At 42.8% G+C, this 140348-nt stretch overlaps 1 protein-coding gene, 1 long non-coding RNA gene and 1 pseudogene across 3 annotated transcripts; 1 reads left to right on the top strand and 2 right to left on the bottom strand.

Annotated features, from left to right (window-relative positions):
- Positions 1–6554: 6554 nt before the first annotated feature.
- TEX36 (testis expressed 36) lies at positions 6555–109636 on the bottom strand. 2 transcript variants are annotated; one of them, XM_054435526.1, is made up of 4 exons: positions 109391–109615; positions 88385–88516; positions 87563–87643; positions 6555–6902 (listed from the first exon to the last, which is right to left on the bottom strand). In XM_054435526.1, the coding sequence occupies exons 1-4, from the start codon at positions 109439–109441 to the stop codon at positions 6777–6779; spliced, it is 390 nt and encodes a 129-aa protein (XP_054291501.1). In that variant the 5' UTR covers positions 109442–109615; the 3' UTR covers positions 6555–6776. The 2 variants fall into 2 exon arrangements, with proteins under 2 accessions (XP_054291501.1, XP_054291499.1); XM_054435524.2 differs by lacking the exon at positions 6555–6902 and adding an exon at positions 79866–81695 and having other exon boundaries at positions 109391–109636.
- LOC129006150 (fructose-bisphosphate aldolase A-like) lies at positions 93404–94627 on the bottom strand (annotated as a pseudogene).
- On the top strand, positions 109589–113438 carry LOC129006615 (uncharacterized). The gene is made up of 3 exons (XR_008492035.2): positions 109589–109783; positions 112716–112886; positions 112987–113438. It is a non-coding gene; the product is annotated as an uncharacterized LOC129006615 (long non-coding RNA).
- Positions 113439–140348: the final 26910 nt, after the last annotated feature.

Here is a 140348-nt window from a genome sequence, read left to right on the forward strand (position 1 = left end):
TCTTCTGAGATCAGGCAAACAAAATAGATTCTCACATAATGAAGCATTTTTTCTCTGTGGTGCTGAGAGTCTATTTTCTTCTGTCTCTTCATATTCTAATTTGTGGCCCAGAAGTCCTGAAGAATTAGCGCATAATTTGCAACAATTGCATCTAATATCTGAAGAATATTTTTCAACAGTTAAATAATTCATATTACTCTTAAATTTGCATGTATGTGGATCTAGCTATGACATGCATGAAGCCTGGTACCAACTCCTACATGCACAACTAGATGGCCGTTGAACACTAGAATTGGAAGTAATCCTGTTATTGTAAACTATTCAATAAGATAGAGCTAAATTTTCAAAATTAAATTAAAAATTTTATTTCTTAAAAATGTTTCATATTTTATATTTGTTAATGATGCTATTTTTCTTTAATTTTAAAATTTAACATCTCTGAAAAGTAATATTTAAAAATATAAAAATAACATTTTTTGTCACATTTGCTTTTTATTTTATTTTATTTTTTTCACATTTGCTTTTTAATACAAATATATTTAAATTGTTTTTTCTTAAAAGACAATTACATTCTATTTTTAGTGTTTAAATGACTGAGAATAAATATAAGGCAAGATCATGACAGGAATAAAAATAGTAGAACTCAAAAAGAAAAAAACTAAAAAGAAAAAAAACCTATAACACCTTCAAAGAAATGGTTTGCTTAAATTTTGTAAAATGAGAAGTCTTATACAAAAGCATGAGACACATAAAATTTGCAAGTAAGACATTACAACTGCTACATTTAATAAAGTTTTAATTATGAATCAAAACAAGATAAATAAGCAAGAAAATGATTCTCATCAAATTCACAACTTCAAGAGGTCAATGAAATCCCTGGAACCTCACATTCTTCAGTACATGAAGATTTAATTAGTGCTTAGAGCAATGAGAATGAAAAAGAGGATTGTTCATAACCAATTCACAACTCAGGAGGGCAACTCTGGCCTGCCCTTTAGAAGGGGAAGAAATATCCGTTGTGAAGGCAGCAACCTGAATGAGAAAGCAAGACTCCAGAGCACCCCTCATTTAGGTCGATCCTAAAAACGGCGCTCATCCCCCTCACAGCATGAGAATGTTTCTAGCAAAACACAATCTGATTCAAATTAGCAAATACGATTTTTCACTGGGTGAGCATGGCAGGAAACTTAGTATTTCATTTTAGACCAACATTCTTTCAAATGGAAAAAAAACCTCTAGAGACAGGTTTTCATATTTCAAAGTGAAACTTGAACTTTTTGATTATATGGGTTACGTGATTCACACCAATTTTCCAGATGAGTTTTGGCCAAATAAGTTATTTTTGACCAGAAACATTTGGATTTTTAATTAAAATAACACAAAATGTCATTCACACACATAAAAAAACACACATGCAAATACTAGAAATTTAAAAATAGGCCAAACCCCCAATAATATTCAACATTGATAAGTGCACACCAGTTTAGAACATTGTTGTGATGTTCTGAAAAAAAATTAGGGGTCCAATATGTAACCAAGAGTAATGATGCTTTTCACAGTATTAACAAGCACCATATTCACAGAAGCAATAAAATAATTCTAGGTTTAATAGAAATAACTCCAATTTTTATGCTAGAATGGCCAAAAATGTAACATGAATAAAAGTAATAAAATAATCACTATCTAGGATGAATAATTCAAAATGAGATTACTAATTTAGTAGGTAATAGAGTGAGAGAATAAATCATACATAACACACAAAAGTGAGTAAATATTACTCAATGCAATTAGATGGTAACAGGGACAAAGATCATGTTGAACAACTAACATTTATGATATGTATTGTTGAAGAATAAAACAAGAACATATTACATTGTCTCCACACCTAGAAGTACAGGTTTTGATTTAAATGAGGAACTGGAAAGATAACTTGCAATTTTAGGAATTAAGTTAAAAGATTGTGAAGCTAAGTCTATGAAAATGGCAGGAACATACTTGGTAAAGGAAAAGGTGTATAGGCCAGAATTTTGGCAGAAAATTCAGCAGCATCCACTGTAAAGCCCATAGTATAAATCTGTTGCTAGGACACGTGGTCTCAACTTGACCTGTGGTGATGCAACTTTCAGAACAATTAAGCAAGTCTGAAGGGTAGTTTCTGGACCCACCCAAAGAGGGAACATCTTCATGAAACATATATCCAATTTGACCTTACAAGCTCTCTCAGCATATGGTGGGAATGCCAACTAAATGCTGTTCAAGGAATTAGATTTCATTTAAACAAGACAGGAGAAGAGTTAGGCAAAGTAACAGAAGATCTACAAAAAAAGTGCATGAATAGAAAATTAAATTTACTTTGAATTTGCACTATTCATAATCTTTTGGTATACATTGTTGCTTGCTCTCAATTATATTGTCAGAAGCTTTCAAAAGAAAAAATAATTTAAGTGTGGCTACCTCATTTTTTAAATATTAAAATGAATTTTTTGAAGTTTTAAAGAAAGAGTTTTCTAAATCAAAAGAAAATACACGTAAAATGTGTGACATTCCAATAAAATGTAAAGAAATTAGAACAAGGAAACAAAAATAATTGAGTCACTGGGAAGAAGAGCTACATAAAAATAATTCCCAAATGAATTTTCCTTAGATAATATTTTGGAGGTACTGTGTGTGGATCAGGGAAGAGGCTTAGCTGAGTAGGGATATGAAAACATTGAGCAATTTACTGACATTTTCAACTTTCTTCATAATATCCCAGCATTGAAAAATTCGAAAGAAGAAATTGAGAAATATTAAATCAATCTAGACACTGCTTTAAGAGATGGCTAAAATTGCTAAATACATGATTATTGTATGTATGACAAAATTATAATAATTTATAACATTTTCTGCAATAATTTATCATATTGCATACGTGATATGTAAAATTCATGGTCTCTTTTGGCATCTAAGTATTACTGGAAGAAGTTTATTGATGACTTCAGCAGCTACTGCTTCAATTTGAAGTTAATAAAAAACTAAGAACTATGATAACTCAAGAAATGTTGTCTAATTTGGCATTGTTCCATGTGACATGTAAATTATATGGAAATCTTTATTATAACAAGATAATTAGTGATTTTACTGAAATAAAAATGAGAAATATAAATTTTATGGAATAAGTATATAATTTATGAGTTATGCATCTCAATTTTATTACCAATCCATCACCGAGCCATCAGTAAAATGCTTAAACATACACAATAATAATTAAATTTAGTTATCTTTGAAATTTTGCCAACCTTCTGTCATGTACAAACTACAAACATATTTTTACCGTATTTAACACATTTGTTTTTAGCATGCACTCGTGTGCTGAGCCCCACCAATGTCAGGAGTTGGCCTTCCTGGACCCAGAGACAGACATTTCACCCCAGGCTCATCCACTGTCACTCCTGGAACTTTAGCAACACTTTCATTTCTCTTCACCCTTTGGTTTTTAACTCAGCAGCTGGGAGGAAGTGGGGGTTGGGGGGCACTGAGCATTGTACTTCCCTGCAGACCCTCAGGGGCTGGGGCTGCTGAGGGGCTGCTCAGCACCTGCCCCGACCCCTCTGCTGCCCTCCTGCCTGCTGATGGCTCCTGCCAGATGCCCTGTTGTAGCAGGATGTTGTTGGGAGTATGGCCACCACCACCACCTACCTCCCATGTGGACCGCTTGTGCCACCCAAGAGGGTCTCCCTCTCTCCCCAGCTTCGGTTCAGTAATCCCAGGGACCCCATGCGTACCTCCAGCAGTGTCTCTGTGTGCTCCAAGCCGAGTGACTGACAGCTCCGCCTAATGCCATGGCTGCCGTGAGGGAGGAGTAGCTCCCCCAAGCTTCCCCAAGGTGGGCCCTGCAGCCAGCGTTCAGCCTTGGCGTCTTGCCCTGGCTCCCCACATCTACAGATTTGGGACCTTCTCTTCTTATTGATTTTCTGTCACTGCTATAACAGATTCCCACAGACTTAGTGGCTTAAAACAACACAAATATATCATCTCACAGTTGCAGAGGGTGGAAGTCCAAACCGGGTCTCCCTGAGCGAGGGTCAAGATGTTGGCAGGACTGCTTCCTTCTGGGGCTCGAGGGTGCATCTGTGCTCTTGGCTTTTCAGGCTTCTAGAAGCTGCTTCATTCCTTGGCAGTGGCCCCTCCCTGGATCTTCAAAACCAGCAATGGCAGGTTGAGTCATTCCCATGTCACCTGACGGTGACTCTTTCCTGCTTCCCTCTTCTACTCACGGGGACCCCTGTGATGACTTTGGTAGCACCTGGGTGATCCAGGGAACTCTCCCCATCTGAGGGAATGGTCGGCAACCGTAATTCCGTCTGCAACCTTCATTGTCCTGTGTCATAGCATATTCACATGCTCTAGGGACTAGGTTGTGACATCTTCAAGGGGCCATTATTCCACCTCCCACACCTTCCCAACCCTGGCTGTGCTGGCCCTGACTGAGAGGAAGGGGCTTCCACTTCCGTCACCTGGCAAAGGAACCTCCACAGCCCAAGAATGTTAACATTTACCGGGTGCATATTTTATGTAATTCAATCCTCCCAACAAACATATGAGGTAAGTAAAATAATTCCCACCATTGTACAGGTGAGGAAACGGAGACATAGAAGGACTTAGTAGCGAGACTAAGGCCCCATAGCTAGGAATAGACAGTGCTGAGATTTAAGGCAGAACACGGATTCCTACAGATTGATTTGGGTGGCCATTCATCGGGAACAGATGTCTATTGCCCACCTCCTAGTGCCAGGCGTAGTGCCCAGCTGGGGACACAGAACAGGGAACAGCACCGATATGACGTCTGCTTCTCTGTAGGGAGGATTTCTCCCACACGGAGAACTCGGCTTTAGAATTGGATAGGGGCGAAGGTGATGGTGGGCCAAAAGGAAGGAGCAGGGACAGGCAAGCTTCTCCCACCCTGCAGTCTCCCCTCCTCCATTTCGTTCTGTATGTAGCAGCCAGGGTTGTTCTTAAACCCAGATCTGACAATTCTATGCTGAAAAACCTTTTATGTCACTCCACTGCTCTCACCAGAAAGACCACACTCAGGCCAAGCACAGTGGTTCCCACCTGAAATCCCAGTGCTTTGGGAGGTGGAGGCAAGAGGATTGCTTGAGCTCAGAAGTTCAAGACCACCCTGGGCAACACAATGAGATCTCATCTCAAAATTTTTTTTAAAAACTAGCCAGACATGGTGGTGCATGCTTGTAGTCCTAACTATGTGAGAGGATTGGTTGAGCCCAGAAGTTTGAGGCTCCAGTAAGCTCTGATGGCGCCACTGCACTCCAGCCTGGGCAATTAAGTGAGATCTTGTGTAAAAAAACAAAAACAAAACAAAAAAATCCTCTTAAACCTAGTTTATAAATCTTTAAACATGGGGCCTGCCCACCTCCCCAACCCATTCTCTCATCTTTCAAGACTCCTCCACCCACACTCTATGCCCCAGCCATCCTGAAACCCCTTTCTTCCACATCTTGCCTCTAGGCCTTTGAACATGCTGTTTCCTCAACCAAGCCTGCCTTTCCTGCTTCCCCCACCTCTCACTACCTTTGCCATCTCCTCCCCTACCTCCTACTCCCCATCAGGACTTGGCTCAGAGCCATTCCCACCTAACTCCTTCAATGGGCGGCAACCCACTAGAGACTCCATTTTCCTATTGCACACTTGCCACTTCCTCGTCTTTGTTCGTGACCAGACTGCAAGTTCCTTGAGGCCAGGGGCTACCCGTCTAATTTGGTGTTGTACTGCCAGTGCCTGACATGGTGCCTGGCTTACGATGCTCAGAATATTTTTTTGGGTGGCTAGATGGATAAATGGATGGGTAAATGAATGGACAGACTGGTGCCTCAATTTTCCTGCCTTAACCTGTTAATCCACTGCTACATCAGAGCCAGTCCTGCACCCCAGCCTTCAACATGAGCAGCTCTTGCTCTCTGTGGCTCCAGCCCCAGCCTGGACCTATCTTTCAGAGCCACAATGCTAAGAGACAGTCCCTGAGTCTTGGATGACCACATGAGTACCTCCACGTGGTAACCGTGGAGGAACCATGGCACACCCATCTTTCATGGAGCCGGGGCCTGCCCACCTCCGCGCTGGGTCAGCCACACCAGAGTCCCCAGTTCTTGAGTCCCCCTGGGTCCTTCCTGCTCCCCTGACTCCTGGATGGCTCTGCCTGAAGAACAGTCAGGACAATGCAAAGTTCAGACATGCTCTCGCTGCATGGGATGGGCCCTGCATGTGTAAAGAGCTGTGTGTTTTTCTGTAGAGGACTCACAGTGTCTACGCTGGACAGTTTCTGTTTGCACAACATTGAGTAAACTTCACATCCATCGGGGCAGTTATCCTTTGGGATTACTGATGAAGGTACTCCTTTTGAGATGCTCTCAAACAACTCCAAAAGATGCTCTGTCAGGGGCAGAGTGGTCCTATCTGATTTTTAGGGTTTATACATTTACTCTGAGTGAAACAACAGGACAAACATCATCTCACTGGCTTAAGAGGGCAAACAAAAAAGACCATTAGACAGATCATTCTTCCTGCCAGGGAGATAGCCCTATTAATACCTGCGCCCACACAGGCAAGCAGAATAAGAGGATTTCTCCATAGCTGGAAATTTATTTTTCCAAGAATACTGAATAAATCCTGGTGGTTACTAACCAGCTGGGCTAAGACAAAAGGTCCTTTTCTTCCCAACTAATACACATTCTATTAGACTCTGGGGAATGGGTGACAGAAACTTGCTCCCAAAGAGCTCACACTGCAAGGAGGGGTACATTAGTTCTCAGGCCTGGATGAGGAATGGACTGGGTCCTCACCGGCTCATAGAACTCTTGTCTCTTGTCTGGTTCTCCCCGTGGGTCCGTTGCTGTCATTCTTTCCTGTGAGGAAGAGGGAGGATGTATAACCATGAGTAGTTGTATGCTTAAATCCTCGTAGTTCAGCAATAAGAGAGGAAAGGGGGTCTTATCTCCCTGCCTAAGCTTTAAAAACACCCCAGAGAAGGATTTAGTGAGACTTAGCCTGAGCCCTAGGCCCATCCCTGAACTGGGGCAAGGGAATGGGATGTCATTACTGGCTCAGTTGGGTCTATCTCTCCGACTGGAAGGATGGGGTACAATGAGGGGCAGCCCTCAGCAGAAGCACAGGGTTGAAACCAGGCAGGAAGTTTTCCAGGAGGTCTCAGGTGCTCTTCTGCATGGACAAAACAGTAAATATCAGGCTGGGTGCAGTGGCTCACGCCCGTAATTCCAGCACTTTGGGCGGTGGAGGCAGGAGGATTGCTTGAGCCCAGGAGTTGGAGACCAGCCTGGGAAACATGGCGAAACCCTGTCTCTACTAAAAATACAAAAAATTAGCCAGGCATGGTGGCGCACACCTGTAATCCCAGCTGCTCAGAAGGCTTGAGGTGGGAGCATCACTTTAGCCTGGGAGGCAGAGGTTGTATTGAGCTGAGATTGCACCAGTGCACTCCAGCCTGGGGTATAGAGTGAGACTCAGTCTCAAAAAAAGAACACACACAAAAAAAATTGAATATAAGTATTCATTATTTTAAATCATAAAAAATAATTTAAAATGTGGAGTGAAAACATCACCCATAATCCTGTCATCTCCAAACAACTGTAATTAACACGATAGAGTATTTCCTCCAAGTCTTTTTTCTCCAGGCACATGTACGTGTTTAATATAGTCCTGCCATATTGTATAGACAATTTTGCATCCTGCTCTTTTTACTTAAAATTATAACAGAAGGATTTTCTCATGTTATTTCCTTTGACTCTGTTCCCTGCACAATCCACTTCCTTTCCTACTCAGCTCTTTGGCAGAAAAAGTTTGTAGACTGCACAAATAACTGGAAGGAGTACTGACTTTTTTTGGTTTCCGGGGGAATGTGAGCAAAGAGAGGAGAAAGAAAGATTAAAAAGGGCAGGTCTTGGTGACTCTCACAGGGCTGCTGAAATAAACAAATGTCATATTCTATAAGAGCATGCCTTGAAATGGCTATATTTATCAGCATTATAGTCATTAATCACTAAATTTATTTTTCCCCATTTTTTAAATAACTGAGTCCACTGGACAGCCTTCAATGCTAGTGGAGGGTGGTGCTCTCCTGCCACAGCCCACTGAGGGAAAAGAGTAATTTCCCAGAGAACCTATGGATTTACTGTGGGTTGTGGGCAATAACAGGGTTTTCTAAAAGCACTTTCTGCTTCAGGTGAGGAGAGGATGCTGTTCTGAGAGCTGCTGATAATATGTGGATCCAAACCCACAGGCTTGAGCTGCTTAATTGAAATTCACATCAAAATAGAATTCTGGTTTAGCTCAACTTGACTACTACGGATGATGAAAATAAATCCCTGGGTCACACAAGGATACTGATTGAGTAGAGCTTGTTTGCTGGCATAGGAATGACATTTCAACTGGAACTAAATTGTCGTCAGTTAACAGAACTGAATTTTCTTTCATTCTTTGACTTGAATTTTCTTTTTTCCCAAGAAAACGTGGACAGGACCCAGGTATTTTCAATGACTCAGAAAAGAGTTCATTTGGCTATGGGCTTACCCAGCTTTAAGCGGGCTCTGCTGTCCCTGAAGAACAGAGCCAAGGGAAGGTGGGGTACCTTGTCGTCCCTCCTCCTCTCATTTTCCATCCTGTCTGTCCAGTCTATAAACATTGTGTGGCTCTACCTCTAGAATCTCCTCTGCTACACCCATGGCCAGACCACCCCATCTCATGCCTAGACTACTGTGGTCCCTTCAGCCATTATCCCCACAGGAGTGAGAGCAACTTTTCAAAAATCAAACCCACCTGTACCAATCCCCTGCTCACAGCCCTCAATGGCTTCTTGTTGCCCTGACACCAAAACCCTCATTTGCAGCCCTGCTGATGGACTCCCTTTCTGACCCACCTCTACCTTTCCCCACATGCTGTGCCCTGGTCACCCATGCCTCCTTCCTAGTTCTTGAAGCCCCCAAACTGGTTCCTGCCTCAGGGCCTTGGCACATCCTCATGCCTCTATCTGTCTCCTCCCCAACTCATTACACAAAGGACTCCTGATTATTCTGATACTGACTCAAAAATGCCTTCCTTGGTGAGGCTTCCCTGAATAACTTCTGCTTTACTTCATTTCTGGCACACTCATTCTTGGAAAGAAGCTTGCCGTATTAGTCCTTCTCACGCTGCTATAAATAACTGCCCGAGACTGGGTACTTTATAAAGAAAAGAGGCTTGGTTCACAGTTCCTTATGGCTGGGAAGGCCTCAGGAGACTTACAATCATGGTAAAAGGGGAAGCAAACACGTCCTTCTTCACAAGGCAGCAGGAAGGAAAAATGCAGTGGGAAGGGGGGCAAAGCCCCTTATAAAACCACCAGGTCTCATGAGAATTCACTGACTATCATGAGAACAGCATGGGGGAACTGCCCCCATGGTCTAATCACCTCCCATGAAGCCCCTCACCCAACACGTGGGGATTACAATTTGGATTACAATTCAAGATGAGATTTTGGGTGGGGACACAGTCAAATCATGTCACTTGCTTTCTCATTCCTTCATACCCATCTTCTTGCTCTGATTTGGTTTGGATTTGTGTCCCTGCCCAAATTTCATGTCCAGTTGTAATTCCCATTGTTCGAGGAGGGTCATGACGGGAGGTGATTGGATCATGGGGGTGGATTTCCTCCTTGCTGTTCTCATGATAGTAAGTGAATTCTCGTGAGACCTGGTTGTTTAAAAGTGTGTGGCATCTTCCCTTTTGTTCTCTTCCTCCTTCTCTGGCCGTGTAAGACATGCCTGCTTCCCCTTGACCTTCCACCATGATTGTAAGTTTCCTGAGGCCTCCCCAGCCATGCTTCCTGTACAGCCTGTGGAACTGTGAGGAAATTAAACCTCCTTTCTTTATAAATTACCTAGTCTCAGGTAGTACTTCAGCACAATGTGAGAATGGAGTAATACAGTACCCCAGTTTGAAGTAAGCTTCTTGAAAACAAGAATGTTGTTAGATCTTGGTCAACATGATTTAGAAAGTACCTGTTGGGTACTTAACAAATATTAGTTGAATAAAAGAATGAATGAACATGCAATTCTGAAAAGGCATGGTCTGTATTATTAGACATGGAGGAGGATATTTTGGAGTGTCAGCTTCTCTCCAACCAATGGCTGCTTGGTTTTTACCACTAGTTTCTTGCACATTGGACTTGTCTTTAAGCCATGAAAGGACCCCTTTAACATTCATTAAAGTCAGGCAAGTGAAAGTCTTATTTCTAGTACAGGAAAGCAAAAGCATAAATCTAACTAAAATGTCAAGTGCCCTAAGGTGTGAAAAATATTTAAAAACTCTCCATTTGCTCTTTTGTGGTAGTACCCTTTGTCAAAAGCTTTTCTCCAATTTTATTCATGCCTGATAAATGGAAGAGGAGAGTTTTCCCAGAATACCATAAAATACACCCAGCTAGACCGGGCTATGAGATTTAAGTGGCTTTCTGCCTGTCCCAGTGCCTGGAGGGGTAAAGGGGAGGAAAGAAACCTTTGAGCTTGAACACTGCTGGAGGGAAGAAAAGAGAAAACATAAACTTAGGTCCCAGAAGCTTCTGAGAGGGAAGGGATCAGACCCCAAACCCTTGTCACCAAGGGCCCACATTACTAAAGCCCACTAGGTGGGCTGGCTTGTCCTGGTCAAAGTCCAATGACCAGAAAGGGCTCAAGTTTCTACTGGCCTCAGCCTCCCACTTCCAGTTACAGGCCCCATCCCTCTGACAAGGGGTAGGGAAATGACCCATCCTGGCCCAATCATAATCTTCCATCACCCTGACTACCATGATTGGCATAGGGATGGTCACATGACCCAACCAGGCCCATCAGAGTCCTTCCCTGGAACTTTCCTGCCTGGAACTGGAAGGCAAGAGTCCTCTATCATCTCTAAGGACCTCAGCCCAGAGTGGCCTGAGATGGAGCACCCTGAAGAAAGCCCACTTGCTGTCAGAGAGAGTGAAAAAACCAGCAGACACAGACAAAGGAGTCCCAAGGACATTTGTGCTCGGAGTAGAAGGTGTTGGTGCCCATTCCATAGCCCCAGCCCACCTGAGTTCTCTAGCAGCAGCAGTCTAGGGACAGCTTCCCTCCCATCTCAAGTCCCCACATTTTTCCCCTCTGCCTGAGGCCTTTCTCCACCTTGTTCTGTCTCTGATGCAACCAGGCACACCCTAAACAGGGAGATTTAGGTTCCCAGGGACAACCTTTAGTCGGGGACAGGAGTTGATTGACAAACACCCCCAGCCTCCCATTCTAGTACCGAGAAGATTCTGAGGCTGATGCGATGGCTTCTCAGAGGGTCCCTGCCAGAAAGGCCCTGTTGCCCCTAGCATAACTCATCATTCAGGCACATCTTCCTGGGTAATTCATGCTCCCAGGCACATCGTCCTGCGTAACATGCCCCTTGGGCACATCCTCCTGGGTAACTCCCCACTCGGGCGTATCCTCCTGGGTATTCTCAATTTCCTGTCCCACTTTTCCCCCACATCCTTACAAGGACTTTCTGGAAACACCTTTTAAGTAAACTACCTGCATTCACCTACTTTTCTCGGAGTCACCTTTTAGGGAACCCAAACTAATCAGGAATGGCCTGTCTGTGGGTCATCCCTAAAGCCAGTTCAGTCTCTGCCTTTTTCCCCCCTAAGGTTGTGTGATTGAATTAAATCCTGTCATTCTCAAACAAAGAATCATGACACAGAGAAGGCGGGTAAGTCACTCAACCCTGGGATTTTGAGAGAAGTGGTCACTGGGGGATGTAGGGTGGTAGTCTCTCAACCTTATCTGAGCTCACACCTGCCAACCCATGGAAATTGGGGCCCAGACACCATGAACTGGGCATATCCCTGTAGAGGGTAAGTAACTGTCTGTCCTCCCACCCGAAGGAGCCTGCATTGTGCAGAGTTTGGCTTCAGCCACAGAGGCAGCAGTGAGAGGAGGAGGCTGAGCTCCACTCATACAAGGCCACAGTGATGCATGGTCTTCAGGGGTAAGCAGGGGCTCTCACCAGACCTCAGGGATGGGGTGATTTTCCCGACTCAGCCAGCTGGAGGAAGCGAACCTGAGTGCCTTCCCATGGCAAGGCCAAGGGAGTGAGAAAGCCAAGGAACATGCTCAGAGAGATGGCCAGCAGCATCCTGCAGGGGTGGGGTGGAGTCGTGCCCTCAGGGAGGGTTGGCAGCCTGTATCCTAACTGCTGCATCGTTCCTAAGAAGAATCATGACTTTCACCTCTGTGATGTCTAGCTGTAAAGCACTTTCACTCCCATAATTTAACTGTATCTTCTTAACCTCAAATTCTAGACCACAAATTTTCTGCACATTTCACAGAGGAGGAAGTTCAGGCTCTGGAAGGTGAGGTGGCTGCCAGCTCCACAGGGCCAGGGTGCATCCCTAAAAAGAGACAACTTCCCCAGTCTCAAGAGCGTAGTCATGTCTTTCAAATAAATGCACATACCTAACTTTAAGTTTGGTTCTTCCATTCTGCTGCGTGCATGCCTACAGATCCAAAATGTTGGCCAAGTGCACTGGATTTTATCATTTATTTGAGTGAACTTGACTGCTTACTTAGCTGCTTAAAAGTTTAGTTTAGAGAGTGATTCAGCGGTATACACCTAAAGGCACCAATTCATCATTTGTTCATTCAGACAATCAATAAATAAACCTCAGGAATTTACATGGATTAAGAGCTCAAAGTCTTCTTGAAGTGATATTTTTCAGTGCTTATTTCACTTTGGGTTGCTAGGAGATAAATTGGTTTTTTTAAAAAAGCAATTTGCATAAAGACCAGGAAAGCATTTTAATAATGTCAATATATAGCCAAATGGACTAAAGTGCTAAAGCGACAATTTTTCACTAGATAATTAAGCCTCCAAATTTAAATGTTATAAAAGAGATATAGTTGTATTCCATGGAGATCTATTCCACTTAGGTAGCTAATTATTTCTCAAGAACAACACTGAGTCATGTTAGACATCTTCTTGCTAATCTAATAATATTAAGAAACTGGGAGATGGTCCTATCCTACCACACAATCAGAAATGGAAAACTGGTAGGATTTTAATTGCAGAATTGTGGGAAATTTATTCTTCTAATCACTAGCACAAATCTGACAATCTGTCCAGCAGCCAGGAACTAAATTGAAGTTTACTTTCCCTGATACATATGTTGTAAATTTCACTAATTTGAATGGGTGGAGAGGAAGGCTGTCTTAGTTCAGTTGTGCTGCCATAACAAAATCCCCAAGACTGGGTAACTTATAAACAACAGAAATTTATTTCTCACAGTTCTGGAGGCTGGAAGTCCAAAATTAAAGTGCCTGCAAGTTCAATGTCTGGTAAGGGCATGGTCTGTGTTTTCAAGATGGTGCCTCTTGCTGTGTCCTCCTCCAGAGGGAATGAACGCTGTTTTTGCATAGCAGAAAGGGTGGAAGAAAAAAAGGTTCTTTTTGTTTTGAATGCTGCATGGATCTTCTTTTGTAAGGTATTAATCTCATTCATGAGGGCAGTCTTCACGACTTAATCACCTCCTAAAGGCAGAACTTCTCAATACTATCATACTGGCAATTGAATTTCAGCATGTGAATTGTAGAGGGCACACTCAGACTCTAGCAAAAAGCCCATCTATTTTGGTTAAAGATATCAGCTGTAGGACTTATGTAATACTTTTAAAATGTTTTCCTTCAAGTCCAGATAGAATCTTGAGTCTGGCACAAAATAATTATACAAGTGTTAGCCATTATTATTGCCTCAATATAGATACATAGCCTGGAAGAAACTAAAAAATTCCTTGAAATAGCATGGTAGATCATTTGCAAAGAGTCTGATCATTCTTCCCATCCATGTACTCCAGCCTTTTCATCCTGTGACTTTACTGCTTCTCCCATCCAGAGAGGCAGAAAAGATGTCTCTCCCCACCACCCCCCAAATCTGTCAGGCCTGTGACTTGCTTTGAACAACAGGTTGTGGAGGGGGTGACACTGTGGGAGCTTAGAGCAGGCCTCAGAGACCTCAAATCTTCCACTCCTGTCCTCTTCGAGCTGCTGCCACTATGCAAAAAAAGTCCCAGCTGGCACTGTGGACATGAAAGACCACCTCGAGAGAGAGGCATGCCTGCCATGTTATGAGTCTATCTTGGACCCAACAGCCCCAGGAAAGCTACCAGACCAGAGGCCACCTGAAAGACTCCAGGTAAGACCAGCAGAATCACTGCCCAGCAGAGCCCAGCCAAAGCTGCTGACACACAAAACTGTCCACAAATAAAATGGATGTTGTTTGAACCCACTAAGTTTTGGGGTGGCCTGTAATGCAGCAACAGATCACTGATACAAATGGGTTTTTAATAAATGTAGATAATTCAGAAATAAGAGTATAAAAATAATCCTCATAATCCTACCCCTAATTTTAACAGCCATTAATATGTTGGTATTTTTCTTCCAAAGTTTTTCTTTATGTGTTTTACAAGGATGAAAACATCGATCTGAAATGCTTCTCCTACCTCCAGTTCATCTGTTGAAGCCCTTACCCACAAGGTGACTGTATTTGGAGATAGAACCTTTAGGGAGCTAATTAAGGTTAAATGACATCGTAAGTGTGGGGCCCTAATCCAATGGGAGTAGTGTACTTGTAAGAAGAGGCAGAGACACCAGAGATTTCTCTCTCTCTCTCTCCTTCTCCTCGAATGTGCAGGGGAAAGCCTCTGTAGGAATGCAGCAAGAAGATAGCTGTCTACAAGCCAAGGGGAGAGACCTCACCAGAAACCAACTGTGACTTCCAATGGGCAGAAATGTGAGAAAATACATTTCTGTCACATACTTCATCCATCCTGTAGTATTTTGTTACAGCAGCTTGAGAGGGCTAATACACATATTAACATTTTGAACATCTGCTGTTTCATGGACCCAGTGCAAATGTTTCTTCATGTCATTGATAGTCTTCAACATTGTTTTAAACAATAGCTCAGATGAATGTCTCAACATGGGCCCATTAGAAAATACAGCCTTAGGCAAGGATTAACCTGCTGATACTTCATCTGGGAGGTGCAAGCTCTGGAAAGAGACCTTGAGAAGAAACGAAATAAAAACACCAGGAAAAACACAAATGCTGTGGGATGAGTCACTGTGTTGACTGAGATCTCGTGACAAACTGCACAAAGACATAGCAGGTCAGTCATCCCCTGGCTTAAGGTGTGTCCCAAAGGGGCTGTGAGGAGGAGCTATACCATGGACGAGTTCCCAGAGGGAGAAAGCGGAGAGGATGTACCTGCCCAATTCCCTCCCACCTCCCACTTCCAGCAGGTCAAGAGTCACCCCCAGAGGGAGTGTCTTGGGCTCAGAAGACAATACCCCAAAGTATGGCACGTTGGTGTGCTGAGTACTTTGAACTGAAGAAGCTTGGGGAGGCCTCAGAAGCAAGGTCTCTTCAACCTTCTCCCTTTCTCCCTGTCATAGAAAACAAAATCCTCTCTCCCAAGGTGGATCAAAGAAACTAGAACTCCTCTACCCCAAAGCCAGCCATAAAATGTGGGAAGGTCACTCTGATCTCTCTTTCTCCTTGGAAGCCCTCATGGGACAGGTGTCCTGCCCTATGTATAGAAGGGAAGGAAAGTCTTACAGAGACAGAGAAAAGAATCCAAACAAACAGGGCTTTCTGGGTTCCCCCACACAGCTCACCCAGTTTGTTACCGCTTTTGTGTACAGTCATGTTTTTCCACAACTATCCACTTCTTTCATCAGACTTCGCATCAAAATCCATAGTTTTCCCCAGGCTTTTGGGACTTCATTTCCTTGGGAAGGCTCCCATGTCACATAAAACTTTCATTTAATGATTTGGATTCATCTCTGCTGTTAAGCTGTCTTTGTCAGTTTTACTTTCAGACCTAGCATGGAACCCTAGGAAGGTTTGGAAACTTCCCTGCCCTGCAGGAGCTAACTGTCCCGTAAGACTGAGTTGTGTGGTCCAGTCCTTTGGGTTTGTACAGAAGCCCTGACTTGTGGTATTTTATCTAAGTTCAGTAATAGACGGCAACTGTGTGCAGGTGGGACACAGAGCTCAAATGACAGTGAGACAGAGACATCTGGGGCATCTAACAAAGCACACGAGTTTGTGTCCTATACACATGTAGATAGCACAATTTAGTCAGTCAAATGTTTCAGTCCTATTATTGTATACTTAGTTGGTTTCCAATGTATTATCTTTATAAATAAGGTTGGGATAGACATTTTTATAAGTTAACCCTTACTCTCATCTATGCTATTTCTTTAGCGTAAATGCCTAGAAGTAAAATCATTCGGTCAAAGGTAATGAACAACCCAGAGAGACACTATTATATATCTTCATATATCTTGTAGTTTTCAGGTCTTGTACATTTCTTGTTAAATTTATACCTTAGTATTTTATTTTATCTTTTTGACTCTTGTGAATAGGATCTTATTCCAATAATATATTCCTTAATGGGTTAGTGTGTATAATAGTCTATCAAAAAGATTTGCCAGGGTGGCTCATGCCTGTTCTTCCAGCAGTGTGAGAGGTCAAGGTGGGCAGATCGCTTGAGCCCGGGAGTTCAAGACCAGCCTGGACAACATTGTGAAACCCCGTCTCTACTAAAAATACAAAAAAAAAAAAAAATTAGCCAGGCGTGGTGTCACACACTTGTAGTCCCAGCTACTCAGAAGGCTGAGGGGGGAGGATTGCTTGAGTCCAGGAGGCAGAGGTTGCACCACTGCACTCCAGTCTGGGCACCAAAGTGAGATCCTGTCTAAAAAAAAAAAAAAAAAAAAAAAAATTGGCCAGGTGATATGGTTTGGATTTGTGTCGCCACCCAAATCTCATGTTGAATTGTAATCCCCAGTGTTGGAGGTGGGGCCTGGTGGCAGGTGATTGGAAAGGTGGTTTCTAATGGGCTAGCACCATCCCCCTAGTGCTGTTTTGTGAGAGTCCTCTTAAGATCCGCTTGTTTAAAAGTGTGTGGTGTCTCCCTCCTCTTTCTATTCTCCTGCACCTGCCATGTAGATGTGCCTACTTCGTCTTTGCCTTCCACCACGATTGTAAGTTTCCTGAGGCCTCCGCAGAAGCAGAAGCCTGTACAGCTCACAGAACTGTGAGCCAATTAAACCTCTTTTCTTTATAAATTACCCAGTTTCAGGTATTTCTTTACAGCAGTACAAGAACAAATACACTGGGTGTGGTGGTATGCTTCGGTAGTCCCAGCTACTCAGAGGCTCAGGCAGGTGAATGGCTTAAGCCCAGGAGTTCGGGGCCAGCCTGGGCAACTTACTGAGACCCCATCTGGGAAAAAAAGGGTTTTATGTTTTGTATTATCATGTTTTAATTTAATTTTTAAAGGTTATTAAATTTACACAGTTGAAACTTTTAAAGTTTAAAAAAATTATAGAGTGAAAAGCCTCCCACCAATATTCTCACTCCTGGAAACAATCAATGCTATCAGTTTCTTACCTTAGAGACACTTTATACAGGCCAGCCCAGTGGCTCACACCTGTAATCCCAACACTTTGGAGGCCAAGGTAGGCAGAGCACCTGAAGTCAGGAGATCGAGACCAATCTGGACAATGTGGTGAAACCACATCTCTACTAAAAATACAAAAATTAGCCAGGCATGGTGGCATGCACCTGTAATCCCAGCTACTCAGGAGGCTGAGGCAGGAGAATTGCTTGAACCGGGAGGTAGAGGTTGCAATGAGCCAAGATCACACCAGCCTGGGCTACAGGTGCGAAGCTCTGTCTCAAATTTTAAAAAAAAAAAGACACTTTATACACATGAAGCAGACACACACACATATACACACATATCCTTCTCGTTATAACTATAACAAGTAATAGTTCTTCTGTGCCTTGCTTTTGTTCATTTTGCAATGTCTCTTGGAGATCATCCCATATTAGTCACTAAGGATTCCTTTTGTTGTTTTTTAACTAGATTCTCCATCGCAGTATGGATACCATAATCTATTTAATCATTCCACTGGTGACTGGCATTTGGAATGTTTCTAATCTTTTGCTATTTCAAAAACACAGCAGTAACTTTGTAAATATATCACTTCATGCACATGTGAGTATATCTCTAGGATAAACTCTTAGATGATGGATTAATGAGTCAAAGGGTACAGATATTTGTAATTTGGATAGAGCTCTCCATAGAGGTTGTACCAATTTACATTCCAAAAGAATTGTATCCAAGAGAGTCCCTCACCTTCATCTCAGTGTGGTATTGACTTTCTCTATCTTTGCAAGTGTGATTGGTTAAAAGTAGTATCTCAGTGTAGTTGTCATTTGATTTCACTTACTGTGAATATGCGTTAGTCCATTTTTGCATTGCTTTAAAGAAATACCTGAGGCTAGGTAATTTATACAGTCAAGAGGTTGAGTTGGCTCACAGTTCTGCAGGCTCTACAGGAAGCAGAGTGCTGGCGTCTGCTTCTAGTGAAGACCTTAGGAAGCTTCCACTCATGGTGAAAGGTGAAAGGGGAAGCAATGCAGCATGTGATGCGAGTGGGAGAAAGAGGGAGAAAAGCAGGAGGCCCCAGGCTCTTGTATTTATTTATTTATTTATTTATTTATCTATTTTTATTATTATTATTATTATACTTTAAGTTTTAGGGTACATGTGCACAATGTGCAGGTTAGTTACATATATATACATGTGCCATACTGGTGTGCTGCACCCATTAACTCGTCATTTAGCATTAGGTATATCTCCTAATGCTATCCCTCCCCACTCCCCCAACCCCACAACAGTCCCCAGAGTGTGATGTTTCCCTTCCTGTGTCCATGTGTTCTCATTGTTCAATTCCCATCTATGAGCGAGAACATGAGGTGTTTGATTTTTTGTCCTTGCGATAGTTTACTGAGAATGATGATTTCCAATTTCATGTCCCTACAAAGGACATGAACTCATCATTTTTTATGGCTGCATAGTATTCCATGGTGTATATGTGCCACATTTTCTTAATCCAGTCTATCATTGTTGGACATTTGGGTTGGTTCCAAGTCTTTGCTATTGTGAATAGTGCCACAATAAACATACGTGTGCATGTGTCTTTATAGCAGCATGATTTATAGTCCTTTGGGTATATACCCAGTAATGGGATGGCTGGGTCAAATGCTATTTCTAGTTCTAGATCCCTGAGGAATTGCCACACTGACTTCCACAATGGTTGAACTAGTTTACAGTCCCACCAACAGTGTAAAAGTGTTCCTATTTCTCCACATCCTCTCCAGCACCTGTTGTTTCCTGACTTTTTAATGATTGCCGTCACACTTATCCAAAGAAGACATTTATGCAGCCAAAAGACACATGAAAAGATGCTCATCATCACTGGCCATCAGAGAAATGCAAATCAAAACCGCAATAAGACACCATCTCATACCAGTTTTTTTGTTTTTTTGAGATGGAATCTCCATCAGTCGCCCATGCTGGAGTGCTGTGGCCCGATCTCGGTTCACTGCAACCTCTGCCTCCCAGGTTCAAGCGATTCTCCTGCCTCAGCCTCCCGAGTAGCTGGGACTACAGGCGCGTGCCACCACGCCCAGCTAATTTTTTGTATTTTTAGTAGAGATGGGGTTTCACCATGATGGCCAGGATGGTCTCAAACTCCTGACCTCAAGTGACCCACATGCCTCAGCCTCCCAAAGTGCTGGGATTACAGGCGTGAGCCACGGCACCCAACAACCAAATCTCAGGTGAACTCGCAGAACAAGAGGTCCCTCATCACCAGTGGCTGGCACTAAGCCATTCATGAGGGGTCTGCCCCATGATTGAAACACCTCCCACTTGGCCCCACCTCCAACATTGGGGGGTACCTTTCAACATGAGATATGGAGAGGAAAACATCAAACAATATCAGAATGATTTTCAGCATCTTCCCATATGTTTAAAAACCACCTCTATTTCTTTTTTCTGAGAACTACCCATTTATGTTCTTTGCCTATTTTCATGAGATTGTTTATTGTATAGAGTTGTTAAAAACAGCAAACTCACTGACTTCTCCTTTTCATTCTAATAGTTTGTCAGTTGACCCTCTTGGATTTTTCAGATGAATAACTAAAACACCTGCAAATAATTACCACCCGTATCTTCTTTCTAACATTCTTATCTTTTTTCTGTGTGTGTATTTTTACATCGACTTAGAATTTCCAGAAAAGGATTAAAAATAGGGGTGATAGTGGCCACCCTTGTCTTATACCTGACTTTAAGGGGAAGGCTCCTAGCGTTTCAGTAACAAGTGTGATATTGGTTGATACACTGAGACGGATACTCTACTATTTTAAAGGAGTGTCTTTCTATTCCCAGTTTACTGAGATACCATTAATGTTTTGTAAATTTGATCAGTATTGGATATTGAGTTTTATTAAAATATTTCCAGAATAGATTGAAAAGAATCATATATTATTTCTTTGTCTTATAATATGATAAATTATTTTAATAGATTTCCTAATCCTAAACTATCTTTGCATTCCTGGGATAGTGCAAGACTCTATTATCTAGTATTGTATTTAGGATTTCTGCATCTCTTATGTATAGTCATATGAAAAGTTACAGTATAATTTTCATTTGGTCAGAATTCACCATATGACATTGAGCTATTATCAGAATAATATTGTCTGATGAAGAAATATGATTCACTGTACGCTCATCTTCTCAAGTGATGTGGTTTGTAAAGTCTCAGTATCACAGTTGGTTAGATTGTTCTTGGGCAATCTTCATCTTTGAGCATCATTTTGCTTTTCCAAATCTGCATAATTAAGTTGCAGTTCTCCTTTTTCACAACTACAATCACGTGTCTGCAAGGTGTCTGCAGGAAATCCACTTATTAGCATTATATGACCTTGGACAAGTCTGTTAATGTCTCTCAGCCTCATTCTCTCTCTCACTTTTTTTTTGTTTTAATTTGAGACAGGATCTTGCTCTGTCACACAGGCTGGAGTGTAGTGGCACCATCTCGGATCACTGCAGTCTCCACCTCCTGGGCTCAGGCAATTCTTCCACTTTATCCCGTAGCTAGGACTACAGGTGCGTGGCACCACACCCAGCTAATTTAAAAAAAAAAAAAATTTTTGTAAAGAGAAGATTTCACTGTGTTGCCCAGGCTGATCTCAAATTCCTGGCCCAGGTGATCCTCCCACCTCGGCCTCCCAAAGTGCTGGGATTACAGATGTGAACCGCCATGCCTGGCCCTCCTTCTCTTTTATTTTACAAAAAGGTGGGGGGGGGGGCGGCTAATACTAGTACTATCCTCATGGTGGCAATATTTTGTAAAGATTAATAAAATTTTACAAAAGCCTTTAGCACAACATTATAGGGTAAGAGCTCAAAGTGCGGCAGATATTATTATTACTATTATTACTAGGCTAAAAGTGTTTCCTGAAAACCAGTCCCATCCAGTGGAAGTCCATGTCAATAATGTACTGACTTAGTGAGTGCTGCTCAGTGCTCAGATAAGATGATGTTTATGAAAATGCATTGTAAAAAAGCACTATAGAGAAGTTAGCTATAATGAGAATAATATTGTCTGATGAAGAAATATGATTTACTTTGTGCTGATCTTTTGGATTGGTGTGATTTACACAAACATCATGACACAATAGAGAGATTCTAGATATAGATATAGATATATTGATATATATACATATCATGCAAGCAGGAGTTACAAAAGGGCTCCAAAAGTTGTTCTGTTGCACAGTTTAAATGTTCCTCTTCAGTCGTGTTCACGTGAGTAAAGTTCGTGGGATATATTTTTTTCCCCACATGTGGCCCGAAGGTGAATCGTCTCACAATGGGCCCGGCCTGCACTGTACTATACCTGGAGAGAGCACAGCCCAGTGATGAGGGTGGATCTGAGCTCCCTCCCTTCCACCCAGCTGTGAGGCCATGCGCAAGTGATTATCTTTCTCTGTGTCTTAGAATGATAATGACAGAAATCCATTTCATTTGGAATTTGAGAATGAAAAAGTGAGTTACTAAAGGTAAAACATTTAAAATAGTGCCTGGCCTGTCTGGGAAACATTCAATGAGCATTTGATGTCATCTATATTATTTTAATTACTGGACTCTCCTCTCAACTATCAACAGGAGGGACGACCAGTTGATGGATGGTGAAAGTTTAAATTCGATGTAGTCCCCAAATCCCCCAAAAGCCTTGCAGTTTGGCTCTGCCCTTAGTAACTGGGAGCCACCAAGGCCCAGAAGTGAGGGCCCCCAGGCTGCGTGGATTTGTCTTGAAGATCTTCCCGCAGTGAGAAGCCAACAGCTGGCAGGATCCACAGACTATCCTCCTGGAGTGTCCTGTAGTACTCTAGAACTGTCTCAGCTTCACTATCTGTGTGTACACACGCTGGGAAACCGCACTGATCAATACCCTCGTGTATGCCATGGTTCTCTCTACATTGAATTTACTTGAATCAATAGGAAATTAGTGTTCCTGTATTAGAGCAAATCTTAGTCTTAGCCTTGAAAATGTAGCTATAATATGCATGCATGTTCATGAAGCTGCCACATTAAAGGGAAATATCCCTCAGACTCAGAGGATCAATTAGCAGATGTGTTCATGACGAACTTGTTTACTCTGCTCTTGTCAACTTTTCTTTGTTGAAACTGACCTTCCCTGCTTGTATGAGAATCATTAGTGCCCAACAGGAAAGACAGGGCTTTCCGTTTCACAAGTCTGTGAGCGTTCATTTCTGAGTAGGGCCCAGGCTCAACAATATTTTCACAGAGTGACAGTCGTAATCAAGTCCTAACAAATGATTGTCCTGCACAATAGAACTGCAAATAAAACTCTACATGTTGAATGTGCTTATTGTTCCTCCTTGTTTGCAAACATGTACACAGTGAGATCTTGATTATTTCAGAGCTTGGAAAAACAAAATTGTCTTCCAGTCTGTTTGAGCACTGGTTTATTTTTCTGGCTCCTGGAGAAATGCCCAACTTTTTTGGAAGAGCATATCTTGTGCATCCTAAACCCTCCCACTGGGAGAAAACCTTCGGTAAAGACAGCAGGCATGAGGAAAGCGAGGCTGGGGGTGGCAAGTGGAGACCATCCCCATGAAGCCAGACGTGCGTTAGGCCACCAGGGCCACCAGCCACAGTCTGTCTTTGATGAGCTTCCTGTGAGTTCTGAACTCCGTGTAACGACTCCTCTCTAACTACATGCTCACAAATACAACATATCTTTTCTTTGCTTGTATAGAATGTAGCTACTTGAATTTTATGTTTAGATTTCTGTAGAAGATAGAGGAGAAGGCAGTGTTTTTCCTACTTTCTTACACAGTCACTCAACACAATGCTTCTGACACCAGATATGCCAGGTTTCCTCCCTGCACATCCAGCAATTCTCTAGCAGACACCAACTGAATAAAAAATCCTATCATTTCATTCAGTTTTGACTCTATCCATCTAGAGATGGCATCAGATCCCTCAGGGCGAGGGCTCAGTCCTGCAGCACTCCCATGTGAGAGGCCAGTCCCAAGCCCCAGGTTGTGACCCATATTTCCAACCACCTGGCTATAAGTCAGGAGTCCCACAACACCCTTCCTCACATTTGATTACTTTGTTAGAGCAGCTCACAGAATTCAGGGAACACTTTACTTAGGCTCACCCGTTTCTTATAAAGGATGCTACAAAGGGTACAGAACAACAGCTAGATGGAAGAGATGCCTAGGGTGAGGTACGGAGGAAGGGGCACGGAGCTTCCATGACCTCTCAGGGGCAACACCCTCCAGGAACCTCCATGGGTTCAGCAACCTGGAAGCTCTCCAAACCCTGCCCGTTTGGGTTTTTATGAAGGTTTCATTATGTAGGCACGATGGATTATATCACTGGCCACTGGTGACGAAATCAACCTTCATCCTCTCCATGCTCCACTGAGGGTGGGAGGTGGGGCTAAAGGTTTCAACCTTCCAATCACAGAGTTCATTCTTCTGGCAACCATTCCCCATCCTGGGGCTGCCCAAGGGCCCCAGCCACCAGTCATCTCATTAGCATGACACTTGCCACTTGGGGGATTCCAAGCGTTTTAGGATCTGTGTGCCAGGAACCAGGGGCAAAAACCAAATGTATATTTCTAATTATATTATAATATCACAAGATTCAAGAGGAAAGAAATCATCCCCAACTCCTGAGAAGTTGCCATACTCTAGAAAGAATAATGGAATTTGTAGACCTGGGCTTCTCATCCTGCTTCTGCCACTTGCTGTGTGACTTTAGACAACATGAGTAGCTTCTCCAGACCTCAGAGTCCCATTAGGGTAAGAAAGTCTTCGGTGCTTCCCTTAAAGGATTGTTATGAAATTCAAACAGGCTAATACATTAGAAAATTCGTGGAAGGTGCAAAGCGTCACACAGTGTAAGGCATTATCCTTTACAGAGGCATGTGAGGTTAGCTCCTATTAAATGTTCGATGAGGAAACAAAATACAATTTTAAAAATGAACAGATATGCAAAAGGGCAACTCTTGCATGCTTCCACTACAAATAGGCAAATTCATAAAGACAGAAAGTAGAAGAGAGGTTACCTGGGGATGAGGGGAAGAGAGAACAGGGAATTCATGTTTGATGGGCACAGAGTTTCTGTTGAGGATGATAGAAAGTTTCTGGAGATGGATGGCGGTGATGATTGCACAATAACGTGAATGTACTTAAGGCCACTGGATTATACACTTAAAAATGGTTGATTTTATGTTATGCAAATTTCACCTGAATTTTAAAAGAGAAAAAAACAGATGTGAGTCTTCCTAGTGGAGGTGACACGAGGGATGTTTTGGCAGAGGAACACGGAGTAGCACAGGAGACAGGCGAGCACACTGGGCTCTCTGGAGCTGTAAGGAGCTGTCTGAGGCTAGAGTCACAAGCAACCTCTCTCCCAAGAGGTAGAAGGACCCAGCTGCCATCTGGATTATATTTTGGGGAAGAGGGACCACACCTTACTTTAGCCCAGAAGAACTTAAATTTTAAACTTCTGGTTTCTACAGTATAGTAGCCAACTGTCTTCTCAAATAAATAGAGCAATGGACGATTTGCTAGATATACATTTAAATAAGCAAAGGTTAAAAGTAAAAGCATGTTTTAAATGTCCCAGCTAAGTGAAAACAAAAAGAGAGCAGATGTAGTAAAATTAATAACAGAAAAAAACTGAATTCATAGTGAAAATCATTAAAAGAGACAACTGGGATCTTTTATACTGATGGAAAGTGTATGCTTGAGCTCTCATATACGCAGCAACACAGCTTCAAGATAGCGGAAGCAGCTGAAAGATCAGATGGGATTGAGAAGCCCATGTTAGAGTTTAGCACATCTCTCTCAGAAATTAATCAAGTATATTTAAAAAATGTTTCCTTCAAAAAAGCTCTCAAACCTGCATTTTTAGAAATGTAAACACACGATTCTACATAAATATGGGTCAAAGAAGAAATTGTGCTGACATTTTTGAAATATTAAAGAGTGAATGACAAAGTTCAAAATATCAAAATCTATGTTTTTGCTAAACTATTACTTAGAGGGAAAGTCACAACATATGTTTGGGGAAAAAAGGGTTAAAATTGATAAAAACTGTCTGCACAAGTTAGAAAAAGAATAGCAGCATAATTGCAAAGAAAGCTGAATGAAGAAAAGTATAAAACTAGCAAGGAATAAACAGAATAAAAGACTAGACAGAATCCACAGAACCAACATTTGTTTTGTAAACTTAAATAGACAAACATCTGGCAAGATTGATTGAAAAAGATCTAGAAGGAGAAAAAGAGAAGTCACAATAAAAACTATTAGGCATATAAAGGGGTAATATAACTGTAGTCACAATTAAGATTTTAAAAATTAGAAGAATGCTTTGATGTAAAACGGTATTCTTTATGTCACAGGGTTTGAAAATTTAAGTGAAAATGAATAATTTTATAGAAATACACATTACAAATGGTGAATTTAGGAAATCAGAATGGATCTCTTAAATAAATCTGAATCAAAGGTTTTCTCACACTGAAGGCCCTGACCCAGTCATCTTGACAGGTGAGCTTTACCAGGCCTGCAAATAATAAATAGGTTGTCCCTCCCTCATAAAAATCAGCCCCCCCGCCAAAATAAATAAATATTAATAAATGAAAAGTTCCCCAACTTGTCTGAAGCTAGCATCACATTGATATCAAAATCAGACAAGAACTTTCAGAAAAAGGAAAATCCTTGGCCAATCTTCACAGCATCCACCTAGCTAATCTCTCTGTTGCCATTTTTGCCCACTTAGTTTTTCTCCTCTTTGGGGCCCAGGGGATCTATTTAAAGTATAAGTCAGATACATCACCAACCTGCTCAGTAGCCCCTCCTGCTCAATATGACCTGCCTTCCCTCTGTGCTCCTCTCCAGCCACCTCTCTGTCCTGCCCTCTACTGCTGACTCTATGTCCCCCTTCCAGCTCCCCAAGCAGGTTGCGTACTCCTGCCTCAGGGCCTTTGCACTGGCTGTTCCGCTGATACTCACATGGCTCACTTCCACCTTTCTTGAGCCTCTGCTCAAATGCCACCTCCTCAGAGCATCCTGCTCTTACCACTTTGTCTTGGATGACAGTCACTCTCCACCTCCTTCCCCTGTTTACTTCTCTGCCTAGTACATAGCATTAACTAGTTATTGTCTCCCTGTCTAGAATGTAAACCCTACAAGGCAGGGATTTTTTCTATTTTATTCCCTGATGAATCCCAAAGTCCTGGAACTGTGCCTGACAGATTGCCAATGCTCCAAAGTGTTTGTTAAACAAAGAAAGAAATCTCACTTATAAAGTTAGATGTCAGGAATCTGATGAAGATATTAGCAATCTGAATCCAGAAATTATTTTAAAATACTAATAAAGCAGCAACATGACTAGGTAAGTATTTAACCTCAGGAATGCAAGGATGGTTTAACATGAGAAATGTGCTGATGTAACTGTGGGGGGCTGAACAATGGCCCCTCAACATGTCTGTGAATATGTTGCCTTATACACCAAAAGGGATTTTGCCAATGTGATTGTTAAATATGTTGACATCTGGATGTTATCCTGAATTATCAACATGGGCCCATAAAATCACAAAGATCCTTATAAGAGGAGAGAAGAAGGTCAGAGTCAGAGAAGGAGATGTAAGGCTAGAAACAGAGGTGAGGGGGTTAGAAGGAAAGGGAAGAGGAGGAAGAGGGAGGGAGAGAAAGAGATTCAAAGATAAAGCAAAACTGTTGGCTTTGAAAATGGAGAAAGGGACCATGAATTAAGGAATACCAGTGGCACGTAGAGGCTGGAAAAGATGAGAAAATGGATTCTCTCCTAGAGCCTCCAGAGGAAACACAGACTGGTTGATACCTTGATTTTAAGACTTTTGACCTACAGAACTATAAGATAATAAATATGTGTTGCTTATTATATTATTGTTGTTTTAAGCCATTACATCTGTGGCAATTTGTTACAGCCACAATTGGAAATTAACACAGCAATTTACCACATCAACAGATTAAAGAAAAGGAAATCATCTCAGTAGATGCTGAGAGAGCATTCAACTACCTGCATGAGAAATCAGCAGATAGGCCCTACAGTCCCACTGGCAAGGATCAAGCCAGCCATTCTTTATGGAGTGCTGTTTCAAGCACAGCTCAATATGACAGACAACCTGGGACTCTGGATTCAGAAATTCCTGGCTGGGAATCTGGACTTCAAAAGCAGTTGTGTAAATTTGTAATCTCTCTTGTTAACTTGCCTCTTCTGTAAAATGAGTTAAAAATATTACCTACTTCAAAAAGCCCTTATGGGATGACATGAGATGCCCTTTGCAACATTGCTAGAACAGCTGGCACCTATGAACTGCCTGCCCCAAGAAGAGTGACCCAAACTTGGCTGAGCCCTGCAGGTGACCACATGCAATTTTAGGGGAGTGACTGTTGACTTCACCATCGCTTAGAACTGCAAAGTGCTTACACTACCCAATGTTGTAGTCCATCTGTCTTCTCTATGCACTGCTGGTGCATGTTTGCACCTGAGGCTTGGACTTCACATCCAACTCTACTTGTGTCCACCATGTGAAGTCCATGCTTTGTCCCACCCATTGAGGTTCCTCCAGAGCCCAACCACTGTTACCAAGCCATACTTGGGTCTGCTGACCCAGTGCACAGAAAAAAAAAACACTCACATGGGCATTTGCAGCAAGAGAATGTGGGGCATTTATTACAGGGTGCTGAGCAAAGAGAACCTTGCAACTAACGCTTAATAACCAAATTGCCCAATAGCTTACAAGCAAGAGTTTCTAATGGTAGGGGTACATTTCAGGAAAGCAGAAGTTATGGGGAAAGCCTTAAATCAATACATGGAGGTTTTATGTTGGTTTGGCCCAAAAAGGCAGGAAATGTTGAAGTGGACACTTAAAGGTCATAGGTGAATTCGGAGATTCTTTGATTTGCAATTGGTCAAGGAAGCAAGGCTTTGTCTAAAAACTGAGGGTCAGAGTAAAGGAGCCTTCAGCTCTGGCCTGGAGGACTTGCTCCAGGCCCCACAGGAAGAAATTTAGAAGAAAGAATGGCAGTCAGGGTTTAGTCCTTAGTTTCCTTTTATCTGAGATCCACATGACAACGGTTGGCATTTTCCATTTGGCGGGGGCCTGGGTTTCCAAAAAACAACTCAAGGGCATATGCTAAGGTGTTATCTTTTAGTTTCTATAGGGATCCCAAACACTTTGTGACTCTGGCTCACTTGGGTGGCTATTGTTGAAGTTATTATTTCCTTCTTGTTTAGTGGGTTATTTATTTACTTTCTTAATTGCTGATTATAGAGCTAGCTAGGTGCCTGGACTTTCCCTTGAAGGGACTCAAAATTTGTCCTTTATCTCCATGCCAGGGTTGAGGGGGGTGGGAGTGGCAGGCCCCTAAGAGGGTCCCTGCTAGGTCTCACCACCTCCTCAGTCTATGGGCCACCTGCAAATATGATTCTAGCCTCATGTCAGCAGGACACACAGGTTTCCTAAGTCTCCAGTGTGTGGTTGTTTGCCATGTTCTCTGGCCTGTCTTTGAAGACACTGTGCTGATATAATGCAAATTTGTTGAGGTCGTAGTCTAGGCTGGACCCTGCTCAGCTGTTATATGTAAGCTCACAACAACACTTCAGGGTAGCAACAGTGGAGGAAACAGGATTGCAAAAACTGGGTTAATTTTTTGGCGAGTGATAGTAACCCTATCTGGGTGACGCTGAGGCCAGCACTCCTCCTGCCTTTGCCTCTGAGCTTGTCTAGGCCTACAGGCAGCTCAGCAGCCAGCTCACTCTAATCTCTAGGAAGAGGATGCTTGGAAAAATTGTCCTTTAGGACCTTGACAAGGCCATCTATCCCCAAACCAACAGAGCCCAGTGCCAATCATCCATTACCAAGCTGGCCTAATTTTCATGCAAAGAAAATGAATCCAGAAAGTCCATTCCTAGCATTCTCAACATCTCTTCTGACTCTATATTTTGCTAATCAGTAGATTTTACTGATTTTTGCTTGGAGGTGTTTAGAGATCCAGCAGATTCACTATAGGAAATCAAATTCATTCAGCAAACAGGCAAGTCCTGTTTAATCATTGATCAGGCTCAAAATCATCTCAACAATAACTCAGTTTACCTGAGTTAAATTGCACATTTTCTGGAAAAGAAATTCCTGACATTGAGCTGTCTTGAAAATTCCATACCATTGTTGGAACCCCCAATCCAAAAATTTATAATTGGTCCTGCTGATTAACCACTAACAAATCAGCTAAATGTGAAGTTGACCATATCAACCCTATTTTTCCGTAAATTAGAAATTTCCTCTGGAATCTCATCTTTCTTAACCATGACCTTGCCTGCCCCACTCCGTGCCCCCTGCCTTCTGCTACTTGAAGAGTCATGCACTGAAAGTTGAAAAGGTACTCATCTTCGATTTTTCTTCTTAAAATAATAGGAAAAACCTTTTTTTATTATAAAATATAACCACATTAAAGAAGATTTGGAAAATGGAAGAAAAAAAAAACACCTGTAATCCTAGCAAACTGCAACCACTAATGGTTTATGGCAGAAGTCCACATCGTGGCCCTTAAGATGTTAAAACTGAAATCTGTCTCAGTGTGTAACTATGGAGATGCATGTCCTGGGCTCTCAGAACCCGCTGAGGACCAGCTGACACCAGTGTCAGGCCACCACGCCTGCCCTGGGGGCAGCGTCCTGTTCTGTGTGTGCATGTGTGTGTGTGTTTCCTCTTTACTTCACTCTCTTTATTGATGTTCATTCCTTTCATTTGCCACTTTTGGTTTTGTTTTTCTGCATTTCCTTCCTTTGTAACAGGTGTCTTTCAGTATAATGTTCTTAGATTCCATGCATGCTAGAGGACCTGGATAAACAGCAAATGGAAATTGCCCATCTGCTTAGGGAAAGATGGTGCACATGAGCACCAAGGTTTACCCAATGCCAGGACCACACTCCTTGCTGGAATTAGTAACATTTTCACTGCCTCAAACAACTGGTGAAAAAATCTGTGATGATATCTCTCCCTTAATATAATACCCTTTGTATTGTATTTGTGCAAATACTACTTTGTGGCCCAATATTTCTGAATGAGCAATGGTCAGAGGCGTCAAAAGTGTAAATCCCTTTCTGAGTCTCAGTTTACTCATCCGTAAATGTGAGGCCATTCAGGTGGACCTTCCCCGGCTTCCGGGCCACCCCAGCCCTCCTTAATGGAAGCTGTGCCTGTGAGACCCCCAATCCCCAGCTCAGCCCTGCCCTAGACTCCAGGATCCATGCTGTCCTGAGACAGGTGGGAATTAGAAAGCTTCAGTCCCTCATTTCAGGATTGGCCGTCTGATTCAGCCCTAATGTCTCCAGCCCAGTTCAGGAAACTGGGCCTGGATCCAATTTGTTTAGACAGCAAACACAAATGAGTCCCTGCCCAGAGCAGAGGAGCTAGTCTACAGGATAGCTGGTAACTTATGACCTGTGTCATCTTCTTAATAAGATGAGCTGGGCCAATCCAGTTACTTTCTCAGAAAGTCTGCATGAGAAAACTAAAATTTCAGAAGAGTTGGCTGCAGGAATGAATCACAAGTTGATGTAGAGGGGCCCAGGGAGGTTGTGCTGGCTCACGTGTGGGCTGAGGAGGGAGTAGAGACTGGGGAGCTGGGGAAGGAAGAGATCTGGGTGAGCAGACGCAAAGAGAGGTGGAAAGATGTCACTGGATGGGAGTGATCACATGGGTCTCCAAACTTTACCACCATTCCTGTGAGATCCATGCTGCTGGAATCCTGGACTCCTGAGCCTGTTGTACTTCTGGTGGACCTTCCTTTACTTCAGCTAATGTGGGTGAGTTTCTGTTTCTATTTGAATTACTTAAAATCAGAAAAAAGAAAGCCCTTGGATCTAGCCCTACATGCTACATTTGTGGAAAGTGAGGACCACCACAGTCAAGTCACTTGCTCAGGACCCCCAGCGATACCCCAGGGTCCCAATCACAACCCTCTATGCAAGGGCCTTTGAGTTACAGAGCTCAGGAGGACAACCGTCCCATCTTTAAGCTAAACGCAAATCATTCTGTTTCTAAACATAACCCCCACGGAACGACCTGAAAGTCTCTTGGCATCTCATTAGTGTTTCAAGGGTACATGGAGCCCTGTCTGTGAGAAAGCACAAAGATCTGATTTTGCAAATGTGAGACACTGAATACCATGGCCCATTTCTATCTGGATCCTGCCTGGAACTGCACTAATCCCAAGAGCCTCACTGATGACCTTAGCAAGCAAGAGCAATTGCTAAAGAATACAGTGTATTTGCTGAGTCCAAAAGCAATTTTGTTTTAGCTTTCTCATTTGGCCAGAGGAGTTGGCATGCATAAGTGTTGATTCAATTTGGCTCTCTGGTTGAAATAGAAGACTCAGGAAAATTAAACATGTTTGTGAAATCTAAGCATACTTTATCTATAAATGCCCACATCCTAATATTTTTGGTTTAATTTTCAGTTAATCATAACAGCTAATATTTATGGTATGTTTACAATGTTTGAGGAACATTTAATTAATAATCACATTTAATCTTCACAATAATTCTATAAGACAAGTATAGTATTAAAGAAACTATAATAATTACTGTATGGATGGGGACCTCCCTGTAACTTGCCCAAGAGGCATAGCCAGGAAGTGGTAATGCCAGGTTCCCATCTCAGAAGCCCATTCTCTCCCAACCTTTTAGCCATATAGCCCCAAAGGGGGTTAGCTAAGGAAACAGATGATTGCTTGTTTGTTTGAGTTACAGACAGTGAAGATAATTCAGGAATTTGTAATTGCTCATCCCTGCTGGGGGATATTAGCTAGACATTAGCTGTAGCATGTGAATCATGACACTTGTTTCTGGCTGAGTTATTACCTATGCACAATGGTGCTCACCAGCTTGCCAGCTTGGTTTAGAAAATTTGGGGAGAAGATGGTGCACACTGCTTCCAGTTGCTTACCACTGCTGATGGCTCAACCGGGGATCCAGGGCCCCCACCTACCCTCGATTGTTAGCAGGCAGTCCCTGGCTTCAGTTTTACATCTGAGTTGTGACCCTGGGACGATTTGGGGGATGTTGATGTATCACAGCCCATGAACTCTTCAGACACCCTCTGGGAACACTGACCTGCTAACCAGTTGGAGGGAGTGGCAGACACTTGGCAAGCCTCCACGCATTGTGCACTGGGGTCCTCGCCCTGGACAAGGTCCAGAGGCAGCACCTGCGTGTGTGGTGTCTTCCTTGTCCCTGCTCTTGCTGCTCTGCCAAAGATGCACATCCAAGGACCATCCCCATACCCCCAGCAGGGAGGTGAACAGATTTATAGCAAGATCCAGGGAGGTGTTGCAGGGGGAAAGGGGAGGCCAGCCTGGGCTCTGCCTCTATCTGCTGAGCAAGCCACCGCCCCTCTCTGTGCCTCAGCTTCCTTGCCTGTCAAAAACAAAGGGCAAGAGTGTCCTGGGGAGAAGGAGGGGGCTCGACTGTGACTTAGTGAGGCAGAAACACTGCCTGGTTTATGCGGGATATGAGGCTAGCCTAGCACCCATCTCCTGGCAGATACATCTTGGGATACACAGGGCCTTCATTTTCACCATGAAATTTGAAGTGAATATTGTCATTGTTGTGCTTAAAGACATAGGTGGGAAAGCACTTTTCATCTATTAAAAAAATTCTCAGCTCTCATCACATCCCTCCACCACTCTGTATTCAAACCAGGGAGCATTTCATCACTCCTCAAGCCCCACTAGGCACCTTCCGCCCTGTCTCGTGCTGTTCCCCTCTGTCCATCCTTCAGAGGTCAGGCAAGCCCCATCTGATTCCCTCCACTGGGATTCGTCTCTCCTCCTCATGCTCCCCAGCAGCTGTATTACTCTGACTTGTGCTTGATTCATTCATTCATTCATTCATCATTCATTCACTCATTCATTCAACAAACACGCTGTGAGTGCCTGTTCTGTGTCCTAAAGACAAATCAAAGAAGGGACAGAGAAGAAATGGATGAAGTGAAGAAGGCAAAGGTGAAGGTATAGAATAAGTCTAGACATATTTCCAAACTCTCTCCATCCAGATTTTTAAAAATTCTATGTGTTTATATTTCTATGCCATATAGAATTTTATTCTCTTTTTTAAGAATTAGCATTTGTATCCTTTCCATGGAATACTTGTTAAGAATACATCAAACGCATGCAGTACAAATGAATACTTCGAGGACAGCCTGATGATTACGTGACACCTGGAGATTTCCACAGGGACCTGTGTGGCTTGCGGTTCCAGTTCTGTCCTCTCCAGGGCCTGGGAAGTTTCCACCCAGGTGGACCCTACCCACGGGCCCACCTGGTGCCATGCATGGAGAGGTGAACACGGCTCCCAAGGCCAAGCATGACAGAACTTGGCAGAAAGAGACTCGGACCATTTTTCAGGAGCGATGACCATCTACGGACAAGGCCAACCAGCCTTCCTGTCCTAAGAGTCCCATTCGTCCAATAAAACTACTTAAATAAAAGCACCACCCCTCTCCATGGCCCCCCTCCAGAAACTACAGGAAGGGATGGTTCCCTTACCAGATGGTTTCCACTCTGATTTCTCTGACTTCCAAGGACCCGTGCCCCAATCCGTGCACCAGAAACCTGGCGGGGGTCCGGGGGTCGGTGGGCAGGCCGGAGGTCACAGGAAAGCCCTTGAGCTCCCCTCTGCACCTCTTAATGGTCCCCCATCTGCTCCGCCCCTTGCCTGAGCCCATTTCCCCCACTGGTCCTTGCCCCCCCCACCCAGTGCTTCTCTTCTCTAACCCAGCCCCCAGGAGAACTTGTTGACGAACCTTATACTGCACAGTGGTCACGAATAAGGCTGTGCCATCGTTCTCACCTCTAAAATGCTGGCACACAGTTGATGGCAAAATCTGGGGACAGGCTAAGCTGTTGCTGAAGCATGGCAGCCCTGGAGGCTGGTTTCTGGGGCAGGGCATACAGCTACCTGCACAAACCTCACGTCCACCGTGCCAGGCGTCAAAAGGACAGCGTATCCACAGTTCCCTTATGCAGTCCTGATATTGAAAATCAGAGCCACAACCTCCCCTCCCCACCCAACTCCTGCAGTCTGAGATGATCCACCCCTCTCCACCTGAACACAGGACCCTCTAGAGTGCAAAGTGCCCCATGTCACCGAGCAAAGAGTGAAAGGAGGCACTGGCTGGGCCCAGTGGGCAGGTCAGGCAAACTCCAAATGTCTGGCTCTTGTACTGCACTGTAAGAATTTGGGCCCTAGGGGATGAGGGGCCCACTCCAGTTCAGTCTAGGCCTCCCCCGGGACCCGAGAAGCTCAGAAAGTGCTTGCTGGTGAGCAATGAGCCTAGGATGAGGGTCTGTATGTCAGAGTTGGTAAGTCGGAGAGGAGTGATCAGGAAAAGAGACATGCTTCCCATAAAACGTGACCAGAGCCATGAGAAAGAACTCTTGATGGCAGGGTTCCCCGACCAGTACCAGTTGGTGGCCTGTTAGGAACCAGACCACACGGCAGGAGCCCAGATGAGCAAGTGAAGCTTCATCTGTATTGACAGCCCCTCCCCAACATTCACATTACCACCTGAGCTCTCTGCCCCGTCAGATATGGAGTGGCATTAGATTCTCACAGGGGCACAAACCCCGTTGTGAGCTGCACATGCAAGAGACTCAGTTGCACGCTCCTTATGAGAATCTAGCCTGGGCACGGTGGCTCATGCTTGTAATTCCAGCACTTTGGGAGGCCGAAGTGGGAGGATCACTTGAGTCTAGGAGTTCAAGACCAGCCTAGGCAACATCGTGAGGCCCCTGTCTCTACACATAAGGAAAAAAAGAGAGCCAGGGGCAGTGGCTCACACCTGTAATCCCAGCACTTTGGGAGGCCAAGGCGGGCAGATTATGAGGTCAAGAGATTGAGACCATCCTGATCAACAAGGTGAAACCCCATCTCTACTAATAATACAAAAATCAGCCAGGCATGGTGACGCGTGCCTGTAATCCCAGCTACTCAGGAGGCTGAGGCAGGAGAATCATTTGAACTCGGGAGGGAGAGGTTGCAGTGAGCCAAGATTGCGCCACTGCACTCCAGCCTGGAGACAGAGCGAGACTCTGTCTCAAAAAAAGAAATAGAGAGAGAATCTAATGCCTGATGATCTGTCACTGTCTCCTGTTACCCCTAGAAGGGACCATCTAGTTGCAGGAAAATAACCTCAGGGCTCCCACCGATTCTACATGATGGTGAGTTGTATAATTATTTCATTACACATTACACTGTAATCATAACAGAAATAAAGTGTACAATAAATGGAACGTGCTTGAATCATCCCGAAACCATCCCCCCAGCCTTGGTCTGTGGAAAAATTGTCTTCCACAAAACTGGTCCCTGGTGCCCAAAAGGTTGGGGATGGCTGTTCTCTGGGACAGGGGAGAAGGATGCTAGTGGGGCCTGTCCCCAGGCACAGCATGCAGGGCAGCTGGGCCCACCTTATCCCTCTTCTTCTCCTGTTATGCCTTCGACTCATTTTATTTTCCTTCCTAGACAACCCGTAAAGTCTATGAGGTTAGGCCCATGTCCTCCCAGTTAATCTCCATAAGCAGTATAGTGCAGCAATGTGGTAAGTGCTTCAGAAATCTTTTGTTAGTGAAAACAAAAAAGAGTGAAGGAATGAATGAAGGAAACTTTCTGGGTCCAAGATGTTTATTTATTTATTTATTTTTGAGATGCAGTCTCGCTCTGTCACCCGGGCTGGAGTGCAGTGGTGCCATCTCAACTCACTGCAACCTCCACTCGCTGGGTTCAAGTGATTCTCCTGCCTCAGCATCCTGAGTAGCTGGGATTAGAAGCACCCACCACCATACCTGGCTAATTTTTATATTTTTAGTAGAGACGGGGGTTCACCATATTGGCCAGGCTGGTCTCAAACTCCTGACCTCAGGTGATCTGCCTTCCTCAGCCTCCCAAAGGGCTGGGATTACAGGCATGAGCCACCATGCCCAGCCAGATTTATCTATTTTTAGATTCTAGTTACAGGGAATCTATTCACCTTTCATCTTATTTATTAAAACCAACTTTGTGGACTAAAATCAATGATGCATTTAAGTCATTCATCTACTGAGCTTTTATTTAGCACCTACTCTGTACTTTTTTTATTTGGGAGTTTACCAGCCCAGAGGGAACTTTGTATCTGGGGACATTCTTAGACTGTTGGGTCGTGTTCTAAAAAATCAATTCCTGGAATCCCAGCAGTCATATAAGCAGAAAAAGAGAAATTGACAGTCCTTCTAATAAGCACCTTGTAGGATTTATTTTTTCCCTATAGTGAAATGTATTCAAGAACGACAAGACATCAATAGATTCCTACGTTTTCAAACATCTTTCCGAAAATCCAAACCCTAGACCACATCTTCCTGTCTGTCCAAACAGGTAATTATACTTTGTGTATTAAAGTCTTATATCTTTGACCTATCCAGTGCACAAAAAACAGTTTAACCTTTAAACCAAGTCATGTACACCATTTTACTCCTAGAAAGTTGAATTTATGTTATTCTGTCAAATCAGTATCAACCTGACCTTTAAACACATCAGTGTTTCTTGGAAAAATATTATGGCTGGGATGGCTACCACGGTAAACAATATTAGCTGCTCCTACCCAGTGCTGAGCTGTGCTGTGCTGTAGCTTATCAAATCAGAGGGTGGAAGTCGGCAGGGACCAGAGCTCTTCTGACAAACTCCACAGGATATGAAGAACAATGTAAATGCACCAGAGTTGGCAGATCCGGAGATAACAGCTAAGGTGAATCATTTCCTACCACCTACCATTCCAAATTATTTCAAATTCTGAAGGGACTCTATTTATTTCATTGGTAGCTAGCAATTTACTTAGCTGAAGATCATTATATTTATGTGTCTGTGAAATCCTCACAATAATTACACATTTGAGCCGTCTCAGATGTGCTATACGTATTCTCATTAGTCATATACTTGCAAGGATATTATCACATTTTTCTGTAGCAACCTTCACAACGTACACATAAAGCGCCCAACTGGATGTGAACTTTGATTCTCATGGTTTTCCTAGGTATCATATTTATCAAACAGCAGGATGCCTTCATTCACATGCAAATGCTTACAGAAAGCTGGAAAATTGTCTTAATTTCTCTTTTCTCTAGATCACTTCGGTGCTGCAGCCCTGGAAGATATTGTATTGGGCAGCAGGGAGAGCAAACCTAGCTGAGATCTAAAATTACTTTAGGAGCTTACCAAAAAGTTCCATAATGGGAAATATTTATAAGACAGCACACTTCCTTCCAAAGCGTAAAGTCATTGCAGGATAAGTGCAAGGCATTTGTAATTTCCAGTGCTGTCAAGCAAGTGTCCCCAGCTTGAATCCTGGACAATATTTGTGAGGCTGGTTGGTTTATCCAAAAGGTCTATTTTGTCATTTTGAAGTCAGAAATTATGAAAGAGAACAGACTGCCTGGTGGTTTTGCCCATTTCTGCCCTCCCCGCATTTATTTCAGAAGCTGTTGTTAGTGTAAACATGGTGATTCTCAGAACATCTCTAACCTTGACAGCAAATAAGAACAATTCTCCCTCCTGAGCAATGATCCCAAGAGAACATGGGGATTCATTCAGGTGCCAAAGAATATTGTCGAACCACTGAGCTCAGGACAGAGACACATCCTCATTTGCCATAGCGTCTCAGAACACATGTGTGCTCACTGGGTTTACATGTGACTCCCTGACTAGCTGGTAGGCCCCGGGAGCATAAGAAGTCTATCTGCTCATGTCCACTTTTGCATCCCTAGCATCTAGTACAGTGCCCAGCACATAGTCAGTGCTCAATAAATATTTACTGGATAAGCAAATGACTGAGGCAATGAGCTGAACTGCCCCCATGCTGTAAGCCTTTTCATGGGGAACTATAACCCCATCTCGAGTTTGGACTGTCTGAGGCTGAGTCACATGACTTTCCCATAGAAGACTGAAGCCAGAGTGAGAATTCAAGTCTCCAGAACCAGCAGGTGCCATCACCTTCTTCCATGCATGAAATGATGGTTTAATGAGTACCTACTATGAACCCAAAGCTGTGCCAGGCATAGGAGCAGCTACGGTAAACAAGTCATGCAGATCTGGCTCTCACAGAGCTTGGAGACTGATGAGGAAACAGGTTTAGCAAGAGCTCACAGGAAAGGATATTCCAGAGTGGGGAAAACAGTCACTAAACAAGGACACTGTTCACAATAAAGAGAAAGGAGGATGTGGTTCCTGTGAGTGTTGCTGTATATGAAACCACCCCAAAGCTCGAGTCTTAGAGGGGAGTTTGTGGGTAGTAGAAATGTTCTATAGATTGGTTGTGATGATGGTTTCATGACTATACATTTGTCATGAAAACTCATTGAACGGTATACTGAGAAGGGATGCATTTTACTAAATATAAATTGTACCTTAGTAAACTGACTTTTAAAATTAAACAAAAAACTTCAAAGAATGAAAACAACAGTCATTGATTATGCTCACAGATACTACAGGTTGGGAATCTGACATGGACACCATGGAAAAACTTGTCTGTCCTCCACGAAGCCTGGGACCTCAGCTGGGAAGACCCATAAGCTGGAAATGACCAAGTGGCTAAGGGCTGGAGAGACCAGGAACTCTCTACATGTCTGGTGTCTGGGCTGTGGCCTGGTGTGACTGGAAGACTAGACTGCCCCCTGGAGCACCCCTATTTCAGCCTCCCCACTCAGCACATCTTGTTGAGGGCCTACTGTGTGCCAACACTAGGGATGCAGAAGTTAGTGCCATAGACAAATAGCCCCTTCCCTGTTGGAGTTGACAGTCTAGAGAGGGAAGGCAGACAGGAAACAACATTATAGGTAAGGAAATTAACGGTATGTTAGAGGTAATACATGCATGGAATAAAAATTTTAAACAGGGGAGCCAGGCACGGTGGCTAACACCTGTAATCCCAGCACTTTGGGAGGCTGAGGAAGATGGATCACTTGAGGTCAGGAGTTTGAGACCAGCCTGGCCAACATGGTGAAACCCCACCTCTACTAAAAAAAAAAAAAAAAAAAAAAATTAGCTGGATGTGGTGGCGTGCACCTGTAATCCCATCTACTCAGGAGGCTTGAACCTGGGAAGTGGAGGTTGCAGTGAGCCGAGATGGTGCCACTGCACTCCAGCATGAGCAACAGAGTGAGATTCCATCTCAGAAAAAAAAAAAAAAAAGCAAAATTTTAAACAGGGGAAGGGGCTGGAGAGGTGGGAGAGGGAACATTCTCTGTGTGGAGTTGTGTGGTTGGTTGACGGCCCTATGCTTTGTTTTGCCAATTCAATGGTGTGAAATGGAATCACATTATGGTTTTAATTGCCTGAGTTCCGTGTCTTCAGATGTGTGGCAGACACTGCTAGCTGGTCACCCAGCACAGTTCCTCTTTTTCTTGGGCACAGTTAAACTATATTTCCCAAGCTCAACTGCATTCAGCTATTGGCCCTGAATGGAGATCTAACCAACAGAATGTGAGTAGCAACCCACTACCATCTCCAGGTCCAGCCCAGGAAAACCTCCCATGCGGGATCCTTCTCCCGCTTTTCTTTTTCCAGCTGCTTAATTCCTACGGCAACTTTGGAACTACCATATTGAAGATGGCAGAGCCTCCAACAGCCAGGAACCCTGTGAGCTGTGAAGAGAGAACTTTTCCCCTCCCTTCACCAGCCTGGAACATTTGCCCGGTTTATATGAGCAAGAAAGAAACTTCTGTTGTGGGGATGCATGTTGCAGCAGCAACCCCATCCTAACTCACACCACACGTTTATTGATCGTTTGGTTTCTCTCTTCTGAGAATTACCTGCTCAGACTCTTCACCAAATTTAGTATGGGGTTATATTCTTTCATTTGTCTATAGTGAGATAGGAGTTAGGCAGGACTGGTTTCACAACATACAGGTCATGAAGACCCTGCTGATAAAACAGGAAGCAGTCAAGAGGCTGGACAAAACCTGCCAAAACCAAGATGGTAATGAAAGCAACCCGTGGTTGCCTTACTGCTCATTGTGCGTTTATTATAATACATGAGCATGCTAAAGGACACTCCCACCAGTGCCATGACAGCTTACAAATGCCATGGCAATAGCTGGAAGTTATCCCAAATAGTCTGAAAGATTGGGGAACCCTCAGAGAATTCCCTGCCCCTTCCCTGAAAACTCATGAATAATCCACCCCTCATTTAGCATACGATCATGAAATAGGCATAAAAATAGCCAACCAGTAGCCCTTGGGGCTGCTCTGCCGATGGAGTAACCACCCTTTCATTCCTTTACTTCCTGAATAAACTTGCTTTCAATTTACTCTGATGGCTTACTCTTGAATTCCTTCCCGCATGAAGCCAAGAACCCAGATGGCCTCCCAGGCTGAACCCCAATTTGGGGGTTCACAGTAGGAGTCCTGTATATCCTGCTGTTTTCGAAGTGTGATCTTTGGAGCAGAGCGTAAACTGCACTTGAAATCTCGTTAGAAATGCAGACTCTCAGGCCCCACCCAAACCTGCTGAATCGGAACCTGTGTTTCAAAAGATCTCCTGGCGATGCCCATGCATATTGGAGTTGAAGAAGCTCGGTTCAAATGTTCTGAAATAATTCTTCCTCTTTTCTATGCATTGAATTCATTTTCTGCCAATTTGTAGCAACTTTTGCATTTTGGGGATGTATCTTTTCATGTACAGATTTTTTTTAATTTTAACCTTGTAGCATTAGCCAATATTTTATGTTACGGTTTGTTTGCCCTCTTTGTCACTTAAGAAATCCTTCTCTTCCTGAGATCATACAGATATGATGCTATATTTTCTTCTAAAAGTTTTTAGTTTTTCTTTTCACAGATTGTTCTTTCATCTGGAATTTACATTTGTCTCTAATGTGCTATAACGTTCTCATTTTATTTTTTCATATTGATAATCAATTGTCCTAGTGTGGTTCATTGAATTATCCATCCATTGTCTCCTGACTGGTAGTGTCACTCGAGTCGTAGGTGCTATCTTATGTTTCCATGGATGTGTGGTTCTGGCCTCCCTATTTGAATCTTTCAGTTGTGTAACCTGCCTTTTTTTCATTTAACCATATATTGTGAACATTTTTCAGCAACATTAGCTGTTCCTGTACAATGCAAATTTTAATGGCTGCCTAGTATTCTGCCATATTTTATTTTGTTAGACAGTTATGTTGTTTTCAGTTTTACTCTATTGTAAATAACACTGGGGTTAATATCCTTTACACAATCTCTGCACACATGCATATTGATTTCCTTAAGATAAATTCTTTGAGTGAAATTACCAAATAGGCATATTTTTAAAGTACTTGATAGATACAGCCAAATTGCCCTCCAGAAAAATTGTACCAATTTATATTCCCACCTGTTTCCTGCCACTTTCCTCAACGTTTTAATACCTCAGCATTCAAATCCCTGCCAATTTCATAAGCTGAATAAATAAAAAGACATGCTATTGTTGTAATCTATGTGTCTTTGATGACAACAGAAGGCAAATATTTTTTAGATGTTTATTGGCCTTCTGTATTTGCTTGTTTTAATGTGTGTGTGAGACTGTCCAGTTCTAAGCCCGTTTTTTTTTTTTTTTGTAGGTACATGTATCTTTTTCTTATTGATGGATAAAGCTCTTTATATATGAAAAATTTAACTCTTGCCTAGGCTTATTGAAAACTTTTTTTGCAATTTGCACTTTGCCTTTTACTTTTGCATATGGTGTTTTTTTTTTTAATGAACAGAAACTTTAAATGTTGACAGGGTCAAATTTTGCAATGTTTTTCCTTAGTATTATGCTAAAGAAAAATATAAGCCCTATCTCCAAATTATCCCTTTGTGTTTTCTTTCTGTTCTTTTAGATTTTGTTTTAAATGTTTTACTGTTAAAAGGAAATTGTCCCTCAAGTCTCTGCTTGTGTTTTTTCTGATTTCCCCAGTCAGGTGAAATGCCTCTTGAACGCCAGATACCTGCTCTCATAGCATTTTGCACAATGGCAGTATTTTCTGCTTGCGTGATTCTTTGATTAATGTTTGTGTCCTACTATAGCATGCGAGCCTCATGAAGGGGGCAGCACTGTCTCTTTTCCACTCCCTTTTCTTTTCTTTTTTTTTGAGACGGAGTCTTGCTCTGTCACCCAGGCTGGAGTGCAGTGGCAATCTCGGCTCACTGCAACCTCCACCTCCTGGGTCCGAGCAATTCCACTGCCTCAGCCTCCTGAGTAGCTGGGACTACAGGGACACGCCACCACGCCCGGCTAATTTTTGTATTTTTAGTAGAGATGGGATTTCACCATATTGGTCAGGCTGGTCTTGAACTCCTGATCTCAGGTGATCCACCCACCTTGGCCTCCCAAAGTGCTGGGATTACAGGTGTGAGCCATCGCACCCCAGCACCCATCAAAGTGCCAAGCACCTGTATCTGCTCTTGTGTTACCACTCAGGGAACCTGAGGCTTTCTGTTTCTTTCTGTCAGCCCCCACCTGTTCTATTTAGCTCAGCTAATATGCATATATACATATTTACATATGTATATATACACACATTACTAAGTATATAGCTTTATAACTACACATTTATATCCTATCCAGCCTTTTTGCGAGTTTGCAGCCAGAAGTCTGCCTTGGCTCATTGGCCAACTGTCCTCTTCTTACCTGCAGTAGATCCCTTAGTAATCCCCCAGGCTTTATAAGCAGGCAAACATCATACCTAAAAGTAATCGAGTATATCTTACTTTTACTAGTTACAAAGTGCATCTTTGACTTGTTTATCACATCCACTAAAACTTCCAGAACATGTGGGGTTTTTTACAAACAAGAAAAAAAAAAAACTATATAAAACCAAAATAGAAGAAAATGGCTAGATTTAATTTGGGTTGTAACTTTATTTTCAATTACAAATTTTAAAAGATATCTGGATGGTCTCCTGATGTGCACACAAAGATAATTTCCATCATTCTTATATCAATACTAAATGCAGCCACCAGCCACCCCCACCAAAAGCCTGCTGTGGTCTCTTTGCACCACTGCAGGAGTCCAGTGTTCCAGCTGGAAGAAAAGTCCTGCCCCCTCCAGCCGAGAGGCTGAGGGCAGAACAGTAGCAGTGTCGTGTTGAGGTGCCCCGCCCGGCTGTCAGGAAAGCTAGGGTCAGTCCCAGCTCTGCTGCTGGGCTGGCATCCTGTCTTGGACAAGACTGTCCTTCTCTAGGTCTCATTTCCCCACTTCCTAATGGAGGTGCCTGCCTCCCAGCTCCACAGCCTAGGCTGCTGATACCACGGCCTTCAGCTAGTGCGGGTCCTGCCCACCCTCCAGACCTTGATCTCCAAGAAAGGCTATCTTTGCCAGGATAGATGCAAGCCAAGCGATACTTAAACACTGACTCCCAAGCCTGCTGCAGTGACGGTGTTAAAGAGATAAGCCTTGGCCGGGCCCAGTGGCTCACGCCTGTAATCCTAGCACTTTGGGAGGCCGAGGCGGGTGGATCACTAGGTCAGAAGATCGAGACAATCCTGGCTAACACGGTGAAACCCCGACTCTACTAAAAAAAAAAAAAAAATACAAAAAATTAGCCGGGCGTGGTGGCTACTCGGGAGGCTGAGGCAGGAGAATGGCGTGAACCTGGGAGGCGGAGCTTGCAGTGAGCCGAGATCGCGCCACTGCACTCCAGCCTGGGTGAAAATGCGAGACTCCGCCTCAAAAAAAAAAAAAAAAGATAAGCCTTGAAGAACATCCGTTATTGGCTGAGTTGCACCAAGACAGATCATGGAGAAAATAAATCCTAAAGCACTGTAAATCTATCACGGAAACAGAGCACTGACGGCAAGCAATGGCGGGAAAGAACAAAATCAACAGGAGGCACCACCGCCAAGTTCAGGGGAAGCAGAGACAAGGGTGAAAATCCTCCAAAGCCATGCAGGCAACACCTCTGCAGGGCTCCATCCCTGGTCCCTGCCCCAACACCACCACCCACATTCCCCTCTCCTCATAGTAGAGGTCTCCACCACCATGCCGTCTGCTCCTTGAGAACACGGACTATGCCTCATCATTTTGTGTCTCCAAACACTTTTTGGATGTTCAGGTGATGAAGTAATTTGTTTTTTGTTTGTTTGTTTGTTTGTTTTTGAGACGGAGTCTGGCTCTGTAGCCCACACTGGAGTGCAGTGGCGCGGTCTTGGCTCACTGCAACCTCCGCCTCCCGGGTCCAGGTTCAAGCAATTCTCCTGCCTCAGCCTCCCGAGTATCTGGGATTACAGGCGCACACCACCATGCCCAGCTAATTTTTGTACTTTTAGTAGAGACGAGGTTTCACCATATTGGCCAGGCTGGTCTTGAACTCCTTACCTCATGATCCACCTGCCTCGGCCTCCCAAAGTGCTGGGATTACAGGCGTGAGCCACCTCGCCCTACCATTTTTTACTATTTATTTATAAATATATATATATATGCATATGCATATATCATATATATATATATGATATATATATATATATCACCTAGGTGCATATATCATTGTAAAAATTTTTCACATCATTAAATATTCTTGTAAAATATGACTTATTAGTAGCTACATAATGTTGCATCTTGTACCTAAGCATTCTCTATTTTGCCAGGTATTTAGCTTTGCTCTTTGAACTGTTATAAGTAACTCTGTAACATGCATCTTTGCCCCTAAATCTTTGTCTGAATATCTTGTCAGTCCCCTAGGATTTGTCCTTCTTGGGTCAAAAGCTATGAACATTTATAGGGCTGCAGATACATACTACTACATTTCTTCCAGAAATGTACAAGCGCTGTCTGAAATTACCCATCTCAACAAATCCTTGTGAGCACTAGGTTTTTAAATTATAATAATAAAAATCTTCGCTCATTTTGTCGAGAGAAATGGAAACTCATTGTTGCTTTAATGGCCTTTTCTTTGATTACTAGTGAAGCTGAACATTTCCTCATTTGGCTACTGTCCATTTGTAATTTATCTTTTGTGAGTCTTCTGTTCATTCCTTCTTCCCTTCCTCTCTGTCTCCCTCTTTTCCTCTGACATTCAGTGAAGATGTGCTGAGCATTGATTTGTCAGACCATGGCAGACAGGGATCAGGAAGATACAGTCAAGGACTCACAACACACCCCAGGCCAGAACACTAGCTGGAGCCAGTGACAGTTGCTGCCAGGAGGCAATCACAAGTCAATTTTTTTTTAATTGTGGTAAAATGCACATAAGATAAAATGTATCATCTTAACTATTTTTAAATATATACTTCAGTAGTGTTAAGCTTATTTACATTGCTATGCAACCCATCTCCAGAACATTTTCATCTTGCAAAATTGAAACTCTGTACCCATTAAACCATAACTCCTCAGACCTTCCTCCCCCAGAACCTGGCAACCACCATTCCAGTTTCTATCTCTGTGAATTTGACTATTCTGGGAACCTCAATTAAGTAGAATCATATAGCATGTGTCTTTTTGTGGCTGGTTTATTTTATTTAATATAATATCCTCAAGATTTATCCATGTTGTAGGATGTGTCAGAATTTCCTTCCTTTTTTAAAGCTAAATAATATTCCATTGTATGGATGGACCACATTTTGTGTATTCATTCATCCATCAATGGACACTTATTTCTATGTTTTGGCTGTAGTGAATTGTGTTGCTATGGAAATGGGTATACAGATACAGTATCCCCACATACCTGCAAATATCTTCTGGGTTTATATTCAAAATATTCTCTGGGGATATATACACTCCTGAGTATATAGAACAGATATCCATAGAATATTTTGGATATATACCCAGGAGCGGAATTGCTGAGTCATGTGGTAATTCAATTTTCATTCTTTGAGGAGCCACTCTGTGTTAAGCAGTCGCACCATTTTACATTCCCACCAGCAGAGCACAGGGGCTCCAATTTCTCCACGTCCTCACCAACACTTGGCATTTTCTGTTTTTTTTTTTTAATAGTAGTCATCCTGACAGATGAGAGGTGATATCTCATTATGCTTTTGATGTGCATGTCCCTAATGATTAGTGACATCTTTTCATGTGCTGGTGTGGTGTATATCTTCCCAGTGTGTAATTTTTGACATTGCCTTTTCCACTTATATTGGTCAGGGCTCTCCAGAGGGACAGAACTAATATGTATATATAAAATGGAATTTATTAGGTAGAATTGACTCACATGATCACAAAGAGAAGACCCACGATAGGCCATCTGCAAACTGGGAAAGAGAAAAGCCAGCAGTAGCTCAATTCAAGTCTGAAAGCCTCAAACCCGGGGAAGCCAACAGTGTAGCCTTCCATCTGTGGCCAAAGGCCCAAGAGCCCCTAGAAGCCACTGGTTCAGGACCCAGAGTCCAAAGGCCGAAGAACCTGGAGTATGATGTCCAAGGACAGGAGGAGTGGGAGGAAGCACCCATCATGGAAAAAGATGGAAAAGAAGGAAGCCAGAAGACCCAGCAAGCCAGATCATCCCAACTTCCTCCACCTGCTTTGCTCCAGCCGCGCTGGCAGCAGATGGGATGCTGCCACCCACATTGAGGGTGGGTCTTCCTCTCCCAGTCCACCGACTCAAATGCCAATCTCCTCTGGCAACACCCTCACAAACACACCAAGAAACAATACTCTACCAGCCATGTAGCCATCCTTCAATCCAATCAAGTTGACACCTAATATTAACCATCACAAGTCCACCCATTGTCAACTGGGCACCCATACACATGTCCTGAAATCATACTTAATCTCCACATAAAGACAATAATAAGGTCATAATTATGCCTAACATAATACAGCTATCCTTCGTACAACCAGAATCACACTAATCCTTAACCTAAATGCTATTACATAAAGCAAACAACACTTAAATGCTGATATGAAGTCAATAAATTTTATGTTACATCATAAAGGAAAAAGAAAAGAAATAAAATGAAGATATTTCCTTAGTACAGGTGTATACATGCATAAACATATTTTTAACAACATGACAATTACAGTCTTCATTTCTACAACTGGTCACGTGGTCATAGCTGTTATTGATGACTACCTTCTTCTACGCATTCTGTACTCCCTTTGCCTTCAGCAAGTACCTTGGCTGATCATGATTTTTCGCCTGGTAGAGTGATCATTCATTCCTGAACGTCTGGATTTGTTCCTGCCTGGATTAGGCTGTAGTTTCCCATTGGCCTTAGCTTCCAAGATCAGACGAGATAGGGTGGATTCAGTGTGGTATGGCTGTAGAGCCATTGACCTTAATCTCAGGGCATGGTAATACTAAGAGACACCCTGAGGGATCTCATGTGTTCCACACATACTCTTCCTTAACTTCATCGAGGAGTAGTAGTCTGATTTCATCTTGATAGTCCAGGTCAATCACCCCAACCAACACTGTAACTCTCTTCTTAACCTGTTGATTTAGAGGCAGGAGGAGTCCAGAGTGGCTAGGTGGCAGTCTTAACTTCCAGTTCAATGGAATCATTGTTGCGTCTCCTGGTGGCAGCGTTCCTCCCTCTGGAGCTAAGACCTCTAGGCTTGCAGAACATAATGTCACAGTAACAGGAAGCAAAAATTCTGCTAGTGGATCACTAGGGGTGATGGTGAGTGGTGCCACTTCCACTTCCACCCTCGATTCCTGGACCTGTGAATCTTGGCTACAGGAGAAACAGTACCATACATTGGAGGCTGATTCAGAGTATACACAGCCTTCTGGAGAACTTTGCCCCAACCCTGCAAAGTATCATCACCTAGTTGGTGTTGTAAGGCCATTCCACTGTTCTATCAATCCAGCTGCTTCAGGATGGTGGAGAACATGGTAAGAATAGTGAATTCCATGAGCATGAGCCCACCGCTGCTCTGGCAGCTGATGGGATACTGCCCACCCACATTGAGGGTGGGTCCTCCTCTCTTAGTCCACCGACTCAAACGTCAATCTCCTCTGGCAACACCCTCCCAGACACACCCAGAAACAATCGTTTACCGGCCATCTAGGCATCCTTCAATCCAATCAAATTGATACCATGTGTTAACCATCACATAACCATCACATTTAGCACAGAAACACTGGGAGAGATTTGTCTTTCTGCATTAGCTCATGACTGTTTAGTAATATCTGTAACATGAAACTGACTCGGAAATATCCCCAAGATTGACTGGTTTCAAAATGAAAAAAAAAAAAAAAAGTCTCCTGTTAGTCCCTGATCAACCAAACCCTGCACAGCCCTGAGACAGGAAGGTGTGAGGCCCTGTACGGGACTGATGGGTAGGTCTGAAGAGACTCTGTAAGTGTGAGAAAGGCACTTTATGTTCATTCTGGCTCTTCGAAGTCTCACTGTGAATGTTGTATCAGCAAATATGTACCCAGGGATTTAATAACACATTAAAGAAAGGATTGGACATAAATTATTTTGAATGGCTGTCTATGCAGTTTGAATCTATAAATAATCAGTTGCCTCTTTGTTTTAGCTCTGCAAAGAGGGCATGGGACATATTAACAGGGATCATCTTATCCTCACCTCAGAGTGGACACACGTGTGAGAGTTAGTGGGATTAACCCATGTGGACAGGTTGGGAGGTTTTCTAAGATGTTGATAATTTTTCCCTCTTGATATCATTAATTCTCTATGTCTCTGCTTTCAGATTTATCTGCAGTAACGTTTTGATTCTAAGCTGGACAAACTCTGTAGTCCTGAATCCCTTCTCCCAGTTGTGAATTGTTACAGGCTCAGAAAGGCAAGTTAATCTTAGTGTTTGTGGAAGCAAAACACATTCTGGCTGTTGAATCTCCTGATCTCCTTCCAAGACCTCCATGCCATTCACTATCCCCCTAAGAACTCCCCAAATGACAGTGAGAGACACTGATGCTCATGTGAATTTTGACAGGATTCTCCTTTCTGTGACCTGGGGGCAGGTGCGGCTCCACACAGGTTGAGTGTTGGGGGTAGTCAGAGACCAGAGAACAAAGTGGGGAAACCCAGGGGCAGGCATCCTCGTGTCCTCCAGTCCTGAGCCTGTTTGGGCTCTCAATCAGACCAAAGGATTTGATTCTCAACCCTGTCCTGCAAAACAGATCAGAGGGGCCTGAGGTAGATTTGCAATGGGTCATGACTGGTGGGGCTGGTCGTAGCCATTCAGAGGTGCCATACAGCCCCTGAGGTCTCCATACACTCCCCACCAAGCTTGTTCTGGTGAGCTCATCTTCACTGGAGGTGGGGAATGACCTTTCCTCAAGATGATCAAACACTCATGAGATGTATAGTTCTGCAGGAAAAAAAAAAAAAAGCCTGAAAGCAGCAGCAGAAACAGAAACTGTATGAATTTTAAAGGAGTGTTGTTCAGCGTACTTGGGGAAATGGCACAGAGGTTTTTGTGAGAGGGGGCTCGGGGGCAGATCCCAGGGAAAGTGACTGTCCTTTCCGCAAGCAAGCACAGCCATCTAAGAACAAGCCATCTTTTTGCATAAAGAGATAAGGAAGGGACACAAAGGCAGGCACAGATGTACAAAGGCAAGAGCCGTCAACACAGGAGCCATAACTGCGGAGGAGGCCAGGGTGACCTTGGCCTCTGGAGAACAAATACAAGCAAAACAAAGTTTCCAGGAGACATGCCAGACAATTTAGATAGCAATCTCTCCAGATCTGGCAAGGGCAACACCTCTTCCAGAAAGTTCGTGCTGACCCCTGCACCTCCCCAGTACTCCAGGTGGCCCCTGGCTCAGCCATCACTCAGCTTTTCTCAGGACACGCAGGCGATATGTGTGCATCCTAATCTCCCACCAGACATGAGCCCCTCCTGGGCAGGACTGCCTTATTCAGCCCTGGGTCTAAGCCCAGAGCCCAATTCTGGGCCCAGCACAAAGTAAATGTTCAATTAAACTTTGGTGACAGGAACTGAAAATAGTTTAGCCCCCCCAACAAATCCAAATGTTTTACTTTGTGGGTGTGCAGTGTGACATGGAAGGCCATTAAAGGGTTTGAGTAGAGGATGGAGAGTTGCCCAAATTGAAGGTAAAAGTCAGATTTGATCCAAAGGTTATTTTGATGGTCTGGATCAGTTCATAGTTTAGTTTAAAAATGTTTGTTTCCATCTGGGGGTTGGCAGAACTGGGTGTAGTAAAACCTCAGTGACATGTTCTCTTTCAAAAGGAGGAATAAGAGGCAGACTGGAAGGTGAAACATGACACAGTTGTTATAAATAAACTAATTTTAACAACTTTATTGAGATGTAATTTATATAACATAGATATAGAACCATAAATATGTCATACGTGTTCAACTAGATGCAACCTCTCACAGAGAGCAAGGAACAGAACATTGCCCACACCCCAGAGGCCCAGCCCTGGACTCTTCAGTCTTGGCACCTGACCCAGTGCAGAGCCACTTTCGTGGCAATGACTTTCTATGTATCTACCAGGCTATGTTTCTCCAACCGATGCCACTGCTGCTACAGGTGAAGGATTTCCTCAACTCTGAGCACGCTCCCTCCGGTCATGGGTTCTGTCAGAGTTGGTATAGTGGACACCGAGGTGTGCCACCCAGACCACCCCCTGCCATGAACGAGGCATTACCCATCACCTGCTCTGATAGACACCTTCAGGGGCCACGGCTGCAGAGAGCCACCTCACCCAAGGTTACAGACCAGTGCAGGGGATAAAGGTCAGGCCATCTTAGCCCAACTCAGGACAACTCTGAAGGGCCATTCTAGCTCAGAGCACCCCTGGGGTCAGCCAAGAAGCCACATTTCTGCCGCTGCCCAGTCCTGCTCCCTCTTCCTCCCTTCTACAAGTTCAGTCCCATGAGCCCTCCCTGATAAACAACCTGCACACTGAACTCCACCTCAGACTCTGCTTGCTGGGGACCCAACCTGCAACAGTCAGCTCCCCATTCAGCCTTCCTGCCTTCACTTTCCACAGAGGGTGCTGAGTGCCCCCTATGTCCTGGGCCTGGCATCAGGACTGGCCAACGTTGACAGAATAGTCATTAACGCTCATGTGCCTGCTGTGGTGCTGTGCTGTTTACAGAGCACTTTCATGCACATTATCTCATTTCCTTTCTTTGTCTGTGCATTCATTCATTTACTCCTCCTCCAACAGACACAGTGAATGCTTGCTCCACGCAGAAGTGAAGATATAATGAAGAAAAAGACCTTTCCTTCCCCTGGAGAGCTCACAGTCAAGTGCACAAGGCTGATGTCAAACCAGAGAATTCTCCCAGGCGTTAACGCCATGATGGAGCAGACACAGAGGCCACCAAATGTGGAGAAAGATGGCAATCAGGGAGGGCTTCCTGGGGAGGTGGGAACTCGGAACCAGCAGCTGGAAGCAATGGGATCCAGGGGAGCACTAAATCCAACACCAAACACCACAGCCGCCCCAGCAGTGCAAGAAACCCGCACACAAACCAAGCTACTCAGAGGTTTCTATTGGTCTAACCCGGGATGGCAGGAAGTCAGAGACGTCTAATGGCCTCGCACTTCCCTCCAGCGCGACCTCCTGGAGGCTCCTTCCCACTGGGGCCTGGGAAATAGAAGAGAGGAGACTGAAAAGGGAAGGAGGGAGTTTCCGGAGCGGGCTGGTGGGATCGCAAATGAAAGAATAACAGGATCTTGGAAAGCTGCCCCAGGTCCCACCTCAAGCACTGGATTAATTTAAATCCTTCTTTGCCACTTTCCAGAGTCAACAGGATTTGCTAAATTTTGTATCTCCAGTAGGAGAAGAACCTTGAGAGAAAAAGATTTTTTAAATACATGGAAGTGAGATGTTTTCACTAATCTGATTTTGGGACATATTGACACTTGTAAAATATTTAAATGCTTAATTGCGCTGTCAGACACACTACTTCAGAACACATCTGGATAGAAGAAAAATGAGCATTCGATTATGCTTTTAGATGTTACAGAGATGAAAATATATCTTGGCTATTTGTCAAATTAATCACCCTATAATCTAAAGACAAATGGGATTCCTAGGGCAGTATTCAGCCAGTAATTTAATACCTAAGTTTTTCTGATCAATAAGCCATTGGCCTGTTAGAATATTTAAGTCATGGTTAAAGTCATTCAGAAAAAGAAAATCTATTAACTTAAGTTCTTGAAAGCATGTCTTTAATTTAAAATGTCGTTTTCTATTTAAGCATTGCATTTTACATTATTCTAAAACAATCCTGATCTTTTTTATCTTAATTTGAATAAAAAGAGTGAAACAAATATTTTGAATCAGAACTACGGCATAATGTATTGTCTTTTGTTCAACAAATATTCTGTTCAACAAATATGCAAATAAACAATGCCATTGCATTGTACAACTCCAGGGGACACCATTCCTGTTTTATCCTCAAGAAACGTCCAGGTCTGTGTGAGTCCTTGGGACACCAAGGGATAAAACAGAGCTCTGGGAGCTGCAGACGCCAGCACAGGGCACTGCAGAGCCCAGAGGAGGGTGTCAGTCTCACTGGTGGATTTGAGAAGGTGCCAGGTGGTAATACCTAGAATGTCAAAGCCACAGGAGACTCTTCAAAGATTATCCAAATGAGAGATTAAGAGACTTGTCCAGGCTAACCCAAGTGACTGTAAAACTAGAGTCACAATTTACTGCCTGTCCAAATTTAGTGTGCTTACACTCATGGGTTAAAAATTATGCAATTTATTGGTGCCTTAAAAAAACTATTAATAAATGTATTTGAGACCATGTAATGATAAGAAGCATTTGGCACTTGAAGGAAAAAATGCAAGTGTGCTGTTGTAGAATTCTCTCCTATAAAAACATCTGGCTTTGTGTGCTTGTCGTGAAAGGGAGCAAAGCTTTAAAGGATTCCATTTGGAGTCACTGCATTAGCTGTGCCTACTTAATGCTAACAGGCTGCAAAGCAGCTCATGTTCTGTCGAAAATGATTTCCACCTCAGCACCCTGGACATGGAAGCATAGTTAATGTCCCACTATATCTTATTCGTTATTGTGGCCTCTGGTGTGGGCTTGTGGCTGCTGTGCAAAGTCTTCCTGGAATCATATTGCAGCGAACCTTCAGAGAGGAGAATGGAAAAGAAAAGAAGCTGCTTCTTAGAAGTTGCTTTCTTTTGGAATAGATGAGCATATCAGTCTCTAATAACACTGACCAGGAAAGGCTTCATTTGTCTTGACTTTTTTCTCCTGATGATGATAATTAGATTTCCGGACACAGGAAGGAAGTGTGGAATGGAGCATCGTTTTGGAGGAATCTTTTAGAAGTGCTTCTTGAGATCGTGCATGAATATGCAGCTGGTAAAGAAGATGCAGCATTCATCTACCATCTCTGTTTTCAGAATCATTATTCTAAAGATTTTTATAGAGCAAAAAGTTGGAGGATAAAAAGTAAGAGTAGTTAACTGTCTAGGGAGTGCCTGCTGCATCCCAGACATTGTCACAGACATCCCAGGTGATGCATGATCACAGGGAGATTTGTGGCTGTGGTAGCGGGGACAGAAGAGTTACTGAGCACTGATGATGCATGTGCCGGGCATGGAGTTTCATGCTTTATATCCACTACCTTATCTATTCCTCACAACCTCCTCTTGAGGAAAATAGAAGTGCAAGCTCCATTTGACAGGCGAGAAAGCTGAGGTTAAGAAAAGCTATTTCATTGCCCAGTCACATGACTTACACCCAGCCTCGGAGCTCCGTGGCCTCTCTGTGGTTCGGAATTTGTGCAGGGCAAATTGCAAGTAAGCCATCAGTCAGAGTCTGATATTTCAGCCTGATCTACATCATAACTGCAATTAAGCTGGGCTGCAGAGACCAGCACTGGTCACTCACAAAAAAAGGACTGACTGTGTGGTGTGCAAGGAGCACCCTGTGATGGAGATGATCTGAAGTTCATACGAGATATTTTGAAAAAACAATTTGTAATCAGAAAAAACCCAGGTTCTGAGAAACCTGTTTCCTCATCTTTCTTGAAGAAATTGAGGCGACTTCAAATTTACCCAACGAATTACTTCATTTTAATGTCAGAACGCATGGGGGGAGGTTCTGAGGTGAAAGAAAAATCAGTGTAATTGCTTCTTTTTTCAAAATTACGTATTACTTTGTTCATTATGAAATAATGAAGCATTATTTAATCCCATTATGACATAAATGAGATTGAGTAAATAGCACATCTGCATTCATTCGGTGATATAAAGTCAGGAAATGTTTATCCCACTGACATTTAAAAATAGCAGCTCGATTTTTCTTAGTAATGAAATTGTAGGTGTTTTCATTACAAGAATATATTTTATAATAAATACAAATATGGCATTGTTAAATTAACTGTTAGGGATGAAGGCCTTCCCAGCTGGCTGGGTTTTGAAATGTAGATTCACTTCTTCAAAACCGAAGTCTATCCATCACCATGATCAATATGAAAGAAAATTATCAATGAATTTTTTTTAAGTCACTGTGAGAGACTAGGGTTAGGTCTGCGAGGCCCTATTCCAGTATGTACACCTGCCCTTTGGATGAAAATTTTTTTTAAGTCACTGTGAGAGACTAGGGTTATGTCTGCGAGGCCCTATTCCAGTATGTACACCTGCCCTTTGGGTGAATTTTTTTTTAAGTCACTGTGAGATACTAGGGTTAGGTCTGCGAGGCCCTATTCCAGTATATACACCTGCCCTTTGGATGAATTTTTTTTTAAGTCACTGTGAGATACTAGGGTTAGGTCTGCGAGGCCCTATTCCAGTATGTACACCTGCCCTTTGGGTGAATTTTTTTTTAAGTCACTGTGAGATACTAGGGTTAGGTCTGCGAGGCCCTATTCCAGTATGTACACCTGCCCTTTGGGTGAATTTTTTTTTAAGTCACTGTGAGATACTAGGGTTAGGTCTGTGAGGCCCTATTCCAGTATGTACACCTGCCCTCTTGTGGTATGCATCTGTATGATCACGTACTATGCATTTTTAAGACCATAAGATATACAATATTCCAAGTGGCTGTCTATAAGCCAAGCCATAGGGCCTAGTCCTCAAATAGTTCTGATTCTTTACAACAAGTGTTTTCTAGACGCCTCCTCTGCTAGGCATTAAAAATCTCAATGTGCTCATATTTAATGACAGCTATAATGGAATGAAATTATTTTATTGGCATTTTATTATTTATTTTGTTTCAGCTACTAGGGGTGCATAATAAATTACCCCAGAACTTCATGGTGTAAAATGTCCATTCTACGAGTCAGGAATTCAGACAGGGGATGGATTATCTGGGCTCTCAGGAAGGAGGCTCAAAGTCTGAGGGCTGGATACACTTGAAGGCTTGTTTACTCCAGTGGTGGATGAGACTGACTACAGGTGGGGAGCCTCGGTTTTTCTCAGTGCATGTGGGCTGCTCCTGTGGGCTAGTCTGGGCTTCTTTAGAGCACAGTGGCTGTTTTGCAAGGATGAATGTCCTGAGAGGCAGAATATTAGGCAGAAGCTCTATTCATTTTTATGACGCAGCCTCAGGAATTAGACATGGTCACCTCTGCCATATTCTACTGGACACAAAGGGCCAGTTCTTATTTAGTATGGGAGGAGACCGCCTAAGGACATGAATACGGAGAAGTGCGGGTCATTCGGGCATCTGGAAGGCTGACTGCCACGCATGTCAATGGGAAACTAGTGTCTGTTAGGGGGATGGCACCTGGTCCTAACGCACCCTCCATCCAACTGCGGGCCAGTGTGGAGGGTTGACATCCCCTCCCCTTCCCACTTCCACTGGAATGTCTCCAGGAAGATGATCAAGGGGAGAAGTCCTGATAGAGGAAATTACCCAAGGGAAGAGACCCAGTCTTTCAGGATGTAGCTCTGGAGTTAAAAAGGGAGGCCAGAGGCGGGGCTGTAGCACAGACTGGCAGGAGGGGGTCAGGCTCCAGGGAAGGGTGGGAATGGGACTTCTCCCTATGCTCCTGTCTCAGGTTCTCTTCCCCATCCCCACTTCTATCTGCTTTTTAAAAAAGTCCCATCAAGGACTTCTGGGAGAAATACGAATGACTAATAAACATTTTTGAAAAATCTTCAATCTCACCAGTAACCCTGGAAACAGACACTGAAGCAACAAATCAGGCATGCTGAAAGGATTTTATTAGGCAGGAAAGGTATGGTCAGAGTGCTTTCTCCAATGACTACAACTGCATTTGATCAGAACATTGACTGCTGCCTATAATTATCTGAGTATATCTCAAGTCTTAATTCAGATTTTTTTAAATGAGTATTTTGACTCCTAAAAAATAGCTGGTATTTAGGAACACCAGCTGCTGACATTGTGGTCACTACTCATGAACTACTTCAGGAGCCCGCCGCATAGCCACACACCTTCGGGGTGGGCCTCGGCTGTATGACGGAGGAGAACCCTGTCCTGATCTTGAACATTCTGTGTCATCGCCGGAATGAGAGAAAAGCGCATTTTCTGAATGTGTTCTCTTAGAGGCAGGAATGATCAACTATAGGAGCCAGAGGAGGATGCAACTCGTTCTCCTTGGGTTTGGAGGGATTTAATAAAATGGAGTGACCAGGGACAGCGTCGGGATGTGTGAGGATCCAGAGAAGATGGATTGCACCTGGGTCTTGAATGACAGGTGAACAGGATTTTTTTCTAGGACCTCCCTTCTGGTGGGTAGGGGGAGAAGCATTCTAGGTACAGAAAATAGCATGGCCAAGGCCCAGCGATGTCAACGAGTGCTATATGTGTGGGAAGTGGCAGGTGCCTGGTGCCCTGGTTGGTGACACAGAAAGTGAGTATTTGGAAGCAAGTGAGGCCGCATGTGGAGGCTGGTACAGAATGGTTAAGTGCCATGCAGGGAGAACGAACTTGATTCACTGGTGGAGAGCCTGGCATGGTCTTTTAAGCAGGAACACCAAGCAATCAGGTGTGTATTTTAGGAGAAGCCCTCCGTGTGGTGGCGTGTGGAGGAGCAAGAGGATAGGACAGAAGATGGCAGCAGGAAGCTGGAAGTGAGGGGGATCTGGGGCAGTGTGTGTGGGAGTGGAAAGAAGGAAATGATGAAAGAGACTGTCCTCAGGCTGAATGGCAGGGTGTGGGCAAGGGGCATCTATGAGGACTCCCAGGCTTGGGGCTTTGGTGACTACATAGATGGCAGTGTCTTTAAGCAGACAGAATGTGGACTCTGACGAGGAGAAGAGTGGTCTGGGGGAGAGCTGGCACTCACATTTGGACTGGCTGAGTTGATGTGCTCATGAGACATCCAGGGAGCAAGTCCAGCAGAAACCAACCCTGGTTCTGCCTTGGGATATTTATCTGGTGAAATCCTCTTGGCTTGTCTGTGTGTCTTCCATCCACTGAGATGCACAGTCCTAAGGGAAGAGATTCTCCTTCTTTGTCCCGCACCTCCTGTGCCTAGTACAGGGCCTGGCACCTTGGAAGGTTCAGTAGACTTAACTGGATAAATGGCTCTCTACGTAAAGGACTGGCCCACAAAATGGGTTCAGGAAGAGGAAGCTAAGGGAGGGAAGAGGGCCAAGAGCATAACTCTGAGGACCACCTTTTGAGGAATGCTTAGAAGAGAAGCCGGTAAAAGTGATGGGAAATAAGAGAAAGGAAAGAGCGGGAGAATGAGCCCAGCTGGTGTATCTGTCACCAGCTGCACGAGCTGCTCAGCTACAGTCCCTGTTCCACCTGGCAGTATGGGCTGGGGTGGGCCAGAACTAGTTCCATTCGCTTTTGTGCAGGATCCCCTCCCAGTCCAGTAGACAGCCAGGTGAATAAGCCAGCTCATGTCTCTTGAGCCATTTTCTTACCGAAGATCAGAATTACATGCACACTGGCCAGGTGTGGTGGCTCACCCCTGTAATCCCAGCACTTTGGGAGGCCAAGACAGGTGGATCATTTGAGGTCAGGAATTCAAGACCAGCCTGGCCAATATGTGAAACCCCATCTCTACTGAAAATACAAAAATTAGCTGGGCAGTAGTGTTGTATGCCTGTAATCCCAGCTACTCCGGAGGCTGAGGCAGGAGAATCGCTTTAGCCTGGGAGGTACAGGTTGCGGTAAGCCGAGATTGTGCCACTGCACTCCAATCTGGGTGACAGAATGAGACCCTGTCTCCAAAAAAAAAAAAAAAAAAGAATTATATGCATACTTCATTGCCTCATCTTTCCACTTTGTCTCTCCAGAGGGAAAATTCCCTAAAGACTGTTAATTACCTGAAAGAATTCAGTAGGTGGAAAGACCTGATGAGGGATGATTTTTTGTTAATGGTGGCAACTTTGGAAATCCATAGGGGTCAACATCTCTCTAGATGAAAGCTAAGAAACCCAGTCTGCTGATATTTGGTTGAATTTCTTGGGCTACAGTTGATTTGCTTGACATTGGACGCCTCCTGTAATGCTCTTTGTTCTGAGTAATGGCATCTGCTAAATAATTAGCTAATTGTTTTACCAATCGATTTTTTAAAAACATTCCGTTGTAAAACCTATATAGCAGGAGAAAATGTAGAAAACAGAGGAAAAACGATTTCCCCAAATCCTGCCCCCAACACAAGGTTTCCGATAGCGATTGTGCACTTCCAGTCCCTCCCCATAAGCAGACGGCTTTTTAGTTGTAAACACCATGTACTTTGTATCCTGCTTTTTTCCCACTGAACATTATCTGATTCTCTTTTATGAGCAATGAAATTTGATACAAGGTGCTGTTCACATGATGTTTGGAAAAGACCATTGTTGGAAGGATTGGTGAGTACTTTCTAAGCCCCATCGACTTCAGGGAATCAGGAAATTAAACTTTGTATTTATTGGTCTTTGACTTTCCCATAAATGGACACAGTTCTACGTTGTTTGACTGCATTGTAAAAGCAGACGCCTGGCGAACAAAGGCATGCCGATGAGTAATTAGGCATTAAGCGGGAGGCAGGGAGCACTTTATGGGGCCCTTAGTACTCACCCCGCTGCCTCTAGGGTTCAAGTCTACTCCTCAGCATTGGATACCTTTACTTTCTTGGATTAAAACAAAAAAAAACTTACATTTTTTTAGAGCGGGGAGGTTGTTTCTGGCTTTGTTTTGTTTTTGCCCAAATGTTTAAAAACAATGAGCTGACCTTTGTATATTTATTTAAGGAGGGGATAAAGGATGTTTGTTACATACATGACTTTTTAAAAATCCTGTCGTCTGAGTCTTATTAATCTTGCATAGTGCTTGAGTGACTGGGGACTTAAAATATAGAGAGTGTGATTCCTTCTGCAGAGCCAGCGGAAGCCAGGTCCCAACTTTGCAACATCTCTCTTTGATGCCAAGCAGAGGAGGTGACCTGACCTCATTTACCTCCACACATTTGATGTCATTCCGGAGAGGGTAGGTTGTTATGACAAGTTCTTCTGTGAGCCTACTGGGGTTGTTAGTCTTGATTCGAGTACTGACGGGGGAGCAGTTTTTGCTTTGGGCACTTTTCCTTGTGAAATGCATCTCTTCATCTGCTTAGTCCAGAGCAAACTTCTTATCTTCTCTCCCTGTGATCACAGCTATTAAATAAATAACAAAAGGGAATCTATCTTCTCAGAAGAAAAACTGAAGCGTTATTTTCTGCCTTGGTAAAAGGTTATCATTTCTGCAGACACATCTTTGCTTGCATGCTGCAACTTTGTAGAACAAAATGATAGTTGCTGCCTGCTAGAATGGATAGTGCCCATTTTGTTAAAAATCAGAAGGTTTAAAAATGCCCAGATCTGCAAACAATGGTTTAGTGGTTGGCTGTGTTGAAAACATCCACCAGTTCATTAGTGCAATACGTCATCATTGAGGGTAGAGAGAGTGAAGTACTGTGACAAGCTAAATGTGAAACGATGGATAGTGAGCCCCTGTCCCCAAGGCATGTAGCTTGGGAAGAAGATGAAGCCGTACAAAGATGCCTAACACACAAGTGGGCTGTGCTCGGGGCTGTGAGGGAGCTCAGAGAAGGAGGTAACATTTCCTCCAGCTGGGGCCAGGATGGAATGACGAGGTCTTCCCTTAAGCAAGGCAGGGAAAGGGATTAAGGCCACATCAGACCCACTGCCAACCTACCATTCCTTGGTTTTCTGGGAACTAGCAGAGTCTACCAATAGTGCATGAGAAGTGTAACTAGGGACTTGATTTTGTGAAGATTTAACAGCAAAGAGTCTTGCCAAGAAGCAGGCTCCACCACATTGCTCCACGCATTTAGGAGAAGGGATCCAGAAAGGGATCCTGCAGGCCTCACCGACTAGCCATTGGAATCTTCTAGGTAGCCAGACTCTCACCCTGCATCTAGTATTTTGAAAAACGTTGTGTGTTCATTTTCTCATGTGATCCTTAATTGGACAAGGTAGGTCCTATCATTAGCCCCCAATACAAGGATATGAAAACTAAGACTTAGAAGTAACTTGCCCAAGGTCACGAAGGTAGCAAGTAACTGAGCTGGGCACCAAAGCTCTGCTCTCAACCAGTAGGCCAAGACCAGCCTTGACAACTGTCCGTGGCAAAGGCATTTCAGAATGCTCTTTGCTAGTTCCCCTGCAACAGTACTCTGCATACCAGGCAGGGCATCGCGTGCTGGGGTACAAAGGTACAGCGGATGGGGGAAGTTCACCGTCTTTCTCTTGTCCCCCAGCACTGCCATCCCCCTGGCCTGAGAACCCAGCAACATCACAGTGTCCACTCATGTCCTTGGGGCTCTGCCTGCTTTCTCACAGTTTCTCCTGTTCTCCACTCACTCCAGCCAGTGCCCAGTCAATGGTATAAATGAGCTTCTGGGACGGTGGGTTCCACTTCCAGCCCAGACTGGAACCCAGCCATCCAGAGCTCTTTCAACCTCTCTGCTTGGTAATTGGGCAGCCTGAATTTCTAGGACACTTCATTTTTTGTTTTTTGAGACAAGGTCTCGCTCTGTCACCCAGCCTGGAGTGCAGTGGCACAATCATGGCTCACTGTAGCCTCAACTTCCTGGGCTCAAGCAATCCTCCCACCTCAGCCTCCTGAGTAGCTGGGACTACAGGTGCACACTACCGCGCCTGGCTAATTTTTAAAATTTATTGTAGAGATGAGATCTCGCCATGTGGCCCAGGCTGGTCTGGAACTCCTGGACTCAAGTGATCCACCTGTCCCGGCCTCCCAAAGTGCTGGGATTATAGGCGTGAGTCACCACATGTGGCCTTCAAATATTTACAACTGTGTTTGCTGAACTATTTTTTTTTTTTTTTTTTTTGAGACAAAGTCTTGCTCTATCGCCCAGGCTGGAATGCAGTGGCATGGTCTCGGCTCACTGCAAGCTCCGCCTCCCGGGTTCATGCCATTCTCCTGCCTCAGCCTCCCGAGTAGCTGGGACTACAGGCGCCGGCTACCACGCCAGGCTAATCTTTTTTTTGTATTTTTGTATTTTTAGTAGAGGCGGGGTTTCACCATGTTAGCCAGGATGGTCTCTATCTCCTGACCTCGTGATCCACCCGCCTCAGCCTCCCAAAGTGTTAGGATTACAGGCGTGAGCCACCGCGCCCAGCCTTGCTGAACTATTTTATATGGATGACTCATTACATGAATAACCAAATAAGATTCAATTTTGATACCTTCATAAAAGTTCCAAATGAGTTCACAAATACGAACTTTCTAAACCCCTGTTCCAGTTTGTAAATCTGCCCCACACATTGTGACCCACCATCGTATCAGTGGCCGGTCCCCGAACCCACTCAGGCCAGTTCTCACTTTCTCCAGTCGCGTCTCTCTCACTCTCAGTTCCCTGCCGCTGTACTTGTGTGTGGGTGAGCTAAGAACACTCAGTGTGAGATGCGTCCTCTTGGATGTTAAGTGTATAATACGTTACTGTTGACTGGAGGTGCAATGTGGTAGAGTAGATTTCTAGAGCTTATTCATTGTACTTAAATGAACCCTTATACCCATTGAATAATAACTCCCAATTTTCCCCTCCCCCAGGCCCCAGGTCACCTCCATTCCAGTCTTTGATTTTATGAATTTGACTATTTTAAACATCTCAGATAAGTAGAATTATAGGCCTAGTGTGGTGGTTCATGCTGGTAATCCCAGCATTTTGGGAGACAGAGGCAGGCAAATCGCTTGAGCCCAGGAATTTGAGACCAGCCTAGGCAACATGGCAAGACCCCATCTCTACAAAAAAATTAAAAAATAAAAATTAGTCTGGCTTGGTGGTAGACACCTGTGGTCTCAACTACCTGGCTGGCTGAGGTGGGAGGATCACCTGGGCCCGAGAAGTCGAGGCTGCAACGAGCCGTGATGTCACCACTGCACTCCAGCCTGAGTGACAGGGTGAGACCCTGTCTCAAAAAAAAAAAAAAAAGTATAATTATGCAGTGTGTGTTCTTATGTGTCTGACATTTCACTTAACATAAGATCTTCAAAGTCTGTTCATATCACAGATTGCAGAATTTCCTTCCTTTTTAAGGCTAGATGAGATCCCTTTGTATGTACGTACCACATTTTCTTTATCCATTCACCTGTTGACTGGATGTCCGGATCAGTTTCACATCTTAGCCATTGTGAACAGTGCTGCAGTGAACATAGGAGTGCACACATCTCTTTGAGATCCTGATTTCACGTGTTTTAGATATACATTTCCTCCAGTCCTACCAGCAGTTGTCAGCCCTGGCTGACCCTAGAATCACTTAGGGAGCTTTTCAAAAATGCTGAGGCTGGCCCCACCCCCAGGGACCTGACTCAGCTGGTCCAGTGGGACCCCTGTGGTGAGCTCCCCAGGAGATTTGCCAGGCAGAGGCCTCAAGAACCTTGCCCCCGTCCATCTCATGGCACAGTCTCCTTGCTTTTCCCCACAAGAACGATTTCCACTTCACATTCTTCGTTTTCTCCTGCCCCCACTCCTGAGCTGCTGAGTTCTGTTGGAAAAATCCCACAGCGGGACCACAAACCCTCTGCAAGTCCAGACCACCCCCCTGCTGCCGGGCCCCCTCCAGCTTCCCCTTGGTGATGGCGTTCCCTTGAAATGACAATGCCACAGGCTGCTCATCTTCCTATGGGTTTCATCTCAGGTGCCTCATTCTCAGCTGAAGACCTCTCTCCACCTCCCTCAGTCACTCCAGAGAAATTCCCCAACTGCCTCCTTCCCCACTCTCAAGTTTCTTTCATCTCTTCCCATCCACTTAAGCCATGTGACAACCCCCTCCCCCAGCCCCCATTCCCCACTGCCAGAAGTGGGTCTCCCTTCCAGGTGCAGGCCCCTCCCTGTGCTGCCCCTGCTCCCCTTCTCTCCTTCCCCATCCTCTGGCAGCCTCAGCCTGGGCATTCCCATTCCTTCTTTGCCTCGGTCTGTAAGCACCACTAAGTCCTATATTAAAAAAAAAAAATCCTAAAAAGAAAGAGAGAGAAGAGAGAAGAATTCAGAAGACAGAAGCAGAGAGATGGCAGTGAGAGAAGGTCTCAGCTCAACACTGAAGCTGGAGACGGAAAAGAAATGGATTCCCCCTGGACCCCCAGAAGGAAAACCAGTCCTACACCTTGATTTTTGTCCAGTGAGACCCACTGTGGACTTCTGACCCCCAGAATTATCAGATAATAAATTTATGTTGTTGTAAACAAACAAACAAACAAAAATTTGCTGACTCGATTTCTCCATCAAGCTATCGCTACATCTTCTCCCTACGTGTCTAGTCCTGAGCTAAGCCTCCGTGCCCAGCTGTCAGCTGGAGATTTCCGTCTGCCTCCCCTAGCACCTTGAACTGAGCTGGTCTGCAGCCACACTCACCTGCTACCCCAACCTGCTCCCTGTCCTGGGCCCATGTGCAGGTCACTGCACTCCAGCAGGGGCTGCATGAAGCCTAACATCACCTATCAGCATCACTGAGACTTCATGTTCCCAAATCTAAGGTGGAAATGCACCACGCTCCTTCCGTTTCCTGAATAAACCCATCATCCCTCTCTATTACACTATTAATTCTTCATTTTACCTATCATTAGGCTTTCAGTAAATAAATAAATGAAGCCAAAATAATTACCTTTATCCATAAGTAATCAGAATGTGTTTAGTACTTTAGTAAATAGTTTGTTTTCTAATTTTCCTTTAATTAGCAGAGAAAGAATTCAAATGAATTCCTTATCAGGCAGATAAAAAATTAGATTCAGCTTTTGCTCTTACACATATATCCAAATTTTAATGTACACAAGAAACACAATTCATAATTGTTCTGTGAGATAATATGTATCCAATACTAAACACATTTCTATATCTTCTCGCTCTCATCACAGCTTAATAAAATTACAATGATGATCTTTCAAAGTATCATTGCCTGATCCACATTAACACAGCATCCCTAGCTCCAAATCTCGGCTATTGCAAGGGGCCTGCTGCATCTCACTGCCTGACAGTCTATGCTGGATGCACTACAGGCAGCATTGGGGTCTGTGACCACTCATGTTTGTACCCCAGAAGCCAGCACAGTACTTAACACAGAGCTAGGGCTGTGACAAAAAAATTGTCACCGAATGATGAGTAAATATGTTAGGTCTTTGGGCATGTCTTACATTGTGTTCATACCAATACACATGATATTGTGGCTACATCACCTGTCCCAAAGGGAATGGGGCAATAGAGGGGGGCGGAGGTGTGTCATGAGGCTGAGGGTGGGAGGGGCTGCGGCCATATTAAGGAATGAGCTGTAAAATAACCCAGATTCAGCTGGCAAACATGATTGCTTTAACCCAGACTATCCTGGTTGATTGAAGATATCCAGCAGAGTCAAATCCTTTCTCTAAACATCTAGAATGTCACAAACATGAGGCATTGTTTTCAATACAAAATATTCTTTGGAGGAACAATAAGATTTCTCCTGTGGGATTACGTTGAGACTTCTCAATCCTCTTTGGGAACTATAACAGCAGATGTTGGAGAGGGATTGGATACGCCACTCATGGCTGATACCAGTCATGGAATCTTAGACAAAGGCTATAAACAGCAGAAGAATGTTTAAAATGGCTTCAGTGATTCTCCTTCAGGCCAAAGGAATTACAACCATGTGTTCTCAGGAGAGAAGGCGTAGTATTCCGCTATGGTCACTTATTATCCTGTCAGTAGCTATATGGAACGTGGATAATGAGCAAAGTTTTTCTTTCTGTTCGGAACTGGGATTGTCCCCTGCAGATGTTGCAGCCAGATCAGTGCCCAAATGGAGTAGAAATCATTGTTCTTGGACTGAACATTCTGATGCTAGCTCCTATTTGGCAGGAGGAGAGGAAGAAGGGAAGAAAATAGGATTTGTGTTCTTGTGCCTGTATTACCCAATTTGGGAACTTACAGATCTGTTTAATTTCTATTGGGAGAGAGAATAAAGCATTTGAGGTTATTTTGGTTACTCTCTGCGGAAATCACACGCTACACCTAACAGATTCAACAATTTCATAGAGCCGTAGTCAAGCGCGTGAGTTACAATTTTATTCATTCCATTTATTCAGTGAGTCAGGCTCTGACAGGGGGTTGATTTGTTGTTTAATATTTGGGGGGATTATTTTGGTATAGCCATAACATGTTTACTTAAATACCGTGTGTTAAATGAGATGTTTTGGTTTGTTTTGATGGGTACTTATAAAGGCAATATACAGCATTTCACACTTAGCATTTTCCCGTGCTCAACATGGCACCAGGATTAGCGCAATGACTGCCCTGTGTGTTTGGGAAGTGTCAGGTTTGTTTCACCCAGGGAAAGGCAGGACTAGAAGATAGGGTTACTGCCATGGCAGAGCTGAGCTGAAGGGGATCTTTCCAAAACACTGGGTCCCAGTGCCATGCTAGGACCAAAGACTGTGGGTGGCAGCAAAGAGCCCGAAGGAGAAAATTGATTCTTCTTGCTTGTTTTGTGGGTCTTAGGGTGTTACCATAACAGCATGGATTCTTCCCTGTACTCAACAGAACATATGGGAAGCCTATAGTTAGCTCATCATTTCAACCCTTCCTCCCCCACACCCATCTCTCCCCCCTCCCCCGGGAATCTTCAATATGGGACCAATTTTTCTGTAGGTGAAAAAAAAAATTTAATTGGGATGAAATGTCCTCTTCTCCTGAACTGTAGACCAGCTGTGATATGTCCTGAACTTCGACTGGAGCTGCAATTGACCACTAAACTGCAACGTAGAAATTGTTCCTAGAAAGGCTGTAGAATTAGCGATGGCAGGAGAAATGCCCTCACAACATCTGATTCCCGTGCCTGGACACCCAAAAGGAAATGGCTTTGGCCAAAGGCAGCCACAAGATACTCTAACAAAAAGAAGGCACAAGGCAACCTTTAAGTCATGGTCCTAAATGCTAAAGCAGACCAAATGAGAATGTACCTCTCTAAAAAGAGGCAGGCATTTTAAAGTTGATTTCATATAGGAAATCATCACTTTGCCCTTCTAACCATCATGTCTGAGGGCCTTTACATCTGATTTTTGCAAATATAAATTAGATGCTCAATAGTTATGCAGATGCCTGCTACATGCACGAAAAGTGACTGAAGATTCCTAGTATGGGTCTAGAATGGGTACTAGACAGCTTTGCTATGAAACGTTATTACCCTCGGGTGTTATTTTAGTGTCTAAGTCTTCTCTCAGATGGCACAAATCCAACTCTAATGCATTAAAACAGAAGAAATCTATAAACACCTTCATGTATTTGATTAGTAAGTTGGGGTTTCTTTAACTGGCTGTTTATTCCTTTGTTCAGAACAACACATTAAAACAAGGAACCAACAACAGCAAGTCACTGACATTGTGCCAAGTTATTAAAGACTTTTATTTTTGTAAAGTGGGCTGTTGTATTGGGGACATCTACACTAGAGTCCCCAGGACCTACCCCTCCATTCCTGTGCAGTATCCTTTTGTTTTTGACTCACTGGATTGAGAATTGTGAGGTGGTTGGACAGTGTTATCTCTTTTGTAGAAAACTATTAAGAAAGACTGGTTTTAAGGGGAGGTTATCTAATTTGCGTTTCCATAGGTGGTAAATATACCCTTCCCACTCACTTATCTCTGTGTCCCTCCACATAATTGCAGATTTGGTTCTGTATGTCTTTTGGGTAATTTTTTGAATTTCACTTCCCATAAATGGAATTAAGTGTCACTCCTGTTAGAGACTGTTGGTGTTTCGGCAGAGAAAGGAGAGAAGAGGCAGAAGGCTCCACAAGTGAGGATTTTGTGAGGACTCCCTGGGAGAAGAAAAGAAAATCCACCTGGTGGAGAACAAACCTCCTACATGTCGAAGGCAAAGACAGGGCCTTGCAGAAACCTTAGCACAGGCAGAGATAAAGCCGTGTAACCTGTGCGTCAGATACAAGCTTGAGAGTTATGCACATTGCAAGCCTCTGATGTCACAAACCTGCCTGTTAAATGGCATTCTGTTGAAACAAACCACAACAAAAACAGTATCTCTTTGAAACAGAGGATAGGAGAGAAGCTACCAAGTTTCCCTCAGAAAAAGGAATAAAAAATGGAAACTACGATGCTTACTAATTTAAGATATGTGAAACGTCATTTGATATTCTCTTTATTTGTGTCATTTTTTAAGATTTCATTTTAGTGAACATAAAATCCCGTAGTCGTATGTATCTCCTAAAGTGTGGGAGGGAGTTTAGGTGGCTGCCAGGTGTGACATTAAATAATATTGACTTACATCTTAAGAAAGGTTTTTTTTTTTTTTTTCTATTTCAAACCTTCTGTTTAGGCTGAGGAGAAAACCTTGGGTTTGGTGGTAATGTCCAACACCTCTCTAATACTTACTAATTCCCTATTTCAACAAACGGAGACCAGGCCTCAGACAAGAGGTCTTTAGGAGGCAACAATGTCCAGCTGGAATTTAATCGTATTGGTTGGTTGGTTGGTTGGTTGGTTGGTTGGTTGGTTGGTTTTTCCATTGTATTTACTTTTAGATTGCCTTCTATCTATGACAAGTGATCCCAATTTTCTAAGTAATGGAAGATAGGATCAAATTGGGCACAGGTCAGGTCGGCTACAAATGTATTGACTGTTCAGGGGTGCTGGCATGGAGGCAGTGAATTTGAGAAGAGGCAGGGTCCAGGGCATTTGACGAGGTTATTCATAGAGGTTCTCTGCCAGGGCTGTCCTCAGCACATTCTCTGTGCAAAGTGATGAACTAGATCCGTGTCAGTGACAAAGCGGATGAATTGAGAGTTATCACTTGGGTCAGGAGGGCAGGGCAGTGTCCCAGAAAGGTGGCAGTAAACAGGCTGGGAGCCCCTACCCAGAAAAGGAGCTAGTGGACACACCTGGGGCAGTCTTTTCTGCCTCTCAACCACCTTCATGCAGACAGTGTGAGAAGAACATACATACTGCTCACAGGTGAGCTATCAAGGATCCTCAGAAAGCAACTGTAATCCCAGCACATTGGGAGGCTGAGGTGGGCCGATCATTTGAGGTCAGGAGTTTGAGACCAGCCTGGCCAACATGGCGAAACCCCATCTCTAGTAAAAATACAAAAATTAGGCCAGGCACGATGGCTTACGCCTGTAATCCCCGCACTTTGGGAGGCCGAGGAGGGCGGATCACGAAGTCAGGAGATCGAGACCATCTGGCTAACACAGTGAAACCCTGTCTCTACTAAAAATACAAAAAATTAGCCAGGCTTGGTGGTGGGTGCCCATAATCCCAGCTACTTGGGAGGCTGAGGCAGGAGAATGGCATGAACCCCAGAGGTGGAGCTTGCAGTGAGCGGAGATCGCACCACTGCACTCCAGACTGAGCAACAGAGTGAGACTCTGTCTCAAAAAAAAAAAAAAAATTAGCTGGGCATGGTGGCACACACCTGTAATCTCAGATACTCAGGAGACTGAGGCAAGAGAATTGCCTGAAAAGGCAGAGATTGCAGTGAGCCCAGATCATGCCACTGCACTCCAGCCTAGGTGACAGAGCGAGACTTCACCTAAAACAAAACAAAACAAAACAAACAAACAAAAAAACAACATGAGCATAAAACCAAGTCACAAAATGTTTGCACCATGCAATAAAGGCAAATAGACACAACAATACCCAAGGAAGCCAAGTGGGTGGAGAAAAATAACAAGCTATAGAAATAAGTAAAATCGTTATCAGGCAGAATCAAATATCACACCCACAAACAAAAGCCAAATAGAGACCTTAGAAGTTAAAATGTTGTTTGGTTACAAGAAAACCCTCAACAGATTGGCTAAATAGCAGAATGGATCATTGAAGAGCCACTTAGTAAGCTGGAAGATGAAGTTCGGGAATTCTCCCAGAAACCAGTGCAAATAGATAAGTAGACAAAAAATATAAAGGAATGCTTGAGAGCTGAGGAAGATAGAGCCAGGTATTTAAGTAGCCATCTAAGACACATTCTCGAAGAAAATGGAGGACAGAAAATAGTCAGGGACATAATTGAAAAAAAATTCTATAGCTAAGAGAAAACTGAAAATAAAAAAACAATACTGAAATACCCTACCTAATTCCCAAGTGTGCATATTATGTAAATGTCAGACATGATTAGCTCATTAAGAAGCTAGATATAATCTAATTTTATAGCTAGCAAAACACACACAAACACACACACACACACACACACACATAAAACTGTGAAATCTGAATAAGGCTTGTGGATTGTACCAATATCAATTTCTTGGTTATGATATTTATGGCACACAGAATTCTAAGATGACCTTCAATGAACCTCACTCTTGTATAATCCCCTGCCCTTGAGTGTGTCAGCACCTGTGAATATGATGCTGTATCAGTCCCATGATTATGTTATGTTACATGGCAAAAGGGATTTTTCAGATGAATTAAGGTCTCAACTCAACCTTAAAATATGAAGGTTATCCTGGTTGCGTCAAGCCCAATCAGGTGATCCCCTTAAAAAGGGCATCGAACTCTTTCTGGTGAAAGAGATTGCAACACATGAGAGGCATTCCACTCGAGGTTTTCCATTGCTGGAATTGGAGATGGAGGGGGCCATGTAGCAAGGAGCTGAGAAGGCCCCTGGCTAACAGCAAATGAGGAAGCAGGAAATCTCAGTCCTCCAACCACAAGGAACTGAATTGTGCCACAACCACACAAACATGAAAGAGAACCCCCAGCCTCTGATGAGAGTGCACCTCAATTTTAGCCTGTAAGACCTTGAGCAGAAGACCTCACCACGTGCACCCAGACTTCTGGCCTGCAGAGCTGTGTGTTAAATGGTGTTGTTATAAGCCACTAAATTTGTAGTCACTTGTTACACAGTACTATAGTTTTAATATTTTCCCTCCAAAATTCATGTTAACACTTAATCTCCAATGTGACAGCATTGAGAGATGGGATCTTTTAGAGGTGATTGGGTTATAAGGGCTCTGTTCTTATGAATGGATTCATCCATTCATGGATTCATGGTTAATAGGTTATCATGGAAGGGGAACAGGTGCCTTGATAATAAGAGAAAGAAAGACCTGAGACAGCACATTGGCATGCCCAACCCCCTCTCCATGGGCTATCCTATTCACCCTGGGGACTCTTCAGAGAGTCCTCACTAGCAAGAAGGCCCTCATCAGACGCAGCCCCTTGGCTCTGGACTTCTCAGCCTCCATAACTGTAAGAAATAAATTTCTTTTCCTTATAAATTACACTTGTAGTTTGTAATTTTAAATTATCATTCCAGATATCCTATCCTAAGCAACAGAAAATGGACTAATATGCACAGCAATAGAAAATGAATATTCTATTTTACCAGAGTTATGCCAGATATTAGCATTGGAGAAAACTGGGTAAAAAATAGGCAGAATCTTTCTGTAGAATTTTTTTTGCAACTTTCTATGGCCCTATAATTATTCCCTCTAGAAAAAATTATGTAAAAGGGAGATTGTGTATTCTTGTCAAATACATGTAAAACAGTGACAGAAATTGACTATGTGTTAAGCCTCAAGAACATTTTAAAATTTTCAGTAAGCAGAAATCATACAAATCTTAATCACTGACCACAATGCAGAAATTAATTAATAAAATATTGACAATGAAAAATAATAATAAAAGAAAAAAATCAAATACACTTCTTAATAACTATTGAATTAAGAAAGAAAACAGACCAGGAGCAGAGGCTCACATCGATAATCCCAGTATTTGAGGAGGCCCGGGTGGGAGGATCTCTTTAGCTCAGGAGTTTGAGACCGTCTGGGCAACACGGTGAAACCCTGTCTCCACAAAAAATACAATATAGCCAGCTGTGGTGGTGTGCACCTGTAGTTCCAGCTACTTGGGAGGCTGAGGGGGGAGGACCACTTGAACCCCAGAGGTCAAGGTTGCAGTGAGACATGATTATGCCACTGCACACCAGCCTAGGCAACAGAGCGAGACCCTGTCTCAAGACCAACAAAACAAAGTAAAACAAAAAATAAAAAGAAAGAAAACAACTGCAAGCTATTTAAAAATGGACAATAACAAGAACACCATGATGTGTCTATGTATAGTGGCATTCTGAGGGAGTAGCCTTAACTACATTTACAAGAAAACAGGAAAGACTGGAAATAATTGAGTTACGTTTTCACCTTGAGAAGCCAGAAAAAGAAAATCAAACTAAGCTCAAGAAAGGAATTAGTAAACATGAAAGCATACATTAACGAGATCAAAAGCAAACAACAGCAACAAAAATGTAGAGTTGGTAAACAGAGCAAAGGCACGTAAACATTCAAAATGTCAAAGGACAGGATGTGACTTTAAGAGCCTTAAAAAAGAGAACTGTATTAAAACACCAACATTTTACAAATCCATGTAAAACAAATGGTTTCCTCTAAAAATAAAAATGATCAAAATTAGAAAAAGAAAAAAATGGAAGTACCACACAGACCAATCTCCATAAAAATAAATGGAAAAGACATGCCAAGATTTGCACCCGAAAACAGCCCCAGGTCCAGGAGCTTTCCTGGCAAATTCTATAGGTATTTGCAATTTATATAAGCGGTGTCAGAAGATAGAAAAGGAGAGAAAGCTGTCTTCAACTGAAAGCTAAAATAATAATTGCAGAAGTTTAAAAACTAAACAACTGCAAGTAAGATAATTGCACATCGAATTCTGAATGTATCAAAAGCATAATACCTCATAACAACTAGAGTTTGTCCCAAGAATGCTAGAATGGCTGAAGTTTAGAAAATCCATTGATACACCTTATTATATTAACAGATTAATGTAGAAAAACATAAGATTATCTCAATAAAGACCAGAACATTATTTGCTATAATGTCACTCCAGACGTACAACCATAGCACAAACTCAGAATTATTTAATAAGCTCAAGCAAAGGAAGTCCTCAGCAAGACATGAAATCCTGAAGCCATTAAATAAAAATTTCATTCATTTTACTGTGTTAAAATATGCAGGGCTTTTATATGATGTGTACCACAGCAAAGCAAGATGTTAACAGTAGGGTAAACTGTGGAGATAAGCGGGAGAGTGGGTATACAGGAACTCTGAACTTTCCAGTCAATTTTTCTGTAAACCTGAAACTGCTCTAAGAAATAAAGTTTATAAGCAAAGAGGAACAAAAAACAACAAATTAGATAAAACACTTGAAATACATTTGACACAGAGGAGGTTCCAAGATGGCCGAATAGGAATAGCTCCAGTCTGCAGCTCCCAATGTGAGTGATGCAGAAGACGGATGATTTCTACATTTCCAACTGAGTTACTGGGTTCATCTCACTGGGGCTTGTCAGACAGTGGGTGCAGCCCACAGAGCAGGGCGGAGCATTGTCTCACCCAGGAAGCACAAGGGGTCAGGGAATTCCCTTTCCTAGCAAAGGGAAGCCGTGACAGATGTTACCTGGAAAATCGGGACACTCCCACCGTAATACTGTGCTTTTCCAATGGCCTTAGCAAACAGCACACCAGGAGATTATATCCCGCGCCTGGCTCAGAGGGTCCCACGCCCACAGAGCCTCGGTCACTGCTAGCACAGCAGTCTGAGATCAAACTGCAAGGTGGCAGCGAGGCTGGGGGAGGGGCGTCTGCCATTGCTGAGGCTTGAGTAGGTAAACAAAGCATGGGGAAGCTCAAACTGAGTGCAGCCCACCACAGCTCAAGGAGGCCTGCCTGCCTCTGTAGACTTCACCTCTGGGGGCAGGGCATAGCCAAACAAAAGGCAGCAGAAACTTCTGCAGACTTAAACGTCCCTGTCTGACAGCTTTGAAGAGAGTAGTGGTTCTCCCAGCATGGAGTTTGAGATCTGAGAACAGACAGACTGCCTCCTCAAGTGGGTCTCTGACCCCTGAGTAGCCTCGCTGGGAGACACCTACCAGTAGGGGCTGACTGACATCTCATACAGCCGGGTGCCCCTCTGAGACGAAGCTTCCAGAGGAAGGAGCAGGCAACAACATTTGTCGTTCTGCAATATTTGCTATTCTGCAGCTTCTGCTGGTGATACTCAGGCAAACAAGGTCCTGAGTGGACCTCCAGCAAACTCCAACAGACCTGCAGCTGAGGGTCCTGACTGTTAGAAGGAAAACTAACAAATAGAAAGGACATCCACAACAAAACCCCATCTGTATGTCACCATCATCAAAGACCAAAGGTAGATAAAACCACAAAGATGGGGAGAAACCAGAGCAGAAAAACTGAAAATTCTAAAAATCAGAGTGCCTCTTCTCCTCCAAAGGAATGCAGCTCCTCGGCAGCAACAGAACAAAGCTGGACAGAGGATGACTTTGACGAGTTGGGAGAAGAAGGCTTCAGACGATCAGTAATAACAAACTTCTCCAAGCTAAAGGAGGATGTTCGAACCCATCGCAAAGAAGCTAAAAAACTTGAAAAAAGATTAGATGAATGGCTAACTAGATTTAATAAACAGAGTAGAGAAGTCCTTAAATGACCTGATGGAGCTGAAAACCATGGCATGAGAACTACATGACGTATGCACAAGCTTCAGTAGCCGATTCGATCAACTGGAAGAAAGGGTATCAGTGATTGACGATCAAATGAATGAAATGAAGCAAGAATAGAAGTTTAGAGAAAAAAGAGTAAAAAGAAATAACAAGGCCTCCAAGAAATATGGGACTATGTGAAAAGAACAAATCTACGTTTGATTGGTGTACCTGAAAGAGACAGGGAGAATGGAACCAACTTGGAAAATACTCTTCAGGATATTATCCATGAGAACTTCCCCAACCTAGTGAGGCAGGCCAACATTCAAATTCAGGAAATACAGAGAATGCCACAAAGATACTCCTCAAGAAGAGCAACTCCAAGACACATAATTGTCAGATTCACCAAAGTTGAAATGAAGGAAAAAATGTTAAGGGCAGCCAGAGAGAAATGTCGGGTTACCCACAAAGGGAAGCCCATCAGACTAAAAGCAGATCTCTCGGCAGAAACTCTACAAGCCAGAAGACAGTGGGAGGCCAATATTAAACATTCTTAAAGAATTTTCAACACAGAACTTCACATCCAGCCAAACTAAGCTTCATAAGTGAAGGCGAAATAAAATCCTTTACAGACAAACAAATGCTGAGAGATTTTCTCACCACCAGGCCTGCCTTACAAGAGCTCCTGAAGGAAGCGCTAAACATGGAAAGGAAAAACCGGCACCAGCCACTGCAAAAACATGTCAAATTGTAAAGACCATCAATGCTAGGAAGAAACTGCATCAACTAATGAGCAAACATCAAACATCATAATGACAGGATCAAATTCACACATAACAATATTAACTTTAAATGTAAATGGGCTAAATGCTCCAATTAAAAGACACAGACTGGCAAATTGGATAAAGAGTCAAGACCCATCAGTGTGCTGTATTCAGGAGACATATCTCAAGTGCAAAGACACGCATAGGCTCAAAATAAAGGGATGAAGGAAGATCTGCCAAGCAAATGGAAAACAAAAAAGAAGCAGGGGTTGCAATCCTAGTCTCTGATAAAACAGACTTTAAACCAACAAAGATCAAAAGAGACAAAGAAGGCCATTACATAATGGTAAAGGGACCAATTTATCAAGAAGAGCTAATTATCCTAAATATATATGCACCCAATACAGGAGCACCCAGATTCATAAAGCAAGTCCTTAGAGGCCTTCAAAAAGACTTAGACTCCCACACAATAATAAGGGAGACTTTAACACCCCACTGTCAACATTGGACAGATCCACGAGACAGAAAGTTAACAAGGACATCCAGGAATTGAAATCAGCTCTGCACCAAGCAGACCTAATAGACATCTACAGAACTCTCCACCCCAATTCAACAGAATATGCATTCTTCTCAGCACCACATCACACTTATTCCAAAACTGACCACATAGTTGGAAGTAAATCACTCCTCAGCAAATGTAAAAGAACAGAAATTATAACAAACTGTCTCTCAGACCACAGTGCAATCAAACTAGAACTCAGGATTAAGAAACTCACTCAAAACTGCTCAACTACATGGAAACTGAACAACCTGCTCCTGAATGACTACTGGGTACATAACGAAATGAAGGCAGAAATAAAGATGTTCTTTGAAACCAATGAGAACAAAGACACATTGTACCAGAATCTCTGGGACACATTTAAAGCAGTGTGTAGAGGGAAATTTATAGCACTAAATGCCCACAAGAGAAAGCAGGAAAGATCTAAAATCCATACCCTAACATCACAATTAAAAGAACTAGAGAAGAAAGAGCAAACACATTAAAAAACTAGCAGAAGGGGCAAGAAATAACTAAGATCAGAGCAGAACTGAAGGAGATAGAGACATAAAAAAAACCCTTCAAAAAATCAGTGAATCCAGGAGCTGGCTTTTTGAAAAGATCAACAAAATTGATAGACCACTAGCAAGATTAATAAAGAAGAAAAGAGAGAAGAATCAAATAGACGCAATAAAAAATGATCAAGGGAATATCACCACCGATCCCACAGAAATACAAACTGCCATCAGAGAATACTATAAACACCTCTACACAAATAAACTAGAAAATCTAGAAGAAATGGATAAACTCCTGGACACATACACCCTCCCAAGACTAAACCAAGAAGAAGTTGAATCCCTGAATAGATCAATAACAGGTTCTGAAATTGAGGCAATAATTAATAGCTTACCAACCAAAAAAAGTCCAGGACCAGATGGATTCACAGCTGAATTCTACCAGAGGTACAAGGAGGAGCTGATACCATTCCTTCTGAAACTATTCCAATCAATAGAAAAAGAGGGAATCCTCCCTAAATCATTTTATGAGGCCAACATCATCATAATACCAAAGACTGGCAGAGACACAACAAAAAAAGAGAATTTTAGACCAATATCCCTGATGAACATTCATGCAAAAATCCTCAATAAAATGCTGGCAAACCTAAACCAGCAGCACATCAAAAAGCTTATCCACCATGATCAAGTTGGCTTCATCCCTGGGATGCAAGGCTGGTTCAACATATGCAAATCAATGAACGTAATCCATCATATAAACAGAACCAAAGACAAAAACCACATGATTATCTCAATAGATGCAGAAAAGGCCTTTGACAAAATTCAACAGCGCTTCATGCTAAAAACTCTCAATAAACTAGGTATTGATGGGACGAATCTCAAAATAATAAGAGCTATTTATGACAAACCCACAGCCAATATCATACTGAAAGGGCAAAAACTGGAAGCATTCCCTTTGAAAACTGGCACAAGACAGGGATGCCCTCTCTCACCACTTCTATTCAACATAGTATTGGAAGTTCTGGCCAGGGCAATCAGGCAGAAGAAAGACATAAAACGTATTCAGTTAGGAAAAGAGGAAGTCAAATTGTCCCTGTTTGCAGATGACATGATTTTATATTTAGAAAACCCCATCATCTCAGCCCCAAATCTCCTTAAGCTGATAAGTAACTTCAGCAAAATCTCAGGATACAAAATCAATGTGCAAAAATCACAAGCGTTCCTATACACCAGTAACAGACAAACAGTGAGCCAAATCATGAGTGAACTCCCGTTCACAATTGCTTCAAAGAGAATACCTAGGAATCCAACTTACAAGGTATTTGTGAAGGAACTCTTCAAGGAGAACTACAAACCACTGCTCAATGAAATAAAAGAGGACACAAACAAATGGAAGAATATTCCATGCTCATGGATAGGAAGAATCAATATTGTGAAAATGGCCATAGTGCCCAAGGTAATTTATAGATTCAATGCCATCCCCATCAAGCTAACAATGACTTTCTTCACAGAATTGGAAAAAAACTACTTTAAAGTTAATATGGAACCAAAAAAGAGCCCACATTGCCAAGACAATCCTAAGCCAAAAGAAGAAAGCTGGAGGCATCACACTACCTGACTTCGAACTATACTACAAGTAACCAAAACAGCATGGTACTGGTACCAAAACAGAGATATAGACCAATGGAACAGAATAGAGCCCTCGGAAATAATACACATCTACAACCATCTGATCTTTGACAAACCTGACAAAAACAAGAAATGGGGAAAGGATTCCCTGTTTAATAAATGGTGATAAGAAAACTGGCTAGCCATATGCAGAAAGCTGAAACTGGATCCCTTCCTTACACCTTGTACAAAAATTAATTCAAGATGGATTAAAGACTTAAATATTAGACCTAAAACCATAAAAAGCCTAGAAGAAAACCTAGACAATACCATTCAGGCCATAGGCATTGGCAAGGACTTCATGACTAAAACACCAAAAGCAATGGCAACAAAAGCCAAAATTGACAAATGGGATCTAATCAAACTAAAGAGCTTCCGCACAACAAAAGAAACTACCATCAGAGTGAACAGGCAACCTACAGAATGGGAGAAAATTTTTACAATCTACCCGTCTGACAAAGGGCTAATACCCAGATTCTACAAAGAGCTTAAACAAATTTACAAGAAAAAATCAAACAATCCCATCAAAAAGTGGGCAAAGGATATGAACAGACACTTCTCAAAGGAAGACATTTATGCAGCCAACAGACACATGAAAAAATGCTTATCATCACTGGCCATCAGAGAAATGCAAATGAAAACCACAATGAGATACCATCTCACACCAGTTAGAATGGCGATCATTAAAAAGTCAGGAAACAACAGGTGCTGGAGAGGATGTGGAGAAATAGGAACACTTTTACACTGTTAGTGGGACTGTAAACTAGGTCAACCATTGTGGAAGACAGTGTGGCGATTCCTCAAGGGTGTAGAACTAGAAATACCATTTGACCCAGCCATCCCATTACTGGGCATATACCCAAAGGATTATAAATCACGCTGCTATAAAGACACATGCACACGTATGTTTATTGTGGCACTATTCACAATAGCAAAGACTTGGAACCAACCCAGATGTCCACCAATGACAGACTGGATTAAGAAAATGTGACACATATACACCATGGAATACTATGCAGCCATAAAAAAGGATGAGTTCATGTCCTTTGTAGGGACATGGATGAAGCCAGAAACCATCATTCTCAACAAACTATCACAAGGACAGAAAACCAAACACCGCATGTTCTCACTCATAGGTGGGAATTGAACAATGAGAACACCTGGACACAGGGTGGGGAACGTCACACGCCAGGGCCTGTCATGGGGTGGGGGGAGGGGGGAGGGATAGCATTAGGAGATATAGCTAATATAAATGACGAGTTAACGGGTGCAGCACACCAACATGGCACATGCATACATATGTAACAAACCTGCATGTTGTGCACATGTACCCTAGAACTTAAAGTATAATAGTAATAATAAAAAATTTTTTAAAAAAGAAATATATTTGACACAAAGGCTTAACACCTTAATATAAAAAGAAATCAGGATCAAGCATGGTGGCTTATGCCTCTAATCCCAGCACAGGAGGACTGCTTGAGGCCAGGAGTTCAAGACCAGCCTGGGCAACATAGCTAGAGCCCATCTTTACAAAAAAAATTTAAAAATTAGTTGAGTGTGGTGGCATGCTCCTGTAGTTCTCACTGCATGGGAGAATCACTTGAGACTAAGAGTTTGAGGCCGCAGTGAGCTATGATGGCACCACTGCCCTCCAGCCTGGGCAACAGAGCTAGATCCTGTCTCTTAAAAAGAAAAGAAAAAGAAAATGAGGATATATACTCTCTGTAATAATATTCCAATTGTACCGGAGGCCCTATCCAGTGCAATAAGATGGGAAAAATATAAATGTTGGAAATGACATAAAAGAATTATCACTTTTATGAATGACATAATTTTCCATTTAGAAAAATCCAGAAGAGAATCAACTGAAACATTATTAGAACTTTCTTTTTATTTTATAGAATATTTATTTATTTATTATTAGAAGTTTAGCCGGGTTACCAAGTAGAAGATTCATATATAGAAATCAATAGCTTTCTTATGCGTCTGCCAAAATCAATCTAAAAGTGCAATTAAAACATTCAAAATAGCCATAGAATATCAAAATAGCCAATAGAATATCAAAATATACAGGAATAAACATGGAAAAGAAACACATCAGACCCATGTGAGGAAAATTATAAACTTTACTGAAGGACATAAAGTAAATTCAAACAAAGGGGAAGATACAGTATAAAGGTGTTGGTTTTCCCATAAATTAAAAGCTAAATTTGGGGAAATGCCTATCACATTGGCAATGTTATTTTTGTTGTTGTTTGTTTGTTTACCTTACAAGCTTATTCTAAAATTCATGTACAGGAAAAAATTCAAGATAAACAAGAAAATGGTGGTATGGAATGATGGGGACATTGTCAGTCTATAGAAAGGAAATAGAGGAGGCCACTGCATGGGAAAAGATACTCAACTTCACTAATAAATAGAGAAATGCAAAATAAGAAAATAACAAGGTACCTTTTTTCCCCTTAAATATCCTTAAATATTTAAATGATAATGTGAGAGGGTATAAAACAGAAATTCACAGATACTGTTGGTAGGAGTTCAATTGGTCCAGTCTTTTTCAAAGTCAATGCATTATTTCTCAACACTTTGTGCATTACGGTCAACCAAGCACTAACAAAGCAACTTTTCAGAGTCTATCTGCTCCAGAGGTGCAGGGAAACATGTATCCAGAGAGGCTGATCAAGCATGTTCATGTACCACTGTGTCTAACAGCAAAAACACTAGAAATGATTCAAATGTCTATTAAGATAATTATTTAAAACAGAGTGAATTTGTATTTGAGAATATAGGCAGCGATTTTTTAAAAAATCAGTCTATTCTTATAACTCTGCAAGAATTCCAAGACACATTATTAAGTATCAAAAGAAAGCTATAGAAGGCCAGGCGCGGTGGCTCATGCCTGTAATCCCAGCACTTTGGGAGGCCGAGGTGGGAGGGTCACTTGGGGCCAGGAATTCAAGACCAGCCTGGCCAAGAAGGTGAGACCTCATCTCTACTAAAAATACAAAAGTTAGCCAGTGTGGTGGTGCACACCTGTAATCCCAGCTACTGGGAAGGCTGAGGCAGGAGAATCGCTTGAACCCAGAAGGCAGAGGTTGCAATGAGTCGAGATAGTGCCACTGCACTCCAGCCTGGGAGACAGAGACTGTCTCAAAACAGAACAAAACAAAAGTTGTAGAATATTTTGCACTGTGTAACATAGTAATGTTGAAAATTTAATGTGTTATGCACATGTATATGATTGTAAATGCAGATTAAAAACAAGTAGTTAACTTACTTCTGAGGACATACAGGATTGGAGATGTGGTGAAATCAAGGAGGACTTTTGTTTCCTCTGTATGGTTTGAAATTTCAGAATGAAAATGTGACCGTATATTAAGGATGTACTTTTCAAAACTCCCCAAAAGTAAATGTGGCCATCTGAAAAGTTTATTTACACATGCGTATGTCATCACATATTCATTTCACAAGGATTTGAATGTTTTTTGACATTATAAAAATCATAAAAGTACTTTAAAAATTAAATAGTAGTGCTGGATCAGAAAACATACTTTTAGGATGTCTGATGAAATACCAGTATTACAAAATTCATCAAAAATCTTCTGGGAGGATTAGGACTCCAGTGAAGAAACAACCTTTTTGTCAACAGTGAACCTTACTTTGGGCTTCTTTTTCAAAACCTCTGTATAGCTTCGCTCAGGAAGAAATGTAAAAGTGTTCCATATCTCTTTATAGCATCGTGGAAAGCGTCTGAAGCTTGAGACCACCACGGCTTCTTTATACACGTATGATATTTGGTTATTTGAAAAACCATCAAGACAAGATGGAACATAGTCACATGCCCAGAGATTAAAATTTCTTGAAATGTGTTGCCTCTTATCTGGAGAGATCTTCTTACGTCCCAGGCCCTGGAGAGAAGAATTACAAGATTAGAAGGAAAATATTCAAGGTCACATAGTTCTTTTTTTTTTGAGACAGAGTCTTGCTCTGTCGCCCAGGCTGGAGTTAAGTGGCACGATCTCAGCTCACTGCAGCCTCTGCCTCCCAGGTTCAAGCAATTCTCATGCCTTAGCCTCCTCAGTAGCTGGAACTACAGGTGGACGCCACCACGCCTGGCTAAGTTTTTGTATTTTTAGTAGAGACGGGGTTTTGCCATGTTGCCCAGGTTGGTCTTGAACTCCTAAGCTCAGGCAATCTGTCTGCCTCAGCCTCCCAAAGCGCTAGGATTACAGGCGTGAGCCACCGTGCCCAGCCTCAGTCACATAGTTCTGAGGTCTTTCTTAAAATCAGTTACTTGACATGTATATGTTTAAATAAACACTATGACAACTGTCTCAAGGTCTCCTTTACCAACCTGTTGAAGGTTATGAATTGACACTCACAAAACCCTGGCAGGGTTCTGTTATTGTCCTCACAGTCTTCTGGTGCCACCAAGGTGCCTGGGCTTTTAGAGACATGGAAGGCAGAACCAGAGAGAATCCAGCCAGAAACAGACTGTTAGCCAGCCTCAATCCTAGGGACCCAGGTAGGTTCCCTTCACTCCCAACACCCCCGACCCTCCCTGCTCCCCAGCACTGAGCTGCCCCCCAGCACTCAGTGGGACCAACGATGACCCTTTCTCTGAAAAGTCTGAGGAGGCTGAATTCTTTCCCAACCCTAAGGGCTCCCTGAAGGACCCAGCACCTTTGGGTCCTGGCCCACAGGCTTCCTCATTCACTCTCAGCACCTTACGTGTGAAGCTGATAATTACTGTGTACTCAAAATTGTACCTTCTGTTTGCTCACAACTAGATGAAAACTAAGAAAGAAAACACTATACTGACATGAGTGACTGAGAGGAAATGGACATTACATTACATAGACTTCACATCAGTAAAGTGAGGTTTCTGTGATGAAGGGTCTGTGTCAGATTCGCAGCAGGAGACGCAGGCCACATTCCAATTAGAGTAATTCGAGGACAGTCTATAAAGGGACTGTCTACATACATGTGGGTATGTGTAGGGACACCCCAAGGGGCTGTGCAATGGCTCCAGGACCGAGGGGACTGGGGAGGAATGTACTCCACATAGATCAGCCCACGGAACCAGAGTAGGGAGAAGAGGAGAGTGGCACTGGAGGGACAAGTGTATGACATGGGGCACAATGTCCAAGTCAGCTTCTAAAGAATGACTTGAGGATACTCCAGCAAACTGAAAAACAAGTAAAAGAAAGGCATGATGAAAATAGGGGAAAGAGCTTCAAGGAAAGTAGCGAGTAAAATTTATGATGAAGTCTAAATGCTTGCTAATAATGTGACTACGAAATGTACTGAATTGTGCAAATTCACAAAATGGAAAGGAGGGAGGGAAACAGAAAGAAAAGAATCTGCAACTGAAATTCCGGGATTTCAACTTGATTAGGGAAATCAGGGCCACATCTTTGAGCTCCCGGCTGAAGTCCAGGAATGGCACCTACAGGACTTGGGGGAATACAACCTGGCCACCAACACAGCAGCCCTGGAACAGGAAGTAAGTGAGATAAAGCATTCTGGAAGGCTTACCTTATTCTTGGGGAAAAGCTATAGTTATTAATTTTTTTTTTTTTTAGCATCTTTTTTTTTTCTTTTATTATTATTATTATTATTATTATTATTATTATTATACTTTAGGTTTTATGGTACATGTGCGCAATGTGCAGGTAAGTTACATATGTATACATGTGCCATGCTGGTGCGCTGCACCCACCAACTTGTCATCTAGCATTAGGTATATCTCCCAATGCTATCCCTCCCCCCTCCCCCCACCCCACAACAGTCCCCAGAGTGTGATGTTCCCCTTCCTGTGTCCATGTGTTCTCATTGTTCAATTCCCACCTATGAGTGAGAATATGCGGTGTTTGGTTTTTTGTTCTTGCGATAGTTTACTGAGAATGATGATTTCCAATTTCATCCATGTCCCTACAAAGGACGTGAACTCATCATTTTTTATGGCTGCATAGTATTCCATGGTGTATATGTGCCACATTTTCTTAATCCAGTCTATCATTGTTGGACATTTGGGTTGGTTCCAAGTCTTTGCTATTGTGAATAATGCGGCAATAAACATACGTGTGCATGTGTCTTTATAGCAGCATGATTTATAGTCCTTTGGGTATATACCCAGTAACGGGATGGCTGGGTCAAATGGAATTTCTAGTTCTAGATCCCTGAGGAATCGCCACACTGATTTCCAGAAGGGTTGAACTAGTTTACAGTCCCACCAACAGTGTAAAAGTGTTCCTATTTCTCCACATCCTCTCCAGCACCTGTTGTTTCCTGACTTTTCAATGATTGCCATTCTAAGTGGTGTGAGATGGCATCTCATTGTGGTTTTGATTTGCATTTCTCTGATGGCCAGTGATGGTGAGCATTTTTTCATGTGTTTTTTGGCTGCATAAATGTCTTCTTTTGAGAAGTGTCTGTTCATGTCCTTTGCCCACTTTTTGATGGGGTTGTTTGTTTTTTTCTTGTAAATTTGTTGGAGTTCATTGTAGATTCTGGATATTAGCCCTTTGTCAGATGAGTAGGTTGCGAAAATTTTCTCCCATTTTGTAGGTTGCCTGTTCACTCTGATGGTAGTTTCTTTTGCTGTGCAGAAGCTCTTGAGTTTAATTAGATCCCATTTGTCAATTTTTTTATACATAGAGTAATATAGTGTTAATGTAATTATTAAATATTTATACTTGAGGGCAAGTACTCATAGAATATCAATAGAAGTCAGAGTGAGCAAATAAATTCAATCAATCTAGCAAAGTCAGGAGAGGAAGAAAAAAAGAAAAATATAAGCATAATAAATAGGAAACATGAAAGTGAGATGGCAGAAATAAAACCAAAAGCATAAATTGTCATAATAATGTGAATGGTCTAAATTCTCACATAAAGAAATAGATTCTTCGATTTTTTTTAAAACTCTGCTGCATTCTATTTATAATAGAAGACAAACGCAAAGCAAAATGACTACAAATTATGAAGACGAAGGAATGGGCCATAACATAAAGAACAAACATTAGCAAAAAGAGAGTAATAGTGACAATGCTAGTATCATAATGTAGATAGAATTTATGGCTAAAGGCATTAACGCATATAAAGAGAAACACTTCATATTGATAAATGACAAAAGCCACCGTGAAAATAAAACAACAAAAATTTTTGATGCAGAAAGATACGGTATTAAACTAGATAAGGCAAAAAAACTTTAGAAACTCAAGAATAATCTTAGAAGCAGAAACTGACAGATCAATACAAAAATTAAGACAAGGATATGAAAGATTTAAATAATTCACAGTCCTAAATTAATAAATATAAAGAACTTTGTAACCAACAGGGGGGAATATATATTATTTGTAAACAGCCACAGCACACTTGTTAATCACACACAAGACAACAAAGATAATCTCATAATTCAAAAAGTGAGAATCTTAGATTATACTCTTTGAAATTTACCATAACCCATAAAACTAGATATTAGCAATGAATAGATTATTTCTAAAATTTTTAACCATATAGATAATTCAAAACATTCTTCCGGTTTTTTTAGGAAAGGGAAAAATTAAAAATCAAATCATAGGCTATTTGAAAGCAAATAATAATGAGACCTTAATTGGAAAAACCTTTGGGATGTAGACAAACCAATAATCTAAAGACTACTTATAGTTTTAATAAATCATTAACAAAAACAATTGCAAGTATGTGAACTAAACATTCAACAGAAAAAAAAATTTAAAGGAACCACAAAATAAGACTATTTTGAGAGATGTTATACTGTACATTTGAAATGAATTAGATAAATTTTAGGCAAATATGTATCAGCAAAATCTACCCAAGAAGAGATAGAAAGTTTGAATAGATTAATAATCAAGAAAGAAAGAAAAAGTAATAAAAAAACTTACTCTAAAAAATATACCAAACCCAAGTTATTTCGTAGGCAAATTCTGTCTAACCTCCATTAAACTGAAAATCCAAATGTTGTATAAGCTATTCCAGAACATATAGAAAGTTGGAAAGCTTCCAAGGCTTTCTAGAAGACTATCATAACCTTGGCAAAATACAAGTGGTATAATCCTGTTTATATCATTAACAAATATACATTTATGTGTGTACATTTGTGTGAATTGGAAAAATTCTCAAATTTTACCCACAAAACCATTACTAGCAGTGAATCATCAAGGCCAGATTGTGAGGAAGGAAAATAAGGGTGTGAATTTATTTTTAATTTTATACAATTCTGTATTATTTCAGTTTTTTAAAGGACATATGTTGCTTTGGTTATTTAAAAAACAATATCAAGCACTCCATTTACAGAGGCAGGCAAAGTGGGTATTCTGGTTCTGTTTTCAACATTCTGCCAGAAGAAAACCAGATTTTTGGGGTTAAGGCACTTCTATTTAGTTAAGACATTGTAGTCTAGAAGAAAGAGGGATTTGGGGCAAATTGTTTTAACTTTACTGGATCTCAATTTGCTCATCTCTAAATTGAGATGATAAGTGTAATTAGCCTGTAGGATTGTTGTGAGGATTGAATGCAATAATATGAGACGTTGGTATATGGCAGATGCTTTATAAATGGTGGGCCATTAATAACATCTTCATTATCATGGCCTTTCAGGTTCCATGAGGATTTGCAGATATCACTTGATACAGCTTTCTACCTAATAGGTTTCTCTGTGCTGTGCAGTCTGGTAGCCCCTAGCCACATGTAGCCGTTGGGCACTTTAAATGTGAGTTGTCTACGTTGAGATGTTACATAAGTGTAAAACACAAACTGTATTTTAAAGACTTGGTTTGGAAGGAAGAATGTAAAGTATCTCGTTAATTTTTTATATTGATTACATGTTGAATGGACAATTTGGAGAATTATTGAGCTAAATAAATTATTTTTGTTTGCTTGAGATAGGATCTTACTCTGACACCCAGGCTGGAGTGCAGTGTTCGTGATCATAGCTCACTACAGCCTTGAACTCCTGGGCTCAAGTGAACCTCCCGCCTCAATCTTCTGAGTAGCTGGGATAACAGGCATGCACCACCACACCTGGCTAATTTTTTAATGTTTTGTAGACACGGGGTCTTACTATGTAGCCCAGGCTGGTCTCAAGCTCCTGACCTCAAGTGATCCTCCCACCTCAGCCTCCCAAAGTGCTGGGATTTCAGGGGTGAGCCACTGCTCACAATAAAATATATTATTAAAGTAAATTTCACCTGTTTCTTTGTACTTAATGTAACCACTAAAACATTTAAAATTATGCATATGGTTTACACTACATTTCTATCACATAGTGCTGTGTGAACCATCATTGTATGAGACTTCATGTTCTCCAGTAAAGGGGAACTCACCACCTGCAGAGAAAAGGCAACTCCAGTTACAAGGAAATCCTTCCTTATATTATGTAAGCTCCTCCTCCTTCTGACCTTTCCTCGCGGATCCTGGCTCTGCTATCCAGAGATACGCATAACAGTCCCTCCTTCCCATGGCAGATCCTCACAAGAAAACTCGCAAAAGAGACAATTTATGGGAAGGCACTTGGAGAAGGATGAAGCGCACATACACCTAGGCAGAACACTGGTGTAGATATTGAAAGCGGCGTGGAATTCTGAGAGCTTCGAACATTTATTTTTTAATCTGTTATGAGTCTTGTTTAAGACCTCGCTTTGTTTTGACCTTGTTCCAGTTTTGAGGCCAATCCTCTATCTTCAACACACCCCAGAAAATCAAGATCCCTTGTGTTGTTCCCTGTTTTATTAATAATTTGGAAAGAAATACTCACGGAGTCAAGGTAGCATCCAGAGTTCTCCAAGCTGTGCCGATTGTCATGCACGGAGAAGGGGAACTGGTTATTCACTGCTTGCTGGAAAAGTGGGATGGAAGGGAAAGAGCACACATTAGAACGCTGCACGCTTTCAGAACTGGGATCGGGTGATGTGGAAGGAAGTTGGATGAGGCAAAGCGACCTCTAAGAAAGACAATGAAACCTGGCCCGGGAGATGGAGCAGACACAGGAGGGGGAGGATATCCACGTGCTCATCAGCGCTGGGCTTTGAAACCCCACCTTATTTCCAGCTTCCTGAAAGTCATAAAAATTCTCTTTCAAAACACCTTATTTGGGTGCAAGGATGGAAAAGTGTACAGGCTCATGGAGCCAAAAACCGGGAAGGACTTTGGAGGTCGCGTAGACCAACTCTGTCATCTGGCCAGTAAGGGTCCCAGGAGATGAGATCCCTGGCCCAAGGCCTCGGGGGGACCCTGACAGGTATGAAATGGACCCTGGCTTCTCCTTTGTGCCACTGCAGGGCCTTGTTGCTCAGGAACTGGCCAGGGAGGCAGGAGGTGCATGTTAATGAGCTGTGGGCTGGAAGGGGGTGTTGTTTCTTGTTTGTGGAGGAGCCTAACTTGATTGTCCATAGCAGGAAGTAGTTCCTGCTGGAGAGCACCAGGGTATAAGGTGGGGATACTACCAACCCTTAGGGGTCCAAGGATAGTTAATGCGCAGTTTCTTACAAGGAAGAATTGTTTGGCCCAACGTGCCAGCTGTGCTGCCCCCTGGGAGGTCCACAGGCGCACAAGGCTGTGGCCAGTGTTCAGGACTCACCTTCTCCCGGACTTTGTATATGGGCGGCAGCTTCCCCTCCGCTTGCCGACGCAAGTGTGGACCCTGGGGCTCTTTTGACGTAGCACTGGTGATGGATTCTGGTGTCTTTTGCGTTAGCCCGATGTGAGGGAACTGGAAGAACAGCACACGCCTTGATTAAAACCAGACACATTTGAATCTACAAGCCAAGTATCAGGGCTTCCTTTGTACAGTGATTAAAATGCAATTTGGGTGCTTTTGGCATGCAATGGAAATGGCATAATTTTTGTAATTTTCAAATATTCTTTCCAAGACAAAAAACATTGTAATGGCCCAGAGCCATCACTGCCGGTTGTTTCAAGTTACAGAGGCCACCCCTGCTGAGCTGGAGCCTGGAAATTTTTCCATAGCCTGGTAAGGAGGGTGTGGTCGTCAGTGAGTGAGCAGACACATTCTGAGAAGACAGAAATGTGTTATTTGAGATCCTTCCTGTGGTCAGGTAGCTCCCAGTACTGAGGACCTTGGAGCCAACCCACGTTTATGGAGATGAGCCAACCTCCAGCAATGTAGGTATGAGGTGGCCCTAAGACCACGGGAAGGGGAGAAACAGAGAGTCCCAAGTGATTCTCCACTGGAAATGTGGGATGGTAGAGGGGAGGTAACGTCTAGGAGGGAAAAAGAGGGGGTAGAAGGGTGTGAAGCAAGAAAAATGAGGACAGTGAGGATTATCTAGAATGTGTCCTTGCAATCTCCCAACAAAAGCCTGAGAAGGAAACAGGACTGGGCAGAAGGGGGTAGTCCCAACAAGGGACTCTGTTGACCCGGCTGGGAGCTCTGGACATTGGGTGACCACTCAGAGTTGGGGAGAGGGGACCCAGTCTCTGTGCACCAAGCAATGAGGCATTGGATTTATTCCTGGGCTACCCCCAGAAGAGGGCGTGACCCTAGGGAGGCGGCTCTCTTCAGCCAACAGATCCGTAGGTGTGGGCAGTGAGGGCCATGCTCCCAGCAGCCAGAGTGATGAGTCTTTCATTCCTGAAGGGGGATGTGGCTGGCTCTTCTGGCGAGAGAAACTCACCCCAATGTTATTTGAATGGCACCTCTTAAAAGCCACCCCGGCAAAGTGAGCTCTGAAGCAGGACTCTCTAGGAGGAAATGAATGGAAATTAAAAAGACAAGACCCAATTCAATGAAAATTCCCATAAAGGGAGAAGGAAGCATAATGTGGTTGGGTCAGAGGCTGGACATTCAGAGGTCCTGAGTCCAGCCCCAGCTCTCTCTCCTATCTCCTAGGTGAGCCTGATGAGAGAGACTAAACTTTCTCAAGCCTCGGTTTCCTTATCTGTAAAATGAGAATAATAATACCTACCTGATATGGTAGATTTGATACAAAGAGGAAATGTATACACTCCAATAGTGTGAATAGTTTGCAAATGTTTTTGGCTAAATAGCCATCACATTTTCATTATCCATTGGTCAACTGATGAACACTTAGGTTGATTCTATGTCTTTGCTATTGTGAATAGTGCTGCAATAAACATGCAAGTGCAGGTATCCCTCAGATATATTGATTTTTTTTTTAGTAGATACTCAGTAGTAGCATTGCTGGATCAAATGGTAATTTCTCTTTTTAGAGTTTTGAGAAATCTCCATACTATTTTCCATAGTGGCTCTACTAGTTTACATTCCCACCAAAAGTTTATGAGTTCCCTTCTCTCCCCATCCTCGCCAACATCTGTTATTTTTTGTCTTTTTAGTAATAGCTGTTCTGACTGGGATAAGATGATATCTCATTGTGGTTTTTATTTGCATTCCCCTGATGATTAGTGACATTCAGCATGTTTTCATATGCCTGTTTCCCATTTGTATGTCTTCTTTTTTAAATTTTTTAAAATTTTTATGTGTACATAGTAGCTGTATATATTTATGGGGTACATAAGATATTTTGATACAGGCATACAGTGTGTAATAATCACATCAGGGTAAATGGAGGATCCATCACCTCCAGCATTTATCATTTCTTTTGTTACAAACAATCCAATTATACTTTTAGTTTAAAATGTACAATAGATTATTATTGACTGTAGTCACCCCCCTGTCATGCTATCAACTACTAGATCTTATACATTCTAACTATATTTTTGTACCATTTTCCATCCCCACTTCCCTCACCGCTACCTTTCCTAGCCTCTGATAACCATCATTCTACTCTCTATGAGTTCAACTGTTTTAATATTCAGCTTCCACAAAGGAGTGAGAACATGCGAAAAGTTTGTCTTTCTATGCCTCGCTTATTTTACTTAACATGTCCTCCAGTTCCATTTACATTGTTGCAAATGACAGAATCTCTTTCATTTTTATGGCTGAATAGTACTTCATTTTGTATGTGTACCACATTTCTTTATCCATTCATCTATTGATAGACACTTAGGTTGCTTCCAAATCTTGGCTATTGTGAATAGTGCTGCAATAAACATGGGAGTGCAGATATCTCCTCAGTATACTGATTTCCTTTCTTTTGGGTATATACCTAGCAGTGGGATTGCTGAATCACATGGTAGTTCTATTTTTAGTTTTTTGAGGAACCTCTATACTATTTTCCATAGTGGCTAATATGGTTTGGCTCTAATATGGTTGTCCCCATGCAAATCATCTTGAATTAGAATCCCCAAATGTCAGAAGAGGCGCCTGGTGGGAGGTGATTGGATCATGGGGGTAGATATCCCCTTTGCTGTTTTCATGATAGTGAGTGAGCTCTCATGAGATCTGATGGTTTAAAAGTGTAGCACATCCCCCTTTGCTCACTGTCTCTCCTGCCGCCATGTAAGATGTGCCTTGCTTCCGTTTTGCCTTCCGCCATGATTGTAAGTTTCCTGAGGCCTCCCCAGCCATGCAGAACTGTGAATCAATTAAACCTCTTTTCTTTATAAATTACCAGTCTCAGGTAGTTCTTTATAGCAGTGTGAAAACAGACTAATACAGTGGCTGTACTAATTTATATTTCCACCAGCAGTGTACAGGTGTTCTCTTTTCTTGATATCCTCACCAGCATTTGTGATTGCCTGTCTTTAGGATAAAAGCCATTTTAACTGGGGTGAGATGATATCTCATTGTAGCTTGGATTTCCATTTATCTGATGATCAATGATGTTGAGCACCTTTTCATATAACTGTTTGCCATTTGCATGCCTTCTTTTGAGAAATGTCTATTCATGTCCTTTGCCCACTTTTTAATGGAAGTACTTGGTTTTTTGGTTGTTGTTGTTGTTTTTTACAGTTGAGTTGTTTGAGTTCCCTGTATATTCTGGATATTAGTCCCCTGTCAGATGAATGGTTTGCAAATATTTTCTCCCATTCAACAGATTGTCTATTTACTCTTTTGATTGTTTCATTTGCTGTGCAGAAGTTTTTGATTTAATATAATTCCATTTGTCTAGTTTCATTTTTGTTGTTTATGCTTTGGAGATCTTAGTCATACATTTTTTGTCTAAACCAAGGTTCAGAAGAGTTTTCTCTAGGTTTTCTTCTAGTGTTTTTTACAGTTTCAGATCTTATATTTAAGTCTTCAATTCATTTTGAGTTGATTTTTTTACATGGTGAGATATAGGGGTCCAGTTTCATTCTTCTGCATGTGGCTATCCAATTCTTTCAGTACCATTTATTGAACAGGGTGCTGCTTCCCTGATATAAGTTCATAATGGCTTTGTCAAAGATCAGTTTTCTGGGTTCTCTATTCTGTTCCATTGGTTTGTGTGTCTAATTTTATACAAATGCCATGCTGTTTTGGTTACTATAGTCTTGTAATAAGTGATGCCTCCAGCATTGTTCGTTTTGCTCAGGATTCCTTTGGTTATTCTGGTTCTTTTTTATTCCATATGAATTTTAAGATTGTTTCCTCTAATTCTGTGAAGAATGACATTGGTATTTTGAAAGAGGTTGCATTGAACCTGTAGATTGCTTTAAGCAATATGGTCATTTTAATGATATGTCTTCTGACACAGGAGCATGGGATATTTTTCCATTTGTTTGTGTCATCTTTAATTTCTTTCATCAGTGTTTTATAGTTTTTCTTATAGAGATATTTTACCTCCTTGGTTAAATTTATTCTTATATATTTTTGTAGCTATTATAAATGAAATTGCCTTCTTGATTTCCTTCTTAGCTAGATTATTGCTGATATATATAAAAGCTACGGCTTTTTGTATGTTGATTTTGTATCCTGCAACTTTACTGAATATATTTATCAAATCTAAGTGGGGTTTTTTTTGGTATTTAGATTTTTCTAGATATAATATCATATCATCAGCAAAAAGAGACAGTTTCACTTCTTCTTTTCCAATTTGGATGCTTTTTATTTCTTTCTCTTGACTGATTGCTCTGGCTAGGACTTCTAGCACTACGTTGAATAGGAATGGTGAAAGTGAGAATCCTTGTCTTGTTCCAGTTCTTAGAGCAAAGGCGTTCAACTTTACTCCATTCAGTATGATGTTAGCTGTGGGTTGGCTGTATATGGTCTTTATTATTTTGAGTTATATTCCTTCTATGTCTAGTTTGTTGAGAGTGTTTATCATAAAGGGATGTTGAATTTTATCAAATGCTTTTTCTGTGTCTATTGAGATAATCATATGGTTTTTGTCCTTCATTTTGTTGGTGTGATGTGTCATGTTTACTGATTTGTGTGTGTTGAAGCATCCTTGCGTCCCTGCTATAAATCCCACTTGATCACGGTATATTATCTTTTTGATGTGCTGTTGCATTTAGTTTGCTGTTATTTTGTTGAGAAATTTTGTATTTATGTTCATCGGGGATATTGGCTGTAGTTCTCTCCCCGCCCCCGCTCCTCCAGCCTTGAATAGCTATTTATTGGCAGTGTGCTGGAAAGGGTGATGGAGTTAGCATTCACAGACGACACCACACACCACTGTCACGAGGGAGGCAAGAGCATGAGCAAGCCAACCTGGAGCCCCAAGGAGGAGGCCCCCTCTTTAAGAGAGTAGGGATGGGGCCTGGAGTGTTGGGGACAGCCTGGGAACACCTCCGCTTAGTAGGTATGGTTAGAGATGAAGAGGGACTCGCTAGCAGCAGCCCCAGCCTGACTGCTCGGGGTGTACTTTCCTCGACAGGCCAGGCTGTTGGCCATGGCTCACTTGACTCCTCCTGGGCAGCCTTCAGGTTCTCCTTCTTCCTTCCCCAGGCCTTCAGGGCAGAAGCTTGCAGGCTCAGCCGTAGGAGAAGGTCACAGGGGGCACTTGTTAATGGCTTTGAAGTTGATGGATGCCTCCTCCTCATTCTGGCCTCCAGACAGGAAGGTGATCCCAGGGACAGCGGGGGGCACTGTGCGGCGCAGCGTTGTGATAGTTGCCATGGCAATCTCCTCGTGAGAAAACTTCTGGATGCAGGGATGGCCTGGGGTGACCATGTTGGGGTTCAGCAAGATGCCTTCCAAGATAGATGTGTTGATCACTCAGAGCCTCATAGACAGCAATCAGCACCTTGTTGGTCACACAGTGGCAGCGCTTCAAGTCATGGTCCCCATTAGGGAGGATCTCAGGCTCCGCAATGGGCACAATGCCATTCTGCTAGCAGATGCTGGCATAACAGGCCAGGACGTTGGTATTTTCCATGATGGCAAGGGCTGAGGGGGTGTGTTCCCCAAACTTCAGAACACAATGCCACTTGGTGAAGTCAGCTCCATCCTTCTTGTACTGGGCACAGCACTCAGACAGCCCATACAACCCTTGGGTGGTGGTCTCGCCATTTGTCCCTGCAAGGGGGACCACGCCCTTGTCTACCTTGATGCCCCCAACACCACCCTTGGATATGATAACTTGGGGGAAAGGACGCCCATCATCCTTCTTCTGGTAGAGTGTCTGGTGGAAGAGGATGACGTCCCCGATGCAGGGGTTCACGCAGTCGTCAGCTGTCAGTAGCAGCTGATGGTAGAAGCGCCGGTTCTCTTCGGTGTTCTCAGCGCCAAGGGACTGCAGCTGCTTGGCAATGCTCCCAGTGGACTCATCTGCAGTCAGGATGCCCTCACCCAGTGCCACGATGTGGTGAGCGATGTCAGACAGCTCCTTCTTCTGCTCCAGGGTCAATGCTGGATATTGGTACGGCATGGTGCTGGTGGTGGCAAGTTCCAGTGCTTCAGAGGAAATTTCTTCCTTGGAAATCCAGACGGAGGCCCTTGGTTGTCAAGAGAAATAAATCTTTGGCCAGGGATCTCCTAAAATAACTGAGAGTCTGTGGACACAGTGTGGTTGGGGCACCCCTGCATACCCTGTAGTTGTCTTTTTTTGTTGTGTCTATCTCTGGTTTTGGTATCAGTGTGATGCTGGTTGGCCTCATAGAATGAACTAGGGAGAATTCCCTCCTCTTTAATATTTTGAAATAGTTTCAAGACAATTGGTATTTGGGTTTTGTTTGGTAAAATTCAGCTGTGAATTCAACCAGTTCTGGACTTTTCTTTGTTGGGAGATTTTTTTTTTTAATTACTGATTCAGTCACTATTCAGCGTTGCTCTGTTCAGATTTTCATTCCTTCCTGATTCAATCTTGGTAGGTTGTATGTTTTCAGGAATTTATTTATTTCCTCTGGGTTTCCCAGTTTGTCAGCATATAGTTGTTCACAGTAGTCTCCAATGATCTTTTATATTTCTGTGGTCTTACTTATAATGTCTCCTCTTCCATTTCTGATTTTGTTCATTTGGGTTTTCTCTTTTGTGGCTAGTCTAGCAAGGAGTTTATCAATTTTGTTTTTTTTTTTTTTAAAGAATCGACTTTTAATTTCATTGATCCTTTGTATTTTCTTTTAGTCTCTATTTCATTTAGTTCTGGCTCTGGTCTTTATTATTTCTTTTCTTCTGCTAATGCTGGGTTTGGTTTATTCTTGCTTTTCTAGTTCCTTGGAGTGCATTGTTGATAGTTAATTTATGTAATCTTTCTACCATTTTTGATGTAGGTATTTATTGCTATAAATTTTCCTCTGCTTGGCCGGGCACGGTGGCTCACACCTGTAATCCCAGCACTTTGGGAGGCTGAGGCAGGCGGATCACCTGAGGTCAGGAGTTCCAAGACCAACCTGGCCAACGTGGTGAAAACCCGTCTCTACTAAAAATATGAAAGTTGCCAGGTGCAGTGGCTAACGCCGGTAATCCCAACACTTTGGGAGGCTGAGGCAGGCGGATCACGAGGTCAAGAGATCGAGACCATCTTGGCCAACATGGTGAAACCCTGTCTCTAATAAAAATACAAAAATTAGCTGGGTGTGGTGGCGTGTGCCTGTAGTCCCAGCTACTCAGGAGGCTGAGGCAGGAGAATTGCTTGAACCCAGGAGGCGGAGGTTGCAGTGAGCAGAGATCACACCACTGCACTCCAGCCTGGAAACAGAGTGAGACTCCATCTCAAAATAAATAAATAAATAAATAAAATACCAAACTTAGCTGGGCATCATGGCCAGCACCTGTAATCCCAGCTACTCGGAAGGCTGAGGCAGGAGAATCACTTGAACCTCGGAGGTGGAGGTTGCAGTGAGCCAAGATCATGCCATTGCACTCCAGCCTAGGCAACAAGAGTGAAACTCTGTCTCAAAAAAAAAAAAAAAAAATTCCTCGGCTTTTGCTGTATCCCAAAGGTTTGCATATGTAGAGTTTCCATTTTCATTTGTTTTAAGAATTTTTTAAATTTTTATCTTTTTAAAATTTGTTTAATTTTATTTTAAGTTCCGGGATACAAGTGCAGGACAGGCAGGCTTGTTACATAGGTAAACGTGTGCCATGGTGGTTTGCTGCACCTATCAACCCACCACCTAGGTATTAAGCCCCACATGCATTAGCTATTTTTCCTGATGCTCTCCCTCCCATGCCCCCCATAACAGGCCCCAGTGTGTGTTGTTTCCTTCCCTGTGTCCGTGTGTTCTCATTGTTCAGCTCCCACTTATAAGTGAGAACGTGGTAGTGTTCGGTTTTCTGTTCCTGTCTTAGTTTGCTGAAGATAATGGCCTCCAGCTCCATCCAGGTTCCTGCAAAGGACATGATCTCATTTCTTTTTATGGCTGCATAATATTCTGTGGTGTACGTGTACATTTTCTTTATCCAGTCTATCATTGATGGACGTTTGGGTTGACTCCATGTCCTTGCTATTGTGAATAGTGCTGCAAGAATATACGCATGAATGTATCTTTATAATAGAATGATTTCTATTCCTTTGGGTATATACCCAGTAACAGTATTGCTGGATCAAATGGTATTTCTGGTTCTAGGTCTTTGAGGAATCACCCACTGTCTTCCACAATGGTTGAACTAATTTACATTCCCACCAACAGTGTAAAAGCATTCCTATTTCTCCATAGCATCACTAGCATCTGTTGTTGCTTGACTTTTCAATAATTGCCATTCTGACTGGCATCAGATGATATCTCATTGTGGTTTTGATTTGCATTTCTCTAATGATCAGTGATGCTGAGCTTTTTTTCATATGTTTGTTGATCACATAAATGTCTTCTTTTGAGAAGTATCTGTTCATGTCCTTTGCCCATTTTTTAATGGGGTTTTTTCCTTTAGATTTGTTTAAGTTCCTTGCAGATTCTGATTATTAGACCTTTATCAGATGGATAGATTGCAAAAAATTTCTCTCATTCTGTAGGTTGCCTGTTCATTCTGATGATAGTTTATTTTGCTGTGCAGAAGCTCTTTAGTTTAATTAGATACCATTTGTCAATTTTTGCTTTTGTTGCAATTGCTTTTGACATTTTAATCATGTAATATTTCTTTGCCCTTTCCTATGTCCTGAAGGGTATTGCTTAGATTTTCTTCTAGGGTTTTTATAGTTTTGGGGTTTACATTTCAGTCTTTAATCTGTCTTGAGTTAATTGTTGCATAAGGAATGGGTCCAGTTTTAATTTTCTGCATATTACTAGCCAGTTCTCCCAGCACCATTTATTAAATAGGGAATCCTTTTCCCATTGCTTGTTTTTTTCAAGTTTGTTGAAGATCAGATGGTTGTAGATGTGCAGTCTTATTTCTGAGTTATTTTGTTCCATTGGTCTATGTGTCTGTTTTTGTACTAGTATCATGCTGTTTTGGTTACTCTAGCCTTGTAGTATAGTTTGAAGTCGGGTAGCATGATGCCTCCAGTTTTGTTCTGAGATTATGGGGTTTTCTAGATATGGGATCATGTCATCTGCAGACAGACAGTTTGACTTCCTCTTTTCCTATTTGAATACACTTTATTTCTTTCTCTTGCCTGATTGTCCTGTCCAGAACTTCCAAATACTATGTTGAATAGGAATGGTGAGAGGGGTCATCCTGTGCTGGTTTTCAAGGGGAATGCTTCCAGCTTTTACTCATCCAGTATGACATTCACTGTGGGTTTGTCATAAATGGCTCTTATAATTTTGAGGTATGTTCCATCAGTACCTAGTTTATTGAGTTTTCCCTTCATGTTTGAAGGGATGTTGAATTTTATTAAAGGTCTTTTCTTTGTCTATTGAGATAATCATGTGGTTTTTGTCTTTAGTTCTGTTCATGTGATGAATTACATTTATTGATTTGCATACATTGAACCAGCCTTGCATCCTGGGGATGAAGCTGACTTGATCATGGTGGATAAGCTTTTTGATGTGCTGCTGGATTCAGTTTGCCAGTATTTTATTGAGCATTTTTGCATCAATGTTCATCTTGGATATTGGCTTTAAGTTTTCTTTTTTTATTGTATCTCTGCCAGGTTTTGGTATCAGAATGATGCTGGCCTCATAAAATGAGTTAGGAAGAAGTACCTCCTTTTCAATTGTTTGGAATAGTTTCAGGAGAAATGATACCAGCTCTTTTTTGTACCTCTGGTAGAATTCAGCTGTAAATCCATCTGGTCCTGAGCTTTGTTTGGTTGGTAGGCTATTAATTGCTGCCTCAATTTCAGAACTGTTATTGGTCTATTCAGGGATTCAACTTCTTCCTGATTTAGTGTTGGGAGAGTGCATGTGTCCGGGAATTTATCCATTTCTTCTAGATTTTCTAGTTTATTTGCATAGAGGTGTTTATAATATTCTCTGATGGTTGGTTATATTTCTGTGGGGTCAGTGGTTACATCCCCTTTATCATTTTTCATTGTGTCTATTTGATTCTTCTCTCTTTTCTGCTTTATTAGTCTAGCTAGTGGTCTATTTTACTATTTTTTTCAAAAAAACCACCTCCTGGATTCATTGATTTTTTGGAAACGTTTTTTGTATCTCTCTCTCTTTCAGTTTCGCTCTGATCTTGGTTATTTCTTGTCTTCTGCTAGCTTTGGGGTTCATTTGCTCTTAGTTCTCTAGTTATTTTAGTTGTGATGTCAGTGTGTCAATTTGAGATCTTTCTAGCTTTTTGATGTGGGCATTTGGTGCTATAAATTTCCTTCTTAACACTGCTGTAGCTGTGTCCCAGAGATTCTGGTACATTGTCTCTTTGTTCTCATTGATTTCAAAGAACTACTTGATTTCTGCCTTAATTTCATTATTTTTCCAGGAGTCATTCAAGAGCAGATTGTTCAAATTCCATGTAGTCGTGTGGTTTTGAGTGAGTTTCTTAATCTTGAGTTATAATTTGACTGCACTGTGGTCTAAGAGACAGTTTGTTATTATTTCAATTCTTTTGCATTTGCCGAGGAGTGTTTTACTTCCCATTATGTGATCAGTTTTAGAGTAAATGCCATGTGGCACCAAGAAGAATGTATATTCTGTTGTTTTTGGGTGGAGACTTCTGTAGGTATCTATCAGTTCCCCTTGATCCAGAGCTGAGTTTGAGTCTTCAATATTCTTGTTAATTTTCTGTCTCAATGATCTAATATTGACAGTGGGGTGTTAAAGTCTCCCACTATTATTGTGTGGGAGTCTAAGTCTCTTTGTAGGTCTCTAAGAACTTGTTTTATGAATCTGAGTGCTCCTGTATTGGGTGCATATATATTTAGGATAGTTAGCTCTTCTTGTTGAATTGATCCCTTTACCATTATTTAATGCCCTTCTCTGTCTTTTCTGATCTTTGTTGGTTTAAAGTGTGTTTTGTCCAGAAACTAGGATCACAACCCCTGTTTTTTTCTGATTGCCATTTTTTTGGTAAATTTTCCTTCATCTCTTTATTTTGAGGCTATGTGTGTCTTTGCACGTGAGATGGGTCTCTTGAATACAGCACACCAATGGGTCTTGACTCTTTATCCAGCTGTCCATTCTGTGTCTTTTAATTGAGGCATTTAGCCCATTTACATTTAAGGTTAATGTTGTCTATGCATATGATCCTGTCATCATGATGTTAGCTGTTTATTTTTGCAGACTTGTTGATGTAGTTGCTTCATAGTGTCATTGGTCTTTGTACTTCAGTGGCTGGTAATGGTTTTTCCTTTCTATATTTAGTGCTTCCTTCAGGAGCTCTTGCAAGGTAGGCCTGGTGGTGGCAAATTCCCTCAGCATTTGCTTGTCTGAAAAGGATTTTATTTTTCCTTCACTTATGAAGCTTAGTTTAGCCAGATATGAAATTCTGAGTTGGAAATTTTTTGCTTTAAGAATGTTGAGGCTGGGCACACTGGCTTATGCCCATAATCCCAGCACTTTGGAAGGCCAAGGTGTGCTGATCACTTAAGGTCAGGAGTTCAAGACCAGCCTGGTCAACATGGTGAAACCCCGTCTGTACTATAAATACAAAATTAGCTGGGTGTGGTGTCAGGTGCCTGTAATCCCAGCTACTCACGAGGCTGAGGCGGGAGAATCAATGGAACCCAGGAGGTGGAGGTGGCAGTGAGCCAAGATCATACTATTGCACTCCAGCCTGGGCAACAAGAGAGAGACTCTCTCTCAAAAAAAAAAAAAAAAAAAAAAGTTGAATATTGACCCCCAGTCTCTTCTGGCTTGTAGGGTTTCGCTGAAAGGTCTGCTCTTAGTCTGATGGGCTTCCATTTGTAAGTGGCCTGGCCTTTTTTTCTGGCTGACCTTAACATTTTTTCCTTCATTTCCAAGTTGGAGAATCTGATGATTATGTGTCTTGGGGTTGATCTTGTGGAATATCTCACTGGGGCTCTCTGGGTTTCCTGAATTTGAATGTTGACCTGTCTTTTTAGATTGGGGAAGTTCTGGATGATATCCTGAAGTACATTTTCCAACTTGGTTCTGTTCTCTCTGTCTCTTTCTGGTACCCCAATCAGTCATAGGTTTGGTCTTATTACATAATCCCATATTTCTCAGAGGTTTTGTTCATTCCTTTTCATTCATTTTTCTCTATTCTTGTCTGCCTTTCTTATTTCAGCAAGACAGTCTTCAAGCTCTGAAATTCTTTCCTCTTCTTGATCTATTTAGTTATTGATACTTGTGGTTGCATTGTGACGTTTTCATGTTGAGTTTTTCAGCTCCATCAGATCATTTATGTTCCTGTCTAAACTGGTTATTCTGGTTAACAGCTCCTGTTATGTTTTATCATGGTTCTTAGCTTCTTTGCATTGAGTTAGAACATGCTCCTTTAGCTCAGTGAAGTTTGTTATTAGTCACCTTCAGAAGCCTACTTCTATGAATTCATCCATCTCAGTTTCTGCCCAGTTCTGTGCCCTTGCTGGAAAGGTGTTGCAATCATTTAGAGGAGAAAAGGCACTCTGACTTTTTGAGTTTTCAGCATTTTTTCATTAATTCTTTCTCATTTTTGTGAGTTTTTCTAGCTTCAATCTTTGAGGCTGCTGACCTCTGGATGGAATTTTTATGGGGACTTTTTTGTTGATGCTATTGTTGTTGTTGCATTCTGTTTGTCTTTCCTTTAACAGTCAGGCCCATCTTCCATAGGACTGCTGCAGTTTGCCGGGGGCCCATTCCAGACCCTATTCTCCTGGGTCCCTCCAGCACCTGGAATTATCACCAGTGGAGGCTGCAGAACAGCAAGGGTGGCAGCCTGCTCCTTAGTTTGGGATCTCTGTCCCGGATGGGCACTGACCTGATACCAGCAGGAACACTCCTGTGTAACTTGACTGAGGGGTCTCACCCAGTCAGGAGGCATGGGAACCAGGGCCCTGCTTAACAAAGCACTCTGGCTGCCCCTTGGCAAAGGGGGTGCTTTGAGCTGGGGGAATCTCCACTCATCCAGATTGCCCAGATTCCTTAGAGCCAGCAGGGGAGAAGACTAAATCTGCTGATCCAGGGAGACCATAGCCACCCCTCCCCCCAGGGGCTCAGTCCCAGGGAGATAAGAGTTCTGTCCCTAAACCCCTGGCTGGAGTTGCTGAAATTCATGCAGGGAGGCCTCATCCAGTGAAGAGGGATGGACCAGAGTCCAGCTTGAATAGGCAGTCTGGCCACGATCTGCCACAGCTGCTATGCTGTGCTGTGGGAAATTCCTCCTGGGTCCAAATGGTCCAGTCTCTCCAGCACCAGCAGGGTAAAAATGGCAGACTGGAGCTACAGCAATGGTGGCCACCCCTCCCCCTGGGAGCACAGTTGTCTTAGCAGGCAGCCACAGTGATGACAGCTGCCCCTCTCCTGGGGAGTTCAGTTGTCTTAGGAAGCAGGCACCCACGGTGATGATGGCCACCCCTCCCCCAGGAACTCGGTAGTCTTAGGCAGTCCCCACCAAGTGGCTGCTGAGAATCTGCACAGCTCTGTGCTTGGGACCTAAGGCCCTGGTGGCGTGGGCTCATGAGGGGGATCTCCTGATCCATGGGTTGCACAGATCTATGAATAAAGCATGGTTTCCTGGGCAGGGCAAGATGATCACTCACCACCCTTCTTGGCTGGGGGTGGGACCTCCACCCCATGTGGCTCCCAGGTGAGCCAACACACCACCCTACTTTTCCTCACTCTCTGTGGGTCATGCCAACCACCTAGTCAGTCTCTGACAGAATCAGGATACCTCAGTTGCCAGGGCAGGATTCACTCACCATTTTCATTCTTCTCAGTGGGAACCTCCAACCACAGCTGTTTCTAGTTGGCCATCTTGGCCCCTCCCCGCTAATTTTATCCTAATTTCTTCATTGACCCAGTGGTCATTCAGGAGCATGTTGTTTAATTCCTATGTATCTGCATAGTTTCCAAAGTTCCTCCTGGTATTGATTTCTAGTTTTATTCTACTGTGGAATGAGAATATATGTAATGATTTTAATTTTTTTAAACTGTTGAGACTTGTTTTGTGGCCTGACGTATGGTCTATCCTGGAGAATATTCCATATGCTGATGAAAAGAATGTATATTCTCCAGTTGTTTGATAGAATGAACTGTAAATGTCTGTTGGGTCCATTTGGCCTAAAGTTCAGTTTAAATCCAGTGTTTCTTGGTTGACTTACTGTCTAGATTGTCTGTCAAATGCTGGGAGTAGGGAATTGAAGACCTCCACTATTATTGCATTGCAGTCCATTTCTTTGGATCTAATAATATTTGCCTTATGAATCTGGGTGCTCCAGTGTTGGATAGCCATATATTTAGAAGTGTTATATCTTCTTGCTGGATTGATCCATTTATCATTATATAATGACCTTCTTTGTATTTTTTTTACTGTTCTTGACTTACAGACTGTTTTATGTAAGTACAGCTACTGTTGTGCACTTTTGTTTTCCATTTGCATGGAATATCTTTTTATCATGACTTTATTTTCAGTCTATCTATATGTCTTTACTGGTAAAGTGAGTTTCTTGTAAGCAGCATATAGTTGGATCTTTTTTTTTTTTTTTAATTCCATTCAGCCAGCCATTCTATATCTTTTAAACGGATAATTTAATGTTTCTGTTCAAAGTTATTATTGATATGTGAGGCTTTGTTCCTATCATGTTATTAAATTGTTTTCTTGTTGTTTACATCTTCTTTCTTCCTTTCTTTTTACCTTACTGCTTGTCATTGTGATTCAGTGGATTTCTGTAGTGGTACAATTTGAATCCTTTCTCTTCCTCCTTTGTGTGATTGTTCTACGAGTGAGTTTTATACTTTTGTATGTTTTCATGATGGTAAATATTGTCCTTTCACTTCCAGGGATCCCTTGAGTATTTCTCAAAAGGTCAATCTAGTGGTAAAAAAGTCCTTCCCTCAGCATTTGCTTGTCTGGGAAAGACTGTATTTCTCCTTCAGTTGTAAAGCAAAGAACTTTGCTAGAAATAGCATTCTTGACTGGCAGTTTTTTCTTTCAGCATTTTGAATATACCATCCCATTGTCTTATGACCTGTAAAGTTTCTGCTGAGAAACCTAATGTTAGTCTGATGGAGTTTCCTTTATTGATGACTAATGCTTTTCCCTTGCTTTTTTTAAAAAATGTGTTCTTTATCTTTGACTTTAGATAGTCTGACTGTAACATCTCATGGAGAAGACCTTTTTGTATTGTATCTGCCTCGGGACTGTTGAGTTTCTTGTACCAGAATGTCTAAATATCTTTCTGGACTTGGGAAGTTTTTATCTGTTATTGTGTTAAATAGGTTTTCTAATCTTTTCTTTGTCTCTTTTCTCTGGAGGATCCTGATAACTTAAATGTTTGATCACTTTATGTTATCCAAAATGTAACAAAGAGTTTGCTCATACTTTTCAATTCTTTTTTATTTATTTTTGTCTGACTGGATTATTTCAAAAGACCTGTCTTCAAGTTCTGAGATTCTTCTTCCTGATCAAGTCTATTGTTGAAACTTTCAAATGTATTTTGTATTTCCTTCCATGAGTTCTTCAATTTCAGAATTTCTATTTTGTTCTTTTCTTTTCTAAATATCTATCTCCTTGGCAAATTTCTCATTCATATCCTGAATTATTTTTCTGATTTCTTTGTATTATTTTTCAGAATTCTCTTGTATCTCGCTGAGCTTCTTTAAAATGAATTTTTTTTTCCTTTTTTATTTTGAGACATAGTCTCACTCTATTGCCTAGGCTGAAGTGCAGTGGTGTGATCTTGGCTCACTGCAACCTCCGCCACCCAGACTCAATTGATCCTCCTGCCTCAGCCTCCCGAGTAGCTGGGATTACAGGCATGCACCATCATGCCCAGCTAATTTTTGTATTGTTAGTAGAGATGGGGTTTCGCCATGTTGGCCAGGCTGGTCTTGAACTCCTGACCTCAAATAATCTGCCCACCTCGGCCTCCCAAAGTGCTGGGATTACAGGCATAAGCCACTGCACCCAGCCCCTAAAATGAATATTTTCAATTCTTTATCTGGGATTTGGGAAATTTCTTTTTGATCAAGATCTATTGCTGGTGAATTATTTTGTCTCTTGGAAGTGTATTTCCTTGCTTTTTCATGTTTATTCTGTCCTTACATTGCTATCTGCACATCTGGTGTAACAGTCTCTTCTTCCTATTTTTAAATTTACTTTTATAAGGGAGGACATTTTCCTGAAGATGTTTCTATGGTGTCAATTGGATAGAGTACTTTGGCTTTGATTCTGCATACATGTAGTCATGCAGGCTCTATATGATTTCTTTGTCTGTAACCACAATTAGTGGTACCTGTGATTTCCTCAGTGGATTAGGGTGTGGTTAACAGTAGAGGCTGTGATGAAGTTGTGCTGGGGACTGAGATGCCAGGTAGGTCAGTCTTCAGGCCCCGTTGGTGGCAGCAGTTGGCTGAGCATGTCTATCTTTGTGCCTCAGAGTGGTATAAGCTGGCACCTGTTTTGGCAGTTCCTGGTGGGCCAATTCTTGGGCCTCCAGGTGGCTTGCTTTGATACCAGTAGTGGCAGCAGTGAACCAGGCAGGTGGGTGGGTTCTCAGGCCCCTAGGCAGCTGGTGTGGCATGGGTGATGGCAGTAGCAGTGGCAGGATGATTTTCTGGGTCCTGAGTGGTGTGCATTGATGTTGGCAGTGGTTGTGATGGGCTGGGCAGGCCAGTCTCTAGAACAGCAGGTGGTGCTTGCACATGGGAGCCAGCTGAGATGGTAGTGGCCAGGAGTTTAGGCCCAATCTGGGTTCCCTGGGAGGAGTGTACTCAAGGTGGTAGATGGGTTGGGCAAGCTTAAGAACGTGAGGCTATGTGTTCTGTCATGGAAGAGGAGCCAAAGCCAGGCTGGGTGGGCTTGCGCTCAGGCCCCCAAAATATGACAGCAGGCACCAGCCATCATGAGCAGGAGCAGGCCCCAGGTGGAGTGCTTGGCTGAGAGGTGGTAGCAGCTGTGCTGAGGCCCTGTCACTGGAGGGAGGGGTTGTCTTTGGTGGCCACAGTCTGGGCTGGTGCATGGGGAACACACATCCCTCTCATGCTCCAGTCCTGCCAGGGTTTGCCCTCCAACCTTGGCAGCAGTAGCCCATGTCTAGCTCGCCCCCCTTGGCTCTGGCTACAGGAGCACCCCCCCAAGCTGACAACTTAGTTCCAGTGTCAATTTGTGCCTCACTCACATCCCAGTCTCCTGGCAGTGCTCACTTCCCAGCACCAGCAGCTGCAGCTGCAGCCCGTGCCTCAGTTGCTTCTTAGCCTCAACTGTGGAAGTGCTCTCAGCTCACTCCTCAGTCCCAGTAGCAACAGCCCAAGTTTCCATAATGCCTCAGTCCAGATGCTGCTGGGACCCAGGACAGCGTGCAGTCTGCCAAAAGCTAGGTTTGAAAATGGCATCTTGCTATAGCAGCCTGGGTCTCAGAAAGGAACCCAGCATGACCTTCCTCCCTAGAGGAGTTCCATCCCACAGTCTCCAGGAGACTCTGTTAGTTTCAGGGATGGAAGGGTCGAGAAGTTCTCCATGGCCAGAGTTACACATTTCTACAGTGGGCATGTGGGCTGCCGGAAGTCTCTCACTTACCCACTTACCCTTTCCCCATGTTGGGAAGTCACTCCTGGCTCCCAGCCGATCCCGGCCAGGCAGGCTGCCTTTTTCCCTTCTCTTTCCCCACGTACGGTGTTTCCTGTCACTTCTCTGTTGAATTCCAGCGTTCTCTCTTGGATAACATATTTGAAGTGTGACTGCCTGTACACTATTTTGGTTCTTCTAAGTGGGGGAGGCGGGCATGCAATGCTTCTAGTCAGCCACCTTGATGCCCCTCCCCTGCCTTATTATTTTACGGTAGCTTTTGGTTGCTTTCTTCTCTGCTTCCTGTCACACCCCCCAACCCCAGATAACAATATTAACAACCAAGCACTCATATGATCACATACAAACACCTATGCCTATGAGAAGACTTACACTGCTTTAAAAAATCAGATTATATCATACATACTGCTTTGCACCTTGCTTTCCTCTCCTAACAATATATTCTAGAAATGTGTTCAAAGTCAACCTATATCTTTCTCATTCATTCTATCTTCTATTTTTAAAATATTTTCCAAAGAAATATTATTAGAGGTAAATATAAATAATACAAAGGGTCTTCGGGCTCTGAACCTTTTCCTTCACTCTTCCTCCAGTCTGACTGAGTCAACACTTCCCTCTCGGAAGCTGTGGAAAGTCAGGCTGGGGGTTGGGGGGAGGCTGTTCTAACATCAAGAATGATGTCTCTCACCAGTTAAATGACAACTGACTTGGGTTCATTTGTATTCAGCAAGTCTGTAGACTAAATCACTGTAAAAAAATGGCTCTAGCATTTTAATTTCACTCTTTTAAAATATATATTTAATGGCTATAACATGATAGCTGTGAAATAAACCCTTCTGTTAGATATTGTAACCGTGATATACAGCTTTTTAACTAGTTGGCGGTGAAATTTTTGCTGCGTTCAATCACTCAATGACTAAAATATTAAATAGGAAGGGGCAAGTGCGTGGAAAAAGTCTTTCCTACCTGGCAATAGCTAGATTACAACCAGTAAGGTCAACTGCAAAATGACTGTCACCTCTAACGTGGCAATTACGGTCCTCCCAAATGGGCTGCTGCTGACTCAAAGCCAACAATTTCTTTAATTTTTCCCTCCTCGTCTACAAGTTACTTTGGGGAACTTCATGATCAGCACTATTCTTTTTATGCTCTTAGGTGCTGACAGCAGAAAGGATTTTTGCCAAAGGCTCAAGCCAAGCTTTGGGGAACAGTGCCTTTCTCCCTAAAACCCAGGGACTGGGCTACGTTTCTGGGGTCTTGATAGAAGGATAAAATAAAATTTCTTCCTATGAAATGTTGATTCTCACTTTCCCCCTTACTACGGAATTCAGGTTCTTCATTCAGATCAGCCATGTGGTTGATTAAAAAAAAACACCTCCTCAGACTCCCTTGCGGCTGAATTGGCCATGTGACACAGTGAGATGGAAGCAGAGGTCTAGGGAGCAGGCTCCAGGGAAGGCAGGAAAGTATTGTTTTCCTGATAAAAAGGGGCAGACTTAGGTGACAGGTGCTTTCCATCTTTTTGTCCTTTGACCTTCGTCTTATTTTCCTGCCTGAGTTGTGGACTCACTGTTTGGAGCTGGAGTCATCCCACACTAAGGATGGTAAAACAGAACGCTGAAAAAGGAGCTGCTGATGACTCCCTTGAGCAGCTGTACTAGCCTGGGATGGCCAATTTCTAGGTTTCATTGTTACTTAAGAAATATAAATCCCTATTTGGTTAAGACACTGTAGTCACTTTAGTCAGCCTTTTATAAAATTCAGGCTAACAATTGTAACTGATACATAGGTAATAGCTAGAGCGAAAGCTACTTAGTCTCAGCAACTTACATTTTTCTCTTCATGGGAACTTAGCTTTATGGAGCTGACATTAGTTCCCATTTTACTTTGGCTGCCAGGGAACTCAGAGTCAAATGTGGTGCCCAAATATCTACCATATAATCCTAGAAATATACCTAATATTATATCTATGTTGTATGTGTTCTCAGACTCAGCCTCTTCTCTTTCTAAAGTATTTATAAAACTGGTTATAACTTTCTATTTGATTTATACTGTATTATTTTATTGTGTACATTTTCCATGCTTTAAATTTTTGTGGAATGAAACAAGGTATACATTTGTGTGTATACACATATATGTACACATATATACAAAGTGTATATATGTTAAGTGGTTTCTATGTGCTCACTCGTTGTACTGAGCACTTGTTAATGAGTCATGAATCCCCCACCATGGTCTTCTACCCTTGGTACATTATGCTCCCATTTTACAGACAAAGAAACTGAGACTTAGAAAGACTAAGCTGCTTAGCCCAGGTTGTATCCAAGTGGGTAAATCAGTTTTTTAAAGCCTTCAGACCCAAATTTGCTGAAGTGTTTTCTGTTTTTCTTTGGAACAAATTAAAATTTTAACAATTTTTTACCTATTGCTACCCTAAAAGAAGTCGACGTCAGGTTTTTCTCTGATTATGTTTCTCATTGCGGGTCTACTGCTGTGATTTCCCCCTAACACTCTTTTTGTGAATGAATTGTAGAAATTAGAAATGGGAAAGGCTTGTCAGCCATGAAATATACATGTTTAAGAGCAAAGGAGAGAAGTGCTTGGCCGACAAGGCTAAGACCTCACACTTAGGAGTGACCCAAATGTTTCTTGAAGATGGTAGAAGAGTGACAAATCCCACAGGCTCTGTAAGTGACATCAGAAGAGCAAGGGCTGGGGGAGAGCATGAAGCTGGAAAGGGAAAGTTTTCAAGTGATGAAGATGAGTAAATGATGCATTGCTGGACTCTTCTCATTTCATAGGCTGGAGGGGCTAAAGGAATTGGATTGGGAGCCAACAAGAATTTGTTTAGAGGTTTCTAGTACAATATAATTACTTCAACAAACATGTATTGAGTGCCTCCTATGCTCCAGATCCTGTTCTAGGCACTGGGGATACATCAGTGAATAAAATAGACAAAAATCCCAGCTCCATGGAGCTTATATTCTAGCAACGGGAGAAAAATAACATAGATAAGAGAATAAGTTCTGTTGCATGTTAGAAAATAGACGTTAAGGAAGAAAGAAAAAGTAGAGCAGGAATGACTGCTTAGTAGACATTCACAAGGTTCCAATGTGCTGAGCATTTTACATGCATTATTTCATTCGATCTTCGCAAGAGTGTTAGGGGATTCCTGTTTCACACATGAAGAAACTGAGGTTGAGTAAAGTGAAGTGATTTGTCAAAGGTCATGCTTCAGTAATAGCAGAAGCAGGATCGGAACTCCTCAGACCATTGACCACGCCCACGTGGCATGAGAAAGGCACCAGGGGCCACCATCTTCCTTACCCATCTCCCATCCTTGTCTGAAGGTGGGTTGAAGCGTTGCCCTTTGGTCATTCTCTCCAGGAAGCTGAATGTGGCTGAGATTGGCTCCCTCACCTCTCCATAAGCTCTACACGTCTGGGAAGCTGCTTCCTAAACTTCATAAGCTCTACATGTCTGGGAAGCTGCTCCTCCTCCTTGTTCCTGATCTTTACTTCTCAGCCTCTTCCAGGAGGGGAAGGTGCGGGTGCCCATTGTTGTCATGGAATGGGAACTCACCCATCACAATGGGCGAAGGAGTCTTCTAAGCCCTCTGAGGATTCTTGCCACTGGTTCCTTGCAGCTGTGACTCCCCGGGGTAAGAGGTAAAGAGCCACCAGGTCCCAGCTGAGGAAGCCCTGTGGTCAGCTCAGACAGGTGAGGACAAGATGATTTGGGGGTAATGGCAAACATTTTGTACCCTCTCAATTTTTGAACCAATAATGTTTGAGTTGCATGTCCCCCTGGCAACCGTATGTTCCAACCTGTTAGTTTGCAGAGAAGTAAGTTGAGTCCCAGACTGGAGGTGACCTTGTCTGCATCAGTGGCACTGCTGCACCCAGGACCCACGCTGCCTACCATCTCCTTCTGTGGCAGCCTCTGTGTCTCAGCTCAGACCCAACCTCAGGACTCACTCACAGCCACTCTTACCTGCCTGGCACAGCATTGAGACCATGAGGAGGTAACACTCATGAATAATTATTATATGCCAAGTGCTGTGCTAAACTAAACATTCACCTGTTTTTATTTTTTCTCCATGACAACCTTCAACATTTACAAATAGGAAACAAGGGACAGACAGCAATGGATGGGATGCCACAAGTCCCAGCAAGGTCATGGGCCAGCTCCAGAGCTCATGAGCCTTGCCAAGGGCCACCTGGCCTCCCCAGGGCTGCAAAGGCTGCTCGTGAAATCTGGCATTTCTCTCAGGGCCTGGACACACACGTCCTGCCTCCCTTCTACTCAGTAAGGTGTTTTCTGCTTTTCTTTCTCCTTTTTCAAATATTGTGTCTTGCCAATTCTCTTGGCTATTCCATGTGAGTATGAGAGTAAACACGTACAGGACAACCTGTCCAGCTACTCTCTCACCCAGAAACTGTGTCCTCCACCCTTTCCTCCCCCAGTCACCCCCCTGGGTTTTCCAATGAGTGTTGCTGTAGTAGTGATACAGGACCTTATCCACTGCCAGCACTGAAGGGCCAGAGGTGGCCCTTAGATGTGACACCAGAGATGCATAGGTCCTCTTGCACTGTGATGCCAACAGCCACATGATAAGGAGAGGAGGAAAAGGTGGTGGGCCGCCTCTTTTGGTGTTGCAGAGCTGCTGCACCAGGCAATCCTCTTGTGTGTGTAGTAAACCCTTCCAGGATTTCTGCTACCTGCCGACAAACCCAGTGCAACAGACACTGTTTTTCACCTTTACCAGGCATTGCCCACTGCTCTCCAAAGCCCAGGTGTAAAGAAATACTCCCAGCAGCAGCAGTGCAAGGGGGTTCTGTCGTCTCACAGCCTTGCCAAGACGCACTATATTGATTACGATCAGATTTGACTGGGACAGGAAACCCGAACTAACACGGGCTTAAACACGATAGACATTTATTCTCTCTGCGTAGTGAAGTCCAGAGGGAAGTAGTCCAGGCTCGATATGGCGGCTCTGCTGTTCAGGATTCTCAGAGATGAGGCTCCCTCCCACCTACCACCACTCACCAGCTCCAGGGTGCAGCTGTCATCTCGTGGCCCCAGATGGCATCTGCGTTCCAGGCAGCAGAATGCAGAAAGGGAAGCAGAGGGGAAAGGGCGTGTCCCCATGGATCATATTGGGCCAACCCCAGTTGGCTCAGCTGCTTCCTCCTAAGGAAGGTTCCTGGCAGCTGCCATACAACACTTCCTCTCGTGGGCCAGGACTTCAACCACATGGTCAGGCCTCACTGTAAAGGGGGCTGCAAAGTAGGCATTATCCTGGTGGGATGACTGCCCAGCCGAAAGTTTAATCACCATGGAAAAGACAGAGAAGCAAAATCAAGGGACAGCCTGAAGGTTCTGCCACCCCAGTGGGTGTTCTCTTATCTTTAATTTGATTATTTAATTCCCCAAATTCTAACAAGAATAAGCCTAACTTCATTCCAATTAGCCTGGCCAGGGCAGGGGGAGGGGTGCAGAAGACGATGCATAGTGCTGTCTACTTCTCAGCATTGTGCTCACATAGCACCTTATAAATACTCTGCAAACTCTAACGTACTTTGCAAAACTAAGGAAGAACACATGAAAGGCACTTCAATGTTTACTAAGTACTTTTATATTCATTGTTTTATATAACTTTCACGACAACCCTAAGACATGAGCTGGTTATCTTTCTTTTGTGTGTACCCCTCTCCCAGTCATTGTCCATCCATTCCCTGTTCTGCAGCCTGGAGTCTAAGCTGTAAAGGCTGTATCCCCTATTCCCCTATGCTTTGGCTCTTTTTGCTTTTGAATTTATTATTATTATTATTTTTTGAGACAGAGTTTCACTCTTGATGCCCAGGCTGGAGTGCAATGACACGGTCTCAGCTCACTGCAACCTCCGCCTCCTGGGTTCAAGCGATTCTCCTGCCTCAGCCTCCCAAGTGGCTGGGATTAGAGGCACCAACCACCTCACCCGGCTAATTTTTGTATTTTTAGTAGAGACACGGTTTCACCATGTTGGCCAGGGTGGTCTCGAACTCCTGACCTCAGATGATGCGCCCCCACCTTGGCCTCCCAAAGTGCTGGGATTATAGGCGTGAGCCACCGTGCCCAGCCCATGCTTTGTCTCTGGTTGGATTCATCCCATAGGAAATAGCAGTGGGAGTCAGAAGGGCAGAAGGAGATAGACAGCGGTGTGCTCATAAATGGTTCACAACCAGCTCTCCAGAGGAAAAGCAGCCTGATTTGTAGTGGCATCTGCCAATTTCCATGCATAAATACCTCCACCATGGTGGATTTCAAGCTACTGACATCACTGAACATGGAATTGGGAAGAGATGTACATAACACATTCTGATACATCACAGGTTCAAAGTACTGGCCCCCCAGGCTCTATCCCTACCAGGCCAGAATTTGGAAGGGGCCGTGTTTGTCTACTTATGTCCATAGCTCCTGCCGGGCAGCCCCTTCCCCACAGCCACAGTCCTCCCCATGCACAGTGCCCTCTCCCTACCCACTTTGGTCCAGGGATAGACAGGCTGGTCCCAGGAAGCTGCACCATTCCTTGTCAGTTCCTGTAACCCTGCCCACATCTCTGAGAGGAGACCCTTCATTACAGTCTCTTCTCTCACTGGTTTCACTGCAGGGATGCGGACTGAAGCTGAAGCAGGTGTTAGTAATTGTCGTACCTACAGACGAGGAAACTGAGTCTCCATGAAGTGAAGTGACTCACCCACAGTCACACAGCTAATATATGGCAGAGCCCACAGCAGAACCCAGACATACTAAGGCCAAGTTCAATGCCAGCATAAAACAGGTTTTGTTTTAATGCACTTGCTTGATGCTGTTAAATTATTGAGCAGTGATTTTATAAGAGGATTCCTTTTAATTCCCTTTCCTTAACCTGCACAAAACAGAGCCTGCTGAAATGCCTAGCGCTTCAACAAGGTGAACTCTTGTAGGCCAGGGGCCAAATGACGGACATCATGTGCCACCAACACCACACAGATGAAGGTGGTCGGCCAGGGCAGAGTTCTGGTTCTCCTGCACCCTAAGATGAAAGCTAAAGTCAGAAAGGAGGGAGGAAGACAACGACGACATTTAAAACCTAAAAACAGTGGCCATTTCCAACTCAGTATTTCACACGCATTCACTTTGTCTCCACCGATGGAGCAGAAAATCCCTTAGAACTGAAACTTCATTTTCAAATATATTTCGCGTCTCCTCTGTATGTAGTCTTATGCTCTGTTAAACAAGGTATATGACCACTGGTTAACGTATGTTCCAATTTTCTCCTTTTGAATGATTGTTTAAAATTCTAACAAATTTGTCCAAGAAAATCAAAACTGAATAAAGAAACCTGGCCAGAAAAAATGAAATTCTACTTCTCTTCAGCTAGGATTTCTCAGCCACAGGTTGGAGTAGGGATGCTCATGGAGGCTGTTATTTTCAGAGGTTTAAATTACTGGGCTGTACTTTGTGACCCACCATTCTGAAACAAGTCCTGTAGCACTAAGGGTACTCAGACCACCAGGGCCGAGAACGCCCGAGGGTCAAGTTGGGTCCTGCCTCAAGCCTTTGCACATGCTCGCACGTAGTGGTCCAAAACTGCCAGCTAGGGACTGTCTGCAAAGACAACACTGAGCCAATCACTCTTTCAACAAATATCACTGCACATTTGCCATGTGTCACAGCACTAAGGCAATCACCAAAAATCAGTTCTTTATAAATAGCAAATCACGAATTTAGCAATACATCCAATGACCAGTACTCAAAACTATTGATTAACCAAAAATTATTTTCACTGGACTACCTATAGCATTTACAGCAAATTGTTTTGTCCGGTGTATTTTTTGACATGACAGTTTTCGTGTACTTTGAATTTTAAGTCTTTTTTCTTAAAGACGGTGCAGGGTAAATGCGCCTATGTCTTCCATGCATTTCCAGGGCAGCGTGCCACTCCTCGTTTTCATGATTTGCTGTCTTTTGCAGGAGAGAAAGTGGTAGAATTAGGGAGACTTTGCAGGAATGTTCTCACATGTGTGTCTGCACATGCCTACCCACAAGTCCACCCACAAACGCTCAGCTGCCACCTATGCAGGCATGTTACAGTCTGTCGGTCTAACAAATGAAAGATTCATTTTCATGTTTACATCTGCAAATCCTGGACAATTAAACATGCATATGAGGAAGGCCAATCCATTTATATGTAAAATGTTGACCATCTAAGAAATACTCAGGTATCTTAACTATAAAGCACATTATGGGCTCACCTTGTAAGGGTGAATCTGGATCCTTTCTGCAAATAACAACCAAATTGAAGTGACTCAGCTGCATTTGTTTATTATGGTATGTGATTCATATGGTACTAGTAGAAATTGTCGTGAATATACAGCACATTTGTATGCTGCCATCTTGAAAAGTATTCAGGCATCTATAACATAAAGCACATTTTTTGTTACCCTATGTTGCAAACTATGTGGAAAATCAACTGTATCTCTCTCACTCATACTCAAGGGAACAATTCCTGGATCAAGACAAGAAAGACAAAACCAACTGAAAGATAAGAAGGATAAGTTGGCCTACTAGAACCTTTTCTTTCTTTTTTTTTTTTGAGATGGAGTTTCACTCTTGTTGCCCAGGCTGGAGTGCAATGGCACGATCTCAGCTTATTGCAACCTCTGCCTCCCAGGTACAAGTGATTCTCCTATCTCAGCCTCCCAAGTAGCTCAGATTACAGGCATGCACCACCACGCCTGGCTATTTTTTATTTTTTTTTTTTTTTTATTTTTAGTAGAGACGGGGTTTCACCATGTTAGTCAGGCTGGTTTCAAACCCCTGACCTCAGGTGATCCACCCGCCTCAGCCTCCCAAAGTGCTGGGATTACAGGCATGTGCCACCAGGCCCGGTTAGAACATCTGTTAAATTGAAAGGTAGAAACTAACTGTAATATTTACAAAACGTCTTGACTCTGCTGATGCTCATGACACCCCAAATTCAAATTTCACAAGACATTGTCATTGTAATGACTGAATTTTTGACATCCTTGCCAAAACAAGAATTGCTATAAACTGTCCAAATCATTTCTAGAAAAGCTTTTGGTTAAGTGATAACTTGGAGAATTGGTCACCCAAAGAAGTGCTGTGACCTAGGAAATTGTACTGGATACAGTGACAGGCACAGTAAATACAGTCACTGACCTCATGAAGCTGAGGTAAGGGAAATAGACATTATTGCACAAATAATTGGTATGACTGTGAGAGGTCCAGGGTGCTCCAGGAGCCTGTGACAGTGAATGAATGTGAAAGATGATGAAGAAATGAAGAATGACGTCAGCAAACCAAGGAAGATGGAGAGTGTCCCAGGCAGATGGACTGACTGCTGCAGCCCTGACGTTGGGAGGAGCTTGGCTCACTCAAGAACCCAAGAGGAGGCTGGGCGTGGTGGCTCACACCTGTAATCCCAGCACTTTGGGAGGCAAGGCGGGCAGATCACGAGGTCAGGAGATCAAGACCCTCCTGGCCAACATGTTGAAACCCTGTCTCTACTAAAAATACCAAAATCAGCTGGGCCTGGTGGCGGGCACCTGTAATCCCAGCTACTTGGGGGGCTGAGGCAGGAGAATCGCTTGAACCCAGGAGGCGGAGGTTGCAGTGAGCCGAGATCACACCACTGCACTCCAGCCTGGGGACAGAGCTAGACTCCATCTCAAAAAAAAAAAACAAAAAAAAAACCCCAAGAGGAGGCTGGAGGGGGGCTTTGATGCCACCGAGAAGGGCATGGGTGAGAGCCAGGCTGGAGGAAGGACCAGGGAGGCAGATTATTCAGGCAGCCCGAGAAATGTGGACAGGCACCTTGCCCTCTGTGACCTGGACCAACTGACAATGTCAGTAGGAGGCAGAGATGCAGGGGATGAGCGACAACAACAACAAAATCAGTTGGGAGCTTTGGCCTTTTGAAAAAAAGCACCTTAGAAATAAGACTCACACTAAAATATAGCAGGTGTGTTGAGCATATTTGTTCTTTCTCTAAATTCTGAGAAAGGTGGAAATATTTAGTTGGATTTCTGTTTCTCCATTTGTTGGGAGTTTTATTCCTATTTCCACTTCTATGTTTCAATGTTTGTTGAGGTTTACATGAAGACTTTATGCTATTGTTTTCACCCCCTGGAAAGACAGCTGCTTTTGTCCTCTCGCAGTTTGAACGGGCTAGTCCTCCGAAAACACAGACTAAAAGACAGCAGTAATTACATGTGTGGTTCAAAATGAAGAGCACTAAAATGGAAAATGCCAGCCTCTAGAATCGTCAAGCAAAATGGCAAAATGAATATCTATTTTTCAGCTGAAGAGAAAATGAACAGTGTCTTAGAACATGACAGAAAGTTGATCTCTACCCCACACAGGGACAGAATTAGGGCAGGCAGGGTTCCTAAACGAAGAAGAGATCTGCAGGCCTTTTAAAAACCTCTCTTATCCTCTTATTTTGTACTGTAAAACATAATGGAGATTTCATCAACTTGGCAGGAAATCGCAAGCTCATAAAAGAGCCTTGTTACAAAGATAATAAGAAGACAAAGTCATAAAAGGCAGACTTGGGCTGAGTGCTGGCTTTAGGCTTCACTTTCTCCAACTCTACAGGGATCTAGGGTTCATCAACTCAGTTAATCGTGTGGATGGCCACCAATACAATGTGTCCTTTCTTGATCTTGCTCTTTGTTCACATTCCAGGGCATTTTTGCCAATGGGGTGTGCCTTGGAAAGGCGAACGGGAAATGTACACCACATTGAGCCTTACCATGTTGCCTTCTGCACGCTCAGCTGAGTAAATGACACCGTAACGGAGAGCCGATAGGGCTGCCATCAAAGCCCGTCTAGACACTTCCCTTCACTCCAGGGATGACTGGCTGGTTCTTTGTGGCCATCAGCCTCCCCTCTGGCTTCAGTGCATCTTGTCACCAAAACATCAGCTGTCTTTTTCTTTTCCTACCCCTCTCATGTTTGCTTTGGCTGTAAGGTAAGGGAACCCTCCTGCAAGGACCTCCCTGTTCCAGTTGTGGACCTGGGACTAGCAGCATTAATATCACCTGGGAATCTATTAGAAATGCAGGATCTCAGGCCCCAACCAGACCTACTAAATCACAATCTGTGCTTTAACAAGATCCTCCAGGTGATTCATGCACTCATTAAAGTTTGAGAAGCGTCTCCTTACAGAATCAGGAGACGCACCTGGGCTGTGTCTAGGTCAATACCACCTCACTTCTTCTAAGGGAAGGACAACGGATTGCCAGTGGCCCCTTGGGCACATTTGACCTCACACCTGCAGGTAAGCACTGAAGCCTTTTCTCAACCTGCTACCTTTAATTGGACAGCGGTTACTGTACTGCTCAACTTTTAAAGATTCAGAAGCCAAAGTCAGGGACCAAAAGAGTGAGTTTGCATTGTGTTTACCTAGAAGGTTTTCCCTCAGGAGCTCAAAACCTTTCTAGACTGTACCATACCCACCTTCCTGTGTGCCTGATATGCAAGTAGGGAGGTGGATAATGTTTTCCCCTGGAGGATCCTGAGACACACGCTGTTTCTTTGCAGAGTTACATAAACATGTTGCAGTGTGGCTGTCTTAATGTTTAATTTAGATTGCTGCCCCATTGATTCAACTGTAGTTCAGGCACATGAGAGTAAACCAAATTCATGGTTTTGCCATGCCACGGTCCAGTCGTTTTGACTGTACAAGAACGACCACATAAGAGCTGTGCGCCTAATTAAGCACTTAGTCAATAACCCACTCCCTCTGGACTGAGTCATTTGCTTTATCCATTGCGGAAACGAGATCAAGCTGGGCAGTGAATGTGGGTAATTCATGCAGGAAGAACGCATTTAAGGTGAGGGTGGATTGATTGGAATTAGTTATTTCAGACAGCAGAGCGAGAGAGACTGAGAGAGAGAGACTGTGTGTGCATGTACGTGTGCATTCCCTCCCCAGGTGATTCCAATATTCCTTTACAAACAGCAAGGCAAGGTCAAGTCCAGCCTCCAGGCATGCAAGTACATGTGGGGACTATTTAGTGCCAGCATCCCAATGCTGATGCCACCGTGCTGGGCCCAGAGATTTGGGGACAGAGTCTGTCATTGGTATGCACACAGCTCACTACTGTATGATTTTTTTAAGTAATTTGATGCGTCTAATTGTTCTGCAGTGAGATAAGAACATTCCATTTTATCTGAAGTCACAAGACAGCTTATTGACCGCACTGTCTTACTGGTACGGCACATAATAGCATTGTTAAGGGAAATGTCAGCGAAGTCACTGAAGGGTGGAAAAACATGAAATCAAATTTCTCACATGACAATAGCCCAAATATTCACTGGGCTCTTTCTTCCACCGAATGTGGCTGAGGCTTCTTTTCAGGCTGATTTGTTTCGCCACGGTACAGTGTCCATCCAGCCAACCCAACCAGCAGCCACACATTTTAGCAAGTCCTCCATGCTTCCTCCTCCCAGGAAGAGGTCTGCACACTCTTCCCTATGCTTTACCAGTCTCTTTGCAGAGAATTCGTTTTCATAACATCCCGAGCGTCCTAAGACTTCATGTGTATTCTTTCATCAGCCATCTGCTAGGGGAGATGCATCCATAAGACATCTTCCTTCACTGGCATAATTAAAAGAGATTCTCTCCCTTCGAATGTTGTGTTACATTTATATTCAAAGTTATTTTGCTCTCTCTCTGCCCTTGCCCTCATGGAATTGTGGGAATTCAAGTTAATAGGCTTTTAATGGTTCTGTGATAACTGTGATTATAAACTGTGAATCAGATCAGGCGGAGCATCCAAGTTCAGCTGCATCTCACGCAAAAAGACACCACCATTGCTTTTGATCCTCAGTGGAGATTTGGTTTTCAATGTTCAGACACCACCATCCTTGGGAAAAAAAAAAAAGAAGAAGAAAGGTACCTCATTTGCTTTGCAATTGCTTTGATAACAATTTTAAAGCTTTTAACTACACATTCTCCTTTTGATATGTTAGTGGTATTTAGAAACACATCCTGTTGCTAAAAATTAAATTTCAAAGTCTACGATTGTATTTCCTGCTTCCTTTTTGAGGGGAAGATGCTGGGTTTATTTAAAACACATGCAACATGTTGGACACACACACACACACACACACGCACACACACACACACTGCCTTCAACCTTTCACCGCCAAATATTTAGAAATAAATTTTTACTGTGTTCTCTGAACATATAATTACTGCTTTGAGGCTAGTTAATGAAAATATACTTTTCTTTGAATCATGTTGGCTTTACTAAATGAGTCTGTCCTTGTGAGTCCACAGATGAATCGATTGTGAGCCTCCTTAAAAAAAGAGGCATTCTGATCATTGTTGCCAGATGTCTCAAGAAAGCCTGCCAGGCTGGGGCTAGAAACGCAGCCTTAAAATAGTAGGCACGTAATTGTACCATCAGCCAATTAGGGCCCTGAGAGCAAATTAGCACTCACTCCCATTGGCCAGAATAGCTATGACTTTTGTGTGGCCGGCCCAGGGACATTCCGGCAAGCATCTTCTACTTTGGCCAGTTGTTGCTGGCATCTGAAAAGGCCACAATAAATGACTGGCCCTCAATTTTAAAAAGCTGCTTTGCTGAAACACCTCAGCTCACTTCCCGGGAAAATCCTTATGGCCATTTCTAGAGACCAAGCCATTGTCTAGACAAATTAACCTGTGCAGTTGGAATACGTAGTTCTGAATGGCAGGGCCTTTGCTAACACTGGCCTTTGGAGAGAAGGTCTTGCTCTCACATAGGGAAGTTCTTACCTACAGGCCCTCCTTCAGGGATTGTCCAGTAGAAAACCCACGAGATCGAAAGCTGAGTAATTGAGTGACAGACGCACTGCCTTCTTGAATAAGCACTGTCTCAAATTGGAGATTGCATTCACCCCAATGTAAAGAGACATTTGAATGAGAAGCAGTGGGAAGGAATAGACCCTGAAAGACCAGTTCATCTGTAAAGAACAAATTGCCACTGTAGCAGGAAGTCTCACCTACAGAGGTTGGCTCTCACTTTAGGCACTGTTCACTGGAGCTGCCAGGCCTGGCATTAGGACAAAGAATTAAGAAATTGCTATTGGCAGCAAAAAGTAATTGGGTAGCAATGGCTCCCAAAAAGCCTTACAAATATCCATATTTTATTATGATCCAGCAATTCTACTCCTGAGAATTTACCCCAAGAAAATACCCAACTATTTGCACAAAGATTTATCCCTAAATATGCTCATTACAGCATTTGTTAGGGAAAAAAATTGAAACAATTGATAGTAGTCCTCCCCTTATCTGAGGGAGAGATGCTCCAAGACCCCAGTGGATGCCTAAAACCGCGCATAGTACAGATGATGCCAACATAGAATGATTCTACTTGTGAGTTTTCAACTTTTCAGTGGTGCAAAAGTGATACCCAGACAGTAAGCTCCTGGACTTACGATGGTGTTCAACCTAAGATATGTTAAATTTACAAGAAGTTTATCTAGATGTAACCCCATTGTAAGTTGAGGAACATCTGTTTATACTACTTTCTTTTCTATACATACATACTATACATTCTATACATACATATGATAAAGTTTAACTTATAAATTAGACACAGATATAAAAACAACTAATAATAAAATGGAATAACTATAACAATATACCATAGTAAAAATTACATGAATGTGTTTTTTCTCTCTCCCTCTGTCAAAATACTGTAATATTTTTGGACCACAATTGACCTTGAGTAACTAAAACTGCAGAATTAAAAAGAAAAGTAAATACATAAATAGAATAATCCTTTTTGTAAATATATATCCACATATTATGGGAAAACTGCAGATTACACAAATATTTAGAATTATTTGTTTCTTTTTTCTTCAGTGAGTGTTTCCAGATTTCCATAAGGAATATATTTGTATTGTGGTCAGAAACAAAATTTGACGATTTCTTTTAAAAGAAGGTATGGCAAACCAAGTAATGTATGATCAATGTCTTGCAGCAATTCAAGACCCAGACAATTGGAAGGATGTAGAAATTAAGCTACAAAACACAGAGAACTAGTGATGGTCTGCAAAGAATAGAGACAACCAGACTGGCTTACGGTTAAATCATAAATTTGCATGCGTTCCAAAAAAGTGTTCTACCGGCAATCCTCCAAATTGTATCAGGTGCTTAAAATACCACAGTGCATAATAGGTGATCCCTATTCAAGGGTTCAAATCCTGACTGAGGAATGCATCCACATTGCCACAGAAGCACTGTCATTCCACCCTGTGGCATGCAGAGAAGCTCTCCTGTCAGCTCCTATGGAATCCACTTTAATAAGCCTTGCATTATGGAATGTGAAATCATAGAAAGCTTAAAGAATGCTGAGACATGGTGCTTGGCCTCACCCCAGACTCTTAAGAGGGAAGCCTTACAGTCAAACAATGAGTAATAATAAAGCTCCAAGTTCCAGTAAAATTCCTGATAAGATCTTTAAGCAGGAAGGCCATGACCAGCTAAAGTGTCTTTATGGGTTCCTCTAAACACAGTCGTGAAATTTTCAAAGCTTCCACCCTCAGGAATCAGACTCAAAAGAAATAAATTGTGTGTGTGTGTGTGTGTGTGTGTGTGTGTGTGTGTGTGTGTGTTACATATAAATCTTCTCCATTATTGAAAGCTCTTGTCATGATTTCTTTAGTATCCAGTGCTAATTTTTACAGTAAATAGACAGCCTGACAGATTCTTACCTAAGGGGTTAAGGCAGGTCCCAAGGGCACTGGCCAAGTGATCCAGACCAGGGTTGGGTCACAGGGGCCAGATCTGAATTTACAGGGCAGTCATGGGGGACTTGGAGGCAGGAGGAACTGGGTGCATGGAGGCCATTTGGGGCTTGCCTCTCCAGCATCCAGCATCCCTCTTTTTCCAACAATAACTGTCTCTCCATCTCCCCTCACTGTCATTCCATATGGCTTAGGTGGAGTTGATTCTGCCCTTGCTCCAATACCAGCCAATCAGAGCAGCCCATTCCCCTGGCAGTAATGTTTGCTTCTGCCGTGGGTACATGACCCAAATCAGAGCGAATTAAACTCCGTTCTAGACTCTTATTTGGGCAGAGAATCTCAATCTTTCCTGACAGATTTGAATCTAAAAGCACATGGGCTGGCATTTCTGCTGCCACCTTCCCACGCCCATGCCTTGAGAATGAGGCCAACCCTTGGAGAAGGCTGTGGGAGGAGCTGAGGGGTCTTGGGTCCTGGCAACTCGAGCTGAACCTGCACCTGAACCCGGCAGTACCCCTGAACCTTTCTGCACATGAATCAATAAAGTTTCCTTCTTGCTGTTAAGAGGGAATGAAGATTGAGGGAGAAGCTAGGAAAGAAAGAAGACTTGGCCTCCCAGGCTGAGTGTGAGAGGACGCCATGGAGATGTGCCATACTGGACAAGTTTCTTTCCAGTGGGAAAGAGAGAATGCTCTTTCCCTGAATGCTAATGCCTCACTATTTCTTTAGACAGCAGGAAAATTTCCCAACACTTAGAAAGTAAACAGCAGGCCAGGCGCAGTGGCTCACGCCTGTAATCTCAGCACTTTGGGAGGCGGAGGTGGGAGGATCACATGAGGCCAGGAGCTCAACACCAGCCTTGCAACATGGCGAAACCCTGTCTCTACTAAAAATACAAAACTTAGCCAGGTGTAGTGGTGCACGTCTGTAATCCCAGCTACTCGGGAGGCTGAGGCACAAGAATCATTTGAACCTGGGAAGTGGAAGTTGCAGTGAGCCGAGATCACGCCACTGCACTCCAGCCTGGGCAACAGAAGGAGACTCGGAAAAGAAAGGAGGAAGGGAGAAAGGGGAAGGAAGGAAAAGAAGGGAAGGAAGAGAAGGAAGGGAAAGAAAGAAGGAAAGAAAGAAAAAGAAGGAGGGAAGGAACGAAGGAAGGAAGGAGGGAGGGAGGGAGGGAAGGAAGGAAGGGAGGAAGGAAAAAAAGAAAGAAAGAAATGAGAGGAAGACAAAGAGAGAAAGAAAGAAAAGTGAAAGAAAGAAGAAAGCAAGAAAGAAGAAGGAAAGAAGGAAAGAAAAGAAAGAAAAGCAAGCAAGCAAGCAAGCAAGCAGCCAAAGCCCTGGGAACCCATCGAGGAATGGCCCTGGAGGCAGAGTTACCCTCAGGTAAGAGCACAAGTTTTGGAGGTAGCCAGCCTGGTTTTGCACCCTAGCACTGCCGCTTATTAGACGTGCCATACTGGGCAAGTTATTTAACCTTTTCATGCATCAGCTTTTCATCTATAAACGATAGTGCCTACGTGGGAATGCAGTGGTGATTGAAGAAAGAAGGAGAAAAGGGCCTAGGACATCAGAAATGGGTAGGACTAGAGCTGCGGGTGCAGTACAGCTCGGAGGCTCTGGAAGTGAGTCCTGGAGTCAGGGCTTTGAGACATGAGAGGAGGCTATGGCAGAGGCACATGTTTTCTGTGCAAATCCAAGGAGCCCACCAGGAAGACCCCGAATTCCCATTACTGGCGTATCCACCGACTCTTGCAGGTCCTGACGTTGGAGGCTGCCTCTCGCTCTCATTTTCTTTTCTGCTCAGACACCTACAGCTGTGTTGGTAGCTGTCCTTCTAATGGCTTGGGGGTAGGGAAGCACAGCCAGGGGCCATGTAGCTGGGATGAGGGTGAAGAGGGGTGCTATGGAGAAGGGGTCTCAAGTACTAAATTGAAGCCGGGAAGGCTCAAAGGCAAATATGGATTCTCTACAGCTCTGATGGAAAGCCTTGCTCCAATCTGAGTTCTGGTCTTCCAAGAAAAATCACAAGCAATGACAGGCTCTTTAATATGGATTCTAGCCACAGGCCAGAGATCAAACGTCGCTGAACCAGTGTGAGGAAAAGAATGGCAGGCAGACGTCTTCTTTTTCCGCACACAGACTGTAATCAGCTCTCCACAAGGTCATCCCAGAACACCAAGGACAGTCCAGATACCTCCTGGCTCTCCTCAGTAATGGACAGAAGCAGTGGTGCAGATAATCTGCCCAAATGGCGGGTAATCCAAAAGCCATTTCTATCTGGCCTTGGGAGAAGCTTCTGTGCTCGTTCTGAGTGTGGGTGTGTGTGAGCCTCCCTGCCAGGTCCATGTGCACAGTGAGGCTGCTCTCAGGGAAGGTGTCCTCCTGCTGGCAGCAGGGGCAGTGGGTACTGGCAGGGAGTTGGTGATGGAGAGGGCAGTTCAGGAAGAAAAGGGTGCAGGTGGGCTCCATTTGGCCTCTTTCCTTGGTCCATTCTCATCTTCCTGGGCCCTGCGGACGCATGGCCTGGGTTCCTTCGCCCTCTGGCTTTCAAGCTGGTTTGAGCTATAAGAGATGGGGCAGAGAAAGGAGAGGAAGGCCAGGATCTTTCTTCCCTGCTTCCTTCCGGCTCTGGCATCCGGTGCAGTCTTGCTCGTCATCTCCACTTCCCTCTGCTTCCTCCCAGGCTCCAGTTCTCCCTGGGTTCCAGGAACACCATCTCCTTCCTCGTTCCTTCTGTCCCAGGGAAGGTAAGAGAACTTTCATTCAATAGAGAAAACACTGTTTTTTTAACCAAAGCTATGTGGGAGTGGGGACTGGGAGTGTATGTAGAAAGGTAGGGAGTTGATTATGGTTAAGTTCTTGTCTATCTAATTTATCGTGCTTAGAAGTAAAAAGATAATGTAAGAACAGACACACCAAAAAATAGCTGCCCAGAACTGAAAACAAGGACTTGAATAGATATTTGTACACCTGTGTTCATAGCAGCAATATTCACAGTAGCCACAGGCAGAAGAAAATTAAATGTCCATCAACAGATGAAACAAAATGTTACATATACAAACAATAGAATATTATTCAACCTTAAAAAGGAATGAAATTCTGTACAATGTGGATGAACCTCGAGGACGCTATGCTAAGTGAAATAAGCCAGTCTCAAAAGAACAAATATCGTATGATTCCACTTACGTGAGATACCTAAAATAGGCAAATTTATGGCGACAAAAAGTAGAGTAGTGGTTACCAGGCCCTGGGGACAAAGGGAAATGGGGAGTTATTGGTTAATGGGGACAGAGTTTCTGTTTACGAAGATGAAAGGATTCTGGAAATGGATAGTGGTGATGATTGCATGACACTGTAGATGTACTTAATGTTAGTGAATTGGACACTTAAAATAGTTAAAGTGGTTTAAAAAATAGCTGTGTAAGAATACTATTTAAAGTTATGATGGTGACTGTCAGGAGCAGCCATGGAGAGGGGTTGTGAGTGCTTACCACCAGGAAGCGATACTCGGGGGCTGGAGGAATACTGCAAGAGAATGCTGCCTTTCACTGCAATCCTTTCAGTGCTATTTTACTTTAGAGGTAGAGTTAACACTGATACAGTGCTTACGACCTGCCAGGCATGCTTTGCACACTTACATATATGCTCATTTAATCCTCCTATCAATGCCATGATGCAGTAGCGGTACCTGTGAGGATCTGCATTTTGCAGAAAAGGAAACAGAGATACTCACGTGGTAAGGCCTCCATCTCAGGCAGGCTGCCCAGAGGCCCTGCTCTTAATCATCCTACTTTGCTGCACATATATGACTGGGATGAAAGAAAAAAATTAATTTTAAAAATATGCTGCAGTGAATATCCTTGTATACATATTTTATGTGCTTGTGTGAGGATATCAGACTCCTAGAAGTGAAATAACCTGAATTTTTACAACAGACAAAACATGGCAATCAATTCATCATGTGGATATAAAAACTATTAGAACACTGATACTGACATTATACTCATTTTATTATGGAATTGAAGCACAGAAGCAAATGACTTTTCTTTGTATTCATGATTTTTAACAGGTCTGCTGGTTCTTCTAGCCCCTCTAATTTCTTCTCATCTCTCCTGTAACAACAATGAACAGAATGATACCTGAGGAATAAACCATAAGAAAAATGAGCATTGAGAGGGTAAATCAAGCTTCCTTTAGAAAGAGAGGAAAATAATTTTGCAGTTGTGAAACATGTTGAAATATTATTTTTACAGTGAAAACAGTTACATCACAAGTTTAAATTACATTTCCATTTGAAATGGAGTCGATTTGCACCACCTACTGGAATATACAGCTCCATATAGTCAGAGGTTTAAAATTACAAAACCACTTTTAAGAATTCAGAGTTACATTTCTAGTTATCTTTAAGAGACCAACTCCTTTGACATGATGGAAATGCCAAACACTAATTTACTTCAGGGACTATTTTCTAAAACAAACTCTCTTTAGAAGCCAAATTTAATCATCTAGCTAAATTAACAAATAGTACAACTGCTTATAAAAATAAAATGATCAAGCCAAATACATCAACCAAACAGATACAAATGTAAATTAGAAGCAAAACTGAAATCAATATACATTATCAGTTGCTAAATCACTACTGAAAAACAGAATTCAAGCAGACAACTGGAAAATGACAGGAAACGTAAGGCAAACAGGATAATAAACAGAACATAACTCAACATTAATTTAAAAAGAACTCACCCAATGAAAATTTGATAGTGTTTACATCCAAAGTAATAATCTTTGTCATGGCTTAATTACAGCCTGAACATCAATATACAAAGTATTCATATTTAGGTTCTTTGGCATTTTAAAGGAAACCTCAACAAAAATTTTCATTTTTTTATGACAAACAACTCCAATCAATAAATTTCTCAATATATAGTAGCAACATTTATTATATAATTGACAAGAATTCATAGAAAAAATTACATCTACAGTATCTGCTATTCTAGATGAAATTGCTTTAGAATAGAAGCCTAAATATATTACATTTTAATTTCTTGAAACCTATTATAGCATTTCACTTATTTTATGGGTATTTCGTCTGAAAATTGATTTTATTTTTATATGTCAACTAAATTAGATGTCAACTAAATTAACTGAAGCATAAAATATGCTGGCAAGATATATTTACAAATACACACCACAAAATGCTGTGCAAGTAACAAGAACCTGATTTAAAGTCACAGGCACACAAAGACCCGGGCAGAGTGACCAACTGATCCACAGTCCTCCTTGTGGTTGCAAGTGATTTGTGTATGACAAGCCGGTTTACAGTGACAAATGTCAGATTTGCAAGGTTGCTAGAAGGTTTGCCTGTCTCATTTTAGTTCATTGCTTGTGTGATTTCATTTCTAAAGTTCTCAACTACATTGGAAAGCTTGGATTGTTTCATTTCTACCAGGTAAGCAGGCAGGTACCTTTCCCCAGGTATCACCTCCATGGCTTACCTCCCATGGGGATGGCTCCTACATATTTTAAATCTGCAGCCCCAATCTCTCCCTCTCTCCCCCTGTTTTTTTTTCTGAGAGTGAGTCTCACTCTTTCACCCAGGCTGGAGTGCAGTGGCGTAATCTCAGCTCACTGCAACCTCCACCTCCCGGATTCAAGCGATTCTTCTGCCTCAGCCTCCCGAGTAGCTGGGATTAACAGGCGCCCACCACCATACCCAGCTAATTTTTGTATTTTAGCAGAGATGGGGTTTCACCATGTTGGCCAGGCTGGTCTCGAACTCCTGATCTCAAGTGATCCACCCACCTCGACCTCCCAAAGTGCTGGGATTACAGGCATGAGCCACCATGCCTGGCCCCAACCTCTTTTCATAGCTTGGTGGTACATGCTCGTGTCTACTTGCTGCCCTCTCAGATGTCCCAAAGGCATCTCAAAATGCACATGTCCCAAAGCCAGCTCATGACCTCCCCGGACTTCAGTCCTCATCCTCTCTCAGTGACCCCAGCTCATCCATCCCATTTGATATGATTTGGCTCTGTGTCCCCACCCAAATCTCATCTAGAATTGTAATCCCTACCTATCAAGGAAGGGACCTGGCAGAAGGTGATTGGATCATGGGGGCAGTTTCTCTCATGCTGTTCTCCTGATAGTGAGTTCTCATGAGATCTGATGGTTTTTAAAGTGTAGCACCCCACCCTGTCCTGCTGCCATGTGAGACATGCCTTGCTTCCCCTTTGCCTTCTGCCGTGACTGTAAGTTTCCTGAGGCCTCCCTCACCATACAGAACTGAGTCAATTAAAACTCTTTTCTTTATAAATGACCCAGTCTCAGATAGTTATTTATAGCAGTGTGAAAACGGACTAATACATGGTTCATCCAACCAGATATGCCTGGTACCTACTTTCCTCCTCACTCCTAACCCAATCCATACCCAAAGCCCTGGCCATCTGACTTTCTACATCCCCCTGAAGCCTGTCTGCCTCACTCCATCTCCTCCTCTCCCCTACTATTCCAAAGAATTATCAGGTCTAATGGAATCAAACTAAATGCCCACCAATGACAGATCGGATTTAAAAATCTGGTACATATTCACCATGGAATACTATGCAGCCATAAAAATGGAATGAACTCATGGCTTTTGTGGGAACATAGATGGAGCTAGAGGCAAATTATTATTCTTAGCAAGTTAATGGAGGAACAAAAACCAAATATTGCATGTTCTCACTTATAAGTGGGAGCTAAATGGGCCAGGTGCGGTGGCTCATGCCTGTAATCCCAGCACTTTGGGAGGCCGAGGCGGGCAGATCATGAGGTCAGGAGATCGAGACCATCCTGGCTAACAAGGTGAAACCCCATCTCTACCAAAAATACAAAAAAATTAGCTGGGCGTGGTGGCGGGCCCCTATAGTCCCAGCTACTCGGGAGGCTGAGGCAGGAGAATGGCGTGAACCCGGGAGGCGAAGCTGGCAGTGAGCCAAGATGGCGACACTGCACTCCAGTCTGGGCAACAGAGTGAGACTCCCTCTCAAAAAAAAAAAAATAATAATAAGTAGGAGCTAAATGATAAGAACTTATGAACACAATGAAGGAAACAGTAGAAAAGGTAACTATTGGGTACTGGGCTTAATACCTGGGTGATGAAATAATCTGTACAACAAACCCAGTGACATGCATTTATCTGTGTAATAAATCTTTACATGTACCCTCAAACCTAAAATAAAAGTTAAAAAAAACACACAATACTGTAATCAGAAAACATTAATTCCTTAATATTATCAAATGTCTACTTAATATTTACAAATTTCACATTTCTTTGAGTGTCTAATATTTTGCTTTTCTAAAAAAAAGGGGGGGGAAAAGAACAGGTTTAGCCTGGACTGATTTAGTAGTCTGGTCTAGCCTCATTGCCCCTGATCATGTGACCCCTGGCTAAAAGCCTTTTACTGTGGATAGACCTAGTTTCTTAGTTAAGGCCACAGAGGCCCTTCCTGATCTGGTGCCTACTGCCTGTCCAGCCCAACTCACACCTGAGACCCATGTCCTCTTAGCTTTTCATGCCTCACTCTGACTGTGCTCTCCACTGCTGCTAGGACTTTGCCCACAGTTTTCTCTCTGCCTGAAATTCTCTTTTCTTCTTTGCAAAGTGACCTCCTCCTAACTTTCCTGACTGAGTCAACTCAGAGTTGCAAATTTTCATTTTAGGGGGCACTTATTTGAAAGTCTGTGTGCCCCCACTAGACGGCTTTTACTCACCTTTGTGTTCCCAGCACCCAGCACATGACCTGCACATAGGAAACATGGAATGATTCACTCAGACCAGACCCAGAGAGGTGCCTGCCCTGGGCCCCATGAGGCTGCGGCTCCACTCTGGCCCTGCTCTGACCACCACTCCCCACATAGGGTGAGAAGACAAGTGCACCTGGAGCTCCAGGGAACCGGCCCTAATGGCTCCAAGCCTGCTTTTAGGGCCTGTCCCCAAGACGACTTGGCATACACACCCCAACCCAGAGGGGTGGCCAAGGGACAGCTGTTATGAAGGCAAGAGGATATAACATATTTAATAGCTTCCAAGGGGCAGCTGTTATGAAGGTGTATTTATCAAGGAAGGAGGCTAGAACAGATTTTCTTTAATAATGAGTTAGCTTAATCTATAAAAACTTCAACTATTTGGACATATGCTATTCAGACCTCCATGCGCAGTTTTCTCAATGCCCTGCAAATGTTAGCACAGAGTTTTTGGCTTCACAAGTATCTGAGAATAAACTTTATATCAACACTTATATCGAGATGATTCCCTGTATCCCTTCTGAAATCAGAGTTCAAAAGAGAATTGACTCTTAATAAAGTCAATACGATTCCCCGGCCAGGCGCCGTGGTTCACGCCTGTAATCCCAGCACTTTGGGAGGCTGAGGCAGGCAGATCACAAGGTCAGGAGATCGAGACCATCCTGGCTAACATGGTGAAATCCCGTCTCTATTAAAAATACAAAAAAATTAGCCAGCATGGTGGCAGGCGCCTGTAATCCCAGCTACTTGGGAGGCTGAGGCAGGAGAATGGTGTGAACCCGGGAGGTGGAGCTTGCAGTGAGCCGAGATCGTGCCACTGCACTCCAGCCTGGGCGACAGAGCGAGACTCTGTCTCAAAAAAAAAAAAAAGTCAATACGATTCCCCAAACTCATTGATAATCATAATGAATTGGGGGGGGCGCAGTGGAAGAGAACAGGGATAAAATATTGAAGCCATTCAGTATGAAAAGCATGTTCCAAAATCATTATATGACACCAAAATTCTGAAAAAAAAATGTTATTTGGGTAGTGGGACCATGAATTTCCTTGCCTTTTCACATTTTACTAATTTGAGTTTTCTTTAATAAATATGCTTAAATTTGTAACGAGAATCTTATCCTTTTGAAAAATCAAGTTACCATTCCATTTCACGTATAGAATATGAACATTTTGCCCGAGTCTGTCACCTTTGTCATCCCTCACGTGAAAGCAGTGCTAGGAATTTTCTGTCTATATATTTGCTTTGCTAGAGGCAAAAACAGTATATTTTCAGAGCACAGTGGAAAAGGACTATGGCTTAACTTCCATTTTATGTAGTGAGAGTCATGGACATACTTCATTTATAGGTTAAAACAATGTGGTGCCTGGCTGGTGGACCTGGAGTCCACTGGATTTTAGGCAGCTACCTGCATTTTCTTTTATTACCCCTACTACCTAATTTCCATTAGGCCCACTTTGATTTACTTTCAGTTTCCTAATTGGGGTCTGGAGTTGTTTTTTTTTAATAGCCATGTTTCTAGAAATCCAGTTTTCTTTTTCCTTAGAAATAATAATTGTTTAGTTATTAAGCTAGAAAAAGCCCAAGGGTTTCTTTGAGAGCCCAATTGCCTACTTCCTCCACCCCAGATCTCCCACGGGGTCCTTTGCACCATGTGGTCTCGCTGCTAGGCTCGCCTGTCCCCCACTGCCATTCCCACCTGCACGCTTAAGTGTTTTGCAGTCACTGTCCCACTGTCTGCCCAGGTTTCCAAGTCCCTCTCCAATGCCTCAGGCTTCACGACCCTTCCTGATCCTCTTCCACTGTCACCATTCCCAGCCCAGTGTGTTTGTCATGCCTTGTAACCTCCACCACACCTTGTACCTTTCCTTTTCCAGTGGCCACATTCTGCCTTTCCTGAGTGAATACTTGTTCTGGTCCTCGTCCCACACCCAGAACTAGAGCACTGAACCCTGTAGGCCAGAAACCATGTTTTACTGATATGTTGAATCCAGCACTGAGCCTAGGACTCAATAAGTAACTGTTGAATTGAACTAAATTAAGCATACCTTGTTTGGTCAATCTGCAACATTTCTCTCAAAATTACTTAGAACTCTTTCTTGAGAAAGAGTCTTTTCCTAGCCAACCCACCAGACTGTCTGACTTAAGACAATGATTGACAGACAGAAGAATGTGGCCAGAAAAAAATGCAACAGAGAGGATTAAATGAAATATAACTAGGGATGAGCTACTTTTGATAATAATCTGGAGCGGGGATGAAAGTAGGGAAGACGGACTTAGACGGCCCATGTGTTGATCGCTGTTGATGGTGGGTGATGGTGACGGCCCGTGGGGGTTCCTTTTACTGTTCTCTCTACTTAGGTTTACACTGAAAATTTTTTGTGATGAAAAGATTTGAAGAAGACGACAGGAGACGGAGAAGCACCAGCTGATCTGCAGACTCTGAGGAGGTCCCAGGAAGAGGTATAAAGGAAGGAATCTGAGACATGGTTCTTCCTCCCTGTGGGTACCATCCCTTCCTGTGGCAGCTCTCCTGTTCTCTAAGCACCTCGATCCCCCCAACCCCGCTCACTTATATGGACCTGGCACTCAGATCTTTCACCCATATAATGCCACTCCAGGTTCTGCCTCTTGGGTAGTGCCCTATGTCCTAGAATATTCCCGGATGAGAATGGGACCCCTTAGGTAGAGCTGTGTGCTCTGCCTCACCTAATCCAGCTGGCAACCCCCACAGGTGTCATCCACTAAGATCTTCTGGGACAGGAAAGCCCTGTGATACCTCTTACATCACACGAAACAGAGCCCCACACCAAGAAAAGAGCTGCCCACACCTCACAGAAGCCACGTTAGTGGACATTTCTCCACTCTGGAAGCCTTCCTGTGCGGTGGAGGCCAGTGCAGACCATCCTCTGCCCAGAACAGTTGCATTCTAAATGACCCCTCAGAGAGCCCTCCGGATGGCTGCCTCTCCCACAGGTCCCTGCGATCACATAAAAAACACTCATTGCAGCCAAGATGCACAAAGCACGGTATTGATTTCATACTCAGGTTTTTCCAAAACAAATCATAAACCCACACCAATTATGTCCAATCAGTTTTATGGATAAAGAAGCCTGAGACTCTCCAACAGGAGAGCTTGAGTTTCCCTTCTCACTCTTGTGCTGGGTGTCCTTTTCCTACCTCCAGACCATCACAAGGATATCTGTAATGTAGATGAGGCCAGTCCTTTTGCCCAATGTTGACAGACAAGAGGAAGAATCCAGGGAGAAATGCCGCAGCAGCAAATGAATATGAATGATGCTTTTCCACTTTGTGCTTATAAAATGCCTTTTGAACCAGAATCTCAAAGCTCTCCAGGAAGCAAGGCTTTGAATGGGACTTTCACTCGGGGTAAACATGAGTGGTCGGAGCTTCCCAAGTCATTTGTGATAAGAAAGAACAAAAGTCTAGGCACTTTTAAAATGCAATATTCTTGCCTTCTGGGTAGTAAACAAAGTGTGCAGATGGATAATGACATCTGTGGATTCTGGCTCCACTTCCTAGAGAGAAAAAAACATGTAAATAAATACGTAAAAAATTGTCATATGTGGATGACACCCTTGGTTCACCCAGTAGTTACCATTCTGCCCAACATTCACGAGCAATGGATTCTATTACTGGGTCCCTTGTGACTGCATTACACTGAGAAAGTAAAATATATTTCTCTTCAATGCCTGGGGGAAGATAAATGTTATAGAAATGTTTAGTAAAAAGGTCCAGTCAGTGGCTTTGACACTTGATGCTTTTGCACTAAGCAGTGCTGTCCTTTTGTTCTCTCCATTGGAAGCCTCCTTGTAAATGTTTAATAGCTAAATGACTCACCAGGGTCTGCAAAGGTCAGGCCCTTAACTGGAAAGGCAGAGGGGAACTCACAAGCAGTCTCTATCAGATTGATTGGAAAGTTCATTTGAGAATTCTTTCCTTCTCATCCTTAGCTTAAGGTGCACATGCAGCATGAATAACTGCCTGGGTTCCAGCCACCGACATGCCTGAAGAGCAGACATTAGTGACTTTGAAACTCTTCCTAGGATTCATTTAGGGTATTAATCAGCCTCAGAGGAAAACTCACAAAGACTCTAAGAACAATTCTGTTGCAAAAGTGATACCTAGCAGAGACAGTCTACCCTTGCAGTCACTTGCATTATATCCCAAAAGTCAATGCTAAGAGCTAGCAAAAGAATTTGAGTTCATCAGGTGTCCAGAAAATAAACTCCTTCAAATGCAGTCGAAATAGTCTCAATAACTTCAAATACTCTGCCTGTTATGAATCTACAGAGCAGCAATTAAATAATTATCAGTTAATGATTAAATGTCAGATAGCTATAACCAAGGGTGTCTTGCTATTACACTGAAAGATTGCATATTAAGGTTTTGCTGGGGTACAGAAAATGATTCCCCAAAATACAGTGCTTCGGCATGCCGAGTACTTTGAAAATCGGAAGGTTTTAGAAATCAACCTTAGACCCAAGCTCTCTTTCTGACTTTCCTTACCTCCTTGTTTCTCTGATCCTCTTTCTAGAAGCACCTGGAGGGACTGGACTGACTCTCTCTCTGGAATTTTCTTATCTAACAAAGATTCTTTCCAAAAAAAAAAAAAAAAGGCAATTGTCTTAAGACCCCCTCTTTAGGAATCTCATCAAATGACCAGGAAAGAAGAGAAGAGACGGAGTTGTCACTATAGCCAGATAGACTACTCATCTATTCTCGAGGGCAGGTCTGACAACCTTTGTGCAAGGTGACGTTTCACTCCTCACCTTCCCAACACCTCCCCCAGAGCTCAGAGGAACTTTTGTCATGTACTCCTACACACCTCATCCCCGCCTTCCCTATGAAGAGAGGGTCCCTGGACCCTGCTGGGTTATTAGGCCATTACTCTTCTGCAATTCCCCATGGTACGCATGTTAAAATAAACGCAAGCCTTTTCTCCTGTTGCTCTGCCTTTTTCAGTTCATTTTCAGCAAACCTTCAGAGGGTGAAAGGGGAAGTGTTCTTCTTTGTCCCTACATTTTGCATTGTCTTATACCATGACATTTTTCTACTCTTGTCAAGTTAAACTGTAAAGCAAAATATAGATCATTAGCTGACTAATTATTTTTGAGTTAAAAAGTAGCTAGCATTTGGTTTTGGGTACCACAGTGTGTCTAACATAGTCTTTTTAGAAGCAATGATCTATAAACATTTTTTATCATTCACCATTATTAAAAACATTTCTGGTTGAGTAAAGCAACTGACACTTGCAATCCTACCTATTCAGGAGGCTGAGGCAGGAGGATCACTTAAGCCCAGCAAGGAGTTCAAGTCCAGCCTGGGCACTCTCTAAAAATATTAAAATTCAAAAAAAATTCTGAACATGCAACCCCAATATAATGTATATTTATTTATTTCTAAATGATATACTGTCACTAACATATTGACATAAAACAAGCAGAAAACAATGTAACATTTTAATTTATTGACTGAAAATTAGTTCTATTTTCATTAATTTTTTTAAAAGAGCAAAATTGCTGAATAGTCTTCTTTTATTTTTGAGAATCTTTGTTGAAAACTTTGTGGTATAACAGTTTGAGGTCTCCTTCCAAGTCAAGTTTATTTTAAAATGTGGTTTTAATGGCTGTCATCACTTAAAATCCCTCAAAAGATAAGCAAGTCTACTTGAAAAAATTACCCGGTCTCAGGGTTTACTAAATCAAACTGCTCATTTCAGTTGTATGCACAAATCATGCACAGGTTTTAACTGAAATTTAATTAGTTAAATTTCCATCTTCTTTGAAGTCCATCAGTCTTTTTTTTAACAAACCAATTAAACAGTATCAAGGAATAACTCAGATTTTTAGGTAGCTGTTTTATATGCAATTTGTTTACTTATACAAGAAAAAAGGTCAATAGACTGTTGTCATGGAACAAAATTAAAAACAGGATGTATAACAGATAGGAGAGAGAAAAACCTGCTGGCAGCCTGGGAATCGTGAATCTTGCAGGCATATTTTTGGGGTAAACAAATCAGTTGGCAGCTGATAAAGAGATCAGTCTGGGCGTTCTGGGTAGGACAACTAGTATCAAAGAAAACAACTAAGTGTGGACAGATTTTTCGAACCCCTGACGGTGTGACTGAGGAGCACATGAGGCTTGCTGCCTCTGGACGAGCTCTGCTGGCTCTCTTCCCTTCGCACGCCTTAAGTAAGCCAGAACTGCGCCACTGTCCTCCTTAGAATTCCTCAATATATTTAAAACTCAACCTCTCCATTTGGAAGATTTCTAAAAGAGGTTAGGAATTTCAGTTTCTAAGATAAGCATGCAGATATGAGTTTTTATAAGCAATATACATCATTTTTAGAGACAAAAATCACATAATGTTGGAAAGATTTCCAAACATCTACTTTCAAAAATGCTCTCCATAAGATTCTTTTGAAAACCAAATACTGGCTGGGCGCAGTGGCTCATGCCTGTAATCCCAGTACTTTGGGAGGCCGAGGTGGTTGGATCACCTGAGGTCAGGAGTTCGAGACGAGCCTGGCCAACGTGGTGAAACCCCGTCTCTACTAAAAATACAAAAAATTAGCCGGGCGTGGTGGCAGGCACCTGTAATCCCAGCTACTCAGGAGGCTGAGGCAGGAGAATTGCTTGAACCCAGGAGCAGAGGTTGCAGTGAGCCGAGACAGTGCCACTGCACGCCAGCCTGGGCAACAAGAGCAAAACTCTGTCTCAAAAAATATATATATAAAAATAAAAAAAAAACCCAAATACTTTCCCATTCATTGTTAAAATATCACCTTTGTTTTGAAGAAACAGATTGAGTCTGTTTGTTTTTGTGAAACTTTCTCCTGGGTATCATCCTAATGACAGATACATGTCATCACAGATGAGAAAATGTAGAACACTCCTTATAAAAGAAAATATAGTAACTCATTTTCAAGCTTGACAATTCTTTTGAATGCTTTACCACTGATGATCTGTGATCTCTGTGTGGTACAATATTTTCAAGGTTACTCCTTGCTGTGGTCCGGATATATATATGTCCCCACCAAACTCATGCCGAAATCTGATCTCATTGTGGTAGTGTTGGGGGTTGGGGCCTAATGGGAGGAGTTCAGGTCATGAGGGCTCTGTCCTCTTGGGTGGCTTGGTGCTGTTCTCATGGCAGTGAGTTCTTGCTCTGGCAAGACTGGATTAGTTCTCTCAGGAATTGGTTAGTTCCTGCAAGAGTGGGTTATTATGAAGTCAGAACACCCACCTGGTTTTGCCTCTCTTCACACGTCCATTTACCCATTGATCTTCTCTGTCATATTATGATGCAGCCTGAAACCTCTCACCAGAAGCTAGAGCCATGTGCTTGAACTTCCCAGCCTGCAGAACCATGAACTAAATCAACCTTTTCTAAAAACAAATTACCCAATCGTAGGTATTCTGTTATCATGATGCAAAACAGACTAAGACACCCCTCATCACAAAACTCTGAAAAGATTCTGCGAAAGGCCTTGTTTCTCCACCAAATTTAGCCTTGTGAATGGCATCCCATAGCCTATCCAAGCCACCATATATGCCTGTGGTAGACTGCGTAATGGTTATGGATAACCAACATCCCTCCTTAGGGTCCAGTCTCCCCTGCCGCATGTATGCTTAGCTTGGCTATGTGATTTATTTGGCCAAAAACAGGTGAATGGCAGTGATATTTGCCACTTCTGACCAAAAGCCTTTGGAGCTAGTCTGCAATGCACCAATCTCTTTTTGTCTCTCTGCTACTGCAACTGGCAATGCTCCAGATTGAGGCTGCTTCATCAGATGGGACATACTTACGCTAAATTATTTGGGACATTCTCATCCTAAAAATTTTTTCACTGTGTATCTGAAATTCAAATTTAACTTTGCATCCTGTTCTTTCTCTGGCTAACCCAGTTGTAAGCCACTGACACTTGCGGATCATTTGTTTTATCAGCATAACCCAGTCTTATTTGACTAGCTCACCATGGCCCAAGGAAGGGCACCTGTGTCAATCTGTATATTACATATTAGTAAAGCTTAATTTTGCCCTTACTTTTCACATTTAAAAAAAAAAGTTAGTCTTCCTGCACCTCAGGGGACTGTCTTTGGAGACCACTGTCCACAGGTGTAGTCTACAGGGCAAGGTTGTCAGAAACTTAACAATTGCACTAAAAATGTAGACTAATCAGCACTACCCCAGAGATACTAGATTCTGGAGGTGGCTGGAGGATCTGTTTGCTTAACAAGTTCCTCAGGTGATTATGAGACAACTTCAGATTCCACTGGCCTATGTCTACTATTTGACTTTTTAGAAAGCTAAGTAAGTAGGAGACCTGGGTACTAGTCCTAACTTTGTATGTTCAACAAGTCAATCCTATTCTCCTTTCTGGACTGCATTGCTCTCATCTAAAGAGGCAAGAGATTGGCTCAGGCAACCTCAAATCTCTCTTTCAGCTCTAAAAGTCCAGGATCAGGAGCCAGAAATTCAGAACCTTCTAAGGTCCAGAAAGTAAACAAATGAGGCTGGTTAGGGGTAAGACATTAGGTTGTGGAAGGGCCCAAGGCAAACTAAAAAACATATTCCCCAAATGGTCCCTGAGTTTAGAAGGTTTTCAAGTTTGTCATGCTCTGCCAGTGGGGCTAGAAAAGAACCGTGAGTACCCTGGGCACTTGTACTTTTGGCAGGAGCCCAACCACATTTGCCTTACTTATAATTGTCCTGCTGTAAAAGTTTTGGAAACTATACAAATAACTACATGAATTTACAAATGACTGGGATTTCTCAGAAATCACTGCATGCTGGGAGGATTTTTGCTAACTGAGAAAGTCTGATCTACAAATTGTTTTAGAATGGAACAAACTGGATGTCAATACTAACTTTAATAATTAATGAAATTGACATTGCAGTATTTTGGAGCTACTTCATTAACATTTTTAGCTTTGATTTTGCAGATTAAAAAAATATTTTGGAGCCAACAACATTGTTTTTATGTCTCAAACATTTTGATGAGCATTTTAAAAGCCTGTCAGCCCCAGTCATTTTCCCTCCATTGTCTAAGGGCTGAAACAGTTCTGTCACTGGTGCTGTGCCTGGTGTCAGTGATCAGACGGGACACCAGCCTTTGAGGAGCTCACAGTCGGGGAGGCAGGCAGATACAAACAGGTAATTTTTCTATAATGTGACAAGTGCAGGATAAAGCAATACAAGCAACTGGAACAAAGGAAGGAACCCTGAGGGGCAAGGAGGCGGAGGTGTCAGGAGAGAAGCCAGGTGAGGAAGGAAAAGGTATTTTAGGCAGAAGGAAAGCACCAGCAAAGGTGGAGCTATGGAACAAGTAGCTGGAGCAGCAGACAAGCATGCTGCTCATTCATTCAACAAACACTCTTAGTAGCTAGAGCATCAGGCACTGAAGAGGCAGGTAAACACGTGAGAGCCATGGGTAGCTACAAGAGCCAGGATAACTACACACACAAGGCAGAGCAGGCCATGGATGATGGGGTACATCCCAAGTGGGTCCCTGGGGCAGGAGGACAGAGATGGAGGAAACAGGCAGACACTGGTACAATATAAAAATGAAAATCAATTCGTGTCTGAAAACTTGAAATTCTAAGAGTAATGACTTATCCTCCATGTTTGCCCACAAAATATTTCAACTTCCTATATTAAAAACAGTGACAATAACTTTTTAAAAAACACTACACCATGTAAAAGTGGGGTTTTTTTCCCACTTATTTTTAAAATTTTTCCTGACCACTATGAGCTCCAGCAGCATGTAAAAGTGTTTGACTAGGGAAAAAGAAAAAATTAATAAGTCCTTAGAGCAAGAGGCATATATAAATTTTATGTAACCCAGATGTGCCCAATTGCTCCAGCCCCCAGGGATCATGCTTCTTTATGAACTAAATTACAGTACTGTAATCCTGGTCCTGTGTGTGGCTGCTGGAGACCCAGCCCCGACTCAGGCTTTCCTCCACAGTCAGTCCCAAGAGTCCCTGGTCACCCTTAGAGCTCCCATTATCCTCTGTGTGCTGCCAACCTCTTTTTCTGTGCTGACTGCCTGGTTCTGTTTCATACTTTGTCTTTTTCACGAGCTATTTCCGGCACATTTTCCCACTAAGCATCATCAACACGTGTCTAGGCACTCACTTCTCAAGAAGCATGCAAAATATTTGAATCCTGAGAAAAGAATCACTGCTATTTCTTTCTTACAAAGATACAATTACACAATAAAACAACAGAATTTAAAGATTATCACAAGCTGAATTATATATGTGTGTAAAAGCTTAACAAAATTACATATTATAATAATCAGAAACAAAAATAGGAAAAGAAAATATTAAAGAATAAATTTTAAATCACTTCATTTTACGGCTCAGAGATGTTTTGTGGACACAGAGACAGAAATGGAGACGTCTTTAAAATTAAGATCATATTGCACATTGGCTTTTTTAAAATTTTTATACAGAGTCTCCCTCTGTCGCCCAGGCTGGAGTGCAGTGGCGCGATCTCGGCTCCCTGCCAGCTCCGCCTCCTGGGTTCAAGCCATTCTTCCGCCTAAGGCTCCCAAGTAGCTGGGACTACAGGTGCCTGCCACCACACCTGGCTAATTTTGTTTTTGTATTTTTAGTAGAGACGGGGTTTCACCGTGTTAGCCAGGATGGTCTCCATCTCCTGACCTCGTGATCCACCCG

This window comes from Pongo pygmaeus, chromosome 8 (assembly GCF_028885625.2).
Source record: "Pongo pygmaeus isolate AG05252 chromosome 8, NHGRI_mPonPyg2-v2.0_pri, whole genome shotgun sequence".
In the NCBI taxonomy this organism is placed as follows: Eukaryota; Metazoa; Chordata; class Mammalia; order Primates; family Hominidae; genus Pongo; species Pongo pygmaeus.

Bases quoted from the DNA above. Each gene is read 5' to 3' on its own strand.
- TEX36 (XM_054435524.2), bottom strand. From the start codon at position 109,441: ATGACCAAAGGGCAACGCTTCAACCCACCTTCAGACAAGGATGGGAGA. The intron at 87,644-88,384 runs GTGAGTCCTGAA...CCACTTTTCCAG, and splicing joins TATACAAAGTCCGGGAGAAG to CAAGCAGTGAATAACCAGTT. The intron at 81,696-87,562 runs GTGAGTATTTCT...TCTTCTCTCCAG, and splicing joins CTGGATGCTACCTTGACTCC to GGCCTGGGACGTAAGAAGAT.